General features: G+C 41.0%; 5 protein-coding genes across 16 annotated transcripts; 2 read left to right on the top strand and 3 right to left on the bottom strand.

The window, feature by feature from the left end:
• Positions 1–15,536: 15,536 nt before the first annotated feature.
• Positions 15,537–56,361, bottom strand: phldb2b (pleckstrin homology-like domain, family B, member 2b). Of its 5 annotated transcripts, XM_085363002.1 has the most exons (25): positions 56,067–56,361; positions 50,594–50,650; positions 50,301–50,424; positions 47,428–47,526; positions 46,642–46,725; positions 40,341–40,460; positions 38,123–38,307; positions 36,519–37,781; positions 33,945–34,322; positions 33,038–33,199; positions 32,741–32,878; positions 31,490–31,618; positions 30,102–30,257; positions 29,805–29,915; positions 29,641–29,715; positions 28,950–29,102; positions 28,595–28,798; positions 27,855–27,998; positions 23,736–23,835; positions 22,397–22,547; positions 19,448–19,538; positions 19,087–19,233; positions 17,450–17,669; positions 17,217–17,302; positions 15,537–17,132 (listed from the first exon to the last, which is right to left on the bottom strand). In XM_085363002.1, the coding sequence occupies exons 1-25, from the start codon at positions 56,097–56,099 to the stop codon at positions 16,992–16,994; spliced, it is 4,551 nt and encodes a 1,516-aa protein (XP_085219128.1). In that variant the 5' UTR covers positions 56,100–56,361; the 3' UTR covers positions 15,537–16,991. The 5 variants fall into 5 exon arrangements, with proteins under 5 accessions (XP_085219128.1, XP_085219129.1, XP_085219125.1 ...); XM_085363003.1 differs by lacking the exon at positions 28,595–28,798; XM_085362999.1 differs by lacking the exons at positions 28,595–28,798; positions 28,950–29,102.
• A 5,565-nt stretch (positions 56,362–61,926) lies between these two features.
• Positions 61,927–68,141, bottom strand: plcxd2 (phosphatidylinositol-specific phospholipase C, X domain containing 2). Of its 2 annotated transcripts, none has more exons than XM_085362489.1 (8): positions 68,039–68,141; positions 67,655–67,791; positions 67,352–67,471; positions 66,619–66,672; positions 66,363–66,518; positions 64,139–64,249; positions 63,887–64,017; positions 61,927–62,086 (listed from the first exon to the last, which is right to left on the bottom strand). In XM_085362489.1, the coding sequence occupies exons 1-8, from the start codon at positions 68,139–68,141 to the stop codon at positions 61,927–61,929; spliced, it is 972 nt and encodes a 323-aa protein (XP_085218615.1). The 2 variants fall into 2 exon arrangements, with proteins under 2 accessions (XP_085218615.1, XP_085218614.1); XM_085362488.1 differs by having other exon boundaries at positions 63,839–64,017.
• A 3,158-nt stretch (positions 68,142–71,299) lies between these two features.
• mak (male germ cell-associated kinase) lies at positions 71,300–80,954 on the top strand. The gene is made up of 15 exons (XM_085362490.1): positions 71,300–71,403; positions 72,445–72,499; positions 73,337–73,458; positions 74,499–74,581; positions 75,340–75,472; positions 75,654–75,825; positions 76,370–76,537; positions 77,279–77,521; positions 77,704–77,906; positions 78,102–78,241; positions 78,448–78,594; positions 79,409–79,495; positions 80,190–80,309; positions 80,598–80,693; positions 80,791–80,954. Exons 1-15 carry the CDS (start codon positions 71,300–71,302, stop codon positions 80,952–80,954), a joined length of 2,037 nt encoding a protein of 678 aa, XP_085218616.1.
• tmem14ca (transmembrane protein 14Ca) lies at positions 80,672–84,084 on the bottom strand. 3 transcript variants are annotated; one of them, XM_085362492.1, is made up of 5 exons: positions 84,031–84,074; positions 83,442–83,526; positions 83,211–83,312; positions 82,830–82,917; positions 80,672–81,783 (listed from the first exon to the last, which is right to left on the bottom strand). In XM_085362492.1, the coding sequence occupies exons 2-5, from the start codon at positions 83,515–83,517 to the stop codon at positions 81,726–81,728; spliced, it is 324 nt and encodes a 107-aa protein (XP_085218618.1). In that variant the 5' UTR covers positions 83,518–83,526; positions 84,031–84,074; the 3' UTR covers positions 80,672–81,725. The 3 variants fall into 3 exon arrangements, with proteins under 3 accessions (XP_085218618.1, XP_085218619.1, XP_085218617.1); XM_085362493.1 differs by lacking the exon at positions 84,031–84,074 and adding an exon at positions 83,636–83,764; XM_085362491.1 differs by having other exon boundaries at positions 80,673–81,783; positions 84,028–84,084.
• A 3,118-nt stretch (positions 84,085–87,202) lies between these two features.
• On the top strand, positions 87,203–99,716 carry tfap2a (transcription factor AP-2 alpha). 5 transcript variants are annotated; one of them, XM_085362497.1, is made up of 7 exons: positions 87,203–87,235; positions 91,727–92,146; positions 93,344–93,395; positions 95,087–95,312; positions 96,094–96,212; positions 97,939–98,080; positions 99,428–99,716. In XM_085362497.1, exons 1-7 carry the CDS (start codon positions 87,203–87,205, stop codon positions 99,714–99,716), a joined length of 1,281 nt encoding a protein of 426 aa, XP_085218623.1. The 5 variants fall into 5 exon arrangements, with proteins under 5 accessions (XP_085218623.1, XP_085218621.1, XP_085218622.1 ...); XM_085362495.1 differs by lacking the exon at positions 87,203–87,235 and adding an exon at positions 89,036–89,086; XM_085362496.1 differs by lacking the exon at positions 87,203–87,235 and adding an exon at positions 89,042–89,086 and having other exon boundaries at positions 95,093–95,312.
• Positions 99,717–144,179: the final 44,463 nt, after the last annotated feature.

A 144,179-nucleotide genomic window follows, 5' to 3' on the forward strand; every position in this document is an offset into this window, starting at 1 on the left:
ACTGTGCAGGGGCGGGTCTAGCAAAGTTTTGCCAGGGGGCCAGGTAGGGCATTAACAGGGAGAGGGGGGCACAAAGAAATACTTTCTTATTCTCATTTAAAATGTCTCGCTTTTATTAAATAATTATCTGAAGCTTACAACCAAAGTTTTTATCTGACATAAAATGTATAGAAATCATACATATAACATCGAAGCAGCTGGAATCCACAGCTGTGCGTGTTCATGGAGCTGCATTTTACCTGCTGGACATCATTACCTGACAAGTTTGACTGTCTTCAGAACATTGCAGAAGTAGTCTTATTGACAGTATTTGGCTCTACATATCTGTGTGAGCAGATTTGTTTCTCACATGAGTGTCCTCAGGTAGCCGTCTGAATGCTGGACACTCAGAGACCTGTGTCTCTGAGTGGGAGACCACAGATCACATTAACATGTGTATCCCTGTATTAACAAACATGTCATATTGGCCCAGTTTATTTTTCTTATCATTGTTGTGAGGAGACCATAAATAGCATTTGTATTTTCTGTTGTACAGTTCATTTGCTGTTATGTGTGTGTGTGTGTGTGTGTGTGTGTGTGTGTGTGTGTGTGTGTGTGTGTGTGTGTGTGTGTGTGTGTACATATTTTACAAATTAAATAGAGTAAACAATGAAATAAAATATATAAAATATACAGCGGTTGGTAGTTGGATATTGTGAAAAACAAGTGGCATTAATGTACAGTATGGAGTGCATAATGGTGAATGATGTGGACCCTAAGGAACTTAAACCTTTCTATCCTTTCTACTTCCTCTCCATCAATGTAGCGGGTGGAGTGCTCCGGTTGCTTTGTTCTCCTGAAGTCGATTACCATCTCCTTGGTCTTGGCTGTGTTCAGGTGCAGGTTGTTGTTGTCATCACACCATTGCTTCATATGCTGAACCTCCTTTCTGTGGGCTGAATATTGTTGTTGTTAATCAGTCCTATGATGGTGGTGTCATCACCAAATTTTATAACAGTGTTACTGGTGTGAATTGGAGAACAGTCATGGGTGAAAAGTGAGTATAAGAGGGGACTGAGGACACACCCCTGTGGGACGCCTATGTTCAGAATGAGGCTGGAGAAGGTGTGCTCTCCCATCCTGACGTTCTGGGGTCTAGCGCTCAGGAAGTCCAATATCCAGGTGCACAGTGAGCTGCTGAGTCCCAAGTTGCTTAGTTTTTTAACCAGTTTATTAGGTTGAAGTGTTGAAGGCAGAGCTGAAGTCCACAAACAGCATTCTCACATAAGTGTTACTGCTGGCCACTACCAGCTCCACCACCATCTTCAAGTTTGCTGACGACACCGTCGTGGTGGGCCTGATCTCTGATAACAACGAGACGGCCTACCTGAAGGAGATTAGGAATCTGGAGAACTGGTGCCAGAGGAACAACCTCCTTCTAAACGTCAGTAAGACAAAGGAGCTGATAGTGGACTTCAGCACTAAGCAGGAGGGGAACTACCAGACCCCCGTCATCAACGAGTGCCCAGTGGAGAGAGTGGACAGCTTCAAATACCTCGGAGTTCACATCACGCAGGACCTGTCATGGTCCTGTCACATCAACACCATGGTGAAAAAGGCCCGTCAGCGTCTCTACCACCTCAGACGCTTGAGAGACTTCCAACTGCCCTCCAAGGTGCTCAGGAACTTTTACTCGTGCATCATAGAGAGCATCCTGACGGGAAACATCTTAACCTGGTTCGGGAACAGCACCATGCAGGACAGACGAGCTCTACAGAGGGTTGTGCGATCAGCTGAGCGCACCATCCGCTCCGAGCTCCCTGACCTGCACTCAATCTACAGCAGGCGGTGCTGGACCAAGGCCAGGAAGATCGTGAAGGACCTCAGCCATCCCAACAACAGACTGTTCTCTCTGTTGAGGTCAGGAAAGCGATTCTGCTCCCTAAAGACCAACACAGAGAGACTGAGGAGGAGCTTCTTCCCGCAGGCGATACGGTCTCTCAATCACACCACCACACAGTACTGACCCACACATACAGTTCTTACACACACACTGGACATTCTGGACATTGTTTTCACTTCATCACTTAAATCACTTTAAGCATATTTGCACTGCACAAGACATAATGTGGATTGCACAACACTGGTCACTACATTCTTCATTTCCAGTTAATACTTGTACAGCTGCTGTTATTGTGTGTATATTTATTTATATTTCTTCATACATTCTTATATAGTTCTATATTGTGTATTTTGTTGTACAGTTATTTTATTTTCAACTTTAATTTATATATTTTATCTTATTCTTTCCCAGTTAAATTTACCCTTCATTCTAATTTGTCTTGTACAGTTATTTCATTTTTAACCTTAATTTATATTTTATTCCTTCTTAGTTAAATTTACCCTTTTTAATTTTTCATATTTATTTCCTATCTTATTCATAGCCTTTTCCTTTTCTGTTTTCTTTAGGTCACGAGCAGTTGTCCAAGCATTTCACTACATATCGTACTGTGTATGACTGTGTACGTGACAAATAAAATTTGAATTATTTGAATTTGAAGTGGCGCAGGGGACGGAGTTTGTTTGTCCTTCGCCTGCGCCACTTCAGCAGTTGTATGGTGAAGTTGGAGTCCGTGTTCCTTCGGATCTCAGGGGGGATAGAAGCGCAGTCATTACAGGCAAAAGTGTGCTGCAGGTTTATGTGGTTTAGAACCGTGAGCACTTCAGTTTTACTGTACTGCACATGTGCTCTTGCTAATCGGAGGAGAAATTAAAAATACACAAAATAAAAAAGAAAGCCGCTAACTTGTGGAGAGCGCCGTCACACGGGCCGCTGCGACTGCTCGCGCCATCTTAATTAAAATGACTAAAAATGACTAAAACAAAAAGCACGAAGTGTGGCTTAGTGAGAGCTAAAGACATCCTTTGAAACCAGCGAAGTCTAGTCTATTATTAAGAAAAGGCTGATCAATACCAACAGCGTTGAACGTGAGTCAGAGATACACAAGTAAAGTTTCGTTCATTTCGTTCATTCATTTCATTGGCAGAGTTTCAGAGGTAACGGCTGTGTGACTGAACACGTTTCAACGAGAATATTCAAGCTGCATTCAACGTGAGACACGACGTGTTCATCACTGTATTCGGACCAACCTCAAAACATTGGCGATCACGGGTTATTAATAAGTCTCTGTAAACATTTCAGGTTACATACGGGTGTTCACGAACTAGAGTTCCCTGGGTTTTTATATTAAACTCGAATAAGTTACATGCCGCAACATCAAAAAGAACACTGTGTGAAACAATCTTACAAAAATCCCAATTTACCTGACGAATTTCAGAGCACGCAATGAATCATGGGTAAATATGCACTCCATAGAGCCAATCAAATTGCACTGGCTGCTGCTATAGGACGATAAACCAAGGAAGCTGCGACACTGGTCAGGTCAAGACACGCCTACCTAACACAGGGGTGTAGGCAGGAGATTCAGACTACAGACTACTATGCACTTGGTAGTGGTGATCAGTCAGGTGAACAAGTCTTCTGTTATTTCTGGTTAATGTCCATCAGATGAAATGTTGGGCAGGTTTCTTGAACTGTGTCAGGTGAAACTCTTAAGTACCTGCTTTTTAAATTCCACCGCACTGCTCCCTCTAGTGGTGGCAGGTTTTCCCAACTCGATCATGACTTTCACACAATTTATGCATGGAGCAACATACAAAAAAAAAATTCTATAAGTTAATGTCGCTAAATGTTTACAATTTTGAATTTTTAAAGCAATTCTAAAATTATTAGGGGTCAATTGGTGCTATAAAGATAACGTTCAGAGAAGCTGTTGTATTACTACTGTTAGAAAAAGTTGGTCAATACCGAAAGTGAGGGTAAGTTTAGAAGTTTCTGGCGTTTTGTGGAGTCCCCACTTTCATCGGACCAACCAGCTTAAACACTGACGCAGACCTCTTATATAGCGCCTCTTCGACGTATAAATCTATATATCGGTAGTTAATTTTTTTCCCATGCTGTTTCTGGCTGTTAATGCTAGACTGAAACACTTCTCATATACTAACATGGAAAATAATAATGTATGAAACAAAGTTTACAGTTTACTTGTAGTAATTTACACTCGCAATGACTCATGGGAAACTGGACTGTGCACTGTCCTGTCTGTGACACGGAAATAAACCTCAATACGTCATTATTAAATCAAACTCAGAGAAAGAGTTGTGAATTGAACTTGCTTTTATCTTTAGCAACAATTTATTGACAAAACACTGGTGAAGTTTTTACTTCGCCACTTCACCACTGGTGAAACTTCACCAGTGTTTCAAAGTCTGTCCGTTTGGGTTCACACATTATATCGTTGGAAACGCGGTTTAAACTTCCAATGCACGAAAAGGTTAATCTTGTGACCTGATTAAAAAATAAGCTGATCAATATCTGGCGGTATTGGCCGAAACCAATGACTGCATGTACAGCCACTAATTTCTTGAAGCTTTGTTTGTTTGTTTCTCTCCCTGTTTATTTGTTTGTTTGTCATAGTACCACCTTCGGACCAGCCGTTCACAGAGAGCCTGTTACCAGTATATATACGTGGCGTGCCACATATCCGCTTACATGATGGTGTTCAAACGCAAGTCTTGTTACCCTCATTTCTTTATGGTTTGCTTGGAAAATAGGAAATAGTTGGAAAAATCTATTGAAACATGTGCAAACATCACTGGAAATACAGAATATAATGCAAACATTGTACAGCTGAACATAACAGTCAATATTGGGTGTGATGACCTTTAGAAATACTTCTCCAGGTTTCTTGAAAAAGGACATTCAAAGCTCTTCTGTGGATGTTGGCTGCCTTTCCTTCTGTTTTCTGTCAAGATGACCCCACGCTGCTTTGAATAATGTTGAGGTCTGGGCTCTGGGGAGGTTCCATTGTGTGTGTGTGTGTTCTTTTTTTTTATCCAGCTATCCTTTTACTGCATTGGCAGTGTATTTGGGATTATCATAATTCTAAAAAATGAAGGTGTTACTAATCACATGCTTCCCAGATTGAAAGTACTTTTATGTGTTCATAATTCCATCAATTTTGTGAAAGGTCCCCAACACCACTGACTGAGACACAGCCCCAGTCTATTGATATTCAATTGTGTAATCTGGCTTGAGCTTTCTCTCTCTGTTTCCCTTCCTTAAGAATGGCTTATTGACAGCCAGCATTCATGAAAACTGATTTCTGATGAGACTTTAGGGAATAGTAGGGGTATCAGCTGCATGGTCAGATGCATCTCGCTGTTCCATGTCAGGAATTTGGTGGGTTTTTCCTTTTTTTTTTTTAAGGATGTGACTCTCAGATATTGACATTTAAGCCTGCTACTTCTTCCTTCGTATTTATTACTTCTCCATTTATCCATTCATTCACACCATGACAAGATATGTCAACATTTTGGATAATAGCTCTTTTGGAATCACCTTAGTGCAAAAATATAATTTTAAGTGTTATCTTTGGCACTTTTTCATATTCAGCTTTAGAATTGGAAGCAAATGTGCTTTTTAAAACATGCTGCAAATAACCAAGTACCTAAAGATGTCATTTGAATTGATTCTTTTCTAAGTTTATTATTTCTGTTATGCATGAACGATTTATAGGTCAGTGTTAAGTGGCTTAACAAATAAAAAGTATTCCTCCGAAAATGGTCAGGAACAAGATCTGGACTTAAAATGAATGACAAGCACGAAAAAAAACCCCCAAACAAACAAACTTTGAAAGCCCTCTACAAAGTCTGGAGAGATATTGCTCCAGACTACTTTAAAAAATAATAAGAAATTCTGGCTCCTTGAAATATTAGTGGGGAGGGGGGCGCTCAAAACTTTTGCACAGTACTGTAATGTGCAACGGATGAGTACAGTTAAGCAACAAAAAAACATAAGAGCCAATCAGTGGAACAAAAGAGGAGAAGGGAAGTAATGATGGTTGCAGGGGATAAACGGTAAACAAAAGAGGAACCTTCTTTAGAGATATTCCTGAGCTCTCGTTTCTCTATCTGCTGCACAAAAGTCTCAGTGATGTGTAGGTCACAGTTTCTTGATCGCAATTAAAAGTGTGTGCTTTTTTTGGAGTATGTTTCCAGGTTAGCATTGCCAGTAAAATGCTGATCAATACTGGCAGTGACGGAAAGGCAAGGAGCCCAGACACCGTCTACTCCATGACCCACAACGCAGCACCTTGTGTGAATTACAAGTATTCTCTCATAGTTGTGTTTCATACTTGGTGCCATATTGTGAGACAGGGAGCGAACGGTAACTGATAATCTTGCGAGTCTCAGGAGCTTTTGCCCAAGTCCACTGCCTTCGGACCAACAAGTCGAGCACCACAATAGGACCTATTAATAGGGAGCTGTTGTCACATACAGTTACATACGGGTGTGTGCAAAAAGCGAGGGCAGAGGAGTTTTAATATAGAGGTTGAATAAATCACGTATACTGTATCACAGAGAACTTTCCGCCAGGCACTTTAACAAACCTTGCTATCTGTCTGGTTCATTTCATGTCCGCATTGAATCATGGGTAACCTATCCAAATCAGCGAGAGCCTTGCCTCCATTTATATTTCTGTGCCGAGACTACCTGGATGCGCTAACGTGAAAGCACAAACGTGTGAGCACAGTGTGTGTGTAATAGTTTGTAGGCAACAGATATTTTATACACATTGGACGGTGTAGTGTAATATGGCTCAGTGAGGAGCTGAGGTGGAGCCACGCCCCCATCAGCCAGATATGTAGGCAGGTGTATCCACGACATTTTCTTTGTTTTTAAGCAGCTTGGTTTGTTACAAATCTCAGACACGTCTTTCTGCTGCATGATACTTGACTATTTTTGTGTCATTATATCAAAATATTTATTATTAATATTGTGTCAGGCGGATTAGGGGAGTGTGCTTTACTTAGTAAGGCCTTGTATCTATGAACTGGAACAGATGTCCTGAGCTTAGTGGCCAATTATACCCTGGACCCCAGAGGGTTAAACATATTCTGTTTTTAAAGTAATGCAATAGTTACTTTTCAAGTAATTAATTACTTTTAGAATCTTGTAACTCAGTTACTAACTCTCTTACTTTTTGAAGAAGTAACTAGTAACTACAATTAATTACTTTTTCAAAGTAACTTGCCCAACACTGCTGATACTTTTGTCTTCAAAACCCACAAAGGACTGCAGCATTAAAAAAAACATGAGGCCCGTACATCTGCTTCACTACACCATGAACTGAGTGTATCCCTCAGCGCCTGTGACGATCACATCCATCCAGATCCTCATGGCCTCGGGAGAGGGAGCAACCATGTAGTAGACCCTATCGTGAGTCTTCACGCTGAAGGTCAGGGAGGGGTTTGGGCTCTGAAGGAGGGAGAGAGAATGAATTGTGAATGAAGAAGAAAGAGTTATGATGCACTTTTTGTATCAGCGTTGGAGAATGCATACCTTGTGTGCATTCTTCAAGTGATCGTAGTATACTTCTTCAATAGCTTGGAAGTAAATGACTCCTTTCAACTTGACTTCGTGCTTGTCTGGAGAGAACATACGAGTACATGCCAAATTAGAAGAAATACACAACTTTAACATTTATGTGTGTGATTCTATCTACACAGAGAGTTTTTTAATGGTTTTTAATCAGACTTTGCTGTGTGTGGTTGCAAGTGTGCGCTGTCCTTACCTGCGTAGTAGGATAGTGTGCGTCTGTTGCGATCAAAGACGAACCAGCGTTTCTTCCACGTTTTGATTTTGATTTTAAAGCAATTATAAGCAAATCTAAAAAGTTGGTCAATACCAAAAGTGAGGGTAAGTTAAGAAGTCTTGGGAGTTTTCCTCACTTTCATCGGACCAACCATCTTGAACAATGGCACAGACCTGTTAAAAATAGCGCCTCTTCGACATATAAATCTATATACCGTTTGTTTGTTTGTTTGTTTTGTTGCTTTTATGTGGATCAAACAAAATCATAAGACCAAAAGTTTGTCAGGTTTGTCAAAGTGTGTCAGGTGAACCTTGGTTATAAAATGATACAATGCACTGCTACTTTAAAACCAAGGTCCTGCTATAAAAGTTTGTTTACTTAGCCTGAACATTTTTAAAAACTCGTTTAAACATTTCCAGACTAAATTAAGTAAAAACTAGTTAATTTTTCGTCAATGCTGTTTTTGGCTGTTAATGCTAGACTGAAACACTTCTCATATACTATCATGAAAAATAAAAATGTATGAAACAGTTTACAGTTTACTTGAAGTAATTTTACACCCGCAATGACTCATGGGAAACCTGACTGTGCACTGTCTTGTCTTTGACACGGAAATCAACCTCAATACGTCATTACTAAATAAAACTGTGAGAAAGAATTGTGAACTGAATTTTTGTTTTTATCTTTATAGCAACATTTGTTTGACAAAACACTGGTGAAGTTATTACACTCTTTGTTTGACCATCTGGGTTCACACATTATATCGTTAGAAACGCGGTATAAAACGTTCAATGCACGAAATTGTTAATCGTGTGACCTGAGAAAAAAAAGCTGGTCAATATCTGGCGGTATTAACTGAACTGAAGAGCTTTGTGTGAAAGGATTTGTTTGTTAGAGTGTACCACCTTCGGACCAGCCATGCAAGTGATGGCTGTAAACAGTATAAATAGCTCACGTTGCACAAACCTGGTTACATGATGGTTTTTAAACGTAATTCTTCTTTGACTTTTAAACCTATCGTTAAGTGATTTGCGTAGCGTGGTATCGATGAGACCATTGGGTCAAACAGTTACACAAACTTTAGAGTTTCCGAGAGCCATTTCCCACTCGCAATGAACCACGGGTAATCTATGCAGAATAGACGCTCTTGATAGGCTGTGACGATCACATGCGTTACTTACACCGGCAGGTCAGAGCCAGTGTAAACTGTCCACCAAATATGTGTCGTCTCGGTTTTCTATAAGTTATATCCCCCCATGTTTAAAATTTGGATCCCGTGGACTATATAACTCACGGGTTTTTTTCATTTGATTTTACTAAGATAGAAAAGCAATCTTGATGAGTATATCGAGAGTCAAGAGATTCAAGATCCTTTATTTGTCACATGCATAGTTATACGAGTACAACACGCAATGAAATCAAACGCTCTTTGACTCTGCAAAAAGAGGGGACACTACATTAAGCGAATTATACAAAAGACCACATTATATGGAGTAATATGCAGTAAGTAGCATTATATGCAGAAAGTAAGTGAATTGTGTACATTAAGTGAATGTTAAATTTAAAATAAAAATCTGGAAAGTTTTAACTTGAAAATCTAAAAATGTACAATGTGCGAGTGGGTGTTAAAGTGTCCAGTGCTGTAGTGAAGCCGAGAAGAATCAGGCTGGATGTGTTAAGAATAAATCCTGTCTCAGCCATTTATGGATGCGGGAGGTGGCGGGGCATCTGGTTTAGGACCAGGGTGGCCTGTGATAGAAGCTCCTCTTGAGTCTGTCCGTTCTTGCCCGAATGATGCGGAACCTTCTGCCTGATTGTAGAAGTTGGACAGTTTGTTGCCGGACAACACCGGGAAGGGAGGGGTCCTTCAGTATCTGAGCTGCTCTAGACCAACATCTCCTGGTGTAGATGTCCTGTAGGGAGGGGAGAGCAGTCCTGCAGCAGCGTTCTGCCGTACGGATCAGTCTCTGAAGAGCTTTTTGATCCTTAACGCAGCTGTTCCCATACCAGGATGCTTTCCACAGCGCCTGCATAGAAAGTCCTGAGGATCGCTTCCTCAGTTGTCGGGGGTGGTACAGGCAACTCAAACTGCAGATACACGGACAGTTTAATAAATAATCAACCTAGATTAGCCGCCGTGTTTTAGATTTGACCATGCCAGTACTGCATCTCAGCAGACTCTGTGACAGTACCGATGGCTGCCACATGGCGGCACTCAAACTCCATGCCCCTAAACCTGGATCCATTTGGGAATTCAAATCAGCTTTCAGTCACATACAGTGGGTCAATGAAGATAAATAGACAGCTGACTACAATAAAATAAGACTACCAGCGTATAAAATGTTTGATTGTAGCTGTCATGTCATAAACGTAACTGTTCACTGGCCGGTATATTATCATTTTAGCCTGTCGCTAGTAAAAGGCTGATCAATACTGACAGTGGCGAGACAAACAGGGAGCACAGCCATCAGTCGCTCCGTGAAGCACAAGGTGGCCCGGATGTGAGTCGCAAACTTGTTGACGTGGTTGAGCTTCACCTTCTGAACATCATAGAAATCCACAAGGAGAACCTCAAACGCGTAAACGAGACCGCGATTCACATTTCGCGCCACAAGGTGATCCACGGAGCGAACGATAGCTGACCTCTTTGAGAGTCTTCGGGCGGAGGTGCCACGTCCCACTGTCTTCGGACCAACCACGTGCTTCGCTAGCGTCAGACTTATAAATAGGGCGCTGTTGTCACATACAGTTACATACGGGTGTGTGCAAAAAGCGAGGGCAGAGGAGTTTTAATACGGAGGTTGAATAAATCACGTATACTGTATCACAGAGAACTTTCCGCCAGGCACTCTTACAAGCCTTGCTATCTGTCTGGTTCATTTCATTTCCGCAATGAATCATGGGTAACCTATCCAAATCAGCGAGAGCCTTGCCTCCATTTATATTTCTGTGCCGAGACTACCTGGATGCGCTAACGTGAAAGCCAAACATGTGAGCTCAGTGTGTGTGTGATAGTTTGTAGGCTACAAATATTTTATACACATTGGACGGTGTAGTGTAATATGGCTCAGTGAGGAGCTGAGGTGGAGCCACGCCCCCTTCAGGCAGATATGTAGGCAGGTGTATCCACAAAAAATGTCATTTTTAAGTAGTTGTGTCATTATATCAAAATATTTATTATTAATATTGTGTCAGGTGGATTGGGGGAGTGTGCTTTACTTAGTAAGGCCTTGTATCTATGAACTGGAACAGATGTCCTGAGCTTAGTTTAAGCTGGTGGAGGAAGGTATAGGTGCATACCTGATTCTGGGCTGGCTGTGTGGATTTCACCTGTCTCGTGAAGACGAGAATGTAGCTGTGTAAACTTCAAATATCTGAGCTGGTGTTGTGCCAAAAAAGTGATTTCCAATGTTTCCGTGTGCTTTTTATGTGTAATATCGTTACGTATGATACTAAATAGACTTCTGTGAACAGGTAGTACAAAGGGGTTATATATAAAATTAAAAAATTACCTGTTTCTCAAGTATCTTTGTAACTGTGTTATTGTACTTACATTATAATCAATCAGCTCCCTTTTGTCCACTTAAAATATGTTTAATATATGCAATTTCAGCTGTCCTCCTGGCCAGATTACTCTTAAGAGAGACATTTTTAAAGTAAACAAGATTTTTTTAAACTGCATAAATAAAGGATACATAAGAGTCACTGCCAAAAACTGATTGCGGCTTCTACCTTGTTACAGGAATGTTGTTTGTTGCTCAAGATGACTTGATATCATTCGACTACCTTACTAACAGACCACAGTATGTGAGGCTCCATGACTGTGTGTCCGAGGTGGTAATCTGCAGCACAGGGGCACCACAGGGCACGGTTCTCTCACCCTTCCTGTTCAGCCTTTACACTTCAGACTTCTGTTATAATTCGGACGATTGCCATCTACAGAAGTTCTCAGATGATACAGCCATCATTGGATGCGTATAAGATGGGAATGATCAGGAATACAGGGGGGTCGTCAGTGACTTTGTTGGCTGGTGTGAGACCAACTTACTCCAAATCAACGCCGGCAAGACAAAGGAGATGATCATAGACTTCAGGAGGAAGTCACCCCCTACAACACCGGTGAACATCCAAGGGAAAGACATTGAGATAGTGGACTCTTATAAGTACCTGGGTGTTCACCTCAACAATAAACTGGACTGGACTACAAATACAGACATCCTGTATAAGAAGGGCCAGAGTCGACTCCACCTGCTGAGGAGACTGAGGTCCTTCGGAGTCTGCAGGACTCTGTTAAGGACATTCTATGACACTGTGGTAGCATCTGCCCTTTTCTATGCAGTGGCCTGCTGGGGGAGTGGATGCACGGATTGGGACAGGAGCAGGACTGACAAACTGGTGCGGAGGTCTAGCTCTGTGCTGGGATGTCCCCTGGAGTCTGTGGAGGTGGTTGGCGAGAGGAGGATGTTAGTAAAGCTGACATCCATCATGAACAATCCACATCACCCACTGCATGAGTATGTGAGTGGGCTGAGCAGCTCCTTTAGTCAGAGACTGAAACACCCTCGCTGCAGGAAGGAGCGCTTTCGCAGATCATTCATCCCAACAGCAGTTAGACTCTATAACTCCTCAATCACGATGTCATGACTCACTGGACACTGTGAACATCCACGGTCACCACTTCATGCATAATGGACCTTCCATGTGTATGGACATGTGCAGGTATATATGTATGTATATGTATATTTAGTGTATACATGTGTGTGTGTACATGTCTATAAATAGGAATAGTAGTGGTACAATAGTTATGTCAAGCTATATAGTTTATGTCTTCCATATTTTCAACCATATCCATAATCACATACTGTGTATGCTACCATTGTATATAGTGTATTATCTTACTTTTTTTCATTGATTGTACTTATTGTGTTTTTGTATTTCCTTCTGATATCTGTACCTGAGCTGAGGTGATGCAAAAATTTCCCCATTGTGGAATCAATAAAGTCTTATCTTATCTCTTATCTTATCTTATGAGGGATATATTTGACACATGTTTCACATATTATAGACCAACAAGTTATTTATATCAGTTTAAATACAAGCAATCAGTTTTTGGCAGACAATCACTTTTTGTCACAACACCTGGTCCTCAGGTGGACGCAGCCTCTGAATTTGGACACCCCCGGCCTGTTTCTGTTTCTAATAACGGTGACATTTAACTTATTTTATCCGATAAATAAACATTGTAAAATTCAAGTTTTTTGTATATATCCCCCCCCAAACAGCCCTTTTGAATGTCTCCCTAAATCTGAGGTCTCAAGTATGGCAAGTATGTGCCAGGCTTTGGCCCACATCTGTCTAAAATTGTATGTAACCATGAATAACGTTTTGCCATGTCCACCAGGAGAGACTGGACAGTATAGATGTAAAACAAATATGCCAGCAGTTCATCTCAGTTAATGAGAGGAGAAAACATGTGTTTGGCTCCTTCACATAGTGAACATTGAGTTGTTGTGTGGGACACCAGTAGTTCATGTCTGTTGCTGTAACAGTAGTTCATGTTTAGAATAAAAAGTCCCAGCTCACTGATTTGATTGGGGCAATATTGTGCCTAAAATGTTGCAGAATTTTGCTGAGAGATCTTTTACTTTGTGGTAATCTTAGACGAGTAGTTTTATGGACAAAAACCACCAGGTCATTCAGTGTTCCCTTAGTGCTAATGTGTAAGAGATGTTGGTGTACTATAACTGAAGTAATGTTGTTAAGTACTTAAAGTCATATTCTTTTATTGTCATGACTGTATTTGAAGCTATTTTTATTTTTGTATGTTACCTGATTTATATGGAATATGGCTGAAGCTCCTCTTGAGTCTGTCTGTTCTTGCCCGAATGATGCGGAACCTTCTGCCTGATTGTAGAAGTTGGACAGTTTGTTGCCGGACAACACCGGGAAGGGAGGGGTCCTTCAGTATCTGAGCTGCTCTAGACCAACATCTCCTGGTGTAGATGTCCTGTAGGGAGGGGAGAGCAGTCCTGCAGCAGCGTTCTGCCGTACGGATCAGTCTCTGAAGAGCTTTTTGATCCTCAACGCAGCTGTTCCCATACCAGGATGCTTTCCACAGCGCCTGCATAGAAAGTCCTGAGGATCGCTTCCTCAGTTGTCGGGGGTGGTACAGGCAACTCAAACTGCAGATACACGGACAGTTTAATAAATAATCAACCTAGATTAGCCGCCGTGTTTTAGATTTGACCATGCCAGTACTGCATCTCAGCAGACTCTGTGACAGTACCGATGGCTGCCACATGGCGGCACTCAAACTCCATGCCCCTAAACCTGGATCCATTTGGGAATTCAAATCAGCTTTCAGTCACATACAGTGGGTCAATGAAGATAAATAGACAGCTGACTACAATAAAATAAAGTTACCTTAGTAGAAAATATTGTTACATTTGTGAGACAATTTTTTTTTCATTGTAGCTGTCATGTAATAAACGTAACTGTTCACTGTCCGGTAATATTATCATTTTAGCCTGTCGCTAGTAAAAGGCTGATCAATACTGACAGTGGAGAGACCCACAAGGAGCACAGGCATCAGCCGCTCCGTGAAGCACAAGATGACCCAGATGTGAGTCGCAAACACGTTGACGTGGTTGAGCTTCACCTTCTGAACATCATAGAAATCCACAAGGAGAACCTCAAACGCGTAAACAAGATCGCGATTCACATTTGGCGCCACATGGTGATCCACGGAGCGAATGATGACTGTGCTCTTTGTGGGTCTTCGGGCGGAAGTGCCACATCCCACTGTCTTCGGACCAACCACGTTCGTTATGAGAGTCAGACTTATAAATAGGGCGCTGTTGTCACATACAGTTACATACGGGTGTGTGAAAAAAAGTGAGGGCAGAGGAGTTGCATTTTAATACGGAAGTTGAATAAATCACGGATACTAAAATCACAGAGAACTTCCGCCAAGCACTTATACAAACCTTGCTATCTGTCTGACTTATTTAATGTCCGCATTGAATCATGGGTAACCGATCCAAATCGACTACACCCTTTCCTCCACTTATATTTCTGTGCCGAGAGTACCTGGACGAGCTAATGTGAAAGCAAAAACATGTGAGCACAGTGTGTGTGTAATAGCTTGTAGGCCACAGATATTTTATACACATTGTAATATGGCTCAGTGAGGAGCTGAGGTGGAGCCACGCCCCCTTCAGCCAGGTATGTAGGCAGGTGTATCCACACACAAAAAATAAATTTTTAAGTAGTTTCTTACAAATCTCAGACACGTCTTTCTGCTGCATGATACTTGACTATTTTCTTTTGTGTCATTACCGGTATATCAAAATATTTATTATTAATATTGTGTCAGGCGGATTAGGGGAGTGTGCTTTACTTAGTAAGGCCTTGTATCTATGAACTGGAACAGATGTCCTGAGCTTAGTTTAGGCTGGTGGAGTAAGGTAGGTGCATCCCTGATTCTGGGCTGGCTGTGTGGATTTCACCTGTCTGTACTGTAACTGTAACATAGGACAAATGAGAGTGCAGACACATATGATGTTTATTCCAGGAGTTTCACACAGGTAATAACACATTTCAGCTGAACTTAAATAAAGACTTCTTGTCTTTACTGTCTGTGATTCTTTATCCCAGTGATCTGTGGCAGGTTGCACTACAGCACAGTTGGAAATACTGCTGGTGGAAACCTGTAAAATGCTCCAGCTTCACTGTTCTCATAGAAAGGAATTCCTCAAGACAAAAACAACACAAATGATTATATTTATTATATATTCTTTTTTATTATTCATATGAAAATACAAAATTAAGATACATGCAATGGTACTGGCATAAATACAGTAAAATCAACATAAAAATTAATTATATAAAAATACTGGATGAATTAAAACACATGAAAGCTTCCTCTGTGACAACTCCATTAGTTTGGTAAAAATATGCTCGGCACGTCATGTCGAAACAGACAATATTCCACTTAAAAGATATTTCAAAGCAAAGAAACCAAATATACATTGTATCACATATGTATAAAGCTTGGTCAGCACGCAAAAACACAGGAGGCAAGATTATAAATGCAGTTATCAGCGGACAGAAATATGCCAATGCAGTGTGGAGTATAATGCATAAAGCAGCATTAGTGATCATAGTGGAATAGTCATTAAAAAAATAAAACACATTAAATTAGTGGTAATAAATGCAATGTAATGAAATGTAGTGGACTAAAGCAGCAGCACAGTAATCAGCCACCTTAGGACAAATAAATGTGTGTACCATAGATTTCGTCTGCTTGACTTCTAACAATAAAACTTCATCCTGCTGAAGTTCTTCCTTAAAAAAGCATCCAGGACCGCAATTCCACACTAGCGTACTTTCTCACCACTTTGGCGTTTTGTATGTAGATGCATGTAGTGCTAAAAAAATATTTAAAATGTGATTAAAAGGCACAAACACACATCTTTAGTTGATAATGGACCATACATGTCATAACATTTAAGAAATTAGCAGGCAAAATGTACAAATACGTTGGCGTTTTATTAACACGTTACCTATGCTGACACTGTTGTAAACCCGGCATCTGCATCCATTCAGAGAAGGGCTGATTAGTTTGGTTTGTGCGAGTGTGGTTTGGAATATTAGTGTCATTTACCGTGTAAGTACAGCACCTTGGAGCTACAGGAAAAGCCCATAGTAAATAGGCAATGTGCACAGAGTGCCTGCGCGCGCACACAGAGCAGGCAATTCATCACATGTGTATATACTCACACATGATCATATGATGCATGCATGCACATCCACGCACAGATTTAAGACCTGAGAATGCCCCATTAATCATACATGAAATGAATTCATTTAATAAAAAATACACCTTTACTAGATTATGAGGCATTTCATAATGTACAAATGCTTTTAAATGCCTTTCCCCCCGTTTCTTTGGAAATATTGGAAATATGTATAGTTTGTATAAAATGTTGAACACTGTAGGGCATAATATAGAGGCCAAAGTCAGCTCTGGTTTAACTAATGTTTCTAACTTACATAAAAAAATCAGAACAAAAAAACGTTATTCTTCTCTGAAGACGCTTAAACTGTTAAACTGTCCAATATCTGCCCGCAATTTCACATGAGAGCTCTGTAACACAACATGAAGTGTTATCTGTGTAACACAAATGCACATAAGCTTCATCCAGGAGGAAAATAAGGAGCTGATACTTTTGTCTTCAAAACCCACAAAGGACTGCAGCATTAAAAAAAACATGAGGCCCGTACATCTGCTTCACTACACCATGAACTGAGTGTATCCCTCAGCGCCTGTGACGATCACATCCATCCAGATCCTCATGGCCTCGGGAGAGGGAGCAACCATGTAGTAGACCCTATCGTGAGTCTTCACGCTGAAGGTCAGGGAGGGGTTTGGGCTCTGAAGGAGGGAGAGAGAATGAATTGTGAATGAAGAAGAAAGGGTTATGATGCACTTTTTGTATCAGCGTTGGAGAATGCATACCTTGTGTGCATTCTTCAAGTGATCGTAGTATACTTCTTCAATAGCTTGGAAGTAAATGACTCCTTTCAACTTGACTTCGTGCTTGTCTGGAGAGAACATACGAGTACATGCCAAATTAGAAGAAATACACAACTTTAACATTTATGTGTGTGATTCTATCTACACAGAGAGTTTTTTTAATTGTTTTTAATCAGACTTTGCTGAGTGTGGTTGCAAGTGTGTGCTGTCCTTACCTGCGTAGTAGGATAGTGTGCGTCTGTTGCGGTCAAAGACGAACCAGCGTTTCTTCCACGTTTTGATTTTGCCTCCCATCTTGACCAAGTAGCCTCGGCAGGTCTTTTCAGAGATGGACAGGTGGAAGCACGTGTCTAGGCTGTGGCCCGCCGACTCAATGTGAGCCCGCAAGTCAAAATCGTCCTTCCTCACAGGCAGATACCGAGTAAGAGGCCGGGACTTGAGGGAGAGGAATCATTTGAGAATGTAATGACAAAGATGTATTTATAATTTCTTATGAATTCTTTTGTTTTTACCAAATTCCTATAAAACACAAAGATTTACAGAAAGTCATACATTAGGAAACATCAGAGTATTTCTCTCTCTTTGTTCTGCTGCCAACATTTGATGGTCCGGGAAAAAGAACTAAAGATGATAAATGAAGCTTACTATGAGAACTGTCAACACAGACATGATTAAAACCATGCAGAAGGAGGTGCTGTAAGTATGTCTGAAATAGGGCTGGGCGATATATCGAGTTTTTTAAAAATATCAATATATCTTCATACGAGATGTAAGATGTGACAATATCGTTTATATTGATATGTTACATTATAATTATACTTGTGGAGCCGCAAGTTTGCCTCTCTTTCGTCCACTTTTGTCTCTACGCAAACTCACTCAGCCTCGCCTCTCCTTCACTGAACAACTCCCCCTCCCCCACAGCTTCACCTGCAGGCAACGACAAGGTGAACACGGCAAATCTCCGTTAACGAGTTACCGCGGATCGCCCCGTGCGTGGGGTTGGTCGGCGTCAATGTGTTAGCGAGCTAACCGCGCTAACGACATGCAGCCCACAGGAGCTGCATGGCCTAAAATCTGACCGCGAACCGATTTTATGTGGTACACGGCGCTCAGCAATCTGTCAAAAAATGTTTTAGTACGACTTTGGTAAGCTACGAAGTTGCACCGCTTGATGGATTGTCGGAGCATTACGGCTACCGTAGTCTGGAGCCTCGCGGAGTGATACGTATTGTGCTTCAACGTAATATTACCGTATTGTGTGTGTATAAGCACCATAAATGGCACCTGTTAAAAGACACAGTTACAAAGAGGATTTCAAACTCCAGGCTGTCAGTCACGCAGTAGAACTTGGGAACAGAGCAGCTGTGAAATCTGTCTTTGTTATTATGCTCATCGTCTTTTAGTTTACATTTTGACTGCACAATTTTGAGCTTTTGTTATGCACAAAAACAACATTGTTTTCTTTTATTTATGGAGCATGATTATTTAATAAATGCTGATAATTTCTTTTTGAGTAATTGCTTCATGTACATCTATGCTGTATGTTAATAAAAGTGCCTGTGTGACATCTGGGACACAGCTTTGACTAAGAACTGTCTTTTTGTTCTTACCTTATGGCTTTAAAAAAAAATATATCGAGACATATATCGTATATCGCCATCCAGCTAAAAATATCGAAATATGAATTTTGGGTCATATCGCCCAGCCCTAGTCTGAAATGTATAAAAGTAAGCTACAGAAACAAGACAGAGTGCACTGTCAAAAGAAGGTAAAAGGTTAGTTCCCTTGAAGTTCATACGTATGTTTTGGATAAAGAACCTCTATTATCCACAGCTCTTCCCAGACCTCTTACCTGCACCCTCTGCTTTTCTCGAAGCTTCACCTCGCGGTCGATCAGTTTCTGGCGTCTGTTGGTCTCCTCTTGTAACCTTTTCTCCAGATCCTCCCGTCTCCTCCTCTCCTCTTCCAAGGCCTGCTTTCGAAATTCCATTTCCCGCTCCTTAAGAACGATTCAGATGCAGTCACAGGTTATTTAATGACACACACATAAAAAACACAACAATTTTGCAGTTTGGGCAAATGAAGTAGCACCTCTATCTTTAAGGTTTGGAATTATTACAAAGATACTCGACTGATCTGCATGTTGGCTTTAACGCTACATATCTCTCTAACATTAAATAAAATGTGAAAATATGAATAAATCAAATAGTGACCTTGTGTTCGAGGAGGCGGTTCTTCTCGGCCTGCGCCTCTCTCAGCAGGCGCTCCATCTCCTCCAGCTTGGCTACATTTGACGTACTGGCACTACAGCGCAAAAAGCACATACAGCAACAATTATAGAAAATAATGTACCTTTTGCTTTACATCAAACACTTGACACTTATAGAAAAACAAACAAAAAACCCACTTTGGGATTTTCCAAAAATGCAAGGGAGCAGCTCGCGAGTTAATAAAAAAAAAACAGTGGGTACACCAACACGCGACATGAGAAAATCAATGAACTTGGACTTTTCTTTGAAATTGTTTGATGAATGTCGGCATTACTATAATCCAATATAGGGCTCCAGCTATCGATATTGTTTTAGTACTCGAGTTAATCAAGTAATCGGATTAGAAATACTTATGTCTTATCACTGAGCAATAGTAAATATTCAGTCAGTGAAGAGAAGCTAGCATGTCAGCATAAAAGTGACATTCTTATTGGTATAACTGTTAATAATTAATAATAACAATTAATGCTAGTAATGATTCAGTGTGCAACTTAGCACTTTTATTTTTTATATTTTTAAATATTATATACAATACCATTTAATAAATAAAACACTTTAATTACTATAAATCTGCAAAGTCATGGTACTAAAGTCTTCAAATAAATATGGCCTAGAACACCCCATGCCCCCCTTTAGACTCACCCCTGCAGTTAACATTGTGATAAAAAGTGGGACGGCTTTAGTAAGCTGCCTAATTTAAACAGTTCATCTACATCTTCTATTGCAGCTGTATTTGTAGTCTCTAGTGTGGGTGAAACGCTCACATAGTCATGGTGACAACTGAGCCCTAAAGAGTTGCGGATTAAAAAAACATCAAAGTGAAAAACTTGCATCGAGGATTTTTTCATAATGGAGTTTTTCGAGTTGGTCGATGAATGGTTGCAGTGTGTGTACATACATGCATACAACACATGTAGATCTACAGCCAAAAAGAAGAACTCTGTTTAACATTCCAAAGTAAACGCTAAACTGTCCTGAGAATACTGATTATTCACTGGTTGTGTGTGTGTGTGTGTGTGTGTGTGTGTGTGTGTGTGTGTGTGTGTGTGTGTGTGTGTGTGTGTGTGTGTGCGCGCTAAATCAAAGAGGAAATCCATTAAGAAAAGAGGCCGCGTTGCCAAGGCAAACCATCTATGTTATCTCTTTAGGTCTTTGAGGCCTTGTCTGATTTAGAGTCTCCCAAACTGCATATGGTCTACACATGACACTCACTCCTGACATCACAGCGAAAGGATCTATGTATGTATTTCTCTGTCACGTCAAGCAGTAATTCTTTTTCTCACACTAATTTTCTTGCCAAGTCTATTTACTCTCACAAATGCACTTCTGGTACCACCGCCGTGCTGACTTACATTCATTTTATGAAACCTTACCCAAGCCCTGAACATAACCTGCTTTACCCTAACCTTAATCCAAGTCTGAGCACTACCTTTTAAATATTTCTGTTATTGGAATTTGCCCTTTTATACTCAGGGGAAGGCCAATTCCCAAAATAAGACCGTGTAACCAGATTTAAGCAACATAAGCAATGTACACACACACACACACACACACACACACACACACACACACACACACACACACACACACACACACACACACACACACACACACACACACACACACACACACACACACACACACACACACACACACACACCTCTTCTTATCTGGATCCAGGAGGAAATGAATACCCGGTGTTGATGTCACAACAGTGCTAAGAAGAATGGTGCACATCAGACTGAACTATAAACAAATCAGGAAGCGAGACAGGGTGGAGAAATTTGGAGCAGCCCGAGTGCAGAGAGGACAAAAAAGAAACGGGAGGGAGGGCATGAAAAAAAACCAACAAAAAAACTAGAACATTTGCAAAAGGGAAAAAAACCCTCTTTTTTTCCCCACTCTGCTATTTTTTCATTGTCTTCTTCATCAGTTTCCAGATGCTTTTTCTCAACAAAACACCAGCAAAGAATCCAAAAACAGTAACAAGTCGAATCATTTTGAAAGAAATTAGAGCACTTGTTACTATTAAATGAAAAAGTACTTAATTATGAATGAATATCAACATATCACCAAAGTCAAATATGAATTAAACAGTACCACCGATGGCATTTTTCTTACCTCAATCGACGAGAGGTAACTGCACTCATTGTCAATACACACCCATGCAGTTCCAAATGTATTTATTCGAGTTCTGGACTACTTGGGAAAAAAATTGTTCTAACACTTCTATCTCCCGAAACAGGACTCATCACTGCAAATTAACAAAAAAACTCCAGCTCTGTCATAAAACTGATCCACATTCCCCAACGTGACTTCCAGTGCAATATAACCTCATGCAGCCTAATCTGAGCCAAAGCACACTGAGAATAAAAACGCGCAAAACAGAGATGTAACTCTGCAAATGGTTTCAAATCTGCTGGAACGAGACCATACCATTCAGAGAAACAAGAGGAGGGGAGACAAAAGATGTAAAAAGGATTGAGGGAAAGCAGGCACACATGGTTTTACTCCAGTCGGGGGGCTGAACCCCTAAATGGACCTCCACACTCATGCTGGTTTGCTCAGTTAATCTGAACCTGAGGGGGCTGACTGGAAAGGCACCCGCGCACACACCCCTTTATGTTTTCTGTCTTCCGTAAGCTGATCCCTACAACTCTAATCAACAGAGTCCTCCCCCCTTAACTCATGCTACACGCTCAGTTCTACACATCCTATTCTCCAAGGAGGGAACATGAAAGGCAGGAAACTCTTTTTTTATTTAATTTTTTGCTAGCAAGCCCTCCCCACTTCATCCAACTTTCTGTCCCATTTCAACTTATTCTAAAGACGTCTTTAACAGTTATTTTCATCAGCGCATACACACTGCTGACAGGCCTTTGTGTCACCTACCTGGAGATGTTGTCAGGTGAGCAAGCAGAGATGCTGGTTTCAATAGAGTCACTACTATCCACACTCATTGTGTCAAAGGCCTGGTTTTCACGGTACCCAAAGGCATCGAGGTAGACGTTGGTCTGAGAAGCAGCTCGGGAGCTCGGCTGACCTGGATACACACAAACGCAATGAAGACGAAAAAGGATGAATTCTCCAGTAGTAACCAAGGTTACTTACTCCTCCTGCCCACGCATCAACCCAAGCCTTCTACCTGTCGGTGTAACTTCTTCTGGGACAGACTGCCCAGACGGGTTCAAATTTTGATTACAATGCCCCGCCACCGTTACACTGTGTACTCACACGTCCCGGGAAAAAATATATCCAGGCCTTAATGCTACGATTAGGTGAAACTGCGGCCTAACAGTAAGACACTCAAGCACACAAAATAAATGGAAAATAAAGAGGAAAAAATATTTTCTGTAAAACAAGCACAGAAACAGGTTTTGAGATTTAAAAATGAATAAAAACAGCAGCCTGAAACTGTCCCAAAAACTTCTGGAAAGACAAAAAGATATTCTCATGAAGCTGACGGATGAATGATGACAGATCTACAGTGCGGACACTTTAAAGAGAGACTAACTAAACGTCCTGGTACAGGAAGAAACACACACACAAAAACTGATACCATCAGCTCTGTTTACTAGACCCACCCATCAGATGAGCCAGATCAGGGGACTAAAGGGGCCAAGGCATCAGATACATGTGCCAGTTCCCAGAAAGCAACGACAGTACACTTATAACATGAGACACACAGTACTTCAAAATGATCCCCCAAAATACTGATTTGTTGTCTGAAGGGCAATGAAAAAATTATTTTATGAAAGACTAAACTACTTATTCTTATGTCTAAGTAGGTGCAAATCTAAATTAAATTTATAATAGCGATGCCTATGCAAAAGGTTGCTATGGAGAGGAGGCATGGTGTCCTTCAGGTGGCATCCTGTATCTTTCTGGGCCAAACAGCAAACATCCACACAGACTGCAAACGCTTTACACTCTTGTGTGTCATATTTTCTTAACAGTGAAGACGTTACAACAGCTCGTGTAAATCCCCACGAAGTGATGGAACGCTCACATTCCTCCACTGACAGATAAGCAAATGTGGAATTTATCAAAACACAATGAGGTGCACACCCACAAACAAAGCCTCTTGCTGGGATATTGTCTCCATATAAGGTGCATTTTCAAATCCCAGCTCAGCGATGAGTGTGGTTTTGTGTGTTTGTGTGATACACGAGAGAAAAAAAAGAGAGTAAGATCAAGTGAAGTTAAGTGTATTTGTGTGTGTGTGTTTTACCTTTATGCAGACGTCGAGATTCACTTTCCTTATTGGATAAACTGAGGATTCTTGGAAGAATACTGCCACAACTTGTAGTCTGTACCAGAGGCTGATGGGACTATAAAGAATCAAGAAGACGGAGAAGAAATGGGTGCTTCATATTCTATTTATAATAAACACTATAACTCAAAGACCAAGTGGTGAAGCCGAAAAGTGATACACAGACCAAGTCTGACATTTAGTGGTAAATTTGTAAACCAATCATTTCCACCATCGCCAGTTACTCCTTGAAATCAAAGCTTCATATGACCTCGCTCTTAAACAATCGGTGGTAGGAAATGCTTATGGGCCTCCTCCACCACTTCTAGAGCCCTGTATCCCGGCCTACTTGTGTCAACACACCTTCACAACGTCCTGGAAAAAGCGTCCGAGGAAACGAGGAAAGCGGGCTGGTACACTCATCAAACTCCGAGCTGTTCTCCGCGCTTCTCGCGGAACTACTGGACCAGCAGAGTGCATCTCGAGATGGATCCTGCCTGTTGTCCCTGGAACTTCCACGTCACTTGATCCCCCGTCCTCAGCTTTTTATTTTCCTAAGCGGCCTCGGACCCGTGGATGCGGTGTGGACCACAGAAATCTTCGCACACTTAACCAAGCTGGAGCGTCTGATGCTAGGATCTACACATTCCAAATGGCCTTGCTAAATGTAAGATCATTAGCAAACAAGACGTTTGTATTAAACGACTTCATAAAGTCACAACAGTTGGACTTTCTATTTCTGACGGAAACATGGCTCCAACCCGGTGAGTCTGTAGCGTTTTCGGAACTGGTCCCTCCCAATTTCTCATTCTTCAGCCTCCCTCGGTCCTCTGGCAGGGGGGGAGGCCTAGCCACTGTGTTCAATCCTCGATTTCATTGCCATCAAATATTACAGCATGACTCATTTTCTAGTTTTGAACTCCAGCTGTTTGAGTTACACCTTAATCCTGCTGCGCCTCTGCTGTGTGCCCTCATATATCGCCCTCCCAAGTTTAATAAGGATTTTATCAAAGAGTTTTCTGATTTTATGGCTGGAATCGCTCTTAAATACGACAGCTTTTTGATCCTTGGCGATTTTAATATTCATGTCTGTTGTGATTTGAAACTTTTGGTCAAGGACTTTTTAAATATTATTGATTCCTTTAACTTGACCCAGTGGGTTTCTGGTCCCACGCACGAAAAAGGTCACACACTGGACTTGGTGCTTTCCCACGGGTTGGAAGTGTGCATCACGGATATATCCGAATTACGCATTTCCGATCATCTTCCTGTGTTGTTCACTCTAACACTGCGCTGCTCGATGGACAAGTCGAACGCCCCACTGCGCAAAAAGCGAGCGCTTAATGTACTAACAGCACCTGCCTTTTCTGCTGCCTTTATGGACTCTGGAATATTGAACTCCAATTGTAAAAATGTTGAGGACCTTTCGGCTATTCTTCATTCTACTTGCACTTATATCTTGGACTCTATTGCACCATTCAGAACTGTGCGCGCTAAGAATTCATCAGAACCGTGGTTGAACGATTACACCCGCTCCCTCAGACGCGACTACAGACGCGCTGAAAGGAGATGGAAAAAGGACAGATTGTATGTTTCCTTACAGATTTTAAGGACTTGTCTCTCTGCTTACCAAGAAGCTGTAAAAACTGCAAAAACACAATTTGTCTCAAACTTAGTATCAGCAAACGGTCATAGGCCTCAGGTACTTTTTAACATTCTTAATCGCTTTTTTAGTTTATGTGATAATCCTGGAGTTACTTCTTCACCAAGTATGTGCGATGATTTTTTAGCATTTTTCAATAACAAGATCTTATCGATTAGGGCCCTTGTTTCGTTGTCTGTTGTCTCAGTTCAAAGCCCTCCACCTGTGTGTTCAGCTGTCTTAGAGCAGTTTGATCCCGTCTCCCTTAAGGACCTGACCGCGATAGTTAGTGGCCTAAGATCATCACACTGCCCCTCTGATTCTCTTCCCCCGAGTCTGCTCAAAAACACTTTTAATATTGTTGGCCCTTTTATTCTGAAATTGATTAATACGTCCCTTACTACAGGCTGCGTCCCACTATGCTTCAAACAAGCTGTAGTTCAGCCTCTTCTTAAAAAACAAAACCTGGACCCAACTGTTCTGTCTAATTACAGGCCCATCTCAAAGCTTCCTTTTCTATCTAAAGTTTTGGAGAAAGTGGTCCATCTACAGTTGCAGGCACACCTCGATTCTAATATGATCTCAGAAAAATTTCAATCTGGTTTTAAATCATTACATAGCACTGAGACAGCACTTTTAAGGATTTTTAACGATATTCTCTTAACTATGGATTCTGGCAGCCCTGCTGCCCTTTTACTGTTGGACTTGTCAGCAGCTTTTGACACGGTTGACCACGACATCCTGTTATCACGGCTAGAATCGCATGCTGGCCTAAAAGGATCTGCCCTTCAGTGGTTTCGCTCCTACTTGACAGAAAGGTTCTTTTATGTCAATATGGGCCCCCACAACTCCAAATTAGCTCCTCTTAAATACGGCGTTCCTCAAGGCTCTATTTTGGGTCCCGCCCTCTTCGCACTCTATTTGCTGCCATTGGGCTCCATCTTCTCGCGGTACAGCATTTCATTTCATTGCTTTGCGGATGATCTACAGATTTATCTACCTTTAAAATCAGGATCAGATCAACCGCAGCTCTTATTACGCAGCCTTGACGACGTTAAACAGTGGTTATCATTAAATTTTTTACAGCTAAACGAAAACAAAACTGAGGTTGTCATTTTTGGCAATTTCAATCATATCGACAGCACGTTGGGTACCCTCTCCTCGTATTGTAAAACACATGTAAAAAACCTCGGAGTTTACATTGATGGTTCTTTTAAATTGAATAAGCAGGTGAGTGCAGTAGTTCAGTCCTGTTTTTTTCAGCTAAGACAGCTAGCCAGGATAAAGCCATACCTTCCGGCTGACGTCTTCGAGCGTATCATCCACCTTTTTCTTACTTGCAGATTGGACTACTGCAATTCATTGTATTATGGCCTAGATCATGCCACCATCCATCGCCTTCAGATGGTTCAAAATGCTGCTGCTCGCCTGCTAACCGGTACCAAACGGAGAGAGCATATTACCCCAATTTTAGCCTCTTTACACTGGCTCCCTGTCCCCTACAGGATCCAATTTAAACTCTTACTTTTTGTTTTTAAGTCACTCAACGCCCGAGCCCCCCCCTACTTGTCAGAGCTCCTCTCTGCCTATGCTCCAGGAAAACCCACGAGATCTAGTTCAAAACTATTGTTGTCCATTCCACGGACTAACCTCAAATCTCGTGGTGATAGATCCTTCTCTGTGGCAGGTCCCAGACTTTGGAATAGTCTCCCCTTTAATATTAGATCTGCTCAAACTCTTGAGCAATTTAAATCTTTACTAAAGACACACTTTTACGCTCTGGCTTTTAACACATTATGACCCAAGCATTTTGGATTTATCTGAATTAGTTAGTATTGTTTCAATTCTTCTATTTTATTGTTTCTATTGTTATTATTGTATTACACTGTAGTTTTTAATTTTATTGTTATTGTTAAGCACTTTGTGCAGCATCGGCTGTTGGAAATGTGCTATATAAATAAATCTGACCTTGACCTTGACCTTGACCATAGTTTTCGTAAAAAAACGTTGTTTTCTGATGAAGATCGAGACGATAACTAAACAAAAACTAATGCACAAGGACAAAAACTATGATGAAACATACTGACACATTTGTCAATGAATAAAATGAGATCCAATCAGAACTAATTAAGCTGCGCAGAAAGGCGGGACGAGTTTGGAAGTGATCCAGGTTAGACATGCACATCACAAATAGCTCCCATGCTCCCTGTTTCTCATGAAAACGTGACAAAATGTCAGCGCTTTGGAGGAAGAGAAGAGCAGACATATGAACACATCTCGCATTTGATGTCAAGGAAAATAAGATGCTCTGTGAACTCCCATCTGTAAAAACACCACAAAGTTTCACACTAAATCAACTTTAGATTTAATCTAATATAATCTAATCATATTTAGTCGGAAGTTGCTGTCACTTTTTTTTTTTTTTTTTTTACATGCACAATCATCTCTGTTTGTACCTTTGTGGGGAAGCTGCGCCCGAGTGTTGCACACATAAACTGGGGATTCATGGCGGTCGCAGTTTTCTTCCAGGGTAATGTATCACTTAGATGTGAGCCACTTTCTTTCTCAGACCTCTTCCTCTCCTCCAGAAGACGGAAATGCTGATGAGACACACACACACAGAAAACATGAACACAATTACCAAAAATTTAAATTATTCATTTCACTTTCAGTCATATATCAATGTCCCCATACTTTAAGTGTAACGTAAAGTCTTGGTGTGCAGGATTTAAAATGTCTTACTCTGGCGCCATCTGCTGGAGGATCAATAAGTCACAGTGGCAGAAGTGCATTCTCCCTTTCTTAACCCACATTCAATAATTTTATTCTTTAGACAGATGGATCTAGTTTCAATGTAATATGCTTGTGATATAAAAATAAACACACAGTTGTTTACACACCAACACACACACACACAGTCGTGTTTTCATGTTTGTGGGGACATCTAATTGACATTATGTTTTCCCTTGCCGCTTACCCTAACCTTAACCATCAAAAATGAATGCCTAACCTTAACTCTTACCCTAAACTGAAACGTAACCTAATTGTAACCTTGACACTAAAAACACATTTTGGGTGAGGACAGGCATTTTGTCCCCATAATGGCTGGGAGTCCCCACAAGTATAGGAGAATGCCAATTTTTGGTCCCCACAAAGATATATAAATATGGTATACATATACACACACACACATTACCTGCCTGTGTTGCTGATGGCGCTTTTTGACAGGAAGGGGAGGTGGGGGGGAGTCTGGGAGAGGGGAAGGGTCTCGATATGTCACCATGTTCTCTGGCCAGTGCACAGAGGGTGTTTTTGGGAGGGGGCGGGGATTTAGACGGGAGGAAGAAGAAGGAGAGGAGGAAGAGGAGTGACAGTCGGCAGGTGAGGAAGAATGACAGAGCTTCGGAAAAAGAAAGGAACATTGTCAGAAAGCTGAAATGAGCGCAGAAACAGGAAGACAAGCTGGGGGAGAGAACCAGCCGCACACTTTGCACCATCCGCCTCGGCGTACTTATCTACACACGATAAACCCGTCACACCACTACACACACCTCATCCTCCGCTGGTTTGGGGGTGTCCTCATCAGGGGAAAGGGTTGCCTCGGGCTCAGGAGAGGCTTTGGTCAGAGTGGGGGCAGGAGCAGCTTTAGGGTCTTGCCCAAGCTGTGAGTAAAGCTCATTGATTTCACTGACTGTGACATAGCCCTGCAAGGTGTCATGTGGAGAGAGAAGGGGTGAGGCATAGCGGGAAGTGAGTTAGCCGTGGAAATTAGTTGTTAGAACAATGCAAAAATTTAGTGGCAATTTCAGAAATAAGTTATTTACACACAACACTGTTAACATGAGACAAAGGACACACTAACAAGATTATGTCAGCATTAATATACAGTACGTGGACGTATAAAAATAAGCTTCATCTCAAATTTCTGGAACTTCTAGTAGTGCTTTACAAGAGCTAGCAGTTAGAACAAGAGGCTACAGTGGCAAAACAAAGAAGACGACTGGGAATAAAGAGAAAAAATGGAAACCAAAAATAAAGTGGAACACAAAAGGGGAAATATTAGCTCAGAAAGGCAAAGTACCTCTGCGTTCTTGAGAAAAATAGAAGAAAGGAGGGAGCAACACACATCAGCCAAAGAGGCTGAATCCTAGCAAGCGGAAAAGGAAATCATAGCCATTAAAATCAGGATATCGCCCGTTCCAGAACTCGTAAGTAACCACAGCATCCGCCAATCACACCAACCTCTCTCAGGGTGAAACTCCGTCCACCGGTGAGGCCAGCGTATTTTCTTTCCAGCACAGCCAGGCTTTCTTTCTCCTGGCAGACAGATACAGACACAAAAATGAACTTTTCCCATCATTAATACAGAGCACAGCACGCACATGCGAACATAAAATCTGCCATACTCTCTGCAGCATGGACTCAAGGTTGCTCCTCTCCTTCAAGAAGCTCTCCTTCTCTCGTTGAACCTGCTGCGTAATCTGCGCCGACTGCTTCTTCAGAGTTAACAGACGCTCCTGCGAGAGGGAGAGCGGAACAAACTTATCAAGCGCCTCTAGCCTGCTTAGAAAGTATGAATCAAACATTCCTGTTAACCCTGCAAATCTAAACAAATTGACATTTAAAGAGCAAATTCAGCTTCAAACAGCAGATTAAACAGGCTGGATTTTTAAATCAAAAACAACCGAGAAGAGAGCTGATACCTTGCGGGTGACGGTGCTGCGTTGGTAGTCTGCGATCTCCCGGAGAAGCTGCTGGGTGTGGGTCTCCTTCTCCTCGTCCTGCCTGCTCTCTCTCTCGAGCTGCTGAAACTCCAGGTCCTCAAAACGCTTTGTCTCTGCCTCAAGCACTTCGCAGTCCTGATACACACAATGAAATAGATAATACAAGTGTACACTACTGCTCACAAATTTTTAGTTGTCACTGGGAGTAACTGTATGATTTCTGAAGTCAAAGCAGCACAGTACCCTGTGCAGTACAGCTTAAACCTGCTTGATACAGACCGCTGTGGCGAGCTTTAATTATCTGAAGATCTAGGGCTGGTACCTTAGGATCACATGACCAAGCAGTCAGTCTTCCTTTGCTACTGATGTTTTTATTCTTTTTTATTTATTTTTTGAGTACAGCAATGTACTGTAGCACATCCTGCAGTCTGGCATTGCCCTAATAATGACCTGAAAGTAACACAGGCATAATAGGTGGTAATCTGCATAAATGTAGTAATATGGGTTGTCTTTCATGGCTAAACTTACTTCCAAAGCTGATGCTGCGCTCTCCTAAACTTAAAACAAACCCTTTCACTAAACTTGAACTCCGTAAATTGCAATAAAAAACAAGAAAAATTCCACTAATCCAAAACTTTGCATGCTTTTGTAGCCACCACATTAGAGAAAGAACATCAAGTATACGTGCAAGTGTCCATAAAAGAAACCTTCTCACATAAAAACCTGCATCTACTAATATTAGCAAATAAATGCCAACATACTCAAATACGACAAATAATCGTTTATCAAATACGTCTCATTCCATAACATACGTAGACACGGGTGCAAACCAGACTGTGAAATCTCTAATGTGTGTGTCATCAACACTAAACATGCAACAACACATCACTACCGTTTGGCTAAACATGCAGCCTTTCACACACCATAAGCATTCGCCCCAAAGTGAAGATGATTTAAATGTGCCGCCTCTTTGATAAGTCGTTTCAAAGAACAGTCGCTCATCAAACACAAAAGGTGAAGCCTTTAGACATTACACCCAACAGAGTGAGTCTGTAAGAACCAAACAGGTACCAAAGCCTGACACTTTAGAGATGATATAAAACATAAAGAGGGAATGATTGAGAATGAACGTTAGCTCTGAAAGTGTGCCATGCTCTCATGCAAGTAAGCAAACATTATATAAACGAGTCTGTCATGTGAACAAATGTTTAGAGTCAGTGCTAGTATTTGCCGATATAGCGGTCACATTTATGTTGAATACTTTCTCGAATATGCATGATTTCCATTGGCTCTTCCACTATATTTTTCTAAATATATGTATGTGCGTGTGTTTGTGTGCATATGTGTGTGTGTTTGTGTGTACTGACCCTGGCTAGCTGCTCCTGCAGGGGCTCCTTGGTGGCTTCAGGACAGCTGTCCAGCTGGGAGCGCTGCTCACACACAATCTGAGCCAACCTCTCTACTCTGCCCTTTTCTGCCTGCAGCAGCTTGCACGCCTGGCAGGCAAACGTACGTACACACAGATGCACACACGCATTCCCACACGAGGACGTACACCATGTACACGTTTGTTTATGTGTACATATAGACACAAAAAGACGAACACACACACATATACACACACACACACACACCCAAAGGACAGAGAGGATGGCAGAGTTAGTGGGGATTGGGGAGCAACAGTTAGTTACTACAGCGACCAGGTCAGTACGGATAGCCTAGTGGGTGGGGAGGGAGGGAAAGCTGGAGGGAGCGCAATGGAAAACTGATTAATGATGTTATGAGACTTCACTTCTGCCGTTTTATTCGTTTTTTTATGAATGCAAATGATTGAAATGATTAAGTAAGAAGAGAGAACGGGCATGTATGGAATGGCGCAGCAGAGGTTAACTATCACACTGATGGCTCTTTCTATAAAATACACAAAACACACATTCACCTAGAATATGTGCAAGCACTCAACTTCATCTGCTCTTCAACCAGTTTTTAACACCCGGGGCTACACGCATCTACCCGAACGCTCGCTTTTCTTTCCCTAACTTCTTCCGCTGGCAGATGCCGGTGCATGGAAATTTCAGAGTGAGTCCAGGACTCAGTCGAACACAGGCCAAACCAAAGCACGCGCACACACACGGATACACACCAGAAATACCGTCCATTTATCCGCTTACACCTCCCACTCTGTCAATAATATCATATGGTGTTATAAATGTAGAAAAAATATAGGCACACTTGCTTCCCTACACTTGCCAAACAGGATCACTTGATGACCGCTACTCCCCGGACAGTCTTAGCAGATATATATTTGGACCAGAGAGAGCATGAGAAGGATTAACACCTACCGCCCGGGTCTCTCAGTTGCCTATGTATTTTTAATGCCATTCAATGCATGTTGCTAGTAAAAATATAGGCTGTATGAGTGAATGGAGATGGCTTTTCAAACACCTAAAAGAATTTTTCCATATGTTAATGTGTATTTCTCTCCCCTTTTGATGACCATATGTATTCAAAGGCAAAGTTAAGCATATTCAAAGGGACCTCTAACTTTTAACCCAGCTGGATTACAGATGATAAAGAGGTCTGTAAGCATCCCATTCTGAGTGTATCAACTTGAATACCTTTTCTTTTTCCTGCTGGGATTGGGTCTCTAGGTCAGCTATCTTGTTGTGAAGCGCTTCTAAAGCATCTTTTTCGTGTTGAAGAGCTGCTATCTCGGACTCCTGCTCAGCTTCAACTAGAGCTCGCTCAACCTCGACCTTTAAAAAAAAAAAAAAACAAAACACGCGCACACACCGCTCAGTTTTAAACCAATACTTTATATCTGTGCTTTTATCAAAACATTCTCATTCATCTTTTGTTAATCTTGACAATAAATCAATCAATAAATAAAGTAAATATCATCATCGTCTATATACCTCTCGGGCAGATTCCTCAATTTGATTGTCCAGCTCTTTGATCTTTTGTTCAAGCTCCTCCATGTTGTTCAGGACCTGGATTCTCTCCTCTTCCACGCGCCTCACTTCCTCCTCTGAAGGGATCGTGTCCTGTCCACGATGGCGAGCTGCATCCTCTAGAGCCTGGTAACATCATCATCAATGTAGTCGCTGATTTAACTCCTGCTAACATGCACTTACATTGACATATCTGCGAGACCTGTAATAATAATCACTGATGCCACAAATGGAAAGGAAAGCGTATGGGCTCCATACATACACACAAATGCCTGCTGTCAGTTCATGCTAACACTTAGCATGCTCTAATCTAATAAATGGACTGTAAATATGTCCCATCTGTGTTGAGTAGGATGTTTGTGTCAATACTTTCTAAGTATTAGGAGGAGGGATCCTTGTCACTGTTATGTTTTCCAGGATGAATGGGGGGCTAAACACTTCCTGCATAAATCTTGATTAATATTTTAGTAAGATGACCAAGGTCAAAGGTGCACGAAGAAGAAAAAACATACATCTATCATTTTACCAAATCAACAGAGACTAATGTTACAGAATATTCTCTTGCATGAAGTCTTCAGAGTGACTAAAGTCTGTAGACCATCAAGGCATTGCATATTTCACTGTATTTATTTTATACTACCGGAATATTTTTTTAAATTTATGTTTTCTCCTACTTTTTTGAATGAGGGTCAAAAGTTATATGATTCTACTGAACAAACACGGTTCTGTAGACTAGTTCATCTTATACACCAAATAACATTTGTTTTTGCTCTTGATAGCACCTCAGTGATACTGCACTCACACATGGAGGGCATTTCTGTGTTAGCATAAAGTTCTAACAGTCACAAAATAAGTGTCCTGTGTCTTATACCTCATTTGTCCTATGTGCACGTGGTGAAGGTGTGGGGGCAAAGCTTCGCAGACTGATAGCAGGCGATTCGGCCCTGTTGTCTCGGTGACCGCTGCTACGCCTCCGTCGTACCTGCAGGTCATCATCATAGTAACCGTTCTCCGATCCAGGGGAGGTTGTGTGCCCGTTTCCGACTATTCCACTAACAGCTGAAGAGTCGGAAAAGACAGAAGGCGTGTCATCATCTTCGTCGGTCAGCTGCAGCTTCTCAAGCTCCTGGTTGATCTTCTGCAGGTCTGCAACAGCTGAAGTGGAGCTTGTGGCTGCGGCGCCTCCGTCCCTTTCAGCTCGGCCCAGCTCAGAGCAAAGAGACAAGATGGTCTCTAGCCGCTGTCGCTCCTGAGATGATGGCAAACATAAAGGCACACACGTGTATGGGTTATGTGCATGCAATGGCAAGTACTATTTAAGATCACGTTTTTAATGTTGACATGTTGCTGAAGTTTTACACAAATACAATGCAACCCTATAGTATTGAGCTTAGTCAAGTTTTAAATAATAGTATTACCTCGGGAAGCATCACAGAAGTCAGTCCTTCTAAAACTTTTTCCGTTTAGTCCAAAATAAAGAAAAGTAGCGTTTACTTAGTATTCAGCATGACCCTCTCCTGTATGTGGATCTAATTTGGTCTAATATTTGCAGATTTTAGAAGAAACATTTCTTCTCACTGAGAATCCCTGGAGTGAGCACTTCTCCCTGCCAGTGCATAGCTATATGTGGGGCACTACGGAGGCTGCAGAGAGTCAAAAATGCCCTCTTGCAGGTTCAGCAGTTACTTCTCTCAAGGGTTACGTATATGAGCCCCACAGCCAGCCTGTGTTAGTAATATTAGATACAGAGAGGGGGGGAAATGGACAGAGGTGTGTGTGTGTGAGTGATAGAGAGAAAGAGTGAGCTAATGAGAAGGTGGTCAGCTGTCAACCATGGTCATAAGTGTGCACAAGAACCGGCTTTGACTCCAAAGTAGGAATGTGTCTATGAATGTCACCGTGGAAACAAGATGCTTTCCAGGGAATTCTTCACAAGGAGAGAATCGGATCCAGGTGACATTTGGATTGTGAAAATCATGAAATAGTTAACTGTGTGTTTAGGAAAAGCACGAAACACTCACTTTATAGTGCTTCTTAGTTAAACAGTTATGTCAGAATCCACATATAACAAAGCATCGAACACATTTTACCATGCACACATACAAACCCCAATTATAACACGTAACATGAACCAGGAGCTGGCACAAAACGTGTCCGTGTCAGTTTGTCACCTTGCGCTATTCTAATGGGCATAAGCTTCTGTGGAGCCTCTATAGTAATCAGCTGTCAACTAGAGCAAGAGACAGAAAGAAGAAGAGAGGACAAAGACACAGACATATGAGAGGAAAGCTGGAGAAAGCACGAAAATGAAAGACGGTGAAAGAAGCGAAAGACAGGAAACGAGCTGGGAAATTTTTGGACAACACGCCTTGCTTTAAATTCATTTTTAAAAGGTTTGTGTGCCTTTAATTAACACAGACATTAATTTCAGCTTTCTTTTTTAGCGGTCTCTTGTTTCAGAATTCTATTTTCTAAAGATACCACTAGGGGGCAGACAAATACAAGACAATAAGGCTAGACTGAAACACTACAATTGCTGCTACATCTCACCTTTAGTCATCTGATTAAAGTAGAGATGCACGTGATTATAACTCCCTGTATAATGTGGATCATCGATGATATTTAACACCAGGGCACGCACTAAAACAGGCAGTCGAAATAGTTTCAACCCAATTAAGTGCAACACTGCAACACAATTCATTCCCCCATCTTCAAACCGGCAAAAGAGAAAATCTTCACATCATGAAAGCTCAAAACCACGCTCATAAGAATGTGGAGGCTTGTCAAAAGCCACCGTCAAAGTGTTCTTTAAATCAGAGATACTGAGACACTTTAATTGTGAGAACATGGCTGAGAGAAACAGAGAAATAGAAAGAGAGGGATCACGAGATCGGTTGTCATTATATGTTGATAATATGTGTTTATCCACCTGCTACACTATAACTCTGTAATCTTCTTGGTTTCTCTTACCCACATCTGACTGATGTGTTCTGTGGCTCCTTAGCACAGCAAACCACACTGGGTGGACCTCCAGATGACTGACATAAACATGAACCTCATATGAACACATATACACACACACACAATCCAAGTACAGGGTTAAGAATAGTGCTGTTAGTATGGGCTAACTGCCATGAGCACCTGTCAAGTGGTGAACCTCACTGTGCGCCTGTGTTAAGCTCCCTGGGAGAGTATGTTTGAGAGCGCAAGGAGCAGGGAAGCATTCCTACACTCGTTCCATGTTTGGTGTCTTTGTATGCGTGCACAAAATAACATTAAACCTTAAACACCCTGCTCTCCTGCCTATATTCAGTCTATCTGAATAAGCTTAGCTGGAGGATGCACTCTATGATGATAAGTCAAAAAAAAAGCAAATACTAAATGGCACAGTACAAACAGCAGCTACAATGCTTTAAATACAGAAGCTAAAAGCAATTAAACTCACCAGTCTCTCCACCTCCTGCTCACGGAGTCTCTCCTCTTTTTGGCGTTGGTGGTAGTCTGTCAGTTCTTCCTTCCCACTTAGGGAGCTGATACTCCCCCTTCTTTCCCTGAACCCCCCTGGCGGGGTCACCCCTGCTTTGCCAAATGACTGCCTCCTCTCCCCCAGACCAATTCCAGTTTCCAGGCCGGCCTTCCCAAATGAAGAACTCCTCTCTCTAAGTCCTAGTCCCGGTGCAACGGTGAGTTCAAGGCCCACTCCTGGTGTTTCTTTCTCCGCCACAGACATTTCTGCTCCTGAGGAGGCGTCATTGCTGCTTAGCCGTTCTTGTTCTGGAGGGCTCGAAGCTATAGAGCTGATGGAGCCTATTGAGCTGGTGGAGGTTAGGCTGAGTTTTTTGGCAACACGAGGAGAAGAGGAGCCCCCTGCCCTGGATGGGATTGTTACATCTGGTGGAGTGGATGTGGATGTGGAAGAGATGGAGTGGGAGGTGGAGCAGGAGGAGGTCCTAGGGGAAGAGAGGGAGATCGACACGACACCTTCCCCTTGAGCTGTGGTCTGGCCTTTAATCCTGTTTGCAGCTTGCTGACTGGAGTGACTAGACTTGTGGTTGAGGTCAGCGTTTTGGCCGTTGCTGTAATGCTCTTTGCTAAATTTGTAATCCCCAGCAGTATCAGACCGCCGTGGAGGCAGCGTTGACAAAGTTAGCACTCCATTATTATTGTCACGGGGGGACGGGGAGGGACAGAGGCGTGGCAGTGAGCGGCTGTGTCCTCCTGCTGTCATCCCACTCAACGAACCTGCTGAGTATTTCCTGGTTCGACTAGTGGGCGTCGGCTCCTGGTTCCCCTGGTTCCCCTGGTTCCCATAGGTGCGACGTCCTAGACGGGGGCTAGAGGGCATGCTGGCAGCGCCCCCAGAAGATGGAGTGCGGGATGAGGAAGAAGATGGAGGAAGAGAGAGGAGATAGTTCTCACTACTGGCAACAGAAGTGGAAGATCCCCCACCATTCCAGGTGGAGAGTAAAGGAGAGGAGCTCTGACTGTGCAGTCGTCGGCTATCGCTGGTGCTAAAATTGTCCTGACTGCGGCCAACTGAAGAGCGCGAGGCCAAAGAAGAAGAAGGGTCGGAACGTCGCCCGGGGGAAAGAGGGGGAGCAGATTTTAAGGACAAAGAAGGACGATCGGAGCTATAGAAACGCCTTGCCTGTTCCTGATAGGCTGATGGAGATGTGGCAGGACTGGAGACAGGTGTGGTGGGGGGAGACTGGGAGACAGAAAAGAAAAAAATGTATGATTAGAAATATATAAGAATTCAGTTCTCCTGTGGAAGCTATAGACAGAAACAAATGAAGAAATGGAAATACACAAATATGATCATTTTCAGGCTTTATTAGATTCAAGTGTTTACAGTGTAATATAAATTACAGAAACACTGATATTGATGTATGTGTTGATGAATATGTGCAGAATTGTGTTTGGAGAACACAATGCAGAATGCAACGATGTAACAACTGGTTCATGTAATGAGTGAATATCAGCTAGAATCATTCACAACCCCTGTTAAAGTGCCCTGAGAGGTAATGTTGGAGCTAAAGGATGACCAACCTGTGTCACACTGAAGTAGGAGGGGTTGGCATTCCCGTTGGCTCTCAGGCTGTTTTCAAGGGCAATTTTCTTACGCTGCAGGGTGTCCATCAAGTCCCGAAGCTCAGATGCTGATCGCATGCCCCTAGCACTACTGGTGCCACCCACAACTGCATGGCTATAGTCACTGCTAAACTTCAGGTAGTCTGGACGGGGAGAGAGATTAAATGGAAAAGAAAATGAATCTATAACATGGGAAAGCTAGGTTAAACATAAACATAAGCTATCGAACGACTAGATAGAAAAGTAGATACAGAAAGAGGAAAGAGAAACAGGGAGAACAAATATGGAAATTATGTGTGAAGAGCCAGGTGAAGACAGAGGAAGGAAAGAGGGAGTGGCGAATGAAAATAGAGAGCGAGAGAGAGGGAGAGATTTATGTATAGTTAAACCTGCAGCTATTCATAAATGGGACCCTTGGCAGAACAAACTCAAACCAAACAATCCACAACTAACCCTATCCCTGAGAATAGGAAACAATCCTGTCCCACACACACACACACACACAAACTGCATGCAAATACACATTCACACAAAACCATCCATTAGATCCAAGACAAACAGTTTAACTCGAGTTCAGTTCCTCAGTATAGGATTTTGTAGATGAGATAAACCACAAAATATTCTGGAATACCCTCATGAGGCTCCCCCCGCCCTTCCTTAAGTCTTTTATTTAAAGTAGCTTCAGCAGTGAGGAGGTCTTTTTTCTCAAAACCTCAGCTGAGTCAATTTTTACTTCCTTCCTGCTGGATTTACAAATAAACTATCATTTTCTTTCAATAGCATAGCTAAGATTGGCAGCAATGCTAAGTATAAGTAAGTCTGCCTGATAGCTCCGGTACTATTTTGGTGCAAAATTCCAAAAAGAAAACAGTAAATATCTTCTGAAAAAGGCCAAGCAGGTGAAAACACTTAGGGTAAAGTAATGTGCTCAAACCTTGCCCAGTTTTCAAAATTATCTGTGGCTTTATGTGGAAAAGGAGCTATTACAATGTTCAAACTTAGACCACCCAGTGTTTAACAACCACATACACCCACATACACATATATACACTTTCCTGCAACTGTGGCTCCGCCTGTATGTTCCATGTGTAAAAAAAAGCGAGAACCTGGAGCACCTAAAAGTGCATAGACAGATTATAGATGAATATAAGCCTGTGTGAGAAAATGTCAAACCCTTACATGGTGGAGTGAGCTGAGGCAGAAGGTGAAAGACATCATAAGATCTAGAAAAATGCAGGCATGCTCACACACACACACACACACACAGGGTGTTTGTGTCCATACATGGGCAGATTTACACCGGAGGGCTGGTGTGCATCAACTCTCTCCTTTCATGATTGTTCTGCTCCAACATATTCAGTTGTGTTTGTGTGGGAGCCTTGTCTTTAGTTGGACGTCTTTAAAATAAGGGTTGGTGACGGTGAAGAATATCTCTGCCCATAATAATAATCTTTCCTAACACACGTGCGTGAAGCTGTGGAAGAAATAAGCACCTTCTGCCTGTTTAAAGAGCGGGATTTCCACTGAATACAGCAGCCTCGAGCACTCGATAAATCGCCTAAGAGATAGCAGAGTCCAGATGTATCGCCGTGGCAATGGACAGACACCATACAACCAAAACATTCCAATATGCTTTGAATTTTAGGTTTTGGAATGTGCGTGAAAGTGCATTTGGGAAAGACATATGAGAAGACTGACAGAAACACCTGCCCCCACCCTAACACTGACTCTTTCCTCCCACCACTTTCAGGCAGCAGCCATGGTTAATGTGCACAGAAAAGTTGAGCTCACATGCATTCTCCGCTTTTCCCCCCCTGCCAGTCAGTTAGATGACATCCAATCTTTGAAATCTGAATTTATTTACATTCTTTATGGTTCAACCAGGTCGTTAAATTGGGTCAGTGTGGTCCTCCAATTGGATGTAACCCATCTGGAGTGTGACTATCTGTAACTCCATACTGACATAACAGTGAAGTGACTAGTGAGAAGAGCAGCAGATGTTACATCAGCAGCTGGATCTAATGGAGCACTGAAGATGGCAAAGAAGTGAAAAGCCAGTAAAGTAATAATCAAAAAGGCCTACATGTATATTCTGGAATGGCAAAATTAAGACACAGAGGAGACAAACCAAAGAGGGATCAAGCACAGCTCAGGGTCAGCCCCTTGTGTGATGTACCTGTGTTGTAGGCTAAAGCTGATACAGGACTCTTTTGGGGAAGCATGCTCTTCATTCTGCTGGCTTCCTCAGGATGGTTGAACCGGAACAAATAGGATTTTCCCAGACACAAAGAATAACCTGAAAGGGAAAACACAAACAGACGTCTCAAATTACTGAGACAAATGATGCAAAATCTGCAGGTAACCAGGTAACATGTGAAGCTAGTGTGATACAGAATACACCATTACAACATCCACATTACAGCGCATATGTGAAGAGGTAAGTCTTAAGTAGATTCATGTGAGCCTGGGTGTTTATTCACAGCTAGACACACTTGCGCACGCGCAGCAGACGACTGTGTTTGCCCTGGCCATCAATTAGCCTGAGAGGGCCGGGTATTAAACAAGATCTCAGGGTCACAACCTCTGTAATACACACAGGCAGCCACAGCTGTCCAAATACTTGAGATGGCAACAGAGAGGAAGAGCGGCGCTGACACAGATACAGGAGGTCTTGTGTGGGAAAAACAGAGGAAAAGGATAAAAGAATAAAAACACTGAATTGACGCACTTTTTGAGCCAAGGAGGAAAGAAATGCTGAGGGCCAGCTTTCTTAAATCAACAGGTCAATGCGGGTCTTTCTTCTACTTCCATTGTCGAAAAGCCCTGTTACAGTAAAACCCCCATAACGTTATGTGTAAGAGGCTAAAAAAGCACCTCCTTAATAGCTCCATTTCAGTTACATCAGATTCTTTGGACCTGAAGTCAGACGTAACCACTGAGGCAAGAGGAGGGGGGTGTGGAAAAAGGCTGAATGGAAAAAATCCAGATTGTTTTCATCCTCTCTTTTTCTCTCGTTCTCATTTCATTTTTTGTTGCCTTTTCTTTCTCACACTTATGTCAAGTCTCATAAACATCTCAGGCAGAAAAGCTGCATTAATAGCCGAATTGAGCATTACAGTTGAAATGAAAGAGGTCGAGCCAGTCTAGATATTACCTTAGAGCATTTCACAAGCAGTCCCCCCCCCTCTCAATACACCCAGTTCTCAGCATAGTGGGGAGATCCGATTGCGGCTGTGATGTGAAGTGGGCAACACAGGCACACACACACACCCGAAAACAGTGTAATAAATGTTTAGTCTGCACAGCTGGACTGTGAAGCTCTCAAATCCATACTTATATAAACATGAGCTTGCAGGTTTGGCCACAACCTGTGAGGAAGTGGGATCATGACCGATAAAAGATGTAGGGCCTCCGTGAAGAGACTGAGAGCAACACACACACTGTGTCAGCGAGTATGAGTAAGAGCTAATAATAAGCGCTTCTCCTTGCCAGACGTGAGTAAAGGTGTAAATCTTCAAAACGTCTATCTATCTGTGTGTGTTGGAACATGCCTTGTAACAGGGTCTGCCTAATGAATCCCAGTACCTCTCAGTATTTAGCGTAACGGCAAACACAGACATGGGCTCACAAACAAACACACACACACACACACAGCAGTCAGCGCTTGTAAAAATCTAATTTCCTACCCTCAATAGCCACTTTTAAAGTGTATGGTAACGTGTGACGTCTTGATTTGTTAACAAGCCCCGACCCTCCTGTCTTTCTAATTTCCTCTCATGTCCTTAGCTAGCAAGTAACTCTTAATTATTCTCTCCTCATTTCGACCCCCAGCATAAACAAATAGCTATGAAGATACGAGTCTACACAACAAGGGCAAACAAACTCCATGTGAAAAAAAATTTCACATCTAAATTTATCTGTGATACAAGTCTGCTGTCTTTAATAACTTCGGTGGGGGGGGGGGGGGGGGGGGGTGCACTATCGACAGAGACACCATCCACAACAAAAACTGCTCTAATCTCATTCACGTGTTCACTTGCTTACCAGCAAATTAAGTTTGCCCCCCCCCCCCTTCCCCCCAATGCATGCACTCTTCCCCGCACACACACATATGAACAGACCCTTTCCAGCAACAACAAAAGCTGAAATTAGCCTGTATATACATTTATGGGATAATTTAAAGTTTGCAATCTACAAAGTCAGACCTCAGAGTCTTTGAGGACGCAGATGGAGCCTGAGCTGTACGCCTGGAGCCAATTTCTGTCCCCATGTAGATCTGCGCTCTCTCGCCACAATGTTATGGGAGGAGAAACTTAAATCTGCTTCTCTGTTTGGTTAACATCAGAGGCGGAATTGCCAATTTGAGACCATTAGGCTACAAGGAAAAATAAACCAATTTCAAAGGTGCAAACACATGAAACCCAGCTACCTGCTACTTGATCAGGTGTGACATCCATGGCAATCATACCCAACAATGGTGATGCAAGGTCAACTAAAACTATCCCCAAATTTGAAAGATATTAGACAAATGCTATCTTGGCTATGATCCCTAGAATATGCACGGTGTTGACATTAAATCTCAGGCTGAATGTATTCACTCATGAAATGAATACACACACAAACAGGTCCCAGTGGGAGAGGAAATTGTCCTCAAAACCACAAATTAACCCTCTCCCAGGCACAAGGGCATAGTGGTAACACCATGAAAAGACAGACTGGTGTTTCTCAGGAGAGTCAGAGCAGATTAGTCATTCCGTCTCTCACATGCTCACACTCACAGGCCTAATTTGTCTCCTCACAAACTCAGGATTGCCTTCTGTCTGCTCTATCTCAAATCTTATTAACAAATAATCAACTTCCCTCAAGCAAAGAATGCAGACCTGTGAATAACCTCTTAACAGCCCTCTACTTAACTGTATTTCTCACCAAGTATTTAAAGAAAAGAATAAAGCGAACAAAAAAAGATACATTTCATCCATTTTACGGTGTAAAACTGGAAAAAGCAAAATCCAAATGTTCTGGGGGTGGGCAGGCAGAAAGATTTGTGAGGATAATAACATCCGTGACAAAGAGGGAGGTTTTATTTTCAGGTGTCAGGTATCCTGACCACTGAGTCTGCCTTTCTATCCATGAGCTACATTACATCTGCACTGGCACATGCACGTGAACTCACCAGCTAACTTATAACCACGAGACAGGCACACAAAGTTCATTTACATTAAAAAGATGCAGACAAGAAGTTGTGATGGAACACTGCCAGAATCTGGCTAAAAATAAGAAAACGAACCACCAAGTGAGCAACACGGGTGAATCACACCTCTAACCTGCTGTAATAATGATGCACGTGATTTACTGACCCGTGCAATAATTACAGTGTTTCGCCATTTCCAGCAAGCAACAAGCAAAGATCAGCACATCAGGTAACAGTTCAGTAACAGTGTGAATACTATTGACCTTTAGACTAAAAAAATCAAATTGAATTGAATCATTTTAACCAATCAGAAGGACTTTTTACCTTTATATCAAGCTGCTGAGCAAATGCTGTTTACCCTGGCTGGCACAAGTGCTCACTAGTGTGCTTTCTGTAAATAAGCCAGTGCACAAATCGATTGATAACTTTAACGCCGGGATCACTGGTCATTCAGTCCAAAGAGCATGCTGCATATGCTTCAGAGTAAAGAGGTATTTCCCTTAGCACATACATAAACAAACAGATGCCCAAGCAGTATGATGATATTATAAGTGAAAGTGGAATATAAGCTATGAATTGCGTTTCTCATCCTCACATTAAATAGGCTAGATATACAGAGAAACAGCCTACGTCATAGTTTAAAGCTCGACGTGTGTTTTTCATTCTAAAATATTTCCCAACTCTTACAACAGTTTCTGAAACATTGTGTAACACAAAGTGCTTCAGATGAATAAAGTTCAGTAAAGCAGAGGTTTGCTAACACAAAGGCTGAGTAAATTACAACGTTACTTTACTTCTAAAGCAAATAAAATCCGTTACAAACCTTTTCGAGCTATTTGTTTTCCTTCAGCGTCTTATCATGACAAGAACTACAAAAACTTCTCCCTCACAGGCAAAACAGATACAGACAGATTATATATCAGCACCACTGTCCGCCTCTGTGCTGCCTCCCTCCTCCGTGATGTTCCGCCTCCTCTTGACTCAGTGTGGAAGAAAGTTGGTTCACTGATTTACCATCCACGAGAACCCGGGACTGTACCAAATGTCGGTAAAAAAAGGGGGAGGAGGATAAGGACAGGTCAATAAATAACCACAGGGAATAAGTTATAACACGGTAAATATAACGAGTGATGGTTTCTTACACCGAAGTGACACTGTAAAGAGCAAACTGATGAGTGCACGTGACTAAAGACCAGCTTAATGTAACAGCATTACCCGCCACGACCCCTGTGTGTAGTCGGTTAGTTCAAAGACAATTCGGCAATGAGGTCTTTAGTAGACACCCCCCTCCACCCCCACCTCTAAAGCTTTCTTTGTCTACCTACCTCTTCAACAGCTCTTTGCTATGAAAATCACTCCGCTGGTTTATCCTTAAAGCAGGTATAGTGTGTAGAGTCGGACTTACTGAGTCTAAAATGAAGAAGTGACTGCTTAGACTTCATGATAAAACAGCATAGAAACGGTATGCAGTATGCAAGTGGAAGGTATTGACTGAGAAAGATAACGTCAAAAAGTAAATAAGAAAAAAATAAAATAAGAGGGAGGACTGTGCTTTCCTGTCTGGGTTAAAGGTTGTTAGTCTGTTTTGCTTAGATGCTTCATTTGCAAGCATTTCTACCATGACACGAACCCGTGGACAGCTACTTTGCCCTTTATCCTGCGATCATCCTGTGCACACAGTAAAATAAGATAAAACAAGAGAGCAGATATTAGAGCATCCTGTGTTTTGTGCAGCAGCATAGATTTGCATCTGCTCCCTTCCAGTGTAAATGTTGAGAGACTTAGTTTTATGACTACAAATCCACTGAAATGTGAACTGAAAAAATAACAACGTGGAAATCTTGGACAAATGGAAAATAAAAAAACACGGAGCAGATCTAAAGCAGTAATGTTCCAGTTAACAGATCTTATTAATAAACTAACAATGTACTTGTGGAGTTTGTTTGTCAGCGGCTTTCTTCCTCAACAATGATTTCCTTTGTCGTTTCCACCTCTGTTGAATAAACATATTGCTACTCTACAAGTGTCCTCCAGCTGATGTGATTCCAGATCAAGCTCTGAATTCCAAAATACAGAACAGATCATTTCCTAAACACAGCTAATCATCTCCAGACTAGTGTGCATGAGTGTCTGTGTATGTGGTTCGACCAACTCAAGGCAACTGAGGCCAGTGGATAAAAGATGCTCTCAATCTTTTTCCTTTTTTACTATCGTTTTCCTACGCGTACTCTTCTGACTTTTTAACCCTGTCTTGTTTTTTTAGTCTCTTTTCCCCACCCCTGCTATTTTGCTGTGCCTCAGCCTTGTGTGTGGACCCACCAAGATGATGTCAATATTTGAGTCAGCCAGGCACAGCGGGAAGTTAAATAGGCCTGTCAATGTTTAACTTAAACCGTCCAGGCCTTTTCCAGGGCACAAGAAAAAGGAGAAAACTGTAAACAGAAAGGACAGACAAGTGAGTGTGCTGCTTGTCATTTTAAGTAGGACAGGGAAAGGTGAAAGAAGGACAAAGCTGTGGAGAAAATGGGAGAGCATACTGTGACTGAATAAATGACGGAGCAATTCAGAGAAGTGAAAAGAATAGAGGGAAGAAAGGCCAGAGATAGACAGATTAAGATACTCGCAGACAAAATATAGACACGTCTACGTAGGCGGGCATGAAGAACAAGATAAGAAGAGAGATCCATTTAACTTTGGGTGACTACACTTTCTTTTTTTCTTTTCTTTTTTTGAGAACATTCTGCAGTCTCCAATAACAATCCAAAGGGTTTGCATGCTCTGCAGATGCTGGAAGCTGTGACTCATTGTAGGAGCTAGCTGTTCCAAACCACTACGAATTACCCAAAGATACACACACAGACACACACACAAACATACCGAAATGCATCAATACACTCACATGACTACATGTGTGTAGATGTACATGGACACAAACATATTGCACAACCTGTTGTTTGCATGAAGAAACTCAACTGTGCCCATATGAGTCACACAGATAGACTGGAATGTGAGTTAACCAATCCATAAAAGAAACCCCCCCCCAGAAAACTAACCACTGTCTCTCTGTTGCACACCAGTTATGAAATACTAAGTATCTCAGTCAGCAATGAAGTCAACTTTCAATTAACTCCAGTACTAATAAGGACCAGTAGATGGCAATATCTCAAAGTGTGTGTATGTGAAAAGGCCTGTATCCTCATGTATGCTGATACCAATGTGCAGTATACAGGCTTTTCCTGAGAGCAGGCTGACCTACACTGTGCGCATGTGTGCGTGTAGAGTTTACCCTGAGTGAGTGGTGTTGGTACAGTGACCTGGACTCCATCAAGACTGCAGAGGTGGCCACAGGGGTCCAGGGTCACCACCCCTCCTGTTGATAATGAGGAGATAGTCAGGGGAAATGAGTAACAGTGAACTACCATTCACTCCAACATTACACTCCGACATGAGATAACTGCCTTAATCATCCCGCTCCTACACGGCATCCTCTGAAAGCATGCAATATCCCCTGTTAATAAAAGGTACTCACTATTCAGATTTACTGTAATTAAAACAAAGCTTCACACAAGAACAAAAACAACAGCGTAATTAATAATCCAGTTCCTCCCTTCTCCTCACAGCTATTCTATAAAAAGCCCAACAGGTATCCAGCTCGATGGCTTTCTCAGTCTTATATTCATTTTAAACAGTATATTTCTTTTCTTACATTATTAGAATTTTAGGCTTTAGAGGATTGAGAAAGTTTATTATTCTTCCGCTGCTGTTTTGTCAGAATAATCTTCTAAAAACAAAATAACAATGATTGCACTTGGGATGGTATTGAGCAGATCTTCTAAATGCCAAATATAATCACAGATTTGCTTTCAGTGGATTTTACTTGAAGTAATATTTTAGGATTCAAAAACAAAGATTAAAAGCTTGCTAATGAAAGGAGGAGTCATTTCCCCTTTCCCACGACATGCTGTAAAGATGTAAGCACTCTTGCCAGTGTGGAAAAGACAATAGAGCTGTGTTTATTCTGGGGCCTGCCAAAATTATGACGTCATTTCAGAGAAAGTGAACCAACACAGACCTTCATTGATGATTAGACAATGCTCTGCCTCGATGCCAGGTCCTTGAATGGTAATATCCTGAGGAATTGGAGCATCTTCTGTGCCTATGCGTGTTACCCCTGAAACATAAAGAAACACATTTTTTTGCAATCAGTAGAATATATAAATATAGGGGATAGAATTAGACTTATCATGTCTATATAGGTGGTGTGAGTCATAATTAAAGGGTCTTATATCTAATGCTGTTATCATGCAGACACATTGTGGAGTACAAACTCAGTTTTCCTAAAAGGTCTTATTCACATTCTTAGCATTCTTCAAAGTGTGTGTCAAAGCAGTGGGCAGCGATGATGAAGTGGAAATGTCACAAAGCTGACTCTGACGTCAAGGTCTGCCCTTGTACTGTTTGTAAGTTTATTTCTGCATTAACCCCGACTAAGGGTTAAGTGTCAAATCCATTCATATAAAATGCAGTGTGCACTGTTCTCATTGCAAAGAGAAGACAAGACAAGTAAAAAGACTTCTCTGGCTCACTGGGGTATAATCAGAGCCTTGTGATCTATGCAAGAAGTTTATGAATGAGAGTTATCACTGTAATGCTTGTAAGGGCAGATATTTGGTGTCTTTTAAAGCTTTTAATATAATGCCTGTCAGTTTGTATTAGTATTCAGTGTCCTGTCTTCGGGCTAATAAATAATAATCACTAGTACAAGTGTGCCTCTCACTTCAACTTGATTTATAATACTACCTGAATGAGTAATGAAGCTGTGAAACCTGTGGCTTGCTGAATTGATGTGTGTGTGTGCGTGTGCGTGTGTGTGTGTGTGTGTGTGTGTTAGAGGGTGAGAAATTCTAGAAACCTGCGGATAGCTGATAGTAGAGGAAGTATGAATAACTATAATACTCCACCCTTACAGTACAGGAACTAATATAGTGTGTTTTATTAATTGTAGTCAGTTGTTTGTTATGGAAAAAACTGTATACTGGCCTGATATAAATAGCAGTGAACATTCCAAATAAAATCTCTGGATTTAATAAAGCAAGTGCGCTTGCTCTGCTGCATGAAACAGAGTCATGAAACCACGCGATGTGTGTCATTTGTGTTACTGTTGTTTGGGTTGTACTCTGTTGCCAAAGCATTCTCTTCATTTTTTCATGGCTAACTGTGGGTTCAGGCTGTGCCTTAACCAACACATGACAATGAATGAATGTTAATAAGCAACAGTAACCATGGAATTGGATTGAATAACTTGTATAAATATGCACTGGCTCAATGTTTGACACAGTATCACTTTTCCACAGCATCACCCCCCAACTCACTTCTGCAGTAACCACAGAAATGAAGTGACTTGTCCTGGGAAAAGGGCCAATATTTGGGAGAAAAAGAGTGGGAAAAGGTGGGCAAAGGTAGGGCAAAGAGTGCTGACAGGGACTAGAAAGAGAGGGCATATTTCTCCCATAGCGGCTTCTCTTCATTAGCTCTCTGCTAAATTCAGAATCAAATTCAAAATCCTTTCTCTCACAAGCAGGGTCTTGAATAATCACGACCCATCTCATCTTAAAGATCTGAATGTGCCATATTGACCCTCATAACAGAGCATTTTGCTCTCAGACTGCAGGTTTACATGCTGTTCCTAGAAGGGAGGCAGACCCTTCAGCTTTCAAATATAGCGCTTTTCTACTCTCCCAGAGTACTCAAAGCGCTCTATACAACATGCCACATTCACCCAGTCACACAAGCCCTTTCTCTATACTTTGTGCTGTCTAACTACATTCACACTGCAATGGATGCATCGGAGAGCAACTTGGGGTTAGTATCTTGCCCAAGGATACTTGACATGCAGACCGGAAAAAACAGGGCTACAGCAACCCGAACAGGCCCCTCTTCGATGGGACCAGGTCCCAGTTTGGATTAAGGAGACAGACACCCGGTCTACTTTTAAGATTAGGCTTAAAACTTTTCTTTGTAAAGCTTAGCATATAGGCTGGATCAGGTGATCCCAAACCTCTCCTTAGTGCTGCAATAGGTCTAAGCTGCTAGGGGCTTCCCATAATTGTATTGAGTGTTTCTTCTTCACTCACCTTTTTTTAAACTCTCTTTTACTTCTCTAATGTGTGCCTTTCTCTTATTTTTGTATATATTTCTCTTGGTTTGTATATATTTCTTCTTTTTGCTGTTGATTCCTGCTGTCTACTACTTATATTTTATTTATATTTTTTTTCTGGCACAGTTGATGTGGAGCACCCACAATTTTGTTGTACATGTATAATGACAATAAAGGGCTTTCCATTTTGTCTGTGAAGGTTCTCAGTCATCCAGGTCATCGTAGTCAAAGGAGCTTGCAAAGAAAAGCGTCTGGACTTCTTTAAGTTGCTTGAAGACGTTTCACCTCTCATCCGAGAAGCTTCTTCAGTTCTAAGGTCAAATGGTGGAGAGTCCCAGATATAAACCTAGTGGGAGTAACCCCCTTTCCATTTTATTCTTCTGCGTAATCATTAGTCAATATTAATCTCTGGCTGTCTTCCACAGTGTGTCCTTGTGTGTCCTTTGTCCTGTCTCCATGCCCTCATCCTCAACCGGTCATGACGGACAGACAGCCCTCCCTGAAGGTGGTTCTGCTGGAGGTTTCTTCCTGTTAAAAGGGATTTTTTCTTTCCCACTGTCCACCACGTGCTTGCTTATAGGGACATCTGATACAAAACACCTTGAGATATCTGTTGCTTTGATTCAAAGCTATATAAATAAAATTAAGTTGAATTAACATTTGAAGCTGTGAGGATGTGCTACATTAGGAATGAATGTGAAAAATTGTGGCTACTGACTTAATAACCTGCCCATGCTGAGTTTGTGTATTTACTGTAAATTGTGTCTGGGGTTTTTTGTGTGCGTTACCCTCTTTCAGTGGCAGAACAGTAATAGCCACACTCAGTCTCCCACTGCCCAGGCTAACCAGATGAGGAGTTGCTGTCTGGACTTTTAGTCCTTTCCCTGTGTCGATCAGGTCCAGGGGCGGAGACTACAAGCAAGAGTCAGTGCAAAGGTCATTTTAAAAACACACTTTATAGTCATAAGACTAAAATGAATGTGCCATTGTGCGACTGTGTTCATGCTGGATTTGTTCAAAAACCACATAAAACTTGTGAATGTGTGCATATGTGTTTTCCTGTGTCTGTGTGTATTCTGACCTTAGGTTCACCTGGAGAGATCTGATCGGACTCTGGTTGAAACATCATCTCCGATTCCTGTGTACACATTCAGGCAGACACATAAATGTAAACAAAAACAATCCAGACATGTAGCAGTGTACACAATTATGACAAAACTTGGGAATGACCTGCGTGGAATGATCAAACATAGAAACACTCAAATAAAGAAACCACACAAAAAAAGAAAAGAAAAAAATGAAAAGAAGGGGAAAAAACTGCCCACAGCTTACCCAGCTGCCACGTGAAATGAACTCTGATTCTGAAAATGTTCCAAGTAGAAAATGAGAGGAAAATAGTTTTTTTTTTCGCAGTGGGGAGAAATGAGAGAAATGTTTCATGAAAGCAGACTTCCCACAAACTGTTAAAGTCTGCCATCACTCTGCTGCAATGAATGTGTCTGGATAAAGAGAGATACAGAGTAACTAATAAGGTAACTGAGTTTCTCTGTGCATGCTATGAGCAGTATACTACTTAAAGTAAATACACAGCAAAGCTTGTGCTTGTGCACGGCCATGGCAGTGACAAAGCAAGTGCACATCATTTACCCAGGTTGCATGACTTTAAATCCTGACCATGACTTGGGTGGATATTCATGGTGGCCAGTGAATAATTCTTCTTAATTTTATATCACCTGAAATTTTTATTGTCACCAAAAAATGTTAACATGCAAATAAGCATGCTGATGAGAAATATTCAGAATGTGCTCCATTAAAATATAATATATATGTAATTGAAGCTGCAATGTCTTCCTTCACACAAAACCCACTTCTTACCATTTTCTAAGTCCTGTTCAGCATTTATCAAACAGTATGGCACAGTTCAAATTATGTCATAAGCAAGGCATCTCCTAATCTAACAGGCAGATTGAGCTCAGCTATGCTCCCAGGGTGATAAACTTTGTATTTGGGCATATTTCCTCAAGCATCTATCTCACAGAAGAAAACAGTCTTGCTACTACTGTATTTGTGTCCACACACACAATCAAAAACACAAACATGCACGCACACACACACCAGTGGATGACTTAAATGCTTCTCACCATGCAGAGATGATTACAGCATATAAGAAACTATCACAACCACATGTCATTTTCCTGCTCCTGTCATTTCCTTTTCTCCCTTCCTCTTTCAAATCCTAATGTGTCATTGCTTTAATGATTTCAGTGATTCCTTCCTTTCTCTCGAGGCCTCTTTTGCATTTAATCTGTTTTCCATACTAGGCGGCCTTCTTGGCTTCTCCTCTTCCTGCCTGTCCTTCTTCTTTCCTCCTGTCTTTTCGCCTTTTCCTCCAATCACCATGAAGGGAAACACAAATCAAAGTCAGCTCTGCACTTCCTCTAATTCAGCGCTAAGTTTCCGCCCTGAGATCACTTCCTTTACTGCTTGGACACCATCATTGCTCACACACACACACACACACACACACACACACACACACACACACACACACACACACACACACACACACACACACACACACACACACACACACATACATTCTAGCAGTTCAGCCACCCTTACATCCCCTATCCACACACAAAAATCTACAAATAAAGTCACACACCAGTTCTTTTTGCAATCGCACCAAGGTATCGGCCCACATTCTACCGATTTTTGTCCTTGCTGTAGACAAAGCAAATACTCAGTGTGTGATGGCAACATCAGCTGAATAAAGGTCACAGAAGCTTGCTGAAAATTAGGCAGAAGTGCATTTCAAAGACCCTTTTATGTGTGAAGGCCTCAGTACCTTGCATTCCTACACACGCTCCTTGAAGTCTATTCCCACCTTCTTGACTCTCCCTTGACTTGTTCTTTCAGAAATGGCTCACTCTATCCCATCATTCCTCTTCTTTGTCTTTCTGTGGTTCTTTTTGTTTTCAAAGCCCCCTTCCGCCTTCACCTTCTTTTACCAGGTGAGCTCTGGCTTAGGCGGGTCAAGACATGTCTGTGGCCATGTTTACTCTAGTTAAAGCAGAGCAGTGAAGTGTGTCAACCCCCATTCTGAGTATCCAGACTCCAGCGCTTTCATCTTCATGGTGTTTGATTCCAACAGCAGTCACTTTGCTATCAGGGAATTAAGATGTGAAAGCTAAAGTATGGGATTACTGAATGATATACGTATATGTACAGAGACAGAGTCCCGTAAAAACTGAGCATGGAGGATGAAAACTAATGCCGTGCAAAAAAAAAAGCATGATGGTTCTTTATCCTTAGTTAAACAATCTTAACCAACATTTCCCAAACTGTACTCAAACTAAACAAGCACTCAGTGTTTAAGTGTCCTTGTTTGTTTCCTAATTCTTTGTTGCATACATGTCTCTGCTCCTAGATTGTCTTAACAGTACATCACATTTTCACCCATATTTGTATAATGTTTGGTGTCAAGGCAAAGACTTGCTCATTTCAAATATAACTTAAAAAAATAAATGTTTATCATGTTTATCAAACTACAAAAAAAGTCACGTAAGGATGGATATAAAGTTCTCTACTCAGTAATGGGATGTACTATGCTTGAAACCAGATTCAAGCATAGGAGGTCTTCTGCCAGAATCTAATGTGGGAAATACAGAAATACATACCAAGCTGACTCAAAGAAAGTCTAATACAGTAAATGTATAAGTCGAAGATTTCTACACAATGATATGAAACACTGAGAAAATATTGCCCATAGGAAAACATTCCAAGCACACATCCTCCCACTTACTTTTTTAATAAAAATTTTAATCCCAGATTTAAAATAAACCTTCTATTGGAAAGTGACTGAACTGACCTCACAAATGCACAATATAGCGTGCACAAAATGGAAGAAAGGCACAAGCACACACAATTTGTCTTTGATCCCATCTGTAAAACAGCTGAGTCTCCCCGAAATGCTTTGTTTGCCCTGCATCTGGAAACAGAAAAGGAGATGAGAGGGTAGTGTGGGGTAATGAAAAAGAAGATAGCAGTGGAAGGTAGAAGAGAGAGAGGACTCATAAAACCAAGTGGAAAGACTCAGCATTCTCAGACTGTTGCAGCTGGGTCATTTTTATTTTCTCCATCCCATCCTTGCTTTCCTCTGTCAACTTCTTCCTCTTTTTGTATTTGCTTTAAACGGTTTTTGCATTTCCTTCTCTTTCAGTTACTTTCCTCATCACAGCTGCTGTATGTTACTGCAGACAGCATTCTCAAACCCACATTCACAGGAAAGGTCCTGCTCTCAAAAATGTTCCAATGTTAGAACAACTCTTTAGTGCACTAGTTGGAAAAGCTAGTGCACAATATGTCTGTTTGAAAAGGCCAAATCAAATGTTATGGTTTTCATAGTATTGTGAGCATATTGCCATCATGAACTGGCTTGGGCAATTTAGATAGGGAGAACCATAACATTACATTTTTTTCTCAGGTCCTCTGGCTCAGTTGATGAATGGCAGTTGGGATATTAAAAAAATTATTATTATTTGCATCTATGAATAAGCAGTTTGGGGTAATTCACAGGCTTTTGCTTTTCTAGCTGAAAACTTCAAAAATGGTGGGCCATCAGGATGGTTCTTTCATCATTTTAATGCATATATTTGTTTTTGCCATCTTTTTCTTCTGTGGTAGTGTTGGCCTTAAAGATAGGCAGCTTGTGATGACTACAATCTGTGGTACAAACTTGACCAAAAAGTGGAGCTGAGGGTGGTCTCAGTCTTACACAACTTAACATCAGCTATGTTGTATTTGTCTAAAAATGCTTTCAGTGCTTTGCCTAGTTATATTTCTCTCTTCTGTCTTTCTCCATCCCCTCCCCTTACATTCCAGCATGACCCTCTCCTCCTCCCACCTGACAAAGCCAGCATTGTATCACAGATGCTATTTAATATGGAGTCCCTCTCTCAGTGTCCTTCATATGGGGCAATTCAGGGTTATCGTCCTCCCTTGTCCTTGGTAAACAGTATGTTTGCAGTAATGTCTTCAATAACATTTTAAATCAGATTAAAATGTCCCTCATGCATTCATATATACATGGCTTTTCAAAATACTGTATGCTTAATAATGTGCATCCCTTGTCCTTGGTTTGCATTGCTGTTGTGTGTTTGCATTTGTTTTGGTTAAAACCGCTGAAAGCCGATTAAAATGTGTCTGTGAGCCGCTTGTTAAACAGCACAAATATCTGTCACGCTCAAACTCTCTCACATCCCTACTGGCAGTTTTGCAGTCTTTTAGCAAAGTGCTAGATGACAGGAAAAAAAGTCCATTGTTTTTGCAGCTGACTCAAAGCTGGAGGAAATGTAAGTTGAATTTCTAGTGAGGGTGTGTGTGTCTGTGGAAAAGCCCAGATTACTTTAACTGCCACATGCAGGGGATCAACTCATGTTTGGTTTCCACAGGGCCGGATATGACAGCGAGACAAGGGGAGACAGTGAGCTAGTGGACGGGTTTACTAAAGCACACATATCTTCTTGTATGGTGAAATGAGCTGTGACTGCTGGAAAAGGAAAGAAAAGAGGAGATGGAGTTCGAGATAACAAAAGAAACAAACTATGTGTGTGTGTGTGTGTGTGTGTGTGTGTGTGTGTGTGTGTGTGTGTGTGTGTGTGTGTGTGTGTGTGTGTGTGTGCTTGTGTATTGGGGTATTGGGGGGGGCAGGTAGACACAGATTAAAATGCAGACTAAAGAATTCAGATATGAGGAAAAAAGATTAATGGTGAAAAATCCCCAAGTTCCACCAGTGGCCTCCAAACATAATATGAGCCTATACAGCACATATAATTCAAGCAGTTACCTTCATAAATCAGCATTACATACAGTTTCCAAAAATCTTTGTTTTTCTTAAGCTATTGGTCACTTCTATGCTCTCCACACTGACTTCTGCTTTTCCTTTTTCCACCTGGCAGATACCCAGTGAAATAAAAAGCAATCATATAAAATGTGTTTTCAGCGTTACGGTTGGCAACAGTATGTCAGAAGAATTGTATCCACCGGTTTTTTTGCATCACGATAGATAGATAGATAGATAGATAGATAGATAGATAGATAGATAGATAGATAGATAGATTGATTTGTGGCCTTGCCATTATGTAGCCATAGGGCTTCAGAGCCCGTGTTGGGCTTCAATATCACTGCGTACTCTGCGGACTGATATTTGCAAAAAATCTTACAAAACGATATCTTATCATTTCAAATTTCTACAATGTTCCAGTTAGAGCTGCCATCAGCAGCAACGTTGGATCGTCGGTGGAATCACGAAAAGTACACCTACATTTTCACGTTGTACCTGCCCGCTAACAAACCAAAAGGTAATCTGCGTTTGATTTTGCCGAACAAAATCCTCAATTGAAGTCAGATAACGTTACAGCTTACTTTGAAAGTATTGCAGCGCTGTGAAGCAAAGCAAAAATAAACCTAATTTACAAGAACACATTTTGATAATTAACATACATTCTTCCACTTTTTAAATCCACAGCCTATAGGTACAAAAACTCACTCACCATTACTGAAGCGGGAATGGCCACTTCTGTCATTGTGCAGGAAAGGACGCAATTGCGAAACTGATCCAAGATCGAGAGGTATGCTGTTTGCACAAAACTCCCCCAAATAGAGTTTTTAGCTTATTTCTGCCTTTGCTGTAGCCGCAGCTTCTGTCTTGACGGGAGATACATTCCATGCACAGCACAGGCAACGTGCAGATCTCTAGGAAAGACTTTTGATCCCGGTTGTCACAATCACAAACACAAGCACACACTCCAAACACACACACACACACGCGTAAAAAAGGCCGACGGCTTTCCGACGGGCATAGGAATGCAGCAACAGCTGGAAGCAGAAGTGGATAAGGAACAAGGGGAGGGAGTCTCTCTCTCTCTCTCTCTCTCTCTCTCTCTCTCATTCACTCACTCACTCACACAAGCTGAGTTTAATGTGCAGGTGTTAACAGACTACAGAAAAGTACACTTGACCTTTCATCAAATGGTTCAAGCCTCTGACAAAGAGAGGGGAGTGAAGGATAAAAAGAAAAAGAGAGAGCGCATTATTTCAGCCTTGGCAGCTGATAAGGATATCTAATGATTTTACAACATGCATGCATGCAGTCTCATTCACTCCTAATACTGAGAGTTTGTCTCTATGAAGAAAAAAAAACTTGGGGGGATGTTAAACGTGGTAAATGGTTCATATATTAAAAAACATTTAGGCCGAACAATAAAGGAATATAATGATGTTTAGTGAATAACAAGCTTATTATATAAAGTCATATAGATATAGGGATTTATGTTAGGGTTGACCATGAATACCTGTCACTCATATAGTGTGACACTGTAAATATCCACACTCAAATCCACTACACAAGCAGATCCATCTTGCATAGAAAAGTGATAAAGAACACTGAAGGTTTTCTGGAGGTTAAATTCCTGTTGAGGCATATTTCTCAGCGAAGTAAAGCTATTGTGGCTTTTATTTCCATTATTAATTGCAACAATATAGTTGCATAACCATAAAAAAGCCCATGGCATACCTCATGGATGCAGGTGTAGTAAAGAAAGAAATGTGAACGCCTCTTGTGTGCGCTTAATGGCAAAGAGTCCTTCTTTCCTCTCTGACAAAATATTGCTCGTAGTTCTCTGTGTAAATCCACTTCTAGATAATCTTTATTATTTGATCTACATATCTGGAACTGCAAATGTCTTATAGGCTGCTGTTTGCATAAGCTGTGTGCACCACTTGTAAACTTCAGCTACATGTCCAGTCATGCAGCTCTCTGAAGACATCACGAGGCACAAGAAGATGCCATCAGTTCTCGATCACACAAAAACAGTTTTACTTGGCAGGATTCTCTGCATTCGTTACAGTTCATAACAATGATTGCATGAAGCAACAACAGGAATGATCCAGAGCCATAATAAAACCTAAGTCATGCAGAATTTTGCTGAGGACAGAATGCACGAGGTATTCTTTTGGTTAGAAAATGATAAATATAGAAGTGAAAATGGTCCTCTGGTTTAGACTAAGGTCAAGGAAAGTTTTCTGACACACACACGCACGCACACACAAAAAGTCCATGCTGACATAGGACATTCATGGATCCTAGATTATCTTATCTCTCAGGCACTGAGTGGACCCCTTAATGGATAAACAGGAAGAGAACTTGTGCACCCAGCGTGCTCCACTTTCTCCACTGCTTCCTAGCATTCCACAACACCTGGTTGTGGAATGTGTCATACATATATGTATGACACTCTAACTGGCCAAAAGCACACTAAAGAATCTAAAATATCAGGTTTACTTTACATTAAATTAAGTTCATGGACTTTTTAAAACTTTTGTTGGTACCAGCTAATGCATCCATCAGTCCTGAATGAGAAAGAATTTAAAAAGGGAACAGCTAAGACCTTATCTGGGTAATACTGCCTGAAAATTGCTATTCCTTTTAGCTTTCTTTCTTCTCAAGTATTTCCAGAAGCTCTTAAGTGATTATGTTTGCATGGTTGCCTAGAAGCAATGAAAGCTTCTAAGCTTTCCCAGTGATATCATCCCAGAGCATGTGGGTGTCATGGTCCCCGTGCCTGCTCGGCTGGCCCTGTGTGGCTACATGTTATGTTTTGTCTTTTCTCTCTCTCCTCTCTCTGCTCGCTGCCTGGGCGGAGCTCATTGTGAGCTCCCGGCCTCCACCACCTGTAGGCAATCACCTGTGGCTCCTCACCTTGTTTGCTCCCGCTACTTAAGGCAGTGACTGAGAGCACCTCGCCGCTGGACTATTGAATAACGCTCGTCAGTGCTACTTTAGCCTCAGCCAGTTTTGAGCTCTGTCCGTGAAAGTTCCGTGCTAACCCTTGTTCTCTGTATGCAGATTTCTCGTGTTTGGTTTGGAGACTCTGGACGCTTTTCCCGACCCCGCTCTGCACCCCTGGGAACCCTGGCCCCCTTCTCCTTCACCTGTATATAGTGCACCTGGAGTGTGTAAATAAACCTGTTTTTCTGAGATTTCAGTCTGCGCCGAGTCCTCCCTGCTCCTCCGTGACAGTGGGTTTCAGAAGGCCACCAAATGTTAGACGGCATTCCCGAATGGATTCCACAATTCTCATGTGACCCCAGGAGGTGTACCAGGAGCACTGGAGCTCTTTGGAAAGTGATCACACTCTCCAAATTTTGACAAAACCTGAATCTGACTTTTTTTTTTTAAAAGTCCGAGCTGTCAGCTGTCATTCAACCCGAACTTCTATAGGCATTAGATACAGTGTCAGATGCATTTTACGTGTTTTAGCACTCTAGTCCAGGGGTGTCCAGAGGCCTGAATCCACCTGGCAAAGACTCTGATCCGGCTTACTGGATGTCTTTGGAAAACGCAAAAGAGGGCCTAAACTTTTGGATTTGTAACTGTATATTTAGGAGTAACACCAAGGTAAAAGATAAGCAATTAAATGACAGAAAAGTACCAGGTTTTTCACCATTTACTATAGAAATGTCAGTTTGGGGATTTGGTTTTTAACAGTGGTTTCACAATTAAAAAAACAAAAAAAACAATCTGTGAATTAATAAGAACTTTCTTTGTTATAATTACAGGACAGGATGGGCAATGAAATACCAGAATTTCTTTGGTAATATTTCTCACAGTTAAGCCCAAAGAGTGATGCTGACAGATTTCTTTATCTTTAGCTGTCTTAATTGAAGCAATTTATGTTATATTAAGATATGTCAGAGATTAAATTTGTAGTTGAACCTCTGTGCACTGACAGAAAGGGGGTGTTTCACTGGTCTGGCCCACTGGAGATCAAAGTTGGCTGTAAGTGTCCTACGATGTGAAATTAGTTTGACATCCCTGCACTAGTCATAGCGGTTTTAAGGAGAAAATTAGCAAACAGGAGTGTATAAGGCTGGTTTTGGTTAAAACACTTCACACCACAGATGTACCAGAGATTTAATGAATGGAAACCCTGATTACTCATATGTGAAACCACTGCCTTGCACCAGTTTAACACACGTGCCTTGTAACCAGAGAAAATATTTTGGCAACTGAGGTAGATGAAGGAAGTTCTGAACCTGGTAAGAGAGAAATGACATGAGAACATGTGAAGTGGCAGAAATACCACTGCTTAAAGTGGCACAGTTGTAGAACTATCTCAGCTATGGTGCCCAACCAGTTTAGGGGAGCTCTGTGTCAGTATTGTCACCTTACTGGGTAGAGAGCAGCTTCAGAACAGCAGTCTTTATAAACGGCTGGACAGAAAAAGTTAATACTGCAGGATTTTATTAACATCTGAGTGATTACGCTTGGATCGTCTTCTCCTTTGAAACCTGGGAAGCCAACAGGGATACAGTTAAGTGAGAGACTAAGGGGAGAGCAAAAGACAGAACCAATCTAAACAACAGAGGAATGTTCTCAGCTCGAGCTGCTGCTCGAACTGCTGCTCCCTGCTCTCCCACTTGCCTACAATGGTATGTGTAATTACTCCACAATTAAAGTGCCTTTGCTCGTCTGTGTGTGGACCTCGCAGTGCCTGGTGACCACACTCAACCTTGTCAACAATGTGGCCTGGACACACCAGGCTATTTGACATAAGTGAGTCGGTGAGTGACAAAATGAGGACAGGGTTAAAAAGTAAAACAACATTTCCCTTTTAGATGATGATGCCGCTGCAGGAAAAGGCAGCTGTTCTGATCGCTCTCTTGCAACAGGTCCACCTGCTACAATTTTACAACTTCAGCTCTATTTGAACTAAATTCTTCCCTTTTGTTTCAGATCTTTCATGTCATCTACCTTCATTTAAAAGTCTATTTTTGTTACTCCTTCCTTTCTCTTTATATGACATTTCCTGTGCTGTCTCATTTTCTTCGCTTACTCTAGTCTGACCACAAGAATGCAGGGTGACTGTCGTTGCTCTAGTCCACGCATGCATAATAATCACTGGCCCTGACAGGCACACACACAGACTGTAAATCACACTGATGCACATGCACACTATCAAACAAGCAAAAACATTTAAGACCTCAACAGTTGGCATTTGGTTTCATTTTAAGCATAACAGTTTTTAAATGAACCCTCATCCACATGTTTGCATATACTGTACACAACCATATACTCTTCACTTCCTTTCCAACATACATTTATTGGGAGACTAGTTCTATTTCTGCACATTTAAGCACTGTAAGAGGAAACAGACCAAGGGGGAAAAATACGATAAACATAAAGATATATATAGCTATTTGTGTGTATTTGTATGTGTTTTGTGGGAACTGCGGCGCAATTTCCACCCATACTGGGCTTTTCCTATGCAGTCCTCCTAAAGGTGCCATAGTCCGCATTGCTTGTTAAATTCAGTAAGTAATGAGAGAGCAGCTGGCTTCTCTTTCATTAAAAAAAAAAAAAGAAAAAAAAAGGCATTGCTTAACATATAAATAAAAATACCAAGAAAAAAATTTAAGTATGTCTTTTTTTCCCTCAAGTTCATTTAATTACTGGAAAAAGACCAAGTCTACATTTAACAAGCCAACCCTAACTCACTGGTCCAGTTTCAACAATCATTAGTATGTTGGAAATACAAATGAGTTCCATTGCAATCATATCAAGAATTTCTTTTCACACAGAGTTTATCTTGTAAACAAACAAAGAAGCTATCCTAATCCCTTGTGTGCAGTTCATACAATAGTGGCTAAAATGCCTACAGACAGCATTTTAACATGCAATTCTGTCTCTTATCTTAACTTACAAAGTCAGTAATTTCATAAGACCATTTAAAAATACAAATAAACCAAATTCACATCTGTAATATTGATAAACCATCCAAATGAACTTCCACATAAGCACCTGAGAGGTTAAAAGTCATATAATCATGCAAGGGAAAATGTACAGCAGCTACCAATCTGGTGACCTGCCTGGCAGTCCCATTTAGTAGCAAATATGAGATGTATTTCTAGCTTTCCCTCAAAAGGGAAAGCAGAAAAAGGAATCTGCAGATGCAGCCAGAACTCCAGCATGACACGACTCAGTCTGCCTTATGAAGATGGTAAAAAAATGCAGCTGGGCATGCCTGGTTTTCTCTCATCTGAGCTCTCACTTCTTTCCCTCTTTTGGACTGTCTTCATAGAACTGAGGCTAAGAAAGTCATCTACAACTTAAAATCAGACTGAAAGTTAGCTGACGAGCTCCTTAAAAATGGAAAGGCTTTATTTTAAAGGACCCAAGCTCATACAGAGTCCATCCCTGCACATCTTAATGCTGAGTGTCCTTAAGCAAATACACTGAAGCTCTACCAGCAGCACCAGAGCCGTTTGTGAACAATATAAAAAGAGAGGCAGGGAAAATTTGCCACTAGACTCAAAGCCACCATGTCAGTCTTCCTGGTATGAAAACGTGTGTCATCTTGATTTGCGGTTCTGTTCAGACAACAGCAGGTTATTTAGCTTGATTACAATGTTGGCAAAATCAGTGAGGTCCACAAAGTCCGAGGTGATGATGTTGACTCCGTCCACCCCTGGCTTCTGAGCCTCAACCCAGGACATGATGGTTGGCAGGTTTCTAGAGCCAAAAAGGAAGAAAGTCTGTATCAGCAAGCAAAGCATTACGGCAATTATTGTTGCACCGAACATCCTGCTATTTAAATTTGAATCAAAACCAAAATCATGACCTTGCAAATACACACAAAAAATATCCACTGCCAAGGTTTTGTCTTTTAGTTTTATAGTTATGTCTACATCACTGTCAAAAATCTAATCAGTAGTTCCTTACTTAACTGTTTCTCTTTCTGCCAGATTTCATTAAGAGCTGTTGACTGACTTTTGAGATATGTCACAATGTGGGAGAAAGTGGACATATTGGAGAAAGAAAATTAAAGGGACGGACATTTTTGTCCATCTGTCAGGGAGACAGTGCTTTGCCCCCATTCAGAATCAATGCTTTATATATTTTAGTTCCTGGCATAGACACAAACACAGCGATGCTGTAGCCGTATCACTTCTAACACCCTCTGATTCTTCACTATGTTTCAGTCACCAGCAGAACAAAACCAGGAAGTCACATTGTTTATCCAGCAGTGATAAACAATCCCATTTCCTCGGAAGTGCAAAATTAGGCTACCTCCTGTCTCGCCGTAGTGTCTGTTCAGAAGTTTTATACCCTGATATTGGTGCCCAGTGGCAGATGTAAGGGCATAGAGAGTATAATACCCGTACATCAAGTCAAGACTTCCACTGATGATAAAAAAGCCAGATGACAGCAAACAAATAGTGAAAATCATATGCCTTTGCTTACGAAGAATACAATCTCTTAAGAGTTATGAAAAGTTTTGATTTATGCTTTGTGCACTGTTTTTTCCCCCGATTCAGTCAATATAATGATAGATGCAAAACATGTTCTTATAACTTACTGTGTTACAGGATGTGCTCTAAGATCTGCAGTGTTTCTTGCAATGTAGTTTTTCAATATTTTTAGAATTTCTTCTTTTTCTGGCCTTTTAAGGCATGTGCAAAGCCAGCGTTTGACTTTGTTCCATGCATTTCATTAGCACCATTAACTCTATGCTGTGGTGTGCTGGGGGAGCAGCACAGCAAAGAAGGACTCATGCAGGCTGGAGAAACTGATCAGGAAGGCTAGCTCTGTGGTCGGCATGAAGCTGGACACTCTGGTGACAGTGGCAGAGAAAAGGACATTAAAGAAACTGATGGACATTATGGACAATGCCAGACATCCTCTGCACATGGCCATTAACAACCAGAAGAGTCTGTTCAGTGACAGGTTGCTTCTCCCAAAGACAAGAACTAACAGACTTAAAAACTCCTTTGTCCCACACGCCATCAGACTGTTTAACTCCTCCCTGGAGGGGAGAGGGAGGGGAAACAGGAGGACAAAGGAGGGGGGAACAACTAAGCTGTAGTGCCTCTTCACCTCACTGTGCAATACCTTTTGTGCAATACTTTTGTAAATAGTCAACGGTGCAATAGACTCAATACTTGAAATGTGCAATTCACTTGTATTTTTATTCCTATTTATCCCCTTCGTATATTTTATTTATATTGTCTCTGTATTTATATATATATGTGTGTGTATATATATATAATATTCTGTAACTCTGTAACTTCTGTCGGTGCTGTGCTTTTTTGGAAATCGAATTTCCCAGAGGAACCCACCCGAGGGATTAATAAAGTTCTATCTATCTATCTATCTACTGACCTCTACTGGCCACAAACTATAATAAATGAATGAAGATGAGCAGTAGAGGAAGCAGTTATTCTTGAGATTTTTTTCAGAGTTGTTAGGTTAAAACTGTCATACAAATATGATCCATGATTCCCTCTACACCATCCAATCGCAGTCACGGACCTCTCCACCAGGTAGCTGCGCAGGCCCCAGAGCAACCCCTTAGCCACAGTGTTGACAGTGGGAGTGAGGATGGCCTGGGATACATGGAAGGAACCCTGCTTGTCTCTTTCCTTCAGCGTAGTTTCCAGGAACTAGAAGGCAGAAATTTGAATGAATAAATCTCATGTGAAGAGAATGCATTTAAATATCTTTAGTTAGAAAAAGAACAAAATGGAGACCGCAAGAGATAAAACACGATTATTATTTTCTAACCTCTATGAGCTTGATGGGCTCAGTGGTGTTTGCCCAGGGAGCAGGGATCTTGTTGCCAGGCCACATGACAGGAACGCCTTGGGCTGAAGGATGATGGTAGAACACAATCACCTGTCAAGAGAAAAAATAAATAAAAGTTGGTGATCAGATGTCTGCAGACAAAAAGACTTCAGGCGAGTTCTGTGATCCATTTTGCAGTGCAAAACATAAAGTACCCAAAAATATACCCCCCCCCCCCCCAAACCAATGACCCTAGCATGGTGAAACACCTGACCTCAAAGTTAGTGAATGATTACAGATAACTGAGCATTCATGGTGGTATCTGCATGTTTCACCCTTACTGGAGATTTAATATTCAGCAGGAAATCTATGTTGTAGCTACGTCATAACCACAAACCCCTCTGAAGCCCTATGCCATGGCCTACGAGGTAACCTCTGCACCTCCCTAGAAACATAAGTACACGTTGGGTCAACACAGTCCACAACTACGACCACAACAATGAGCTGGGAGTGAGCAGGTAAAAAAGTCCCAGCATTTTGGGGGTTTTGTTTCTATCAGCCGTATTCAAAACACTGGGACAGGACCACAAGGTAACACAATTCACCAAACACAAGCACAAACACCAGCAACGATGTGCGCCACTGATGTGTCTACAAAGAGTCCTCGCAGAAGTCTAAATCTGGGCTTATGTGTAACTGGAAAAATATCTGACCAGAACAGTCTTCATCCACAGTGACAGAAGAAAAGTCAGAAGAAGTTTGAGTTGTGGGTTTCTCATAATGCCAAAAAAGAGTGAGGAGGAAAGCTGCCCTTTTCACCTACAAACTGTGCACTTTGTGCTCTACTCTCACTGTCTGCCCTGCACTTCATCTCCTTGTTCTTTGCCAACTAAGCCAGTTACAGATTAGGGTCATGGGAACAGGAATGATAGTATCTGAACATAAACATGCACTGACTGTAGTAATGTAATGCAGACGCAGAAGTACTCACACCTTAGCTGGAGGTAAGAATATGAAAGAGTAATATCGGAGACGCCAAAAGACAAAGAAAAATTGAAACATTTTTAGCTACAAAAATCTGGAAGGATAAATGTAGGTTAGTTTATGAAACAAGTGCTAATAGGATGATACTTGCCACTAATTCTTGCCCTGGAAAATCACAGTTGGAAGGGATTACCTGTGCACAGAGGTCACGCTAACACACCGCTACACGAACACCTGTCTACTCCTTTTACTTGTAGGTGTACACCACATTTCAAAGGTTTGTGGAAGTCACTTAATACGTGCTTTTTATAAATATCAAACTGATTAGAGATAGGGGACCCTGGTGGTTAGCACTGTTGCCTCACACGAAGAAGCTCCTGTTCAAATCCAGCATCTGGTCACAAACTTTGGAGTTTTTATGCTCTCACCATGTCTGAGTGGGTTCTCTCCAGTTAGTGGGTTTAGGTTAATTGGTAACTCTAAATTACACATACCCACCTCTCTGTGATAGTTATGCAACAGTTCCAACCAGGGTGTACCCCTGTTGGAGTCAGAACAACATGTGTGCTTATTACTTGGAGCATCTCACCATGAGTCCAAGTTTTGAGGAAATGGATCAATAAGATGAAAATCTGTGAAATGTGGTAAAAGTGAAGGTGCTGGAGGACTGCTTGGAGTCACGTGACTTAAGGAGATCATGAAAAAAGAAAAACTATCGCTCCATTTTGCAATACCTTGCCATAGCCTGTGACACCACGTACTTGGAACCACTTTCCTCCTCCAAAAGGCCAATGACCCAGACATAACTCCAAATTGCAAGAACTATTTAAGGAATAAGTTAGCTGACTGTCTGCACAGTGAATGAATCTCAGCCCTGCTGAGCTGTCATGGGTGCAGCTTAACACTATAGCCAAAAGAAAAGTACATGAAACTAGTCCCACTAGTGGCAGCGCCCTAATAAGGTGTAGGCTGAAATGTTCCCAGATGACTTCTGTGAAGGCCAAAAGCCTGCAAGGCTATGATTTCTAAAGATGGGAGATTATTGGAAAAAGCAAAGCTGAGTTTTTTGTTTTTTAAATTGTTGTGACTTATTTCTGTTCACTCTGCCACTCATATAATGAATACAAGTATGATATTTCATGAAAACATTTGACAGATACATTTACCTGTTGCTACATACAACAAGCACACAAACATTTTTGCAATAAAGGCCGTCAGTACTGATGCAGTCTGATCGCACCTGGTATTTCTTCTCCCAGAGATAGTCCAGAGTGACGTTCTCCACCGCACAGTTATTGCACAGTTTGCTGCCAAATACTTCTTGGAGCATGCTGATGAGGTAAACGTGGTGCTCTGCCTCCATTGCATAGTAATGGTTAAAGTCCAGGAACACCACCTACATAAATTAAACATCAAACATAATCAGTTAGTAGTGTAAATGTAGCTCATTTATTTACATGTTTTATGTTTAGAAATTTTTAAAATGTGCTTCTCACCTCTTTCCTGTGTCTGCCCAGGAAGGAGCTGATTTCTAACAGGCCATCCCTCACCTTTGTGAGAAAACAGGGTGAAGAGCCAGAGATCAGGATACAAATTTACAAATCTTAAAGTCTCTCAGTCATGAACTGATGCAGAAAGGCTACTGTTCTTTTTAAAAGTCAGCATATTAGAACGCCAAAGAGCAGCTTAAATATTTTAGTGAGTGCGGCACTGCAAAACTCCACCAAAATATTTCACAAAATAAAGGTTAATAGAGTCAAATATCAACCTGTATACAGTTACAGCTGCTAATGCCACTGACATCAGAAAATCTTGAATATGCATTTCTTTATTAAATATTCTTCAGTCACATGGTCAAGTTATGACAGAATCTTTGTAATCAAAGAGTTCCTCGTGTAGGGAAAAGAATCACCCATCTTTATAGCTAAACGTTACCCTCTGATCCTTGCTTAAGGTCATCTCTGCCCACTATTAGCAACATCAACTGCAACACAGTACTAGAAGAAAACAGTTACTGTTCATACTGGGAGAAAATGAAAGCTTGTATTCAAATGTCATTTTAGCATTCTAGGACTGGAGCTGGCACAAAAGCATTCAGCACAGAAGGAAAATATCAGATTGTGACAGATTAAAATGAAAAATGTAACACATAAAAGTAAATGAGGGAGACCAGCTCACCAGTCACAATAACAACCCAAAACGGCAGTAAAAGTTTACTCCTCCGCTCACCTTGTGTCCAAAGAGGCCATGAATGAAGTAGATTTCATTTCCAAGCTCGCCTGGTTTTGCGGACACCCTGAGGTCAAAGTAGCGAATTCCTGCATCCAGCTGCTCCTTAAAAGTCAGGTTCTGGCGACACAGACCACATCACATTATACATAATAAGAAGCTGAGAAACACAGACACTAGACTGTAAAACACAGATCTGAAAAATGTACCATTTAGGCTAATTTGTGTGTGTGTGTGTGTGTGTGTGTGTGTGTGTGTGTGTGTGTGTGTGTGTGTGTATTGCAGTGATTTTGAGTCCAGTACCTGTGTCATGGACCACCTCACCATGACTTTCTTGGCTAAGACACTGAACATGGTAGCCAGATACTTAACATAAACCTTTTGATCGGGGCCCACGGGAGCATGCACATCCACCCAAAAAGTGAAAGAGTCGTGAGAGCCTGGAAAAAAGAGGGAGAGCTGCTGCTGGTGATGGAAAATTAAAAATTGAAATCGAAATCAAACAAGAAATCAAGGTGAAAAAAGAGAGGATTCCGTCTGCATCAGTAGGTGATGAAGGAATCAGCAGTGTTTTCCCCCCTGTTATGCTGGGCGTGAGGGTGGGGTTAGGTCTATTTTTAGTCAACATTACCACAGTACATTTTCCTTCTTCCGTTGACTAAATATCTTTACGCTTTGTGGACTCACCTGGCACCGCTAGATGTTTGAGGGGCATGGCACTGAGCTTGGAGGGGAGCGAACCCATCCAGTCGGCATGGACATTGCCGATCCCCGCAGGTCTGGTCTTCATATCGGGAGCCGCCTGTCAGCAATAACTCCCTCAAGAGACTGCTCTCTGGTACTGATGCACTCCTGGTGAAGGATTTCCATGCGCTCCCACCATGTAAAATCTACCATAGGTCATCTTGGACTGTCACGATCGATTTTGCGCTGCTTCGATACGCATGATTTCAAGTCCAACCGGTTTCGTTGCCAAGTATCTGGGAGGAAAACTGTACCTCGTTGTTGTCGGTTGGACTCCAACCGGCAAACCGGCATGCCTTGACAAAGCCAGCGGGCAGCTAACGATCGCCGCAATCCTCTTAGGGTGAAATCCCTCCTCCCCTCCCGGCAGGTTGAACACACTACCGCACTCGGCAAACCATGACATTTAGGACGGGTAGAATGCCACTAAGGCACTAATTAGCTCACTGATCACGTGACTGACCAGGTGACAAATTACATAAGTAACACTTGTAGTCTACTTCAATATTAAAAACCATTTTATTAATTTTTTTGTACGGATGAACTTGTTAGTTATGTAATTTGTTTTTTATTATTAGAATATTATTTCCTACACAATAAACACTGAATAAACATTTTTAAACAACCGGTGACATTTTTGTTCCGCTAATGTGAGCTGTAGGCTATGTACATGCCATACGAAGTAGATTTGTACTATCTATGTACACTATGTATCTATGTCACTCTACAATCATACAGCGTCATCTACTGGTGCAGTCCTCGAATTGCGACCAAGTCGTGTTTTTTTCTCCTTATTCGAAAGAACATTCGTGTTTTGAAAAAGTAGAATAAAATAAAGAAATAAATAATAAAAATCTTGCGTATAGCTCTCACTTTAGTTATCTATTTGTAATTCAAAATATTTTACATTAAAAAGAGTCCACATTGAACAGGCATCCCTAAGTTACGCTAGAAATGTTAGCCTATTTGAATACAGGCTATTAACGCCATACCTCTCAAAGGACAACAAAGACCATAAAGCATTGCGGGCGCCGTCTCCACACTTGGTAGCTACAAGAAGCGTCGCGGTTGTGTGTACGTTTCCATGGGGAGAAATCACGCTCACACGCACGCGCTCACCTTGTAAGAGCTTCGTTCGTTTTATCTGAAGCTATCAGCAGGACAGCAGCCGAGGAAGGGACTAACGACCTTACATGGTGAGTTTAAAAGTGAGGGGAAAAAAGAAGAAGGGACACACAAGAAAGAGTCTGCACTAAATGGTCGAGGAACTGTACTGTTAAGTCTGATATGTCAGCAACAAATGCCAACTCACCTTCTTTTCCCGATAAAATAGCCTGCTTAATATTTTTACATTAAGCAGTCTTAGCTTATAGCTTTAGCTTTAGAGTAAAGGTAGTTGATTCGTTTCATGGAAAGACTGCTGGGGTTGAATGCGTGTGATAGCTGTTAGTTAACCAAAAGTTAAGAATTATGTGAGTAGAAGTATTGGTTTCTTTAACACTGCCTGTAGACGTGAGTTTTTAATATCGTCGACCTTGATTAGCTTTCTAATGTCACGTGGCCTGGATACATCTTAATTCCCTTTAAATCCCTTCACAACAGATCGCCATATGCGACTGAACCCTCCCCTTGTTTTGTTGCTTATTTTTACTCAGTGACAAAATGTGACATTACAGTGTCACATTTTGAAGGTCTTAGTTGTATCATATATTAATATTTTTTGTAATGATTAATATGTTACACTGGTTGCATAATGACTCCTTGAGGAAAAGTCAAATGGCCAGAGCAATTGTTTTCCAGTGTAATTAATTAGGGAGTCCCTATCGCACTAGCTATATAAAACTCTGTGTGCTTATCTCACAGCTTATTTTAAACATTCAAGCCACATTCTACAGAAAACATGTGTGATTATGATCCAGCTGCGCAAACTTGCAACCTACAAAAGAAGATAGCTGTGCGTTATTTCCGAGAAGAACACGCAGTTTGTTAGTTTCATTAAAGTACGCTGCTTAGCACACCTATTAGACCACCACCTGCTAATTTCTAAAATGGTTTTTTATGTTTCTATAATGGTTAATCCACTATTACAGAAACATCATTAAAGCACACACACTTTAATTAAAATGATCATTTTAATTCTAAATTATAATGATTGTCATTATTCATTCATTTTCAATTTACTGTTTTACAGAAAAACAGGGTGAAATAGCAAAGCACATTATTATTTTTTGAGTAAGATGCCATTTACAATTACAGTTATTTACTTGCATTCATGAAGAGAAAAATTTGTTTTTAGCTTTTGTGTTATGTATGATTAATCTCTGACTTCTCAGAGAAGTCCAGTATGCAGCTAAAATATGTTATATGTTATTTGCCTAATAAATAACAATTTTATTTTTAGGTTTTGGACAGATTTCTAAAATATTTTTGTGTTTACTTTGTTTTCTTGATGAAATGACAGGTCGTCTAATAAATTTGTTAGGCACTGTATATTAGTTGTAATTGTAAGTTTTTTGGGAGGTCTATATGGCTGAATGTACATCAGGCCAGTGATTACGATGGCCTGTGGCGTCATTCAAATCCTCTTGCCAGGCAGGGTGCTTGGGCAAGGTAGTGGATACCGATAAGCATGATGGTGATGTAACATCCTATTTACATCCCTGTTGGCCTAATCTGACTAGGGTTGGCTTTGTCATCTCCCTTGGGTGGTCATGTTGAAGCCTCTAGTGTGACACACACCTAATCCTACCACTGAGGGAAAAACAAGAAGTGGTCTTAGCATGTCTTTGTTTTCGCATTGTTTAAAAATCCTGGCCGACAAGAGTTTTTTGGCATGCTATTGGATTTATGTGATCTTTTGTGTTTGCGGTTGTATTTATTGCTGACAATTTTTCATGTTTTTCTGTCTCTTGGCTGTTAGTTCAACTGCGTGACCGAGATCCCTACCTTTTTACATGGATCAGTTACTGCAAAATGAGCTTTATTAAACTCCCAGGATTGGCTGACAAAGACAAACATTGGCCAAACTACGATCTTTTCTTTTGGGAAAAAAGAAGTGAATTCTGGCTGATGAAACAAAGACTGAACAATACTTGAAGGAAGAAGGAGGATATTTGATTGATGAATCGGCTGTGTTTTTCTACAGCCCATCTCACACAATAATAAAGTTAGCTGATAAAGAGGCTGATGAAACTGTTTTGAGTAATGATGAATCGCTACACCACCCTGAAGCAGCTGGGTGATGGCACCTATGGCAGTGTGATGATGGGAAGAAGCAATGAGTCTGGAGAGCTTGTAGCCATCAAAAGGTGAGGATGTTGCTCATTCTTTAATTTTTTGGTTGTCTCTCCCTATTCAGCCTTTATAACATATTAATATTATGAGATTTATTGTTGTGGTGTCATGCAGCCCTATATTATGTACATATTTGATCAGCAATGAGTCTTAATAATGTCAAAATAAAATCACAATCTTGTTTGCACTATAGTAGATATATAACTAATGCTAACGTAGATCCCCTATTGCTACCAAAGAGCCTTTATACTCACAAAACATAGTGAAAAATCACATTTCTATCAAGTGTTTGTGTATCTGTTAAAGTTTTTACATGTAGATGTTGATTTTTTATTACATTTTTTTTCAAATTTGTGATGCAGAAAGAAATTGTTCCCTTTGAAATCAAAATATGACTGTTTTCATTTTACATCACAGCCTTTTTCTTTGTTGCTCTCTTTAATGTTTGTTGTGACACTACGAAACAGATGTGCTGTAAAGTTAGAAACCCCTGACCTGCCATCACCAGGACAAACAAACTACATTGCTTTGTTTCAGCAACATAGCAGCAGTGTTCAATAATAGATGCGAAACTGGGGACGTGCGTCCACTGGTTGATCATTTGGTTACCATGCAAGACAATACATGTGGTGACGGTGAAAGAGAGTGAAAGTAGAGGGGTGTGTCAGGTTGCTGACATTGTGGATAGATATCGGCTCATTCTGTAACTCTTATGTAATTCCAGAAGAAAGGACAAGTAATGTTGATCAGAGAACCCAAGCGTATAACAGGAGGTGTGTTGTTTTAAACACACATTGGATAACAGTGAAAAAGCAGAGTAGGTCATCAGAATCAGAATATGTTTTCATTTTAATTTAAGTACAGAAAAATCTTGATTAGAATATTTATCACATTACATTCATCACTTTTCCAAGTTACTGATGGAGATGCACAGAGGAGTCTTGTAAATGCTGTAATAAGTAATAATAATGTTTATTAATAGATATGGCCTGAAAAGATTACATATGTGATGATCTGATAATAAGATGTATACATTCCTTAATGGTCTTCCATAGAATGAAGAGGAAGTTTTATTCATGGGAGGAATGTATGAACCTAAGAGAAGTAAAGGTAAGCATGGTAATATTAATACACCTGTTTGAAGCACCTTATAACAGCATTACTCGCAGACCACTGTTGCATAGATTGACCAATAGATAGATATGTTCACGCAAATGTAAATTGTCAAAATGTATAAGAGTACAATGGAAAATTAAAAGGTGGCATTCCACTACTACATTGGTAATGCATTAAGAAAATCATTGATTGAATGCACTCACTGGCCACTTGAGGTATAGCGCCTTCAAAAAAGTGCTAGAAGCATTCCTCAGAGATTTTGGTCCATATTGACATGATAGTGTCACAGATCATGCAGTCTGGCTTTTCACATATGACCAATAATTCCCAGAGAACTGCCAAATATTTCCTCTTTCTGACCTTTCTCTGTAAACTCTGTAGATGGCTATATGGGAAACCCCCCGGAGATGAACACTTTCTGAAATACTCAGATCAATCCATCTGGCACCAACAACCATGCCACGTTCAAAGTCACTTAAATCACCTTTCTTCCCCATTCTGATGCTCAGTCTGAACTTCAGCATTGAGTTCCTGCTATGGGACTGGCTGATTAGGTATTTGTGTTAACTATAGGCTGAACAAGTTTACCTTATAAAGTGAGCTGTGTTGAGTATAAATCAACAGCTAATAGAAGCCAGGGCTTACACACTTAAATGAAGCCAAGGAAGAGCAATTCTTGTTATAACCATGCACCAGTGGAAGTTGCTACACTTCATCAATTAGTACATTAACTATTTTGATATCTGTATTAAAAGTGTTCTTGTTATATACGAAAATTTTCGCATTACATGAGACAGTTTTTCTTATCTTTCCAAACATGCGTCACCCCAGTCGCTGAAGAAGCTGAACCACGCGAACGTGGTGAAACTAAAAGAGGTTATTAGAGAGAATGACCATCTCTACTTTGTCTTTGAGTACATGAAGGAGAACTTGTACCAGCTTATGAAGGACAGGTAAGAAAAGAAAAATCATGTTTCACAATACAAATGTTTGAAGAATTTGTTTAACACAGTTGTGTAGTGTCATTGCCAATTGGCCCACACACTGATTAACACCAGATTGATCTGATAGGCTCTAATGGTTGTTATTTAAGTCTGTCAATATCATCCTCTAAAAGCTTTGTAAGTCCTCTATATCAGGCTCTCTCTTGCAAACAGCTGCCACCTTCTCTGGGAGATGCCCTGATGTTTTTGCTAGTGTGAAAACCTCCTACAGTGCAAACTTGAGGTTTTTTATTTGCAAAAGCAAATAAGTCAAAAAGACATTTAATGTTTTAAAGCTGCTCAGATTTGTGGTCAAATATATTTATTTTACCGATTACTGTATAATGTAAGAAAGAATGGTGTTAATGTTATGTTGCTTTCATTAACTGGCTCATGGGAGGTATATCGATTTTATGTTTACAGAAAAAAATTGTTCCCTGAGTCAGTGATAAGAAACATAAGCTTTCAGATTTTGCAAGGCCTGTCGTTTATTCACAAACATGGTAGGTGTACTGTGTTTTCTTCATGACCTGAAAGCGTACGAGAGTGTGGGTTCATACTGCAAGATTCACTGACCATTTCAACTGTCAAAGGCATGTCAATATTTAAGAATCTCGCAAGCAAACAAGGCCATCATACATTAAATTATTTCAATCAACGATCAAAAACTCTTGTAGTATGTGAACCCTCCATAAATGCCTTGCTTCAACACTTGTTTTACTTACTGGTCTGTATCACTGCTGTGTAAAGAATGGATGTATGGATGACTTATTCTATGCATGCACACTAAAAAGCACTCTAAACATTTGACTCTGATTTTTTTTAATCAGGCATGGTGTGATCAGCTAAACAAAAGAAAAAGACCCTGGTCATACAAACCTTTGCATGTTTTAATGTGCACATGTGCTTCCATATATCCAAAATGCAGACTTTTCCACTTTTCTTTCTCTTAACACTTTGATTTCTCTTCTCTTCCATCTTTCCTTCCTTTTCTATCTGTTTGCTGTTAGAGAGAATAAAATGTTCTCAGAGAATGAAATTAGAAACATCATGTTTCAAGTGCTGTCTGGGTTGGCTTTTGTACATAAACATGGTAAGAAGCTTTCCTTGGTCATCCTTTTACTCATTCAACAGTAGATTAACCTGTAGTTTGTCAGTTTGGGTGTATGTGATATTTAAAAAGTCTTGTGGCCCTTGGGTAGACCAAAAGTATTATATTGCACATGCATGTGTGTGTGCTATGTTCTCTATTGCTAAAAGGTATGTCCTTGTATTTTCTTAGTTGTTTTCTGTAGCAGCGCAGTCCAAAATGTATTTTATTATGACATCAAACTTTATAACTCCTTCAGCTACACTCGATTAATCAAGAGTCATTTGGTTTTGTTTTACTTAAATGGGTGTCAGTGTAAATCACATTTGGATTATATGCCATTGTTGCTACTGCATTTAAAATCTTCCATCATAGGAAAATATTTTGCATCAGCAGAGTACATTTTTAGTAACATGACATGGACTGCCTTTTTTTTCAACATCTGCACGAGTAATTTTAATATTTAATGTTACTCCAAATTACACTGTTATTGTGTGACAGCTGCCGTACTGAAGCACTGTAGCCCTGGTACTTGTATATTTAAAATGATGATGTTGAAATACATTGAGCTCTGAATACAAATGCCTGTTAATGTTACAGGTGAGGCAAACATTCACCCATTCACAAGTAGTTCTGTCTGAATTATGAATAACATTTTTATGTATTAGATTTAGAATACCAGGAAATAGTGCCAGTCTGTTGTCATGATTTGAGTGGAGTCTATTAATGTAGCTAAAAGTTTGATATAAACCTTTGTACAGGTTTCTTCCATCGAGACATGAAGCCAGAGAATTTGTTGTGCATGGGTCCAGAACTGGTCAAAATAGCAGATTTTGGACTGGCCAGAGAGATCCGCTCCAAACCTCCCTACACAGACTATGTATCAACGAGATGGTGAGAGGAATTTCCACACAGTGGTACACTTTTAAGATAGAAAAGAAAGCACTGGTTAGAGTGAGCTAAGCTAAAGTTAACATGATGGTTTTTATGCTTTTTTCATTGGACCATATGGCCATGTATTTTTACACTGACTTTTACAAGCTGTTTATCTAACTGCTCTTGACTGTCTGTCAAGGTACCGAGCTCCGGAGGTCCTGCTCAGGTCATCTACCTACAGCTCTCCCATTGACTTGTGGGCTGTGGGCTGCATCATGGCCGAATTGTACACACTCAGACCTCTTTTCCCTGGGAACAGTGAAGTAGACGAGATATTTAAGATCTGCCAAGTCCTGGGCACCGTCAAAAAGGTGAGACCAAGGTGAAAGGAGAGAGGTGAGAATGCTTGAGCTCAGTCGGTGAGCTTATTTCATGTGTTCAATCATTAATACTCTAAACTTATCAAGTGCTGAATTTAACTGAAACATTATTCCTAAAGATGAAATATCTATACTTAGTGTAGTTAAATCACATTAGAATAAATAATATGCAAGCCTACTTAGTTCTCTAAGGTCTAAAGAGTTTTAAGTGTGGTTCATGCTGAACAAATTGACACTTGATTAAAAAGGCTTTCCAACACCATCACTATTAACTCTGTTTGCAACCTGCTATAACCTGGCCAGGAGATTAGTCTGTGACATCAGCCACAATTCACAATACGGTTCAGTTTTATTTACGTGGTGTTGGCTCATAACAGCCGCCACCTCTAGGTATCTGACGAGGTAAAAACCTTGCCTCAGACTTTTGCTATTTTAAACTATTAACATTTAAAAAGACAAAATAAAAATGTCCAGAACAACCTTTACACAGCTGAATAATGATAATATGTAATCAACTGATTGTGTCCTCCATTAGACCGACTGGCCAGAAGGTCACCAGCTAGCAACTGCCATGAACTTTCGATTTCCTCAATGTGTGCCGACCCACCTGAAGACCCTTATTCCAAATGCCAGCAATGAGGCTATTACCCTGATGAAGGACCTGCTGCACTGGGACCCCAAAAAAAGGCCCACTGCTGCACAGGTAGGCATGTAAAGTCTTACTCCAGGCTTAATTTGTTCTCTTTAACAAAGACCCTTTTTAGCCTGTTGTTTAAAATTAATCTGTAACCTGTTCTCAAAGAAGCAGTTTCCATTGCAGTCAACACTCATCACTTCATGCAGATTATCTGTATTTTCACTGCAGGGATTTCACTGTTAATCCTAAACATTTTAAATAGTCTCTAAGCCATACTTCATTCTCAGTTCTGCTGCAAAACATTTTTCCTCTCTGCATATGTGCATACACATTATGAACATTATATGCCCATCATATTGTTGACTGTAATTTACACTCCAGAGAGAAAGTTAGGCCTAACACCGTTAGAGGGAGTGACAAAGCTTTTCCATTTCTACCTAAACAGCTCCCAGGTGGGTGGTTCTGTTCAGATGCACAGATGCACATCTAATTTTAGCTCATTCAGCTCTTGTCTGATTCAGATGGTGGAAAACTGTAATTGCTGAATAAAATACACCCTATGGTACACAGGGGTGTTTCAAAAATGCCCTGGGATTTAGGTTTGGTGTGCATGTTTTCTGTATTGTGCATGAAAACCATCCCTGCAAGTTTAAATGACTCAAGTTACACAATGATGTGCTTTATTTTGTTGTTTTTTTAAGTACAGACTGTGTATTATTCTTGTTTCTAGGGATATTCTTTCAGTGTAATTGAATATCCTCAGATTATTCAGAATAATAATCTGTGTTCCTTCCTCTCCTTTGCTAGGCCTTGCGCTATCCTTACTTCCAGGTGGGTCAGGTCTTGGGGCCACGCCCTCAGAGCCAGGAGGTCAAGAAAGTCCAGAACAGGCCGCTTGCTCAAAAACAGGCCTCTGAGTACAAAGTTGAACTGCAGCAGTCTTCCTCTGAGTCTAAAGCCTCCACAACCTCCTCCAGAAACCATCAACAGCCTCTGCAGCAGATCCCCTTACCCCAGGCTGAGAGTAAACCTGGAGGCCTCAGCCATGCAGTGAGTAGCTTTATTAAGTCAGATTAAATACTTGCAAAAAAAAGTTTTTAAAATAAAGTAGTCAGTTTGGAATAAGTGAGTACTCTGAAAGAGCAGAAGTTCTGGTGCAGATGCAGAGGTTGAAAGTAGAACTTAATTCAGCAAGACTCATTGCCCAAACGTGACATTACTATGTTGTGCAGAAGGCGCTGGGCAGTGAGAACAATGCTGGTGGCGTCGGGATGGGTGTGCTGAAGAGCGGTCGCCGTCGCTGGGGCCAGACAGTGGCCAAGACCTCAGACAGCTGGGAGGAATCTGATCGTTCAGAAACATCCGCCTCCAACTCCAAGAAACCCAGCCTGGTGAATACAGAGGAGGAGAAGAGCCCCAAGGACCAATGTCCACCGTAAGCTTAAGAAGAGTGGAAACTTTGCTTGGTGAAGCATTTGCTATGCTATGTGCTGCTATACTATGTGCTTCAGTTTATAAATTACAGTATATATGTAAATAAATATGCAATATTGAATACATTTCATATTTATCATACATTCCACAACATCCACATTTATATTCAGAACTTACTGTAATGCCTTGTTTTCAGACACCAGGAGCAGAAACCTCTATACTCCTTCAGTACCGTTACCAAGCTACCAAACAATGTAAAGACTGGCCAAATGGACTCTAATCTTCCAGGATCTGCGGCCCGCCAACACTATCTCAGCCAGTCTAGATACTTGCCTGGTAAGACTAATATGTAGTCTTATCTGTATTGTTTAAAATAGGTCATTGCTTCTCTGGTTACAAATAAATAAATAAAAGTTTTCATTTTTTTTATCGTGGTTTGAATTATTATTATAAAATCCAATTGCTTGCATTTTAATCAGTTTTGTGAAAATAGCACTTTCTGAGGGCTAAATTTTTAATCTTGTAATTTTGTTGGCTTTAAGGCTTGATCAGCAAGAATCAGACCTCCTCTGGAGAAAAGGAGCTGACTGGCATGACACTGCGGGACCTGTGGGAGAACTCCTCAAACACTGTAAATAAACCACTTGGTCCTATTGGGGGAGGATTATCTGTCACCAGAGCCAACGCAGGTAAAGACTGATGATGTCTAATGCAGCAGTGTTAAGAGGTTTGGCATAGTGCACAGTGGACGGGACTCAAGTTTCCAGATTTCAGTAACACATTGAAGCAGCCCGACAGCGTGTAAATTTTTTTGTAATGTACGAAGGCAGAAAAATACAAACACATACAAAAAATATAATATTCAAGCATTGGGTTTGACAACAGACAACAAACCTGCTCACTCAGTGGATTAAATAATGACTACACCATGACTTGCTCTGGAAACCTGGCGGCTGTCAAATTCACCTTGTGTTACATAATACGACGGTGTCCTCTTTCTTATACTAAGGTTCTAAGTGCTGCTGATGAAGCTAATATCACCTGGTCATTAGTTATGATAAAGAGTTAGTGAGCCTAGGCATGTGCGACTTTGGAGACCTAGGACACCATAAATCAATTGTCATGTAGGCAGGCACACAGTATGCGTCCCTCGTCTTCTCTCTCTACTGCTGTCTCTTCCTGTTACCTCGTCTCTACCTCTCCATTGCTTATTCATGAGATTAAGACTGTAGGTATAAGATCAAGTGTTCCCTAAATGGCCTGCAGCTGTAGACCCCTCCCCCATCCATTCTCCCAGCACTGTTTGTTTTAGTGCTGCTCGCCTGTTCTGCATGAAAATGTGTTATTTAGCATGAAAAGTTTTTTTTCTTTTTTTTTCTTTTGAAAAAGCAAAAATGCTTTCAGTTTCCCTTCTTCGCCTTTACTTTATTGTTTGTCTTTTCTCCTTTCTCTCTGATCCCATGCATCTCCTCCAACTCTACTTTTTTTGGGCCATGTGATTAGAAGATACTGCTGCAAAGTGTTTGGATAGCCCACCAGACAAAACTGTGGTCAAAGAAAGAATACTGCAGAAAATTGATCTCTCCAAAGGTATTTAAGTGAGACTGGGTTTTTTGTTGTTGTTTTGTTTTCATTTGATTTTTTTTTTTGCTGTATTTCGCAGCCTTATTAGTTATTTGGAGTGCAACCTTTCTGAAGGCGGTATATAGAATAGCTTGAGGATAAAATCAAATAAACCAACAACCAGGGTGGTGGCTGATGCTGTAGCAAGTTTCAGATATTCAAACAGCCACTTTGCATGTGAAAGAAACCGGCCTCTTAAAGCTCTGCGTGAAACTAGGGTGTAAACATGCAGGTTAACATGAGAACGAAGAACTCCAGTTGCTTAACAGAAGATAAATGATACTACAACCACAACATCTTAAGGGAACAATGAAGCTTTTGAGTAATTATGGAGATAAAAATCTCTGACTGGTGGTGGAGAGACTCGATGGTGTTCTTTGAAATGTTGAATGACAATCAATCGACCCTATTCCTCCGCTTGTGCCCCTCGTGGGTATGCGGTGGTTCCAGTATGTCACGGGTGTTCACACATAAAGTTAGTGGTCGTAAAGCCACCTGTGAGAAGATCTGTGTTTTCAAGATCAGTTTTTTGTGTTTTTTTTAAAAATGTTGCATTTTAGCAAATAAATACTGGTTTAATAAATGCTGGTTGGACATCTGGGGTGTGCAATAATAAGAAATTTCAGACCTTTGGTTGAATTCTGTATTTATTTTCTTAAAGGGAACTTTGTGAGCACCAAGTACAACCTCTCTGGTGGTTACATCTCTTCATTTCAAAAGAAAGAGGTTGGCTCAGTGGGACAGAGAATCCAGCTTGCCCCCTTGGCTGGCCAGCATGCAAGTAAATAACTCTTTTTTTTTCTATATAAACCCAACAAAATAACTTGTGAGACCTTTAGCCAGGTACTTTTAATCATTTATGTTGCTCTGAGAGAACAAAAAATCACTCTTTCCCACGTGTCTGAGAGGTTGCTCTGTTTCTCTAATCATAAACATTAATTCTGGTATTATAGTTGAACTATTCTGTTGTATGATCGTCCTGTACTCTTTTCTAATTTCCTCTGTTTAAACCTGCATCACATTTACTGGGAGTATGTTTCCTTTCTTTCTCCCTTTTCTTCACTTTTAGTAAATCTTTCTTCTTCTCCTGATAACATAAAAGACAACCCAAAATCTGCAAAACTCAAGCCCATATCCAACTCATCATTAAAAGAAACTGGTGAAGGTATTGCCATTTTCAAATAGTTGCTGTGTTTTTTTTTTTTTTTAAAGCATCACCTATAAAGACGCTGGTGATTAAGAGAGACATTTGTTTTCTCTAGAATATGAAGCCTGGAAGAGGAGGACAGACAGCTCTCAGATGAAGGGCAGCAGTTATTCATCAGCACTGGGAAAAAACTCCGGAAACCTCCTGACCAGAGCTCCTGCTGTGCAGCCCGTCCATGGGAGGGTCGACTGGACATCCAAATATGGCGGAAACCGGTAGTTTGGGGGAGCACATGCTACAAACTACTACCGCTTGTTAGTCTTTGGCGAGCAATTGAATCCTGAGCAGGCTGCTTAACTATGCTTAGGCTCAGATATCAAGGTCGACATCCCACGTTCTTTGTTATGTTTATACAAGTAGCACCGAACTGTATGTGCATTGAATCTCTGTGTTCTGGAGATGATGGTTGCCATGATGCTTAACCAGGACCGGTATTGTCCTCAAGACAATCCCACTGCATCCTTCAGATACAGTGGGAGCCAATTTCATTGTCATTGTTTGGATTTTTTCTTCTTTCTTTTTTTAAAGTAGGACTCCAGCACAGCAATTCAACTTTTATTTAACTTTAGATTTATTTTTCTCTAGTTTCATATTACAAAATGTCTTTAATGAATGGTTCCTGTAATGTTGTATCCTCTCTTCTTTTATTCAGCATGTAGTAGGTGACACAAAAAATCCAGAGTGTCATAAAAACACAGCAGACTCTGAAAACTGTAAGGGAACTGCAAACCTCTTTGTAATATATCAATGAGTAAGCTGAATTTTTTTTAAACTTTTTTTTTAACAAATAAACAAGTTCAAAGGTGCATTCACTGAAAAAAGACAACTATTTACTATATAAACAAGAGGGTACATTTATTGCATAAATCTACACTTTTTTTTTTAAACAAAAGGACATGATTCTGGGCATAAATGGCAAATGCTGAGAGGGTGCTTCTGAAAAGAGCCACAGGAGCTGATGGGAACTGATATTTCAACATATTAACTTCATCAGGACTGTACAGGTTTCTGGAGCAACGCCAAGCTAAGCTTCCCCACCATCAGAGCACTGAAACAAAAGGATTACATTAGACCTCATTCAAAGAGCCAAAGTATACAGTAAAAAAGAATACAGATTACTGGAAGGGGGGGAATAAAATCCTCTGTAAAATGTGGCTTTCTTGGCTACAATGTAATATATAAATAGAAGTGAGGACAAAATTATTAGTGCCTCGATGATATTAAACGTTTTTGTGATAATTTTTTTTGTAAATGGAGCAAGGGATTTATTAACATAGCATTTCTAAATATACTAGCCTTCTTTAGAAACCATAAATTATTTCTATTAGCACACAATAACAGAATTATTTCAGAAAAAAATAAAAGTTACCAGGTCAATATTAATGCTCCCCCTGACAACTGACATGTGCAATGACATGCTTTAACTCTGTAATGCTCAAAGACTGGAAAAATATCAAGTTAAAACTGAAGGTTGTCTTTTTATTTACACAGTATAAAAACTTCCAACGGTTTGAGCTGTCACTTGAGAGAGCATCGTACCAAAAACAAAAGAAATCAGTTTAAACTTGCAAAAAAAAAAAAAAGAAAAGAAAAAAAGTTGTTAATGCTCAAAAAGTAGGCGACGGATACACAAAGTTATCAAATGTCAAGAACTGGCATGAGAAATCTCATCAAGAAATTCAGAAAGAGCCACACAAGGCAGAACAAGCCTGGCAGAGGTAGGAAGCGAACGATTTCAAAGACTCTGGGAAGAAAACTAGCAAGCTGTATCTAAAGACCCCCAGAACAACTGCTGAGACACAAGTGAATGACTCAAACAAGTCTGAAATTATGGTCTTAAAGAGGACAATCGGTAGAACCCTGGTTTCGGACTAAGAAATATTTATAATAATCAAAATATTATAAATAATAATATAAAAATAGAAATAATAATCGTTTGGCCATGGTAGTTTTTGTTTTTTGTGAAATAATTTTGTTTCTGTGTGCAAAGTAAGTAAAATAATATCCCAAAATCAAACTAAGATATTTGGAATAATACTGTCCTCATCTGTGGTACTTGATAACAAGTAATGGCTGATTGGACTTGTACCAGACCTTGCTACAGCCATCAGACCAGCTGGCATGAACTTCCTCGATCCATAAAACCGCTTCCCCATGATACCAGTCAGTGCTCCTGATGCAGCTGGCAGACAGCAGGAGACGGAAAAGGTTAGTGAAGGCACTTGCAATGAAGACATTAGATATTCAGAAACCATTTACTTACATGCAGAACATACAGCTGCTGTGTGCAGTTTAGTATGTGGGTCCACATACTAAACATTTTGAGTGTATTTTTTTGGTCATAAGGCATAATAGAGTTATTCAATTAACATTCAAGACTGCGGCTTAAATGGCACAGCAGTGTTCAAACTTTACAGCTTTTTCTGACATGATGTTTTTCATAAGCTGAGGAAAGAAAAAAAAAAGTTTACTAACCTAGTGACACCCAAACATTTTTAGGATCATTTGAGACCTGGTAAGCTCCAAAACCTGCAAAGCCCCCAAACAGCAGCCCAGCAGCTAGGGAGGGAACACTGCCTGACAGAACAAACATACAGGAGGTCAGAACCTAGGAAAATATAAACCAACGAGACAACAGCACCAATAGTAACACTTGCTGTTACAGAAATGTGATTATTTAACTTAAGTATTTTAGGTAACACATACCTGCTTTCACGTAACCAATGACTCCTCCAGATGCTACAAGCGTGGCGTATCCATATCCTACCCAATCCACAGTCATGTTGGACACCTGTCAGGACCACAGCGTGAAGTTATGAGAGTCAACAAACACATTATTGGCGTTGCACATCGATTATTCAATTAAAACCTCCTCCTGGTGTGAATCTAATTTGACCTACTGGTGTAAAAATACTTAAGGAGCTGTCCGAGTCCTGCAACACAGAGCTGTCACTGAGCATTAACGGAACCAACAGAAAAAGTGAAAACATTGTAGGAATGTTCCCGCTGTCACACACCGCAGCCGTAGTTTGTCAGCTTTTGATCAGAAGTCGTTAAAGAAAAAAGGGGCGTGTGTGTGTCTGGCTTAGTAGATAAGCCAGACTGCTTTACTGAGCCTTAGCACAAACTAGCATCACTGCTGCACCACACACTCAGAAGTTACACAATATCGCCGAAACCACTGTTAACAGTCACCCCGTAAACTTTGAAAGTAGATTAAATCTTAAGCAGCACTCTAAAACACTGACACTGTCGACTGTGGAAGCGGAATTAAAATAACAATCCGACTTACAACCTTAGTCGTTCAGTTTGTCCTCTGTCTGCCACTGACATAAACAGTGTGGTACCTACCAACTGCAGCTTGTTCTCCACCGAGCACAATTTATTGCTGCACTGTACGTTATGCGCTCGCGGATGCCGCATACGTAGGCTTACAGTTCTGAGCAGATCTCTTTATGTTGTGAAACACATACGGCTGCGCATAATAATAATAATAATAATAATAATAATAATAATAATAATTATTATTATTATTCTGTTTTTTTTTTATCGTTTATCGTTGCAAACAAACACGACCGATGACACTTAAAAGCTATTTAACTATTTTCTCTGCGGAATCACTACTGACGATTTATTGTCCTGTACTCTCCATAATAAACCGAGTCCTGCTTACTTAACGTCGTCGTATCATGTCAACCACTGAATGCGCTCAATTGAGTAACCCCAACGCCACTCGGAGCTATTTTATGATAATTGACGGCCACTAGATGGCGCCACAGGATTATATTAGGTTGTGTTTCAAGTTCAAACTACACCCCTCACAACAAGAGCTTTTTTTTCAAATAGGCATGTACTTTGATTTGCATGCATCCGGAAAAAAAATGGTGTCTTCTGTTGGGTGACTAAAATGATCAAGTTTAAGCTTGACAGACTGATTAAGGTTAATCGGAATCAGAATCAGAAACTTTATTGTCATTGTCACAGGTACAACGAAATTAAAAGAAGAAACACAGGTGAACACAGGCACTCAGCGTATTGCTTGTTAGAAATGCATTTGTAATATTTGCAAACGTTTGTATTCCTCACAATTCGTGCAATTTCATGTAGCCTTTCCTTTAAAGCACCTGTGTTTCTGACTGGCATCGGCTCTGCAGATTTACTTCCTGGAATGCTCCCTGCTCACACATTCTCATTTGGTTTCAATTACCTGCATATTGACTTCAATCCACCAGCCGCGCTTCCTCGCTCTTATCCAAAAGCAAGGTGGCGCTATAACACAAGTTATCTTGTTTAGAGAGCAGCCTTTCTAACGTCGGGCCCGAAACCGTCTCAATTGAAAAATATAAATAGATAAATAAATCACGAATTTTTATGAATATAACCAAGCTTGGAGATCTTCGCCAGTAGGACACATCCAGCAGGAGCTAGAGCGTGGCTGTGGGAAAAGAATATTTGTTGCAAACTCAGCATTTCTACGAAATTATTTACCAACTTCATAACTTCATAACGTTTGGGGGATAGGAAAAAGTGCTCCTGTCTTTGATCAGCCTTTTTTAAAGAAGAAGAAGACGGAGAAGAAGAAGAAGGAGGAAGTCTTTCTGCCATTTCTAGCAATGAGAGAAGGACGCGTAAAATACGCACCAAGATCTGTCTGTGTATTTAGGTACACTTGATAATAACAATAATGATTATAGCAATACTACTACCACCACTACTACTACTACAACTAATAATAATAGTAATAACAATAATGATAATAATAAAATGTACAAGATGCCTGAGGCGCAGTCGTGGCTATCGCCTTTTAAACACAGCTGGCGGTTGGGGAACATTGCCGGAGGCCCGGTGCTGTGTGCTGCTGGTTGAAACTAAGCCCTAGACCGGCTAGATATTCAAAAGGGACCCCGCTGCAGAACAAGAGTAACCTACTCTCAGACAGCTCTGCTTTAAAACTTCACTCCTCCCTTGCGCAGAGCCCCAAACAATATTTCTGATTCCCCCTCCCCACCTTCCTCTCCTTTGTCCAGGCCTGGTAAGGTCTATATAGCTGCAGGTATTGTGTGTGCAGTTAAAATGTGTTCGCCTTTGAAGTCAAACATGAAGGCTCGTTTAAAATATTAACGCCACAAAAATCTATAGTCTCCGTGTGGAATTTTGCAATTTAGAAAAATACAAAAAACAAAAAACAAAAATGGGGTTAAAGCAAAATTAATTGTATTTTTCTTCCCCCGTTAAAAGTTTGTCCACCAGCACCAGTGTTACACTTAACGCTTATAACACGCTGTCTTTATGTGTGTGATATGATATAGTGAAAGGTAGATCAATGACGCTATCTGCCAGCGAAGTGCCCCCGCGACTACGTCCATAGCAGCCAGTTTGCCTACGTGTGTGTGTATGTGTGTGTGATGCGTATTACTTCAAAGAGGAAAAAGGGGTTTTGGACAAAAGATTTGGCCATTGTCACCCACGTCAGCGCACGTGTTGCTCTGCTTTCTGTGTGCGTGTGTGCGCGTTTCTCATGTGTGCGTGTGTACCACGGGGAGGGGGAGGGGGGGGTTGCTCATTCGCTCTTGGCCCGAGGGGTCTACATAAGTATGTATTAGAAATAAACAGTGGATAAATAAATAATGACTCTCACAATAGTATGGTAGCTTTCTGTGTAATGATGTTGGCAGTTAACCTTCAAGTTTTTTAACTTGACACAGTTTCATTTGCACTGACAATTCATGTTTTCTACCAAGCAAGACAAATCAGAGAAGAAAAGGAACGAAAAGGTTAACAGATATGTCCTTTTTAGTTTTATGCCAGGTGAAGACAAATATAACCTTTATAATTATATATATATATATATATATATATATATATATATATATATATATATATATATATATATATATTTACATTCGCTTTGTCCCAAGCAGTTTCCCATATTTTCTCATATGGAACCTTTATTACTATTATTATTTTAAAAAGCACATCTTAGTTAATCACACTGTTTGCACGCACAATAAACCAAATTATTATTTGATGAAAAATCATATAAAATCCTCTTTTTGTTGTCAAAACATGAAATGGTCTTGATCTTTAAAAATATATTATTACAGATGTATGTATTTGTTGGGGTGTGTTGTGTCTGCATCAATCACGTTAAATAGCCTAAATAATATCCATACTTTCAGCTCGTCACTTGTGAACGCTGTTGTTTTAAAAACTAATTAACTGTGACAGCTCAGACCTATTCGACACACAGACACAGACAAGCTGTTTCTTTTTTCTTCCCAGGTGCTCGCCACTCTCCGGTCCACACCCGGAGCAGTGCGCATGCGTCGCCAGGTGGCTCCACATATGGCCAGGTGAAGCGATTCCGGCCCAGGTAAAGGTTTACTTTTGCGAACGAAGGCTTAATGAAATAGACGCGCCGTCGGATCGGACCAAAACAAACCGCCAAAGGAAGCAGAGGATAAAGAATGTCAATTATGGGCAAAATGATGGAATGGCAGGTATGTATTGTTTACCTTAAGAAAAAGAAAACGGCTGCAAAAAGGGTGGGAAAATACATAAAAACAGTCAAAGTATCGACTTGTTGGATGAGGCTGCACGGACGCTATGAAATCCTGTAGTAAAGAGAGGCAGCACAGTTCTGTAGAGGCTCCTGGATTTGATCACACTGGAGATATTTTGGAGTCTTTTGCGGGGAGCTATAGCCTGAAATGTGGAATTAACCATATTTTTTTGTTGTTGTTGTTTTTATTCTGAAAGTCTGAAGGTATGGATCGTTTGTTGCAAGGACATCGTGCGCGTTTCAGACACACTGTGAAATCCACATTTGTTTCATCATAAGTTAGACATGTATGGAAACAGACTTGAGGTGCTTTGTTAGAGGTGGAGCGATTAGAAAACACAGCCCGTGCTCGATGTAGTTAGGCTTTCAAGTAGAAAAAACAAAAACAAAGAATAACAATGATAAACTTTTCATGTGCTTTGCAGCTGTTCCAATTTTGCATGGCGTGAGCATGTCACAGTGGACTTTCTGTACAGTCTCATTTTAAAAAAACGATCTGGGCTTGACTCAAAAGTATGGCCTCGACTTGTGGATGCGTTGGGGATTTAAGAGAAGACCTGAGATGTTTGGTGGAAGAGAAACACTCCAGTTTCAGGCGAGCAGGCCAGGTCTCTTTTACACGGATGCATTGCTGTCGTTGACAGCCGCTCCACGTTCATTAATAACAACTGTTTGTTACAAAAAAAAAAAAAAAGTGGGGGGTGGGGTGGAGGGGTCTCCGTCCCACCAAAAATACCAAACAGGCTTTTAAAAGGGGGACAACGCCTTGAAGCGCCGTGGACCTGTCTGCTGACCCACGACCTGGTGAGGTGAAGGCTCAACCGGCGACAGGACAGAGCCAGGCTCCCCCAGCCGCTCATTCAAATGAAACAAGGCCACGTTGTTGTGTTAATTATTGACACCAACCCCACCTCCCTCCCCCTTCCTCAACTCCCTCACAAGCCCTGCCAACCTTACAGGTAGCCAGTGGACCTGTAGAGCGGCTTTGAATAACTCACCCTTTTTAACATCACACTGAAAGAATGGCCTCTCGAGGTCTCAATAGGATTAAAATAACACTTTGGGAGGGTTTTTTTTTTTGGTTTGGTTTTTTTTGCAGACAAAAAAAAAATCAGGGTTGGCCCCACGGTGTGTGTGATGGGCTGTTTTTACATCAAATTTAAAGTTATCAAGAGGTGGATAGAAGGGAGTTCAGTTTAGACAAAAAAAGTCACAGAAAAATATATTTGACAATTTGTTAAAAATACACAATTTCTGAAGGATTCTTTAGGATGTGCACTTTTCCATCCTCCCAAATATGAAATCAAAATGATTGTAGAAAGTGTCCCAGGTGCAAGCAGGTCCCTATGCATGACCGTACCCTCCCTTCCTCTCAATAAAAAAACACACACACACACACACACACACACACACATACCTCATTGAACAGTAGAAATAATAACCGTGTGTAGCATCTTGTTGCTTTTTTAGTCTTCACCTGTAATGCTGTCCATTGGTGTTGTGTGAGCAGATGGGGGGAATCAAACGGCTGTTGATATGCTAATGAGGCCCGGTGCCAGTGTTATTACAGAGCTGATCCAGCCCTTCACTTCCACCATTAGAGGGAGACCTCAGAGCGCAAGACAGACAACCAACCCACAGCTTCAATAAAAGTAGTTTTTCTGAGCGGGGAGCACAATTCACTGAGTGAAAACAAGGCTAAGGCGATACCTATACTCAATATCCACCTCAACAACCCATGAAAATGCTCTGGAAATTAACTGATAACATTAAATATGAAGACTGCGAGGTAAGAGGCTCGTTTTTAATTTACTAAATTTGTTGTTGTTATATTATTATTATTTTTAAACATTCAGTAATTATTTTATGGCTGCTTTTTAAAATTGTTTTGATCCAGCTGTGAGATTCTTTTGACAGCTGTTAGAGAACATATTTAACTGCAAGATGAATAGACTGCATCTTATGGCTTTTGTTAAGTAATGTAATAATAATAATAATAATAATAATAATAATAATAATAATAATAATAATAATAATAATAGAAAGCTGCTTTTAATATCGTCTGGCTGCATAAAAATCACAACATTTTCCAATTTAAAACTTACATTAAAAATAAAATAAATATGACAAAAAAATTATATTGCACGTGAAAACATTAAAGCATTAATATACACTTACCATGCATTAAATTAAAAAAATAGTATTTTAAAGCAGTGTGAGTGCTGGCACTGCCTGGTTCATTTTGCGCTTCAGTTACAAGCTCTTGGACTCTTCAGGTTTTTCTATCACTGCAGAAGCCGTTAAATTCTGCGTGTGCGTGTATGTGTGAAGTGCATACACTGAGTGATTGTTGTTGTTGTGGACACAGACGAAGTTTGGCAGTAATACCGGTGGCTTGTTTAAGGAGTGGAGAAGCCAGTCGGACGTGTTTTCGCCCGCGTCCTGTGAGGATAGAGAAGGACGGGAGCAAGAAAGCAAAAAAGCAGAAAGAAAGAAAGTGGCACCTCCGCGGTCGTGTTAAATGGATTCTTTTAATTTACAGACAAACGGTTCGTTTCCTCCGCTGGTATCGAGGCAAAAACAAGAAATACATAAACAGATAAATAACATTTGCAGTCGCGGTCCAGCCGAGGCCCCAGTAAGTGCTGTTTCGTAATTTTAAAGTGCATGATTAGGCAGGAAGGGGAGTGGAGCTATTTCAAGCCGCGCGCAAAAGTTACAGAGCGCAGGATCCAGCGGCCCTGTCTCACACTGTGGGAATTTTATTTTGCTCCATCTTTCCGGGTCAACGTTAAAGTTAAAGTCGGCGTGACTCTGGGTTTTTTGGAGTCGAGGACGGATCGGTGGATTAATTCGACGGAGACGGGAGAGGCAGAGAGAGAGAGAGAGAGAGAGTGAGAGAGAACCATGGAGGACAGCTCGCTGTCGGAGTCTGAGGTGGAAAACAAAGGGACAAGCGGTAGAAATGAGCCGGCTGGAATGCCCATAGCGTCGTCTGCTGGATTTTCACCCAGTTCAGAGGTGCACATTGTTTCCTTCCCTGGCTTCTTCATTCCTGTCTGTGGTCCACCTCCCTTCCCATTCCTGTCTTTCTTTCACTTTTGCGCTTTGGCCTGGGACTCTTTTAAAATGCCCCCCTCCTCCTCCTCCCTCTCTCTCTGATTCGTCAGACGAGGTGAATGTCCCTCTTTTTGTGTGTGCCTCTCTCCGCACACTCTCTCACTCCCTCTTTCTCTCTCACTCCCCCTCTCTCTCTCCCCATCTCTGATTAGATATACTGATTCCTCCTTTCAATGGACGTCATTTAAGCGCAGACTCCTGCCTTGAGTTGCGTCCTCCGCTTCACGCCAGATTTCCGTCTATTCTTTCCTTGTTATTAAGTATTCCTGTGGTATTAATTGTAATGAATGCGTTCTGGTAGGAGTCCGAGAGGGAGACGAAGAAGCGGCTCTTTTTTGGGGCTAATATGAGCTCGAGCGAAGGGACGGTAGCACTGTGATAGAAGCCCGGAGAACAGGGGGGAAAAGAGGGTTTACCAAGAGAAACTTTTCAACCTCGATCGGCCAGCACCGCCGAATATCTGCATTGTTAGAAGCAAATGAAGGGCAGCTGGGATCTAACCGTTTATTTCTGATGGATTATCGTCCTGCTACCGAGGCACATATCTGATCGCCGGGGCCATCGTGATCTTTGCAGGAGAGAAGAGTTTTTTCGGGGGCCTTGTTCTTTTTTTTTCTTTTTTCTTTTTTGGGTTTTGCTGGTTAATTCCTTTTGCTCTTCCCCCCGCCCCCCAAAGACTCCGTGTTTTTGTGAACTGATTACTATAATAATCATTTTTTATTATTATTGAGTCGCACCATAAATCCTTACAGATGTTAGTGCACAGTTTTTCCCCGATGGTAAGTTGCTGGAGTCTCCCACTATCAGATACTTTCTTTCTTTGCTTGTTTGCCTACGAGATTTTCTTCTTCTTCTTTTTTTTATACTTTAAGTTTTTTTTCCAAAGCGTGCATGCTTGAAAAATCAGCTGAGCGTCCTGCAAATAACAATTTAAAAAAAATGTCAGGACTTTCCTATTTAATGCCGTTTCATTTTCTGGATTTTTTAAAAAATTATTATTTATTTTGCTCATGTGCTGTCAGGTTATTTTCAATTCCCAAAACTTTGCGGATGTGTTGTGGGTGTTGTTGTTTTTTTGTTGTTTAAAAAATCCCTTTCCCTCAATTAACTGGAATAATTCAACACAGATTCCACACTTGAGCTAATCGTGTCATCCACTCAGGGGCATATTTGATAATGCCCGCAGAGCATTCACGTGTAAAAATATAGACGGACGTTTCGCTAATTTATGACCGCGTCCTTTCTTTTTATTTTTATTTTGAACGTATTCAGGCTAAAACGCTCTTTTCCTTCTTTCCTTACCTGCCAGGATCGTCACGACGGCACCAGCAATGGGACAGCCAGGCTACCTCAGCTGGGCAGCGTGGGCCAGAGTCCCTACACGAGCGCCCCTCCGCTCTCCCACACACCGAACTCGGACTTCCAGCCTCCGTACTTTCCCCCACCCTACCAGCCCATCTACCCGCAGTCTCAGGACCCTTACTCGCACGTCAACGACCCATACTCCCTCAACTCCCTGCACGCCCAACCGCAGCCACAGCACCCGGGCTGGCCGGGCCAGAGGCAGGGTCAGGAGAGCGGCCTGCTGCATCAGCACCGCAGCCTGCCCCACCAGTTGTGCCGGGAGTATCGCAGGGAAGTGCTCCTGCCATCCGGCCACGGCATCGATACGGGATTGTCGGACTCTATCCCTATCCATGGAATACACCAATCTTTAGAAGACGTGCAGGTGAGGCAGCGTTTACCTGGCTTTCTCTTTCTGTGGAATTACTCCATTTAAGAAATGAAAATAGAAAGAAAAAAAATGAAAGAAAGAAAAGGAATAATGCTGTCATTAAGAGTTCGAGCACCACGGGTGCCAACCCGCTATTATCTGTAAGAGTGAGGGTGTGTGTGTATTTTTTATTTAAATAAATAATGAAATTTGTTCTGTCACCCCGCCTTTAAGAAATCAGGTACTAGTCATAGCAGTGCTGTGACTGTATCATGTTTATCGTATTAATATTCGCTGATACAAACACGACTGACACGCAGTAAATTAGGTTCGGGGAGCTCATTATAGCTCGTAAAATATACAAAACAAATAAATGCGTGGATTTTTTTTCAGTATCGCCAAGGTGTTTTAAGACAAAGCAGCACTGATTTGCAATTTATTTCTGTTATGAAATATATTTTAAAAACCATTCATAATGCTGCTCGTCGACACATGGCTTTTGTTCGACATCTGAAAGTAAAAAGGCATGAAATACATGAAAATAATAGATATCTCTATTTTCACGATTCATTTTCTTTCGTGTCGTTTGCTTTTTATTTAATTTCTCTGTTTAAAACAAAATAAAAAAAAACGAAGCCGACGCTTATTTGAGAACAATGACATGAGAGTGTACTGCATGCACATTAAGGAGAATTTTACTTTGCTGCACGGAGCTCAGACAGACGTTTTACTGAAGGTCTGTGATGGACGAGCTTTTACATTTGTCAATAAACTCCATTTATAATAAGAACATTACACAAAAAAATCAGAAACAAACACCAATAATTCGCTAATTAGTTCATAGGCCTTTAATAGGCAGCGCCGCCGTAATTACTATCCAATCTAGATTAGAAGTTTCCTTGTGAGTACAGCCAATCTGAAGGCGAAATTAGGTCAGGATTATGGGGCGACACAGCTTCGTTATTTAAGTCTGCGTTTTTCATCTAATCAGTGTAACCGGTCGAAAACACCATGGACAATAATAACAGGTATGGGGCCTCGGGAGCCTCCATGTTGGGTGATTCTGGCTGCTAATTGTGTCAGGCTTTGTTCCTGCACCGCATCCTGAGGTGCGTTTACGTACGCAGGACCGAGGCTGACATTATTAGGTTTTTCCTTCTCTTTCCTGCCTTTGTGCTTAAACGTATACTTTTTTTTGCATTTGTGTCATAGCCTGTTGAGGATCAAGGAATTCACATCCCCGACCAGACTGTAATTAAAAAAGGTAAGCAATTTCCTCCGAGATACAGTACCATGCATGTTTCTTCAAGCTGCACACCACTAAGCAACACACACACACACTCGCATACACGCACAAACGCCATTCACTATTCTGCTCGAGAGAGCTCGATGCAATGCGGTAATGCCTGACTGATCCTAATACGCAGTAGCCTATTTTTCATTACATGGTTTCCAAGTGCGTCAAACTGGCTGCACCTTTTTTTTTTCTCGCTGATGGAATTTACTGTCAGCGTTTCAGCGCAGCGGGGAGATGAGTAGAGCTGGTGGGCTTTGTAGGCCCGCGTGCTATTGATGGTCAAAGATACAGGCCTCATAGACGATCCTGGCACTTCAGGAAGCCAATAGCTGCAATCACGTAGCGTGGTCAAATCTAAAATGGGAGTTGGTACCGCTGGATGGAGCACAGGCCTGCTGTGTGTAGGATGATAGTCTGTCATTCAGTGAGGGGAATCAAAACTAGGCTTGGGAAAAAAATAAAATCACTTGGCTGGATGTTTAATATGGTGAAATGCAATTGTTTAAATATATATTTAGGCTACTTTGGTGAAGGTTGTTGGATTGTGCTGCTGCTGCTGCTTCAGTCCGTCGTGTTTATTTGCTGTTAAAATTCAGTGAATTGTATTACTTGACACAACACGAGGAAGTCCCATTCTTTTCGTGGCCATGTTTAAAAAGGTTTTGTCAGGTCAAATTAGAACTCGCTGGATAAGATATGGAGTGATTTTGCTTCCCCATTTCTTCCCTTCCTTTTTTCGTTTTTTACTTCTTTCTTTCTTTCTTTCTTTTTTTAAAATCTTTTTAACCATTCTTTCTTTTTTAGTCTGTCTATCTGCACATCAACATGATAATTGGCTTCTTATATTAGTAATCTCAAGAGTTCGTTTAACTCCTATTGTCTCTATTAGGCTCCCTTGAGCCATTAATGTCACAAGTGATCTATCCAAAGGCGCACAGTCCCCTTTGTCTCCGGTTACTGCACACCAAAACGGTGTAAAGCCCAGCACTGCTGAGCCCCCCCTCCACATACACACACACACCCCTACCCCACTATCCCCCCCACCCAGTGTGAAATCACACACGGGGTACGGTGTTTTGCTGGATACCCAGGATATGTCAAAATAGGTAGACTTTACAGAATCTCTCGGTTGGTATGGTTGCTTTGTGCGGAGATGCTGTGTAGGGCGCACACATCCTTTTATTTCTCATTGTCTGCTGCATAGTTGTCTACATAATGTCATTGAGTGGTTTTTTTTTAAGTGATAATAATAATAAAAATAATAAAAAAACAAAAGAGCACAGACGAGCGGAAGTATTCTGGCTTTCAGGCAGGTATATTTGAACGGAAATCAGGTCTCATAGTGCTGATTTTACTGATTCTGCAATATATTATTATTATTATTATTATTATTATTATTATTATTATTATTATTATTATTATTATTATTATTATTATCATTTGCCAGTCTTACCGAACATGTACACATGTTGTGCTAAACTCCAATTCCGGGGCCTAACCTCCACCCCCCTTCTCATTTAGTTAAGGCTCTGCATTGCATGAAATTCACTGAGCACGGTCTCTCTCTCTCTTTCTCTCTCACCCCGCAATCCCTCCCTCCTTCCTTCTCTCCATCCCGCCATCCCCCTCTCTCTCCCTCTCTTCCTCCCTGGCTATAGGTCCAGTGTCTTTATCCAAGAACAACAACGTCTCCGCAATCCCAGTAAATAAGGACGGTCTTTTCGGAGGGGTGGTTAACCCCAACGAGGTGTTCTGCTCAGTTCCGGGTCGCCTGTCCCTTCTCAGCTCCACATCAAAGTACAAGGTCACGGTGGCAGAGGTGCAGAGACGCCTCTCGCCGCCCGAGTGCCTCAACGCCTCTCTGCTGGGCGGGGTGCTGAGGAGGTGAGTTTGACTGGGAGGCTGAAAAAAAAATCTCCTCTCTCTACTCCCTCTTTACCTGTGGGTTTGTGCGCGTGCGTATGAAACTCGCTCTACTCCAATCATTTCTTTCAGCGAGCGTGCATCTCTCCCTTTCGCTCTTGCTTTCCCATTCTCTCTCTCTCTCTCTCCTCTGTACCAAGAATAATTAAAATCGACCAACCATGACACCTAGCTCCTGCATTTAAAGCAGGGGGGTCTGTTAAATTCCATATCAACTTCCCAAGCGTACTGGGTATCTCTCTCTCTTTCTCTCTCTCCCAAATTAATGTAGGCCTAGTCTGTTTCAAGCTCCGCTCTATAGGCCCACTGAAGGCATTACACATGAAAACATTGGTCTCCAGTGAACTGTCTACAGAAGTGCTGCAGACACACAGCCAGTAATAGCGCTGCCTATTAAGTAGGACTTTATTTATTCAGTTTGTACAGTATTTGCTGGTAGAAAAAAAGGCGGAGGGGGCTCCTTTAGTATTATTTATTGTTTGTAGCTATCAGATATGTGGAGGAGGGGGAAGTTCACGTCCGACTTTAAATCACAACCATTGTTAAATTAGCCAAAACATATATACAGTCAATCATTAATAGTTATGCATTAATCATTACCTTTATATTTATATATATATATATATATATATATATATATATATATATATATATATATATATATATATATGCCTCCCTTATACAAATTCCTTCACATGAGCAACACTACAATGAGTTTTTCTGCTTTGTGTTACTGTCACAGGGCCAAGTCTAAGAACGGAGGAAGAAGCTTAAGGGAGAAGCTGGATAAAATCGGTTTGAATCTACCTGCGGGCAGACGCAAGGCAGCCAACGTAACCTTGTTGACGTCACTAGTCGAAGGTAAGTCGGATACCGTAAATTACGTTCCCACTCTTGTTGCTCCCGCGATACCAGGTGCTTGCAAACTAGGTTTTTTCTCTCCTTTCTCTCTTTCTTTCTTTCTCTGTGTTGGAAATCAGCATATGCGCTCATCCGTGTAATGTGGACCGACTTTGCCTCGCAAGTAATAAAGCATGAAGGATGTGTGTGTGTATGTCTGCGAGTGTGTGTGAGAAGAGAAACACACACGCACACACACACACACACACACACACACACACACACACACACACACACACACACACACACACACACACACACATATATGTATATATAGTGAGAATGGTGCTGGTAATTCTAGTGGCTTTGCAGCGTTGGCCTTCGCTTTCAGGAGCACACTTGCAGGTCCACGGCTGGCCTAGTTTATACACTGGATTAATTTGTGTTGAAGTCCAGTTAATTATTGAGTGCTGCTTGTTTATTGGGCACCGCTGAGCTGTTTCACCTCATGGATGAGAAGTCGATTGATTTATTAACCCTGCATTGTTTCAAACGTTAATATAGTCTGGATATAACAGTACAGAGCTGATTTTTAATGGTGACTTAATTCTTTCGTTAATAGCTTGCCATGCTTTGGCTTTCGGTGGGATTTTTATTGCATGCAAATGGCGTGGCGCTGACCTATTGGGAGCTATATGTTTTGGGCCTATTACAAAATAAATTAGTCAATTATTGTGCGCAGAAAAGATGCCTTTTGCGCGACTGGATAAATCCATTCTGCTAGCAGAGTTGAACCTTATTATTCAGTGCAGTGGTATTTGGTGTGCTGCTGGTTTCCAAAGGTGAAAGCCTGCGATGCTTCATTGGTCCCCGTTAATCATTATTGCAGAGGAGCACCGAATGCAATATTCATTGTGTTTCGTAGAAATTTGGTGCTGTATTGTAATGAGCCTGGAGAAATGTTTGATTGTGGGTAATAAGAGGGTGGTGGCACGTGGGGGGTTGGGGTGGTGGATGACAGAGAAGGGTGGGGGGGACTGAGACAGCCGGTTATTTATTGAAGGGACAGTGGGTTTTCTGTGCTGTCATTGTTTACGATCCGCTCCATTTTATGGAAAATAGCTTACCGGACTTGAGCTTTGATGCTAATTGGCGCATGCGTTCTTCCGGAGCAGAGGCTTATGGGCAGGAAGCCCCGCAGTAAAAACTCAACTGCTTCAGGAAATTAAAACCAAAGACTTGGAAAAAAAAATCCACCAACAAGAGAGGCGAGCTTGGGACGGAATTAAAGCAGAAAGTCTCATAAGTGAAGTTTGCAAAGGCAAAGTGAGATTTAGGTGTAGCCTTTTAAAATTGCTGTGATGTGCTGGACTTTCAATAATGCGCAGGCATTGGTAATCAATGACATGGTGTCGAGCATGACGCTCCGTCTATACTTCACCTCCACTTAAAGGTTCTCCTCCATCTCTTAAGTGTTCCCACGGTGTGACGGAAAGACGGGGTGCACTGACTGCTCGCAGGGCCAGCTTCATTATCATTATGAATATTATTATTATTATTATTATTATGTCGTCATCAGCATCATCATCATCACTGACGCTGTTGGGAACGCACAGGTGCCTTAACCCTGCCGTCTGAACGCACAGACTGGACGCTGTGTTCGGGCAGAGAGTGTGAACTTGTCTATGCTTGATGTAACCATGCTTTATGGGCAAACATATTCAACCTCATTTCTTTTCGTTCTCAGGCGAAGCGGTGCATCTTGCCAGGGATTTCGGTTATGTATGCGAGACCGAGTTTCCAGCCAAGGCAGTAGCTGAATATGTAAACCGTCAGCATTCCGACCCAAACGAACAAGTCCAAAGAAAAAACATGCTGTTGGCCACGAAGTAAGTGCTATTATCACATTTCACCATGTCACACCAAATGCATGCCGCTCTGTGCCAGCACAGAATTTGATCAAAGTGCTGCTTTTTTACGCAGTTTTCACAGGCTGAATAATTTATTTTGCATTATTTTATTTTCTATTTTTTAATTAGAGTACGCTACGTCAGACACGTGACCATGATAAAAAAATAAAATAAATAAACAACGCGTTTGCCTCATACATATCGGGCTAGTGTTACCGAGTAACAATTAATTAATAATTAATTAATTAATAAACTTCTCACGCTTCTCACCTGTTTTAATTATAGACTTAATTCACTTCCTTGTTTTCCTTTATTATTATTATTTAAGCAGGTGCCTCTATATGATATCATAAATTATAATTACAAGGCTTGCTAAATATACCGCTGTTCAATATGGGCCTTTCGCCTCATCCACTCGCGCAGCAGCATTTTGTTTACTGTGAGATTTCAGTGACACTGACACATAGCTGGTTTTCATCCAGCACACTGTTGGTGTTTATGCATTAACTAAAACATGGGAAGTCCTTACAGGGCAAAGAAAAGCAGAGGCAGCATTTAATATTGATGATAGGCTGCTATAATCAAACAGCTGTTAGCCATAACTGCTTATTATAGGCTTTTTTTTTAATGTTAATATACAAGTGGCATGATATGGTGTGTGTATCTGTGTTAATCCACCCTTAATGCTGGTGCCCCCCTAAAAGGAATATATGTATTTAATACTTTAATGTCATATATTGCTAAATCGTTGGTTTTAAATGATGAAAATAAAAGGATGAAAGCAGGAATTTCTTTTTTTTTCATTTCTTCTTTCTTTGTCTTTCCTGTTTGATAATCAGCGACTAAAGTTCAGAGTTGACGCTGCAAAAAAAGAAAAAAGAAAAAAAGAAGTTCATTATATTAGCAGATCTTTCCTTGTGTAGTTGGCTCGTGTATTATGATTTTTAAAAATGATTATTTATATTTTAAAGTAAAATATTGCAGCTAAGAGATTAACTGTCACCTGTTTGTAGCTCCAGGACATTTTCTTTCTCCAAATGTTATTTTTGGAAACGAAGCGAAGGAAACACGGGCTCACACAACAAATTTTTCCACGCAGATATGAGAATGTGATGAAATAAGTTTCTCTTTTAAGCTCCAGCCGGATACTTTTGACTCGCTTTAAGCAAGTTTAGGATTTACAACCCAGCACTCCCGCGGGGGCATTTCGTTTTGCACTGTGTCCATTTGAATTTAGCCTCTTTTTCTTGTATTATTGAAACATTAAATTTGCATGCAGGGATTTTCTGTCTCGGTCATTAACACCTCCTGTCTCTCTGATTTTAGGCAAGTCTGCAAAGAGTTCACAGACCTGCTGTCCCAGGACCGCTCGCCGTTGGGAAACTCGCGGCCACAGCCCATTCTTGAACCGGGAATTCAAAGCTGTTTGACCCACTTCAGTCTAATTTCGCACGGTTTCGGAACCCCTGCACTGTGCGCGGCCATCACGGCCCTGCAGAACTATTTGACCGAGGCTATCAAAGCCATGGACAAAATGTACCTCAACAACAACCCCAACAGTCACTCAGATAACGGCACTAAAGGCGGAGACAAAGACGAGAAGCACAGAAAGTGATCTTTTTTTTCTCTCTCTCTCCATCCCATCTTCACCGAGGGCCAAACCGCCCCCCCCACGCAGGGGCCCTTCTTCTGCACCGACCCCACACCCTTCCGCCCCGGCGCCCCTCTGCCCCCAACCATCCAATATAAATATTATAAATACCTTATAAATATTATTGATAAAGTTAAACGTGCCACTTCCTGATCTTGCGCGGTTTTACATGTTTTTTGTTTTTGTTTTGTTTTGTTTTTACATCCCACTTTGGATTCAGGAGCAGGGGGAGGGAAAAAAAAGAAAAGTCGCAAGAATCTTCTTCCATCACCTGAACCATATGAAATGTTATTTAAAAAATAAAAAAAGAAAGAAAAGAGGAGAAAAAAGCTGCAGAGGAACAGCTCCAGGGCGAGGAAAAGCTGTATTGCCTCACCCAGAGGACTTTTTATGTACTCCCCTTATTTTTTATGAGCTGCAACGGATGGACTGAAATCCAGCGACCCCTCTATATCTCAATTTTACGATTGTGACAAAGAAAAAAAGAAGAAGAAGCTAAAAGAGGACGAATTCTTATCAGTATTGTGAATAGTAAACTTGAAAAACAACGAGAAATCCCACAGATCTCCATGCCATGACTTCAGTTGTAGACTCTGTCTCTCTCTCTCTCACTCTCTCTCTCTCTCTGTCCAAGCGACCAACTTGAACTTTTTTGAATTTCAACACGATTCACGGTTATATAAGGGAATCAGTGTTCATGTATGTATATATTTATTTATGTGTAATTTAATGGGAATTGTAAATATGGTGCGTCTGTTGAAACTTCTTTTTTTTATTTATCTGGTGCCTCCTGTTTTAGTGGGTTTGAATATTCGGTTAGTTCTTCATGTGATTTTATGGTTCTTAGAAAAACAGAAGTTTGGGGTAATTTTTCATTTCTCTGGGATATTTCAACTCAGCCCTCTTGTAGCATGTTGAGGCGACATTGAAGCAAGTGAACAAATTTAATAGAAATAAACTTCCAATTTTCTCTCTATATATCATCCTTATTCAGTTTTTTTCTTTAAATTTTATTTCAGACAGAGCATAAGTGAGCCCCCACCCCCCACCCCCACCCCACCCCCCGAGGAGAAATGTTCTTGTGTGTGTGTGTGCGTGTGTGTTTCTATTTTTCGTTTTTATACGAGCTTTTATGTGTTGTGCCAATCAGAAATACGTTCCCACCTCTTGTTCTCTCCTTGAAGCAGCATAAAAGCAATAAATGGAATATTGTCTTTTTTTCAATGTTCGAAGACATTCAAAAACATTTTTTTTGGGGACCACCTGATATCTTGTTATGTCCGATAATGTCCGAAAATTGGAGGCGGTTTTAGCTGTATTGTATAGACCTGTGCTGGCAATAGTTCCTATGCCTGTCAATGTATTATAGTCCTTTGTTGCCCAGAAAAAAATAAATATTTGATACGCTTCATCTCGATTTTATTAATATCTTTTAATTTTTTATTCACTGCTTGATATACCCGGGTGTTTTTTTTTCTTCTTCACGATTTTTTTGTCTTGGTATTTTCCCCCCTATTCTGAACGGCTACAGTAATTGAGTTTAAGTCTCCCCTGACGATTGCTCCTTGCAATAAGCAGCTGAACTCACTGTTTCCCTCAAGTATAATAAAAAAAATTCTTACTTTAAACTCCCTAGTTCAGAGCACAGGATCTTATGCAGGCCAAATGGCTCACAACAATGGATATATTCGCGTTTGAAGTGTGCAGCGCCACCCCTCCAGCTAAAACCCTCTGAGATGTATATAGGCCTGGTGTGCAATGTTTTGTTGTTATAGGCTATATTTGGCTCTTCTTCGTTGATTCTGTGCCGGATCTTTATTCAAAGACACGCATCAAATATTTGTTATGTTGTTTCGCCTCTCAGTGTAATCAATGAACAATCAGAGAGCTCAGTGTGGTGGATTTGTATTTATTTTTTTTCACATGTGCATAACCGTAACACTTTTTTCACTTTTTAACAACGAGTGTCCAGCTCTAAACTACAATTTCGCCTGATTTTGTGACTGTGGTTCTGAAAATGTGGCCATTTTTAAATTTGTATTTATTTATTTATGTATTTATTTTCGTACTTTGTGATGGCAAATCTGGCGCTAGGCTCCCCCCCCCCCCCCCTTTTCTTTCTTTTTTTTGTGTTGTTGTTGCATGAGCTGCGCAGAGCGGCCCATTGCATAACATTTAAGCTGCGTTTGATTGTGTGCTGATGGCCTGGCACCTATAGTTCCGAATCAATCTCGTCTGCGGCGTGAATCAGTCTGGTGATATATGCATTCTCGTATTGTTTCTTGCTTTTCCCCATTTCACTGTCTGGTAACCATGCAGTTTAAAATATTGTAACACTGGGAGATATGGCACCCCACACCCCACCGTTCTCCCGCCCACCCCACCCTTCCCCTCCTTCCCCTCTTTCTCTTCTCCCCGGTCTCCTCGGCAGTCGTATTTATTATCTGCATGATTTTCGGGCCTCAGTTTAATTCTGAGGCAGTTGTTTTGCAGGAGGGTGAATGAAGCCTAACTGTACATGTCCTTGGCATAATTGCGATGCACAGTGCTGGAGCAGGTGAAGCGAGGCATTGTCTGTCAGGCCCTGTTTTTGTTGGCTCAGTCCTCAGATTGTGTGTGGGATCCTGTCCTCAGGCACAATAGCTCACTCATAAAGGAGAGAGACTACCCGGCTGCTCCTGCTATGGTGGATGTGAGGTGGTGGTGGTGAGGGGGGGGACTAGCATAAATAGTCACTTTAAGGGGAAAACAATCGTATTAAAACGGCATTCATTGGCATTAGCGAAAAGGAAGCCCCTCGCGTGTGTCATTAATGCTAATGTTATTTAATAAATTTATCGGGGCCGGGCTGAATGAAAACAGGTTTTTGACGGTGAGACAAACGCATTAGAAATAGTCATATCGGTGACAATGGTGGAAATTTGTGCTCGTTATTAGCAGGAGATGAGGAGGATCGAAAGGCCCGTAATTAGAGCGTGTTTTAAATAGAATCGGGGTGTTAAAGAAACTCGAAATCCCATTGTTTGCCTTTGTTTACACCGATACCGGGCCTGCAATTTGCATGGATACCTTAAAAATACAAAATTGGAATTTTACCCTAATTTGATCTTAAACAGGTAGAACTAGTTTCTCAAATGCCTCACAGCAAAAGTCATTTACAACACACACACACAAAATAAAGGGGGGGGGGGGGGGGGGGGTGAAATTTGAAGAGCCAGTCAGCAGCTGAATTTGGATAATTCAATCCCTAACTGCTGGTTGTCTCAACTAAACCAATTACAGCTGATTCCCGTATAGTAATTAATAAGTGTGAGGCCTGTTGTTATCAAATATATTCTGGGAGAATATGTGAAAAAAAAATATATTCCAGGGGTTACACTGATAAATTTGTGCGCCCCTGAGCGTGATGGCGTTCAGGGGCGAGAAACAACAACAACAAAAAATCATACAGTATGTGTCTATGTGGCTCAGTGCAGGGCTGGTATTTATAGTTTGCAGCAGAGATGTAATGAAGGACAAACACAGACAGAGCCAGTCAAACCGCCTCTGTGTGTGTGCGCGCGCGCACTTTAGCCACTCAAATCTAAGTTTAAAGGCAAAGCAGCAAAATTTAAGCAAATGACACTTATACGGAGGTTTCATTTAGAGGAGAAATTAATGCTTGTGCGCTGATACTCCAAACATATTTTTTTTTTCCACGCTAGTCGCCTTCGATTGATCGCCGTCTTTCGGTGTTATAACTTTTCATCTCCAACCAGCTGCACATCACTGCTGCGCTCATCACTCCTGTATAAATGTGTCCCATCCACTCTGCACGCTGGGAGCATTCTTTATTATTATTATTATTGTTATTATTTTGTGGTCAGAAAGTATTTAGTTGATACTGCTGAGATCATTGCTGGATGAAGGGACTGTCTAGATGGCCTAATTACCCCGTAGCGGCATCACTACAGCAGTCTGCACTGTAACGCTTGGAGGCAATGCTTTGGAGCTTGCTTGCCTGCATGGGAAGATATAGGGCAACAGTCTATGAGGCCCAGATTTTCTCTCTGCACTGACAGAAATATTATATAGGTATGACTGGAATTTGATTCAAGTCCAGCTGTGTTCCTGACATTTAAACAGGGGGATCTGAGTATTGATGGAGTTGGAATACATAGTTTAATGTTTTTATTAATTCATTAATTTATTATTTCGCACTACTTTATATATATATATATATATATATATATATATATATATATATATATATATATATATATATATATATATATATATATATATATATATATAACACGGGTCCTCCTCACCCAAATTTCTTTTGGTGTTTTGATAAAGGCTTTTGATGGACTAAACATGTTGATGTTTTAGAAGTAGTAAGAGAGGGCAAAGTCTCAAATAATAGCAAACAGATGGTCATTTTATCCACTGGAGTCTGCTATGTAGAACGACTTGTATCTTATTTTTACTATCGGCGCATTTCAAACTGCCGACTTAATAATAAGTAGAGCGGACAAGGCGCAAAAGGTTCCCCTAAAAGACATTTGATACGGCTATTGGCGCAATTGAATTATGTGATTTTCGAAGTTTGCAATGAAGCGCAAAATGGCTAATTGTCGTCAACTCTGACATCAGCCGTCATTTGCAGCTTATCCCCCCCACCGCCTGGCTCTGACCCCCTTTGGGCCCCCTTGCCCATTCAGCAAGCCAGGGCTCAGAAGCCAAGAAAGGTCAATGACTTCACCAAATCGCCCTTGATTACTTGAGACATTAGGTAATCGATTAGAAAACATTAAGTGACTTTGAATAAACAGAGGCACTCCTGATAGGCATTAGAGCTCAATAGATCCACCTCAATATGGCTCATTCACAAAAATGAAAATGAGAGGTGTGTGAACATAAACAGCGCCCACAGTTTTTTTCTGGAATATATATATATATAGTCTTCTTCTATCAAAACATTGAGATGAAACCGAGCTTGTATATCTCCAAATATATGGAAGATGAGCGGATCAAAATTGTATTAATATTTCCCCATTCGGTTAACGCAGTTTATTTTCTAGTTTTGGTCATTCTCCTTCTCTCCCTCTGCCTCTCTCCGTGTCTCTCCCTGAATCCTCTGCAGTCAGCCGGGGGGGAGTGTCGCCCCGGGCCAAACATATGCTTCTTTCCATTGCACTAATCCAAATGCAGCGTGGAGGAATAATTGCTCGAGTGGCCGTGGCTTCGCAGGGGCTTTGTCCCTCACTGGCTCCCGTCAGCCAGGCACACGCCATTTCAATCAACTCTCTCTCGCCCTCTCTCTCTTTCCCGCTCCCTTTCTCTCTCTCTCTCTCTCTCTCTCTCTCTTTCTCTCTGCATCAACCTCCAGATCTTTTATCAAACCAGACCCTCACGCTTCTCAAGCACAGAGCCACATCCTTTAAAACGCCTTGTTGCCTTGCCTTCATGTTGTTGTTGCTGTCAGGTCATCATATTTGGAGCATCGTCTTCATTAATATTGACAGTGCACCCTGTTGGCAGGCTTTATTGGCAAAAACGGTCGCATGACTACAAATGACGTTTTGGTGAATTCTGTCAGCATCTCACATGATTTTAGTCATTTATTATAATTATTATTATTTTTTACAGTTTCTAAGCAACAAGCATTATCCAGTCAACTAGAGGAAATCATCTCGGCCTTTCAACCAGAAAGTTGACAAGGCTGATTATAAGTTAATGTGATTTGTGGATGACTGAAACCAATAAAAAAAAGCTTAGCGTAGAAATAATAATAATAATAATAATAATAATAATAATAATAATAATAATAATAATAATAATAATTTGATATTATTTCAAAATAAATCTAAAAATACTATCCAGGGCAGCAGCAAACCATCCCAGTGTGCCAAGTTTTTCGTTCTGACTTTATTGTGGGATTAACAGCAAAATATGATTCGATAAGGACACTGAAATTCATTATTTCCTGTGCTGAAATCACAGACATGCACTTTTTTTTTTTTTTTATCCCTGTGAGTGGAGAAAGTAAATCAAAATGCACACGGACCTCTGTTATGCCTTGTATACAAACACGCAGAGTTTAAACACCCCATGTCATCGTTTGCCTTTTCTGTTTTCCCCCCAGTGAATCGACGATGAAAAATCACTCTAGTAAAATGGAACATTTGCTAGGAAATCACATATTTCCACGGATACGAAATGAAATAAGACAGAGGGAGAGGTGGGGTGGGATGGGTAGCGACGGAGAGCCGTGGATGTCTGACTGAATTAATAGACATGATAATTTCACACTATTTCATAGTGAGCTATCTGTTCCATCACAGCAAAATAAAAGGGTCACTGCGCAGCTGTGGCAAACCCCAAGCGTTATTATGAAGTTTGATGATAGACCCCCCCCCCCCCCCCTCCCCTCTTTTTTCTTTTTTTCGCTCTCTCTCTTTTTTCCTTCTCCCTGGTACTTCGCTTCAGGCCAGCAATAGCTCGAGGCCACGCCGGTGCCTCCCCATGATAAAGGACTTATACTGTGTCTGTGCGCAAAGAAAGCTGCAGCAGCTTCTCTCTCTCCCGAACCTAATCAACTCACTGGCTTGGCCCTTTAACGATTGGTATACCCCCCGCCCCCGCCCCCACACACCCTCAATCTCTCTTTTTCCCATTTTCTCTCTGTTTCCTTCTGTGTGTTCTGCACGTATTCATGAACATATATTAACTGCATTTAGATAATAATAATAATAATAATAATAATAATAATAATAATAATAATAATAATAATAATAATAATAATAATACAGACAGTTATATGCTCTATAAGATAAAGCCAAAGTATATTTCTTTTATAGTTTTTATATAATTTGTTTACACCTGTTCAACAACCACACAGTTTGCTTCTGAAATTTGCCTGAACCCATTACATGAATGAGGCACAATATAGTTTCCTTTCTTTGAATGGTACTGACTTAAAAGTAGGTGATGCTAGGTAAATGGGTCTATTTTCCTCAAATGGGGTTGCAAACAAACAAATAAATTCTGATGCACTGACTACAGTGTTTCTTGATATGAGAAAGCGTGGGAGAAACTCAAATAATGCTACTATTATTATTTTGTATTTTTTGGTGTTGTTTCGTTACCTCAACCACCAACATCATCATCGTTTTAATTTTTTTGTGTGTGTGTTTTAATCACTGATACATTAACAAAAAGTATCAAGGGGAAGGAATAAAGAGATGGAGAAAAAAAATGTCTGTGACACGTGACAAAGGTCATGAGCCAGTTCCAAGCCAAGACTCCTTCCAGCAGTGAGATGTGGGAGTTTGAATGTCTCACGAGAGTCTTGTGGGTGTTTTCTATAGCGTTATTTATTTTTATGACAAGAAGTAGCAAATATTTTTGAACCAGGCTTAAATATGCTTAAATTATTACTCTTGCCCTAACAGAATAGCCACTATCTGTAAAAAGCAGTATAAAGGAGAATAAGAAGAAAAAAAGCCACTTTGAGGTAGCCATTTTTTTCATTTTGACAATTTTTCTGCTCATTGCCCTTATTAAACATGACTTAGGTGTTTTTAATACTGCAAAGTTTCACTGTTTAGTTCAGAATACCGCACATAGCTGAGAACGACCGGGCATAATAGAACATGTTAGAGTAAAAGTGTGAAACTACTGCCTTGACAGCACCTTAAGGCATGCTGGTCCTTGTGGGTATACAGTATTTAGTCTCAGAGGACACCATTTAAATTATTTACAACAAATTAGGATTTAAAGAAAATCAAATGAATTCACACAGACGTGACGAGGGTATGCTTTATAGAGTTCTGTTACAGTGTATTCTTTGTTTGAGTATTTGCTAAAATCACAGTTGTTTTGTAGGGGAAAAGATTTTTGATGTAGCATCTAACAAAATATAATTCCTTACTAAAACACTACACTTCAAGTCATCTCAGGGAATTTGTGATCATTTATCATCACTGTGTGAGTAGCTTTTCATGCAGTTACAGTTTCATTTTGTTTTGATTTTCCTAGACGACACCGGGAAGTGAACATTAAATACTCTGAAATTTAGATGCGACTGTATTTTTAACAATCTTTAAAAACTTGTGTGCAAAAAATTGGTTTGCTGACTTACTTTACGATCTCCTCCTTTCTAATGGTTTTGAAGGACAAATGCTTTTTATTTCTCGCACTGAGTTCATCTTCGCTGATTGTCTCAATGTTAGTGATCTCATGGACACAAAAATAGATTTACATAAAAATAGCACGTGGCACGTCAGAAGCGCAATTACATTTCTCTGTCATTTTCAGTAGAGCAGCTGATAGTAATGTAATAACTTAGAGATAAACAGCCACGTTATTAGCTTAAAGGAGAGCCTTGTGTGGCTGTGAGAGTAAGAGAGCTTGGTCTGGCCTCTCAGAGCCTGTGAAGAAATGGTTTTGATCTCACCACAGGCTAAACACTGCCAACAGGACTTGACATTGCAGAACAATTTCCCAATTACCTTTTGACATGCATATTGACACAAACGCACAAAACTGTAATTTTCTCTCTGAATTTGTTAGCTTGAGGGGCTCACCTTCATGCCAGTGGATTGTCAGATGTGCTGCTCTCTCTCCCTTTCTCCCACTAAGTATCTCTCTCTCTCGCTCTCTCTCCCCTACTCTCCTCCATTATGCTTATATGTCAGTGTCCAGAAAAAGGATTTCCCCCCTGACAGCTGTTAAATGTACGAACCAAATGGAAGAAGCATATAAAGAAAATATGGTTGAAAAAATGTTTTTTAAAAAGTTATTTTTCAAGTTTTTTTTTTTATCTTCACAGATTTACAGATTTAAATGTGAACTGATAGTTTGCTTTCACAAACAAGTTTTATGTAATACTGTTGAACACTTGTGTGCCAAAAACCTCAACCTTTCCCAATAAACTTTGCAAAGCTCACAAACATGTTGTCTCCACACTGTCAATCTCAAGGTTCTGGCCAAACTCAACATGCCAGTTGACACTGAAATGCCATAATCACTGGGATGTTTTCGTGCTTTTGAGATGTCCAGGCACCAAAGGAGAGGAGAGTGGACGATGGCCGTGTCATCATGAGCTTGTCATCGTGGTCGGCTTGATTGGCACATGCTAGGCCAGATTACAGGAGCTGGTGCTGATGGAGGGTTACCCTGAGACTCCCGGTCGCCTGCTATCAGGAACCCCTGAAAACTGGGTCATTCTTGGGCTTGGCTCTGCCTCGAGCCCCTTTGCCCCAACGCCGGTCCCAATGAAAGAGTGGAAGAGAAGGATCAAGCCCCAGGCCTCGGATGAAGGCCAAAGCTCAAGCCCTCTCCCAACATAGATTTAAAATCAGAACCATTCTTTCTTCTTATTTGTAACTAAAAATACATTTATATATTTATGCTTAAATGATCACTAAAAACATTTTGTTTTTGTCATGTCCAGCATGGACCGACTTCACATCTTTCCTCGGCCTTTTCAAAGATATATATTTTTAAGTGTTTATCCTTTTTTTCTAACAAGCAGACTAAGAAGCCTTTATGTTTATTGGTTTGGCAGCCATGGCTCCAATCTGGTGACAGAACACAAATTAAATTGATTGCGAATGGTAAATATAAAAGGAAAAGAGACAGAAATAATAACAGATGTTCAACTGCTTTGAATCCAATATCTATACATAGTGCAACATATTAAGGCCTCATGGTAACTTGTTTTTGACCTGCCAGAGTATTATTAGACAGCACATGTAAAGCAGAAAGGACTAAAAACATATTTTAATGCTTTAGGATAAACAAATGCTTCAAATACAGAATACAGAGACCAGTTTGTTTGGTGAAGAAATCATATGACATGTATAAAGTTCACACTGGTCTTACTGGCAAACCACTTTAATGACTGTGGTGACAGCTGGTGGAGTTTGACATTAGAGTGACATTCAACCACAAGTCATTTAAAACACTGGGGCTCCACTGCGGTGGCTCAACAGATTAAAATGTGCATATAGTTAAAAGTCAATTCGGAGGTACTTTTACTTCCTTTGATAAAAAAAACAGTTTAGTTAAGTGTAGATTAGTCCTAACCTCTTAGATGCAACCTGAATGAATGAATCATTTCCTAAAGAAGTGGCAAATCGGATGCAAATGAGAAAATGTTAAAGCAGACTATGTGAACTCACTGTGGGCATCCCCCTTTATCTCCCCTCCATGGCTCTGCCGCACGCTTTCAGTGAGCGTGTAACCCAAATGAGCTCTGTCTTCTTTCACCTAAATTAAAGCAGCCACAACTAAGGGGGCTGGTGCTGAGCGCCAAAGCTTTGCAGTGGCAGCACCGTGTTTAACACAAGTTCCATTAAAAAGAGCCCATTACTACTACTGAAGGAAACGGTGCCCGGGGCCTCTCTAAAGTGTTGCGAAAACCTCATTGATAATTAAATGTTGGTTACCCCTGGTATGCATCGCTCCCGCACTTTGCTTACCAATCAAATCTCCGCCCACCACTGCTGCCATTTGCTCTCTCCCTCCTCTGTTTATCAAGAAATCATACAGCCCTCTAATAGGTGCCAATTAGAACCAATGGGGGCTCTGGGGTTAATTATTCCCAACACATTATTTGATTGAGCATATTTAGAGCACAACACAGTGGTGGGAAGAACGGGGACAGTGGTGGTGGTGGATAGCACCTTAGTCTTTATTGATGAGCACTCCACAGTCACAGGAAGAGAGTGACAGACACGTGCATGCCGATGTGCACACACATACACACAAAGAGATGCAGACACAGCACTGTTTTCATGCATTGGCTTTCCTAGAGACTTACCCTAACCCATTTAACCCTGATCTTCATCTAGACCTAGACGTAGCCTTAGCTAATGAAATTTATAAGACAGCATTCTTAATTTTAATCTGTCAAGGCTTCCTTGTTTCCTAACTTTTGGCCAGCTGATTTGATTGAGGTCCAAACATCATATAGTAAAAGTCCTTGCTTTGAATACTCACTCACAACTACATTTGTTGATCTCTCAAGGTAATGTGAGAATATTGAGAGTGCCTGATAAAAGAAGCGGCTTGTTAATAATTTCTATTGTTGAATAATCCTGCTCGCACAAAATCAGAAATGCCCCCAAAGTATTAGACGGAGCTCGGTGCCGAAGCAAACAAACAACAACAAAAAACAAAACAAGAGAAAGTGAAAAATCGTTATCTCTTTCGCAGGTTCTTTCAAGGGCAACGTGGAGCGTTTCGCCGTCAATAATACAATAATATAAGAAGAGGGAGAAACAAATGTGGATTCAAGCAGCTCTCCTTGAACAGCAAACACTGGCATGAGAAGAAAGTAAAGAAACAGAGAGACAAGGAGAAAAAAGAAAAACATATACACAATGAGCAGTAGGTATCTGATTTATGCCGGGCTGATAATAATCATCACGCCCAAATAGCGCCTCTCCTCAGTCACACAGCAAAAGAAGCAAAGACATAAAAGTAAGTTGAGAATGAAGCCTTTGACAGGTTGCTAATGGATCGCTTTAGGCCCATCTGTTTCACTCCAAATAGAGAAATGGTGGGGTTTTGATTTTGCTGTTGAAACTGTTACCACTGTCACTGTAAACAATAATTGTCAAACATATTTACCCCACAATCGCTTTAGCAGATGTTCCGCTTTTTGTTTCAAGCAGCTTTTCTGTGTGTTGTATCTCCCCTTTGCAGACACACCACATGCCCCACCACCACCGCCGCCGCCGCCGCCGCTGCACCCCCAACTAGAATATTGAGCAGGTATTTGCAAAAAGGTGCTCCAGGGCACAGAGTGCAAGGGATTGGGTGGGGTGGCTGGGAGAGGGGAGGTGAAGTGAGAGGGAAGGGTGGAGGGAAAGGGATAGAAGGAGGGAGGAGGAGATTATCTGGGCCCTTCATCAGTGGTTCAGCCTCCCTCCTCCTCCACCTCCCCCTCACGGTCCTGCCCATGGTGGAGCCCTGAGGGCCCGGGGAGGCGGCCCCCTTGCCTCACAGCCATGCAACCTCTTTATCACTCTAATCTGTTAATTGTAGGCGCTCAATTGGCACATGGTGGCTTTTTATTAGAGCCTCCCAACATTAACTAGACAGAGAATGTAGAAAAGCTGGTGTAACCCTTATCTTTTTTTTAACTCCTTCTATTTACAACAAGAGCACACAGGCTTCCATACTTAGAATTCCACATTTTGAAAGACTTATAGTGCACTTAAACTCTTTAAAATAACAATCTATAATCACTAAAATTAACATTTAAATTAAGTTGAAGCTGTTCATGGAAAACAGAAACTTCTGCAGTTTAGAACTGGCAACAATGTAGTAAAAAAAACAAACATAATTCATGTTTTAAATGAGTGAAACAGCGTATCCTTGTCTCATATCAGAGACTTGGCTCTTTAAAGGAGGAATGTTGAGATGACTCTTTAATGCAGTCAAGTGATCAGCAGATCTGATCTCAGGTGTTCAGCCCTCCTCCCTCTGCTCTTCCTGCTGTCTTTGTGCAGCTTGTTACAGTGAGCTGATCCCTTACTCTGAGGCGACTCTGAGGGACGGCTGGTAGAAGGCCAGAGGTCACCCTCCTGTCCCGCACAGACTTGTCTGCAGCAACTGCTCTTTTTTTTTTTTTTTGGTTCCCCTCCCCAAGAGCAATTTCTCTGCCTCCTTTTTTCTTTTTCTTTTCTTTCCTTTTTTTGTCTGGCAGCTCTATTTTAGAAAAGAGGGCTGTCCAGGTGACGTAAGCGCAGACATGAATGGAATTTTCATACAACTTCAATGTTTTCTGTGGTCCAAACAGCTTGTGTTTGTTGTCAAAAGACCGATTAGGAAAAAGACCCCTCTCAGCTGGCTCTCCCGAGCCCTCCTGAAAAGGTCAACAGCAGCTAAATTATGATAAATTAGTGTGTTTTTTCTGCAAACATTAATCTTAATATCAGCATCCCACCAAAAAGCGTCTGCTAAAGGGCCGCGACTAATTTACAATGTAGTTAAATCATATGCCACAAAAGGAGACGTTCATTTTTTATTCAAATTTGTGAAATGTTTTTTACGCAGATTATTAGAAGGGAGCCGAGTGACTTGGAGAGAAGTCGAAATTCAAAGGCCAGTTTGCGCCACGGTGCATGGTTACGGCTCAGAAGTTCATTTTCCAGTTTCACAGGTTCACAAGGAGTGCCTGGCGATTGATGCTTTAAATGTTTGATGCCATAGCAGAGGAGGTGGGCGGCGGCCGGTGTTGCGCTCTCACCAAAGTTTTACCTCATGAATCCCGCTGAGAAATCCAGGCCTGCGAGTTGGTGACAGAACAATGGAGTGAGCGATTTATGGCCAGCTATTAACAACTTCTGCTTTCAGGCCCCATACTGCAAACAGGTGTTTTACGAATCCGCCCCCCACGCTGACACCGCTGTTTATTTCGACCAACTTCCAGGGTTTCCATTTCTACCCTCGGCTAAGGGTTAAAAAAATGAAACCACGCAGTAGATGACAGCATCAAATCACATCGTTTATACTTTATTTTCCTGTTTGGTTTTATATTTGCCTGTGTTCCAGAAAAAGCAAGTCCTGAGGAGAAACACTGGGCCCTTGGCAGTTAATTGGTGAACATTTTCTGTATTATGACCGATCACCAGCTAAGCCTCTTTTTAGTGGTTTCTTTCCATGGTAAGGAGAGAACCTAAGAATTAGCCTGCAAGAGCAGCAGTGGAGGTTTAACACTGACTCACTTGTAACACTGCAAACTGATTTATGTGTAAACATGTCAGAGTAAGAATGATCAGTTCCCCAGTTTCACCAGCAACAAAGCCGCCCAATGTCCAAGAGGGCTTTTTCTGTTATCTTATCATTTGTGTTGGAGAAAGAAATAAATGCATCGCAATAACAAATTGAATCTGGACAAAATGAAATTCAATTTGTTTAACATGCTTCAATTTTTTATAGGCAGGAGAGACATGTTGCTGTTGGTTCAATGGAGTCTTTGTGCAGGGACAGCGGTCAAAGAAGAACTTTTGGGGTAATACACTTTTAGCTGAGCATGAGCAAGCATTTGAACTCCTATGTCTTTTTTTTTTCCTGGCTTGCATTTGCTTTGAGTCTGTGTTCATAAATGCATTAATATAGCATTTAGCAGTTGCTTTATAGATATTTAAAGTATCTATACTGAAACATCTGCCTTACAAAGTGCAAGCTTTTGTCTTTCAGTCATAAAGGTTTTTTTTTTTTTTTTTTAAATCTTGATTCTGTGGCTTGGTCACAAGGACTGCATGAGGCAGACAACACTGGGTGTGATACAGAACTAAATACGCCGTGAATCTGTCTATTTTGGGGCAATAGCTCCACAGAGTGCAGCTGCAGAAATGTTTTCAAGATTTATATCTTATCCAGTGACCGAATGAAGCAGAGGATGAGAAGAACAAATGTAAGTTTATAGAAAATACGCTAGAGAAATCCCAGCATCCTGAACCTTGTTATGTACTATTAGGTGTAGAAGCTTTGGTAAAGTATCTATTTTTTTAATTCTGTGGGAAAGAAGGAGGGAGGATGTGAAGCATTTCCTGAATGGATACATTTTCACATTATGGCGCAAGACAGAGAGCAACTCTTCCATCCTGCATGAAGTGAAACTAATCTAATTCACTTTGAGGAATGTACGTGGGCCAATGCATACAAGGTGTGAGGCAGCAGCCTGTAAACAAAACTCTTGAAGGCTTTAATTAGAAACTGACACGCAGACAATATAGCTTTTGAAGGCCTAAATATAACCTAAAATTGGTACTTCTGTGACTTTAGCAAATTGCTGAGGTTTTATTGTAATGTCTGTGTAGACAGGTTTTAAGAAGACAATATATCCCCAAATCCCAAACAAGTCCCCTTAAATGCACTGTGTTAAATTGCTTCAGAAATGTCTGTACTTGTATGTAGTCGTGAGGGTTTACAATGTGGAGAAGGACAAAAGCTGGCTTGAGAGTAGCACCCTGTGTTAGTAGGAAGGGAAAAATCCCCTTTGAAACTTTCAAAAGAAAAAAACTCAACCCTGATTGCAAACAGTTTAGGCATATGTGATTTTCTTTGGGGATTTCTTGTTTATCCGTGTTTGCAGCGGACAAACAGTGTTGTATGTAACGTTATGAAAGTGTAAAGTGGGACTTAACCAGTGTCTATGTGTGTGCGACTTGAGCTGTGGCTTAAACTAATTGTCTGTGTAGTGAAGCATTAGCTGTTTCCTGTTCTGCTGACAGCTTTGTCATTGGCGGTCAAACTTTGCAGTGGGCTAAACATGCCACGCTCCAGACCGCACTCCAGTTAAATAGCTTTTATTGGGTGACTTTTCGCCAGGCTAAATGGGGATACATTTTATTCGCGGTGTTTGGGGAGAGCCCGAGGTGTGTACGGCCAACATAAGTGGAAAGGCTTTGCAACTTAAAGGAGCCCTTACCTTCCGGCACTTTTTTATTACAACTACTGTTTACATCTCCCAATACATCCTAAGTATTTCCATTATTAAGTTTGGACAAATCATTTGCCTGGGGTTCAAGGTAGTATGCCATTGAAACATGATCCTACTGTTGATCTTATTACTGCCAAACCAAACAAGCAGAAATCAATTTCAGCAGGAAAGGTAAAGGAAGAAGGAAAAAAAAAAGAAGAGGAAATTAGATCAAAACGATTGGGGCCGGTGGTTGCAGCTGTGGATTGTAGGAGAGAGGTGGGGCCAGGAGGTATATATGCCAAGAGTGTTTGCTCATTGCCCAAACAAGTCAACAAACAGCGAGCGGTAATTTTTTTTAAAGCATTAAAATATGAGGCCTTTTTTACAAAGCTGCCCCCCTCCCAACACACACACACACACACACACACACACACACACACACACACACACGCACACACACACACGCACACACACGCACACACACGCACACGCACACACACACGCACACACACACACACACACACACACACACACGCACACACACACACACACACGCACACACACACACACACACACACGCACACACACGCACACACACGCACACGCACACACCTCTGCCCTGAAGGTGAAATCAGACACCTCGGATTACATTTTCTTTTCATACTTGTCACATACTGTGCATGGATTTACAGACTCACTTCGCGCAGTGAGAAAGTATGTTCCAGCTGCTTTGGCACTAATAAGGCTTCAAGTTTGATTGTTTGACAGTTCAAAGAATTTTGTACACCATGTTTAAAAAATCTCATAACGTGGATTAAGATTAATAGAGTGTTAGTGAAAATATAGATCCTGTTGATCATTGGACTGGGCATCCTGTATTCATTATTAACTGTTGGGAAGTTAATGAAAGCATAAATAATAATAACAATTAATAACAGACTCTAAATACATACTGCACACTGTTTTTTTTGTTGTTTGTCTTTTTGGAAATACGGTACAGAAGTGTCCCAACTAAAGCCAAAGACAATGTGCACATTTGAAGAAGAAAGAGTAAGAAATGGGTGTGACAAATTAGTAGTACAAGGAAACAAAACGCAGGGGTTCTGGCAGGAGGCCTCTTGGAGCTCCTATAAAATACTAACTCATAGTATATCTGATATCTCAAAGAGGAAAGGAAAGTGGGACAGTGGGAATACTATTAACAGCAGATGAGTGATGTCGTGGAAAAGGTACCACGTTTGGCAACTTTTATGTCTTCACATCCTACGCCTTCTTGAGACGGTGACAAATACACCTTTTAACTGTGTGTTTGTGCGCAGCTACAAGCATGCGTGTACATATGCAAATACACGCAAGGACCCATATACATGCTAACTGTTAGGTTTTTTCCCTTAAATTAAGTCTTCTAGTTTAACCAACCTCTCTTTCTGAAAGTACTCACATTGTTCATAAACTAAGAAATCTCATTGTGTGTGTTTGTGTGTGCGTGCGTGTGTGTTTGTGTGTGCGTGCGTGTGTGTGTGTTTGCACATGTGCATGCAGATTTTGGCAGGATGTTGTTCTGGATATAATTTGCCTACGGTGACAACAAAAAGATAGGTCGGGGTGAGAATTGCATTGCAAACTTATTTCTAAGGTCATTATGCCCCGTATTACAAAACAAACAGGGTCATTGTACTTTCCCATTGGTTAGACCCTCATTTGCATAGTCAGCTGAAATGAAAGATCACGCACGTTTCGAATGTGTTAATGTACCAACAGAATATATGTAGTGTTGTGTAACTGCAAAGTTGCTTAAATTATCATTTGTAAAACAGCTTGTTGCATTTAAAAAAAAAGTAAAGGAAGAAAAATGGTTCCTCTCCAGCTGCATTAGCATTGTGTTAGGCACCGCAGTGTTTCTGGTACCGGTTGCGCAGGCTGTGCAGAATTCTACAGACTTTCCCCTTTTACAGCTTGCAACAGTGACAGCAATCAGTCACCAGGTTGGCCTTTCTCTCTGTGTGTAAATCTTTGGGAATGTGCAGAGGCTCTTTGTTAACATACAGTTGATTTTCTGGCTTTGCTGCTTTATATAGCTTTGCAAGTTTGGCAAGGACCACTAGCAAGCTGCAGAACATGCACATACAGTTCGCAAGCCAGAGTGCATATGCACACAATAAGAGTTACGAGAGACCATGGAAACTGTGGTATTGGGTCGGAGTTACGTAAAGTTTTAGCAGAAGGTATTTGGACATTAGAAAACATAGATATATCAAGTAACACACTAATGACTTGAATGACATTTCAATAACTCCAGGCTGTTCTAGACTAACTTTGACTTTAATTGTGTCAATTAAAAACATATACTGAGTTAAGCCAGTCTTAAATCCACCTTTGATTACATGTTATGTTGTGTTCTAGTCTAACTAATAGTACAAGGAATCACGTGCATATTTTTTTTCCATTTTTTTCCTTCTATACTTTAGCGCTTTGGCTAACATTTGCATGTAGACTTAAACACATCCAATCAGAGCAACTCAGTGTTCAGTGTCTTTCCCAATGATACTAGAGTAGCTGAGGAGTCAGTCCGCCAGTCTTCCAAATGGTACGCAGCCCTTTCTACCTTCTTAGCCACCGCCATAATGTGTGCTCTGCTAACAAGTTTTCAATCAAGCTGTCTGCTAGGATCCATTTTTCTTGTTTAGCATTAGAGATAAAGATACCTTCATATTTATGTATGCTAAAGAAGGGAAACAACAAGAAAGTTATCTCACATTCACCTTTCATTTCCGACAGCACACAACTTTCAGGCACAAAAACAGCTTATTATAGGAAAAGCTAAATAAAACATAGCAACAACTTGTCAAGCTAATCCATCTCTCTACACTCAAGTCAAAATATATTTATCTTAAAACTTTAAAGAACAGCTGCATTTCATCAAACAGGAGCTTGGCCTTAAAGCAGTGTTCTTACCACTCCTTTTACGACTCACAAATCTAAGAGAAGACAGCGTTTTCTTTTGATGCCAGACAACCCAAGCAGCAAACATAATACTGTCTGCAAAGTGTGAATATTGTATCGTTTTTTTTTTCTTTCTCTACTCTTTTTTTCCCTGCCTGCCCTGCTGTCTGCCTGTGTTGTTTTGAAGCGGTGAATAGATTTAAAAGATGCAGGATGACAAGACAAAGAGCCGGGGAATAGCCCCCGGGCACTTGTGCTTTAAGTCATGCCATTTCCTTGCATGGCAGGCAGCCCTAAATAAGTTACTTATAAGCATTTATTGATGCACAAGTGTGGCATCTGTTCCTAGGCTGTGGTTCTGGGTGTAATTAGCTCAGAACCTTACGCACTTCAATCAAGCGACACATTTAGAGACCCCCACCCCCACTACCTCCCTCCTTCAGTGTTGTTTCCTCATTCCCTCTTTCAATCTCGCTCGCTTGGGTGTTTTACTCATTCACACTGTGTAGAATCCTCTGTGCACAGTAATTACTCCACGATAACCTCCATCATCATTATCGTTATCCTCTTCAGCATTCAGCCAACATTGCTTAACTGTAAAGCCGGCGAGGTGCTGCCGTGGTGCGGGGCCATTCTGATGACATCAGCGCCAATAAAGAAATGCTAAACAATCAAATGGACACATGAAACCAGTCGCTGGATCAGGCGCGAGCTATTTCACAGAGCCAGATTTGAAACGACCCCTGAAATTCTTTTAATAGGGTTTGTTTCCCTGTGTGCGGGTCGCATTGTTGCCTCGCGAGTGCACGCACACAGACACGCCGTGGTGCGTGTTTGTCACTGTGTGTCCATGTGCATGTACTTAGGCTCAGCGCAAAGAGGAATTAAATTTGATTAATTTCAGACGGATTTTGAAAATATAAACTATTCATTTTGTTATGTAGAACACAAGAGAAGGTTTAAATCTAGCCCAAGGGTAGAGCCTTTGTGTTGAGTCTTCTTTGATATTACTGAGGGCTTTTTTATTGAGCGCTTGACATGATAGATAAACCATACAGTGGATTGAATGGCCTTCTTCTGCAGAACCCAGTAAATGCCATTTGCCATTAACAATGCTGCACTGGGGTACATAAACCATTAATATAACCTTTATGACCATGCGGTCTAACTGAGCATGTCTACTATACACAGCTCTTCTTCTGATGGACGTGCTAGCTGAGGCCTCCTTGCAATACCACTAAAAGAAGAATTTAATTGCACCAAACAGATGAGATGACAGACATTAGCTTTTTAAAAGCTGTCGTAAAATGGAGACGGGATGAAAATCATAAGAACTGGTACACCTATCTCCTGCAATCTCCAAACCAATAAAAACTGTACTTCAACGTGGAGGGGAAAAAAAAAACAAAAAAACAATGTTAGCTGCTGTTTCAGGTTGACAAAGCCAGCAACCAGTAGCAAGGAGTCTGTGACCTGCTGTGTGGGTTTAATTGAGGAGACAAGATGAGTGCCTCTTGCAGGCCAGGGGTGTGGAGAGGGTGGAGAGTGACAGGCAATCACTCTCAAGATGAGTGGGCCCAGGACGGAGACCTGTGGGGTGCCGCAGACCCTCGGCCACTCCAGCAGGGCCCAGCCATTGATCATTACTAGCTGACTATCGAGGAAGGATTGTGACTAAAGCAGGCATGCATGGAACAATGGTCCATAGTTTAGTCAACGTGCTTAAGCAGCTGGGTGTCAGTGCCTTTAATAGAAAGGGTAGACTCCCTCTATATGGTCCACAAAGCATTGTCTGTTTCCCCCTCTGACAGAAAAGGTGGTTTTCTGTGAGGGGCCATACCCACAATCATGTGGTGGCTCAACCCCCTACCCCACCACCCACCGCCCGCCCCACCCACAGACAACCGTCTCCGTCAGCTGAATGGACTTTGTGGGTGACATGGTCTATATGTTTGTGTGTGGATGGAAGAGGTGGGGGGGGGGGGATCTCCAGAGGAAGAAAGCAACCCATTGACTCACATAGCAAGGGGGAGGAGGACACACACAGCATATCACAAGGGAGCATCTGGTAGGAGGAATGTGTACATGATGTCAAATGATAGTCCAAAGATAGGCCTCCCTTCATAAAAAACAGAGCGGGTGATAAAGGGCGTCCCTGACAAGAAGAGTCAAGAGGAGAAGAATCTTGTTTGTGTTGCCTTTTAGGAGAGTTTTCTTAAAGGGGTTCGTTTGCAATGCAGAACAAGATGCTAGGAGGTCTCGCGGTCTCGTGACACATGAGTCAGAATGTTTCCAGAACCGAGTAAACTGTCTGACTCAAACTGTGTGGTTAGCTAGAAGAACAGACAACACAATAGTGTCCTCCCCTCCCACATCCTGAAAAGACTACATCAAACATGCAGTTCTGGAAAGAAAAGAAAAAGAGTTTTGAACAGCATGCGTGTAAATCCACCTTGATCCATCCTCTGAATGCACACTTACTGTAAGTGTAGGCCAAGGCATGTTCAGACACATGAGGAGCTATTAAGAATCCTGCAAACACCTGCTGTAATACTCTACAGGTTTAGTGTGGCTATAAATTTACCACCTTCCCATGCACAGGTATTAAGGATGATAAGCCTTATTTCATTAATGTATTTAGGTGTGCTAAGACTGCATTGTGCATACCTGTTAGAAAGCAGGATATCCATTGACAGGCCTTTAGATTCAACGACTAAAATCACAGGGCTTTCTCCAGCACATCTAGTCAAGTGTCACAATACAAAAGTTACATCACTGATGCAGTTTTGATGCACTGATGTGCATTTCTGCTTTTTTATACTCTGCGCCTCTGAATCAGTTTTGGGGCAACATCTTGGATTTGCTGTGGCGCAGTGCCACAGCAGGGTTTTTCTAATGCTCAGTTTACAGCATAACAGAGTTGGGGTGGGATGTGTTTGATGGTCTGCAGCACATAATTGAGTTTTAATTTGTTACTACTCTCACCACCTATACTCCGAATCAACTGTTTTAGTTCAGCAACATAGTGTATTTGGAGTAATCAAAATCTTTCTTTAATCATGAACATATTATACTGTACTACATGCATGTGTCATAAACACAGACATATTGTATACATTTTCTGAAACACTGACAGTTGGTGGTTAAGAGTGTTGTGTCTCCCAAAACTGGAAAAAATCCTTGGCTAAGTTAATAAATCTAACTCTACAACCTAATTTTGGGTTAACACAAACCCCAAACAGAAGTAACTACAGAGGAGATTTAACTAGATTGTGCTGTTGTGCTGTCTTAATGTTAGCTGTTAAAAGTTTTCATGGGTCTAAACTCTTTCAGCAACTGGCCGCGATCGTCATTAGGACAAATTGGAAGGATAAAGCTGCAATTTGTCACTAACTTCTCAAATTTTGACCTTTTTACCGCAGCCCTAGGATTCCCATTCATGCACATTGCATCCAGAATAATTCAGAACCATCAGTGTGTTTATGGATTGACACACACACACAGCCTGAGGACAGCCATGCCAAACTGAATAGTGGTTGTAGGCAAGTCATGGGCCAACACTGAAACCCCTTGCTGGTTGACCTATCCACCTACCTCTGAGCCTCTGTCTCTCTATTTCTCTCGCTCCCTTGGGGTCTGGTGGACTGGGATCTTCCCAAGGGGGCTCTCTTTTCAGCCACCTGACTATTACCTGTGGACTGAGCTGTCACAGTTAGCTACCTGCATAGGAGAGATACAGCACATGCACACACTTTAACAAACTCACACACAGTCAACATGCACACTGGTGTTTGACACCCTGAGGGATCTTTGTGGTGGGGGAGAGTGAGACAACCCAGAGACCTGGCAGCTCTGGGGAACGAGAGCATGCCATCAGTCAAGAGTTGGCCATGTGCTGGCTGTGACATGAGCAAAGCTGCTGTATGGGCACCAAACAAACAAAGTCTAAAGGTGATACACGGGGCGATGCTTTGCCAGGAATGGGAATTAATATGAGCCACAAGAGAATTGAACAATAAGCAAAAGAGTATTTAGGAATCATGAAACAAAAGTAATTTAGCAAAGTGCAAGAAAAAGCCTTATGGCTTTTATTGAGATAATCTTAAGTCACCGATTTCCGTGACACCTGAATGACATCTGTTCACAGTAACACTTTTGTGTAGATAAGATTGTTCATCTTAACTAAACTCACAGCAAAAGATGAGAAAAATAAATAAATAAAAGGAAGCATGTGTGGGTGTTTTCATCATCATCATCACCAATCACCATTAGTGCATCACATATCACTTATTTGTCTTACTTTGTCCTGGAGCCACTGCTTAGTGGCTATTTTTTTTAAATGCTAAGTATTTGAATAGGCAACCTTTCTTTTTTTTTTCTTTTCTTTTTAGTACAGGAGGATTTTAGGGTCACAGAAAAGCCCAAGTGAATCATTAGCTTGGTTTGGTGCCAGCCAGGACTAACTCATTAGCCATGTCAGTGATCTGCCCTCCAGACAGACTCTCCTTTATTTTAAATACATCAGAAATGTGTCATGTTGGTAGGATTTTGAATGATAATTGCATTTCATGGCTTGGTTCAACCTCACTAGGTAGTTTTGTTCTGCTCAGTCTTGCTGCTCTGACTCTGGCAAAGTGGAGGTGGAGGTCTTTTGTCCCAGCTTGTTAAACCCCTAATGTGCTGGCTTTTGCTGCCCAGTGAAGGCAGATGTCTTAGGGCCACTGTAACTTTATTAAGCACAATGCCAACTCTATGAATCGCCCAATACAGGGCAGGCGGGAGGTGACGTGGACAAAGCAGACCATTGTGGGTGAGACTAGAGGACAAGTGTGGAGAACCACATGTTCCTTTCCCACACTTATCAGTTAGAGGCCAAAATCTGAAAATAACAGCTGATGGCTAATAACAGCAAGACCCCAGGAATTAACGGTTGTGATAAAAATGGATAGTTATTACTCAGTAATCTGCTGTTATTATATTTATATAAGATCAGAGCGAACGCTGGCTATTAAATTAGTGTTTTAAGATACAAAAAACGTAATAGACAGTTTGATGCAAACACAAAAAAATAATCATGGAGCCAATGGGGAGAGCTCTGATGATTTATATATATATATACATATATATATTTTTTTTTCTTTTTTTTTTTTCTTTTTACATTGTGAAGTACATTTGCACAAAGTGATTTTCTACTGCAAGTGAACAGTGCCTCATCCCTGAACCGAAAGGTTGTACCTTGATGCAAAGCATCGAGCAGCAGGGTCTCTAGACAGTGGAGGAGAGAGACACAGAAAACAATCTTCTTCTTGTTTCTGCCTTACCTCTTCTGACATGGCCTGACCCCTCCATCGATCTCTGCTCCACACAATAGGCTTTCTCCCGAAGAGCAGACTATGTGTGTGTGGATGTGTATATGTGTGCTGTGTGTCCTCTTTCCTGACATGGTATTTAGTTGTTACCAACATGCCCACAACTCTCCAGGACTAATCTCCAAGGTGTTTTTCCAGAACAGCAGATTCTGATGTTGATACAATGTGGCTACAGAGTGGAAGTCATACTTGCATGCTGATGTATTTTGCAAAAAAAGAAGACTTATTGGGATTTTCACTAGCATTTACCCATTTTACCAGCAAAGAGAGCAGGTCTGTATTTATGCATGCCAACCTCAATGACAGAAAGCAAGTTGAATCATTTTACAGCAGACACACACACATGGGCTTGTACGCACACAAACACTGCCCACTCGTCTTATCTTACACAGCTACACTGCTTGCAAGAAGTAAATACAGTACAGTAAATAAACCAGGAACCCTGCCAAAAATGAAAAGAAAAAAAAATGAAATGAAAATGAAATACAAAGAGAGAGAGAGGGAGGGCGAGGAGAAGGGGATGGAGATGGAACTGTTCGGGTTTAGAAAGTGACTTGAGATAAAATAACTAGTCATACGACACACACAACAGATCTGGGCGCTGCTTCTCTTGCCCTGGGGCTCAGCCTACCCAGCCACCGCTATGAGAGAGAGAGGGGGGAAGAGAAAGAGGAAGACAGAGCAGGGTAAAGTACAGGTGAGATGAAGAGATGAGGGAGAAAATTAGAAATAGTTTAGAGATTTGGATATGTGAAGGACTGCATGCAAGTGAAGAAGGGCGAAGGTGGCAGTAAGGGACAAAAGTGTGTAAGGCTAACAGAGGGAGGTGAAAGGTAAAATGTGCAGGCGTGATTGTAAGTGCATGGGAAAGCAAGAAAGAAAGAAAGAGAAAGAGAAAGAGAAGTTATGTTTGTGTAAACGCTTCCTCGCTATTGTACGTCCTCTTAAATATGCTTCAGGGAAACCAAGAGTCTTTTGTGATTAACTGGAAACAAAAACATTATGAAGTAACAGAAACAAAAGAAAGAAAGAAAAAAACCCATCAGTATAAAACAGGAAACATATACAATAAGGTGGAATTTGCTCTTATCTGGTGTTTGCTGACAGTAGGCCCTCAGCATGTGTGCAAGAAACCCAAACTGACCAAATAAAAACAACTGCGTGTAAACCGTGTGACAACTGTTGTAATATTGTTATAATATTTTTCCAACCCAATATATACTTTAAAACATCCAAACAAGAGAAGCTTCACTCTCATGTCTTTATTACTAAGATACTGAGAACTTCCTACTTCATCTACCAATGTCAGTAAGAATCTGAAAACCTCACAATGTTCTTCCAAATTGAAAGTATCCAGCAGAATGTTTTTGGTACTTGAATCAACCCTTTAAATCAAAGCAATTCTTGTCCAAATAAACACTGTGATATCTTTATCTCTCCAGCACAGCTTCTGGCAGGTGTCCTTGGGAAAAAATGTTCTGCTACTGATGTAAATCTTGTGAATCTAGACATCGGTAGGTGCAGCCTGTGTTGTCAGCTTCCCTCCCACACAGCTAACCTGATGAATAGTCCAAACACCTCCATTACTCGTGGGGATCTTGTTTTAAAGTCCATGGCTAACAAACAGCTGCGGCGTCTCCAGTCCCGCCTCTGCAACAGCGTAAAAAAACTTTTATTTTTCAGTCAATGTACAACTGACTGACAACGGTGTGTTTCTATCCTGGCGCCATATGCCGTCCATGCTGCTTAACAACCTCGTCAGTGGAGTCCGCAAAGGACCATAAAAAATAGGCGATCACGGATAACGCCTGATGGCCATTCTTGGCATCAGGAGGGGGGCTAATTAACCGACAGGCTCATCTAATGATACCCCTATCTCTCTCTTTCTCTCTATCCCTCTCTCTCTCAGCTTGTCCCCCCCAACACTTCTCCTGCACGCTGACATTGTTTTCTATTATTACTCAGGCACTGATGCCTCGGTAAGTAGTAAAAAGCCTGTTGACCATTCAGTGGCCACTGGAGAAGAGAGCTGGGGGTGTGGATAATTAAAAGTTCCCCAGGTCTCAGGCCCTCAGGGGTTAACAGGAGGGGAGGAGCTGGGGACTGACTGAGTGAAACGGGCGCTCTCAGTTGTAGTGATGTACTAGCCACTCTTTTGGGTGACTGCACCAGCATAACAGATAGAACAATCAATGGAGTGCAATTAAGTCGTGTCCCAATTAAGTCTGACTTTTAGAAAAAAACAGATTAAAAAAGGAGAAGATATGTAGGTTCTTATGCTTTATAAGTACATATATTACAAGTTTGTCTTTATTCACTGGCTATTTGAATGGCTGGTGTTTGTGAAGTCATCACAGAGGGAAAAATACACCCACACACACATAGACGCACACACACACGCACACACAAATTCAAGAATCAGCAACCGATTTGTTTTTTTACATATCGGCCTATAGAAACTCCAACCAAAAATTCATAATGAGAGACGCACTGAAACAAAACAGTTATTTTCATATCGGAGACTTGCCCAAATACAAAAAAATACTAAATTTAAATTTAAAAATAAAATGCACAGTTTTGTAAAACTTAGGGTAGTCATTTACCTGAAGCCCTCTGGTTCAGGTTTGATGTAAAGGCTAGTCTGCCTTTTACTTATCCCTTCCACCCTTCTATGTTAATCCAGCTCTTTAATATGAAAATATTGTGTTTTTTTCACTTTATTTTTCTTTCTCTTTTTGTGCACTGCAATCCACGTTGATTGTATTTATTTAATGATGTCTCAAACACATAATTCATCTTACCTGGTGCACCACACATTACAGCAAAGTCACAGTGAAGCGAGGACTGTAGCCACGGAGACCCTCTTCTCCGATCGATCAGCTGATTAACCCTCATTACTGATTGGCTCTGAGCTGATTGGATCCCATCATCAAGAATTCACCTCTACCCCTGAGGCGTGTGTGTATTTTGTGTTTATGTGCTCGTGTTTGGGTGAGTATATATGATGGGGGCTGTCACAGTTCACTCGATTACTGGGAGGTGAGAAAGGAAATGGAGGGGGGGGGGGGAGGGCTCAACCATTGCAACACACAAAGACGCACACACAGAAATGTACACACCAGGGGCAGAGAGGTCAAAGCAGAAGGCCAAAAATTTCATTGCATGTCTTTTTTTTCGTTTTTTTTGTCTATATCTATATTGGCTGGCCGTTCTCATACACCCTTCCTCCCTCTCTTTTTCCTCCTGCCTTCTTCCCCTCCTCCTTTTTTTTGGTGGCAGATTTAAGCTGGGTCAAGCATAAACGCTAGCCCAGTTTCCGCTGTTATGGCCGATAAGGCATTGTACCTTGGCTCAGTAAACAATGGGATGCCATCTGTCCATTAGTGAGAGCACTGCGAGAGGAGAGAGAGAGAGAAGAGGACCCATTTGTGTGTTCAGTGTGAGAGCAACTCAAAACACATGGAGGAGGAAGTAGAATCTCCTCAGGGAGGGGTCAAGCAAGTTGGTGTAACATGTGGGTGATTAGGAACGAATTAACTTTGCGCATGTTTATTTTTTTTTAATAAGTTATTTCACCATATGCTCATTTTGTCTTATTTTGATGAAAATGTTACGTTATACAAAGAAGTTTCTTCTTTGGTTGAATGTGGAACACATTAAGGCGCTTTGGAAAACTCTCAATATGAAAATAACTTTGTCATTAAAGTCCAAATAAAACAAAACTTCAAATCAAACTGACTTTAATAAAAGCGCTATATAAATACAGGCCATTTACCATTTACCATAATATTTTTAGAATTCAGTGAAAAAAACCCCAATAACAGAACAAAAAAACAAAAACTGGTTATAGGCCCCTGAGGGTGAACACTAAGTTGTCCGGGGGCAAAACATGTCTGCCTCTGGCAATAACCCCATAGAGATCTTTGAGAGGGTTACTTACTCAGGACCTTCAACCAGAATAATTTCAGGTACCTTAAAATAAGTCTCACAGCAGTCTCATGATGAAAATTATCAATGAAGACCAGGATTAAAGAACTAGAAGTGTTGGAGTATGTATCAAGTTGGTGTGTGGTTACTAATTGACATTTTAATACAGGGTGATTGTTAAGAGAACCAAAAATAAATGAAACCCTTAATAATACTGGCCCACATGTCCCACGAATTCATATATCTACAGATAAAATGTGTTCTTTCACTTCGACGCTCAGTATTTTAGTTTTTGACTGTAACTCTATTAAAAAAAAGTTTTTCTTTATGATAATGTTGAGCCGTGTGTTCCAACACTGCACTGGCATCAGGCTTCTGTTCCCCTTTCTCTGTCTCCCTCTGTCTGCACCCATCGTCTGCCATCCTCCTCTTTTCTATCTAAAGCCCTTTCTGTGCAACTCACTTTTCTCCCTTTCACACACATGCTAGAAGTGGTATCATCACAGCTTCTCATCAGAGTGAGAGAGTAACAGGTACAAATGTCTGCTCTTTAGATGACACTGTGCGGTGCAGTCCTGGCACTCTGGGGACACTGCAGAAGTGCTGCAAAGAAACTGATCCGAGAACTGTAGTGTGTGAGTGCGAGACCTTAAGAGTGTGTAGATGTGATTGTGCAACTACTGTACATTCATGCATATAATAGGTGTCTCCAGGTACGTTCAGGTGAGTGTATGTGTGAGTGTGTTTGTACGTGGGGGATTTGTGCATTTCAGTATAAAGGTGTGTGTGTGATTAGTGTGTGGATGCTTTTGCGAGCCTTGGACTGACTGTAGGGGGGCCACACACAGATCTCACTTACTCCCTTAGGCAAAGGAATTCTCCCAGAGTGTTTCCACTAAACAATCTATTTCTTGCTAAGGTTGTAACTCCCACAAAAAGAGCTGTTTTCTGCTACTAAATTTTGACAGAGTGTAGTACATGCTTGAATCATGGCACACCTCTACAAGCCAGCAGTAGTGAATGAACTAGGTGTGAATGTCAAGCATATTGGAATGGTATACATGCTTTATGGTAAATAATACCGTAATAAAAATTGAAAAAACTTACTTTGATTGAGAACAAGGGTTCCATCAAAAGCTTTTCAGGATTTCTACATTATTTCTAGTAGGAGAAAGAGGCAACATCTGAACATCTTTTTTTCAGTGTCAGCTCCAAATCAACTGACACCAAGTCAAAGAAGTTGTTTAGCAACATTTTGTTGAAATGGAAGATCAACATGTCTTTTATAAAAGTTGCAGCAATTTGCTTATTACACCTCAGCCACCAAGGAAAGGTATTGCCTAAAAACGTAAACTACTATATCTGTGTTAACTGACATGGCAACCAACATCTAAATAATGACGTTTGGTGACTTTGGGGAAAATAATGCAATTCAACTTTTTAGAGCCAAATCAGAAAAGTAGGATGCTCCTGGGATAAACTTTTACCAACTCCTGGTGATTGAAACTACCAATGAGAGCACAGGGTTGAATGGCACATGACCTTGTACATTAGAGAGTTACCTGGGCAACCAGAGCTTGACATGTCTGCTAGCAACCATCAGCTTTGAAGCAATGGCCAATGAGCTAATTGTTTCCAGTTTGAATGAAGATTTACAAATGTACTCTGTATATTTTATAGTCTGCGCTAAAGTTGCACCCAGACTGAAAGTAACTGGAAGTGATGTGGTGACCACGGAAAGTCAATGACGTTCAATGACCTCCAGCAAATATGGGCGAAAAAACATTGGTGATGCAAAGGTCCTGAGGTAAACTTTTCTCAACTTTGAGCTGAGGAACTACAAGCAACTAAATGAGAGTACGGGATACTGCTGAGTGAAAGACGACTTGGTAGTAAATACATTAGATGGTTACCTAGGTAACTGCTTCGTGGAATGTCAACTTCAAAGTGATGCACAACGAGTATCCACTGGAAAGACAGCTTGATGTTACCTTTGTAACGGCACGCTAATAATAATAATAATAATAATAATAATAATAATAATAATAATTAAAATAATAATAATAATAATAATAATAACAACAACAACAACAACAACAATAATAATAATAATAATAATGATAATAATAATAATAATAATAATTATTATTATTCACATATATTCACAAAACATCTTGAAGCAAAATATTATACAGTTACAAAAAAATTGAAAAAACTGGGATGCGTGAATAATTGAAAGGACAACAAGAGACAAATTGCACCTAAGTGATATTTTCAGAGAGGAAGAGATAGAAAAGGGAAAAATGCATCTTATGAGAAAGAATGGAAAAAAACAACCCTACAGACTGACAGACGGGGGAGAGAAAATTAGCCCGAGGGAGGATGAGGAAGAAGAGGGAGGTGCAGGGATACCTGCTGCGAAACTTCAAAGTCCATGTTCTCACTTACATTATTTGACCTTTCACCCCCTACAAACCCCGTCATCATATTGTTGTCCCCGTGTGTTACATGTGTGCGCTACTTTCTGGTAACAGAGAAGAAAAATGTGTTTCTGTGGAAAAAGAAGAAACATGCTAGACTAGATGGGGCAAGATGAGGATAGAACTAGAAATTCGAAGATTCATTTGTCTGTTGATTTACATTTCTTTATGCCCTTTTACTCTTTGTCGTGCTTTTTTTCCCCTTTTCCTTTGCTCTGTTTTGCTACTCAATCTCATTCTATCTTTTAGTGATAGTGGTAAAGAGAAGATCCCTTAAAATGATTAGAGTTAAATAAACAGCGATGTGGCCTCAGGGCCCAGAGGCAGAGCTGATCTGAAATTAGATGCTATCAACCAGGTGAAACTGGACTCACCTGGCTCTGGAACAACAACAACATGAATTACTGCCATGTGCACCGCAAAATTAGGAGGATTTACATATATTTCTTATTAAATCCGGACATGGGCAACGCATAAAGTGCAACTAAAATGCAAATGGAATCTTGGAGTTCATCCCCTTCCACAGAAACGATAAAACGTAGAGTACAGCGTAAAGTGTCCTTTGCTTTGCTTGTAAGCTCCCACCAGCATGCATATATTCTGCAAAATATAGTGTCATCCCTTATCTGATCAAGTTTTCACCCAGCTTATCAGTGTGAACAATATGCAGACAGAATGTCATAAGTGAAAAATGATCAATCCACAGCAAAGCATATTTTTCTCATGCTTGGTCTACTGCACAGATATTCCATGATTGCTGATAACAAAGTGACGAACACTACGCTGGATGACACAGGCAGCAGAAACATTCGTGCACAGAGGTACACTTGATATAGCATAGCAGTTAAACTCTACCCATGCCAGTATGGTTGAAAAAGGATTATTACATGTTCTATAAACTCATACTGAACATTTCAAAATGCTTAAAATCGTATAATTAGGCACCCACGTGTATTACAGAAATATACTCTCCAAAATACTCTGAAACTACTAAAGCTATTCTGGCTTCTCTTTAATTCCCAACTGGGAAGAAGCTAGTCATGGATTAGGTTTGACGTCATGCCCAGGTTGTCATCTATCTACTATGAGTTTGTGTGTGCAGGTGTGTGTGTGTGTCCTGTGCATATGTTTAAGGTCATGCCTGGATGGCTATCTATCTTTCTGTGTAGCAGCACCTGAGGGGAGCTACTGAAATCTGATAAGCCAAGCAGGAGTGTAAATACCTTGCTATTTTAACATCACTGCAGAAGAGAACACACATTGCTGTGTCTGTGAATGTGAGTGCGCGCATGCACGTTTCATGCATGTGTCATGGCTGGAAAGTCATGTGTTGTTGTTGTCCACAGTCTTTTAGCAAGTCCATACGTCTTACACTAAAAATGCTTGCATAACTCTGCTTTTATATGAATAATACATTTTAACCAGTATACTTAAACTTTATTTTAAGTGAAGCTGCTCAACTTTTCTGTTGCTGCGCTCTCTATTAGAGCTCAGTCCAGCAAATGCTCCTAAATATTGATACATTTTTTGTACATATTTCAAACGCTTACAGTTTACGTGTTCTTATTTTATTTTGCCCTTTTTCATGGTTGAAAGTATAGAGTAACCACATGTGTAACATTGTCACACATCTGTCTGAAGTGACTGAATATCCATGTACTTGTCTATGTCTTTAAAAAAAATGAAAGAACGTTCATGACAGACTTTGATGAGGCCTCATGAGCCTCTTCAGGCCTCACCAATGCTGCAGTAGAGTCGAGTAGAGAGAGTAAACGTACCTGTGACTGAGGGCTACCTGCACCAAACTGCCTCATAGCAACAAATTAACTCTAGATGGCTGTGGATGAAAAACACTCCTTATGTTTTCCTAGCAGTTCTGTGAGCCTATGTGAAGACACTTTACCCTCAAACTGCTTCATCAGATCTATTCAGTGGTGAGCAGGGCATGACTGGTTATACTGGGCAGCTCTCTGGTGGGAGATGTGGTCTTTCCACAGGCTACTTTTATAAATGAGAAAAAAAAAAGGTCATAGTCAGCTTTTCACTATATGCACAAACATTTCTTCATTGCTGATGACAGAAAGTTGGGCAGGATTCTATTCCCTTTCATCGCTATGTTTAAAATTGTGTTTTCTTGCAGGTTGTTTGTGCAGACCTGGAGAATGAGCGAAAGGCAATTAAGAGTATAACTGTGTATCTATGTCTGACAGTGCATCCCGAGAAGCAAAACCCAAAGCCTTTTGGTTTATGCACTGCTAAGTGTCTAAATCCAGGAGAGCAAGCTTGGGCAGGTTCTTTAGATCGGGCCCTTTTTTTGTTCAGTCATTATTGGCCGCTTTGATGTGTGACCTCTGCTACATTTGCTGGAAATTGAGAAATCATCAGCTAGATGAGCTCACAGAGTGTCATTCTGTGTCATTCTGTGTCATTCTGCTACACGAATACTCGCCGATGCATCTGCATTTACTCATATATACAAACACACATAGAAAGATACACTGCAGAGACACATATGCAAGTAATCACACATGTATACAAGCACTTAGTCTTGTCCAGTCTATGCTTAAAAGATGCTGAAACCCATGTTTAAATTTTAGTCAGATGGTCCTTCTCCTGGGAATCATCTGAGTTGGGTTCTCTTAACTCAAACATTTGCAAAACTTCAAAGTATTTAAATGAAAAACGTTTTTTCTACTCAGTTTTAACAAACAATACCAATCAGCAAAGCCTCAGCTAAAATCCTGTGACTTCTTGCAGCTTACCATCGACTCTAACTGCTCGTTTCTTAATGGCCTTCCAAAGCAATCCATTTCCCCTCCCCCCAATTCTCTGACCCTTCTCAGGTCAAACAGTCAAAAGGCTGCTGCATGAAAGAATTATCCTCTGAAGCCAGAGTCATCAGTGTCTATCCAAACATCTAAATACCGGTATTCTCCTCTAAGACACACAGATGCAGACTGGCTTTGGAGACACCGCGTAAGTGTTGAGGAGGTGGATTTGCGGGGGGAACATTGTCAGCCTTTCTTTCCTTACTACCTGACTAAGTCAGGTGGGACCAGAGCATTACCGCAGCACTTGAGTGTGTGATGATGCACGATCCACGCAGAATGTGAACTCATGACCCCGACCTGCACTTCTTCCAATCAAAAGCAGAATCCACCCTTTTGAGCCTCTTCAATGACACACCAAAGCCAGTCTCTAATCTACCTTGGCGCTGTTTTAGACAACACTGGTATCTTAAAGAGTTCTGTAGCACGCCATCCTCCTCCACCCAATGCCATCAGCTTAACAATTTTTAAAATTGACAGCTTTAAAGCGCCTACCTAATCACCCACCCCACCTAACTCGTTATGGACCCGGCAGCGCTTGTGCCAAGTGTGCTTCTCCATGCTGGTGCAAGCTGTGTCTCTGTATCGGCATTGGTGAGGATTAGAGAAAGAAGTCACGGATGCCAGCACACTTTATCTTTTATGGAAACACATGTGGATGTCCATGTGCAGAGAGACACTGCTGACTTTTGTTTACATGTCTGCAGATGCCGTGAGGAACAATGAGGATCTATTAAAACCACATTGTCGATACATGCAAATGTCTGGGATGAATTGAGGATATTTTTAATACTTTGCGTTTGCTCTTTACCTCGCATTTTGTGTGTGTGTGTGTGTGTGTGTGTGTGTTTTTTCAATGATCCCCATATCTGGCCCCACGAAAACTACTTTTCTGTTAGAAACCTTAACTGCATAGTACTATTTAAGGGCATTTAGTGGTTTGTGGCAACTGACTCTAAATTGCAAAAACATTTGCACGGCAATACTCCCTCGCCTCGGAAAGTAGTTTCTAGATCAGGGTTTTATTGTGTTTGTTGATGACTGCCGTCTTTTTATGTGTTTTGCTCCATTGCTTCACTCCTTGCCCATTTTGGAGGAAAAAACAAAGGGGAGAGAGAAAAAAAAAAAGCATTCCACTTGTTAATTCGCTGATCTCACCAGCAATCGATTCAGATGCGTTTGTCACTGTTACGGCGGATTGAATGGCCCAAAAAAAAAGAACATGGAAGCAGTAAAAGCAAGGTGGGTTTAATCTGAAGTTGTGAATGACAATATTGATTTGCCTTTTCTTTTTTGACAGGGCGGGATAGCGACTCCGAATCAAATGTAATGGGGGGCTATAACTGTTGCAACGTGCCGCTTTTCTTGTCTCTTCTCCTCTCTGTATCAGCTTTTTCCTCTGTTTATGGTGTGATATGTTTTCGATAGCTCATTTATTTTTGTCAAGGGGAGCGAGTCGGTGTCAAGGGACACGATCAGAGTTCTCAATATCTTGTGTGCTACATCACGTTTGTGAGAGCAAGAGAAAGAAAGCAGCAATTCCATAAAGACGGCAGTTGAATTTTGTTCCACATTTTATTAACCTTAAATGATGGTGATGATAATTGTGATAGGTACTCAAACAAAATGGCATCCACCAAATGACTTGGACGCAAATGTAATCAATAAACTTTAAATGTTACCCAGATCTATGTCTACAGACATCAGCATTTAATTTGAATGCACAAGAGTGTTGAAGCGGAGCAGAGCTCAGTGCAGCCCGCACCAGAAGGAAACTCATCTTTGCGAGTGAGAGTGGAGGTATTTGCCTTTAGAGGGCCTTGTGGACACATTAAGGCCTATTTGCATGTCCATAACACCAACAGAGAACCCCATCTCTGCACTTAGGCTCACTGGAGCTGTAGGTTTAAATATTGTAGGGAAGCAGAGCATTGAGTCTTTTACTCAACAAATAATGAGTCCCCACGATAGCTTGTTCTGGATGATTTAAAACACTGCTAACTGTCTGCGTCGGGCTTCTTTGTTATTCCTTTCTCTCCTTTGAAATTTGTACAGTATGCACTCAGGACTATAGGCTTTGTTTGAAATGCTTTTTTGAAAAGTCGTAGAAGTTAAGACAATCATATAATACCAAACCTGTGATGTGCTTAATTGACCCTAGCATGGAATCTTTAGCTCTTGTTTACACAGGTATGTAAATTGTGGCCTTTTTGACCATTCGCAGAGCCCCTCCCCTGCCACTTTTTTAGAAAAATGTTACCTTTTTCCTTTTGTCCCGACGACGGGCCTTGGCTCTGAATAACAAAACCAGGACCCCTCCTTGCATAGTAGCCTTAGGTTGTGTTTACACTCGGCAACATCAAAGGCATTGCTGAACTTTTCCAAGCCCCTCCTGCTCAGGTAGTAATCCCAAAGTATAATCTCTTTAAAAACTGTAAAACCCATTAGGGTGACACCATCCAAATCCTCAAAGAAGAAGATAACGGCAGAGAGAGAGTAAAATAAGCAAACTTTGCAGGCCTCTAAATTGTGACAGGGGGCCTATCAAGTGGATTTATAAACGGGCGATTGCATGTTTACTCTCAAAATTTCCTGGGATATATTTGCAATAATTGGCTGGATGGATGGTTGCTTCCTGAGCAAACATGCTACATGTGGTTTAAACAACATAATGTGTGTTTAAAGAAGAGATGTAATGGTGTTAATTTGGCCTAACTGACTCTAAAGCAACAAGTGAGCTAGTAAAACAAACAAATCTTTTTTAGCTGCCCTGCCCTCAGGGGACACAAAACATAATTCAAACTCAAATAAATATTCTGCAGCGTTTGCAACCATCCTATGCATTTGGGCCCGAAGTAAGCGCTGGCGTTAATCGTATTAGTTACGTAGTTATAACAGTCTGATTACAAGGCTTTTGTACAAAACTCAGTTGCTGGATCTTTTCCGTGTGAAGAAATCTCCTGACAGTGTTTATCAGTTAGTCACAGGCAGATAATAAACTCAAGGGGTTTCGTTTGTGCATAGTACCAAAGAGGTGACAACACATTACGGTCCCCCTCCCTCTATCCTGTCCTTCATGTTCTCTTTCTTTTTTCAACACTCCTTTATTATTTATATATGCGCCTATGATTTTCTTGTCTTAATTTTCTCACACATCCATCCAACCTCACCTTTACACCACATTCCTTCTTGATTGTGCCACGCACACAATTATATAGCGTGCAGATACATGCATGCACGCACGCACTGTCCAATCACCCGCTCCACATGCAGCGAACAGCTTTTCAGAAGCCATAAATCCTGGGATGACGAAATATTCCATTTCTACAGCCTCTTACTGTGCACCATCTCCCTGACCCAGCCTCTGCCAAGCCATATCGCAATCAATTGCACAAGTTACATTGCAGTGAAAGGTGCTGTGAGAGGGTCAGCTCAGCCCACTTTGACTGCTATCAGAGCGTGAAGTACTTACCTTCAACACCATGTCCAAACAAGCTGCCACAGGATGCCTTAATATACCACCTTCCAGCACTGAAACTCTTTGGAACTCTGGTCTTTGAATGCCAGATACTGGAAACAGACATTGTGCATTTATGTATTGATTTTCATTTTGTGTATCATTAAATTTGACCTTTTTAATGCCAGACAATTACCGGATTCAGCAGAAAATTATTCTCATCAGGGTTAAAGCAGCTAACACCACAGCAGACTAATGAAATTATTTTAGGTGGGTTAGCAGCCGCTCAAGGCAGGTTGACCCACCCCATTTATTCAGCCGTACAGGAAACTCTGGGATACATCATTGCCCTTAGATGAGGAATTAATTTACAAAAGACATTGCTGAATAATAGATGACTGTATAAAGCGTGGAAAGAAAATGAAGTTTTACTGCAGATCTTTCAAAATGTTGTGGTCGGGAAGGAAAATTCAAGAGACGGGAAGCGTGCAGTCCTGAGCAGCAGATTACGATGTTTATTAAAAATGAAAAATGCCCTTCTTTATCTTTTTCTTTGTATGATCTATTCTCTCTTTGATTTCCTGTTACGTCCACAGAGTAGGAGAAAAACATTCTCCCCCTTTTCTCCTCACTTGTCCCCTTTTTCTTTTCACCCTCTCATTCTCCGTAAATCCATCCAACAACCTGTCTGTATCTGTTTCCAAGTATCTCTCAGCCTGTTACCATCAAAACCCAACTGGTGGTAATGGAGTGAAACGCTGCTTGTCTTGGAGTTGAACACAGAAACAGAAGGAAATGGAGAGGATTTTATTTAAAGCATGATGAATGTAAAGGTGTTCTTGTAAATCATCACATGGTTTACAAACTCAATAAGTAAGGGCTTCCTGCCTCAGCCAGGCAGGCCAGCACACACCTAAATTATTAACGAAGCTGGGGGCACCCAGAGGCAAAACTTTGATGATGTTATAAACAGGGGAGAGGACAAGGTGCCTTCTCAGCAAAAGATTATAGGACCTCCCACCTCCCCCAAATCCCCGACCTCAACACACTCACTCCTAATTACCCACCTCCAATGGGGAGTGGGAGAGATAGAGATTTAGGGTGGAAACATCTAAATAAACTCGACACAGTCCTTTCTTTCATATTGCTCTGTAAACCAACAGCACTCTGGTGCTTGGCCATGCAACCGGGAAAAAGCCAGTCAAACTTTTAGCACTGACATCATAGAATAAAAACTGCTTTTAAATTCTGTTTTTTCCTCCTAAAGATCTCTATATATTTGTAAATCATGAATATGTTAATGAGGAGTGCGTTCATGCAAATAGCAGTCTGTTCAGGCACCCAAATGATCACACCAAGTTCCTCTGCCAGATTTTTTTTTTTCCTTTTTCCCCTCATAGGATAATTTTGTCTCTGGGCAGTACTCCATTTTTAAATCCAAATTCATTGAGCTTTGGTAACAGCTGATGCAGCATTTCATTGAGTTAGGTTAGGGAAAACGGTGGATCAGGAAAAGAGCTGACCATACTGAGATAAAGAAAACGTGAGTGAATTTTGCAGATTTTTTGCTGTATGTGAGCAACAGTCACAGAAATGAAGGAGTATGATTTCATCCTGTCTGTTTGTAAAATCAAATCGAACACAAAGGGCAACAACATTTGTAAAACAATTAAATAATTCACTTACAACCATTAGTTTCTTCTTATTACTCTATAACTCAACTTAAGGCTAACATACTTGTAGGCCTTGTTGTATCGCGCTGTTAATAAACTGAAAAGCAAGAGGCAAAGTCTGTGTTAAGATTGTGATAACAAAGCATGATTTCCCCAGTGCAAACATGTTCCAAATTAAAAACTAAAAACAAGTCCCCAGTGACATCGCTCTGAGTCTGATAGCAGGTCTGATGAATTTGTCATTAAGCAGATCATAAATTCAGCAATTTCACTGAGAGAGTTTTTGCTGTAATAAGGTCCCACTGAAAGCTTGCATTTGTGCAATGATCTACTTTTATGTCGTTTCTGCTCTGGTGATTAGTAAAACGAGAGGAACTGTGACAATACAGGAAGTCTGCTTGTCTGCGGTTGTAAGGTATCTCTCAAGCTGGACGAAGACCCATTTGCTTCTTCATTACTGTCTCCAGTTACTTTCCTGCTGCTTCAGGAAGAAAAGAGGTTTAGTGCTCCAGATCAGATGTTTGAAAGGACAAATCTGGCACAAGTGTTGGGGTCGTTACACAAAAAATTAATGTGTTACACATTCCCTCTAACTTTTCCTTAAAGTAATGCAGTATGTTACTTAATTACTCACCGGAGAAAGTAATTTGTGATACTACTACTATTCCTTAAACTGACAAAAACAGCTGAGGTTACAAGACAAACCCCTATTCTAATGAGGACACACTTACGATCTTTCTTTTACTTTTAACGAATGAACATAAATCCAACAACACAAAGCAAAGATGAAAATCAGCACAAAGAGACTTCAAAGCCACAGTGATTCCACTGCAGAGACATGTACGGGCAGAAATGGAGGCTACAATGCTGCGAGCCTGAGTGCTCATTACTGCTTTTGTTACCTTGATGGCGTCGGTTTAACATCATTCTGGGTTCTGTGCTAACTTAGTGTTAGCATCCTGTCTGTACAGATGCTTGCAAACAGCTTACATTGTGTTAGCATTATAATGCAGTTGCTAACAGTTAGCATTTCACCGCCACCTTCTTGTAAGTCCTTTCATGTACTGAAAGGACTTGCGGTGTGCAGATAACTGAAGAACCTATGTAATGCAAGTAACACCATAGATATAAATGTAATGTGATTACTGAATGTAGCACATTAGCATGTTTCATTACTGTGCAATTTGGAATATGTTACGTCCAGCACTGCCCAACACACGCACAGAAATGAATCATTTGCAAATAAAACAGATAAAACACATAGCCCACCCTACTTTTTAGAGGTTGTGTGTGTCCGCCACGGCTTCCAGACTAGTACATTTTTTTTAAGTTGCCTGTGATGGGAAAGCTGTGCATTTAAAATAACACTGAGGCTATAACATCGTGTCTATTCCACACCAAATGCTGCCTGTTTAATATTTTCCTGTTCACATCATCACCATTACTTTTCATGTGTCAGGTCACGTTGGTGCAGTTAGCAAATGTAAGGTCCTTGTTTCCGCCTTATGCAATATCATTAAAAACACAGCACCTCCGCAATGTGAAATATATATTTTTTTCCAAATGCCATCTGTGTCTCTTCATTACACACATGGTATTCCTCAGTGTTTAGAGACCTGCAAAGTCTGAGGTAGGATGCTGGAGTTGTCATATGTTCATAGCATAATGTTAGGACTGTCCTTTTATGCACCTTGATTTGCTCTTTATTTTACTTGCTGATTGATTTGTTTTTCACTCATCTTTTTCTTATGCTTTCAGTTGGTGCTCAGGTTTAGGCACTAAGAATCAGTCGGTGTGGTGACTCACAAGTCTGTCTCACTAAAGCCATAACATGTTCTCTGAAGCTCTGCCACAACAGGCTAGCTCTGATTGGCCTGGCAACAAAAAGAGAAGCTTTTTTTTTTTCTGACGATGCCGTGTTTTGTCTTAAGCGTGAGAACAAACTGCAGAATGCTGGGATATCCATAAGTGAAATAGGAAACTTACAGACACCCAAAAAAGTGGAGAAAAGTCAACAATGTGAAAAAAACAATTCACACCAACACGTGCTCCTGAAATGGTCTCCCTCAAACGTTCTCTTCTGCGTCCTCCATCTGTGGGAGTCTCGGGCAGCAGTTGCCACTCGACACAGGGCCATCTGTGAGGGATGAGCCTTCAGAAATGCACAGAGCAGGCTTTCATACATTTCCCATCACAGTCAAGCAGAAAATTCAGAAAATTGTGTCAAAGAAGAGGGAGCTTCCCAAACTCTGGTCTTGAACTGTGGTTGAGTAGAGGAGGCAGGGTTGAGAAGTCATGGTCATACACAGGGCCTGAGCACTACATCGCTCTGGAACGCCAGAAAACATAGACGCCCCGAGGGGATTTGGTGGCATACGCGAGTCTCTGTCTTTCTGTTCTCCCCTCTTCTTTCGTCTTAAAAACAAGCGTGGCTGTCATACACTGGCATCAGATCAGATGACTGTTGGTGAAGTAAACATCGTTCTCTCTTGAACTTTGCGTGTATTTTATCTCGCTTTCACGCCGTTCTAATTTTGGCCAAACGTTATGTACTCTATATCACAGTAAGCAATTTAGTGTGGGAGCACTTTGTGTGCATGATTTCATATGCATATATTGAGATATACAAGCATTATATAAAAATAGCTTTTCTTATAATGAGTTTAACTTGATAAGGTGCTATATTGATCATTTGTAAAAGACACGATGGAGCGGTAAATTTTGTGCTCCATTGTTTGTTTGTTTCTATTTTCTGGTGGGATGCAGAAGTTATGATTAACCCTAAGACATATAAGCTCAGATCAAGACTCACATTCCCACTACAATAAGTCATCTGTTGAATTCCAAAATGAGGCTGATGACACAGATGTCAAAGTATGCACACTGAGAGGGAAGTGATGTCACTGCTGCCTACTAAAACTGTATCTGTTCAAATCAAATTAGATCTACGGCGCCCTGGCACATTCAATTACCCAAAATACCCCCACCCGAAATACCACCAAAGACGCTGTGATTTGACATCTACAAGGATAAATGGAGTGCTAACAAAGTTTCTTACACTGAGAGCAAGTCATCCAAATAGACTTCCTGTCTGCATGGAGTGGCAGACGGTTTTCTTCAGCAGTGTCTGGGTCTGAACAACTGTACATACCAGAGGACGGAATGAAAAGGCAAAATGACAAAACTGTCGAGGGAATTTTTACGCCATGACATTATACATGTTTTCATACATGCCATGAACTTATTATCCAAAAGTCAATACAGGCAATAGAAACTGAAAGTTAGGCATTTTTCCCAAGCACTTTAGCTGTTGATAAAGTTAGATTTTACAAGTCAACACATCTGGTCTAAAAATTCACAGAAAGTCAATGACATCAGGCAGACAAGTCAAATCCCTCAGTCCATCATCTTTATGGTCCAATGTATTGATCAGCTGCTGTCATTGTGGCTTTTGGGCTGTCTTTATAGCAGTGACACTGTGTGTCTTGGACAGGGTTAGGTGTGAGAGCTCCTGTGCCATAATTAGCTTGCCATCCAGGGGAAAGTTAATATTTCTCAAGTTGAAGTGAGGCTTATTTGTTTTCTGGACAGGTTGTAATGGATAACCCAAATGTGGCCAGCGTGCACTGCATACACACTTGTGAACAGAATACACAGATGAAAACACAAACATACGCCCGCTCCCCGGGAGGCCTACAGTCAGACAGAGAGTGACACACAAATCTATCCCCATTCCCTACATGACAGACTGTGCCGGCTGGTTGAGCTGCAGCCTGATCAATAGTCATCAGTGACCTTGCCCATGTAAAAACCCCAACTGTAAGGCACAAATAAACCAATCTGTAAATTTATATACCCTTTGAACATATATGTGTGCGTGTGTGTCAATACAGAAATAATTTTTATATATGCAAAATTATTATATTAGCCTGTTCAGGTATCCTTCACAATCTTAAAGAAAGAAAACATGTGTGCTTGCTTGTGCTTGCACATTGCTAAATATGCATCTTTACAGCAAAAACTAACAGGGTGTCAGAAGTACAGCAATCGATTGCTTGCTTGGGTCACTGATCAATTGTTACAAATGCCAATCAAAATCTAATTATTCATACTTTACTGTTATCGCACAGTCAGGCAGTCGTTTGCAGCACCAACTGCTTATTAAGCCATGATTCCTTATGATATCCTTCAGATTGAGGCTGTTGGACTTCTTGAGGCGAGCCTCTGCAGCGTGCACAGAACGTTTTTAAACCTGCATTTAGAGGCTAGACGGACGTTCTTTTTTTCTTGTACTACTCGTAATGTAGTCACTCATTATACTTCTCGCTTCCAAATTATTCTCTCGTGGTCGACTACACAAGCTGTCTACATTAAAATTGTGCTATATTCCCTTTTCGTTCACTGCATTTTCCAGTATGTACTCCATCAAGAAAACTGTTATACTTACATGCAAATATATTTACTGAAAAACAAAATTTACTAAAAAAACAGTTATTGATTTTAGCAACATTTTTTGCATTGACAATATGTAGTTGCACTAGAGAGCCGGGACCAAGGCAGCTAACAATGCCACTACAACAACAACAACAAACAAATGTTTGCTGATAAATAAAACATATTCAATCAAAGCATAAATGCTAATGAAACGAGAACTTGCAATCACACGAGCTGAACGTGTGAGCTCTGGCACACACAAAGTGTGAGAAAGAGAGGTGTTAATTGCTGTGCTAATTAGGTCCTGATTGCATTGCTCTTGTTTTGCACTTGCAGGTGATTAAAATTTCAACAGAGCACATTATTTGGCACTGTTAACAGGTGCCAAGCTCAGCACACAACACAAACAAGGAAACGCACACAGTCACACATAAAACCACACTCATACGTGTGAAGCTGTTGTAAAAGGTTATTATGTGTTTTGCTGCTTTCTTTTCTATAAGGGGCCAATTTCAGTTCTAAACATGCTGTTTTTTGTCTTGTTTAGTTTGCAAAGACTTTGAGAATACTATCATAGGCATATGAATTTTACTGCAACAATGCACAGGAGTTGCAGAAAGAAAAACCAGGATAATAGACAATCAACTGTAATCAACAATGCTGCAATGATTTTAACTTGACACACACACTTTTCCCATTTACCCTGTATGTTATTTTTTATATGTTATATATTTTTGGGATACATATTCCTTGAAATATGGACAACACAGAGTACAATATTCTGAAATATCTTTTGACAAGTAACAGTCCAAACGTACAGACAGAAACAGAATTTTCGTGAAAGTAATGCATACGCCTAAACAAATGACCAGACTGAATTATTTAGTTGTTGGTTAGAAAGCTGAGATCACCTGTATACTCTGAGTACTGTTGGTTAACAGGAGGTAGTTCAGCGGCTGGTTATTTGGCTCCCTGCACAACTGACAAGTCTCCAGTGGGACGGCTGAAGAGTGTGTGATATGTTCTTTTTCAGAACAGTTGGGCTGCTGTCCCTATTTAGGCATGCGTGTGTGTGTTTGCATGCGTGTGTGTGTGCACCTCGCTGTGTTGATGCGGGCCTGGGAAAATCTGCATCTGTTTCTTGAGTGGGATTTCAGGGCGATCTGAGCTGTCAGAGTGATAGTCTAGTGTCTTATTTGTCACTGCACGGTATCTATCTATCTATTTGAGCAGGTACACATATACAAATACAGCATAAGGAGATAGACAAACAAGCTGCGATGCAGACGGACAGTTAAATATGAGTTCATAAATGACATTTGTTTGTTCTAAAGGACTTGGCCTAAAGCAGCAACTTTCATCACTGGTGACAGAAGAGTTACTCACACAAGAAACCTACCAGGAGGCACAAATCCCCAAACTTCAGAGGCATTTTGTTTTAGTCATCATATATCAGTGTGCGTACGTCCTCCATAACTCAACCGTAGGAATTAAACAATGTCAAAGTAAGTTTAACAGAAAATCTCTACGGCTTCCGATGCCGTGTGATTATTGGTGTTAGGATTCTTGATTACAACATAAACTGTTAAATCAGATGGAGCAGGGAAAAAAACTATAAAATTCACAGATACGTGGCACTGAGAGTATTAAATATACTGTAAAAATAATCAGTCCTAATTACTTAATAACATGCCTTTTATGGAGGAGTCAGTGAAGAGGGCACAGCGCATATGGATTCACTCAGTTGCGCTATAGAAATGTGAACAAAAAAACCCTTCCTTTCCCTTAGCAGTATGACTTATCTGACTTTGTAGTAGATGTTTGCATGCGAGTAGATATTTGCATTTTTGTTTTTGCTTTTTTTTTTAATAAAGCTAAAGTAACGCAAA

The sequence above is a fragment of the Diplotaxodon limnothrissa genome, linkage group LG9 (assembly GCF_057381915.1).
Source record: "Diplotaxodon limnothrissa isolate DT_005_m linkage group LG9, D_limnothrissa_male_GT1.1, whole genome shotgun sequence".
In the NCBI taxonomy this organism is placed as follows: Eukaryota; Metazoa; Chordata; class Actinopteri; order Cichliformes; family Cichlidae; genus Diplotaxodon; species Diplotaxodon limnothrissa.

Excerpts from the sequence above, each read along its gene's own strand:
- phldb2b (XM_085363002.1), bottom strand. The coding sequence starts at position 56,099 with ATGACAGAAGTGGCCATTCCCGCTTCAGTAATG. Across the intron at positions 40,461-46,641 it reads ACCAACACCACTCACTCAGG|GTTATTCTTTGTGTCTGGGA; the intron begins GTAAACTCTACA and ends TTTCCCTTTCAG. Across the intron at positions 23,836-27,854 it reads GGCGCAGCTTCCCCACAAAG|TCCCATCAGCCTCTGGTACA; the intron begins GTACAAACAGAG and ends GATTCTTTATAG.
- plcxd2 (XM_085362488.1), bottom strand. The coding sequence starts at position 68,141 with ATGAAGACCAGACCTGCGGGGATCGGCAATGTCCATGCCGACTGGATG. Across the intron at positions 67,792-68,038 it reads CAAACATCTAGCGGTGCCAG|GCTCTCACGACTCTTTCACT; the intron begins GTGAGTCCACAA and ends TCTTTTTTCCAG. Across the intron at positions 64,018-64,138 it reads AGCCCATCAAGCTCATAGAG|TTCCTGGAAACTACGCTGAA; the intron begins GTTAGAAAATAA and ends TCTGCCTTCTAG.
- mak (XM_085362490.1), top strand. The coding sequence starts at position 71,300 with ATGATGAATCGCTACACCACCCTGAAGCAGCTGGGTGATGGCACCTAT. Across the intron at positions 74,582-75,339 it reads GGCTTTTGTACATAAACATG|GTTTCTTCCATCGAGACATG; the intron begins GTAAGAAGCTTT and ends ACCTTTGTACAG. Across the intron at positions 75,473-75,653 it reads GACTATGTATCAACGAGATG|GTACCGAGCTCCGGAGGTCC; the intron begins GTGAGAGGAATT and ends CTGTCTGTCAAG.
- tmem14ca (XM_085362493.1), bottom strand. The coding sequence starts at position 83,725 with ATGTTTTCACTTTTTCTGTTGGTTCCGTTAATGCTCAGTGACAGCTCT. Across the intron at positions 83,313-83,441 it reads CATTGGTTACGTGAAAGCAG|GCAGTGTTCCCTCCCTAGCT; the intron begins GTATGTGTTACC and ends TTGTTCTGTCAG. Across the intron at positions 81,784-82,829 it reads GGTCTGATGGCTGTAGCAAG|TGCTCTGATGGTGGGGAAGC; the intron begins GTCTGGTACAAG and ends CTTTTGTTTCAG.
- tfap2a (XM_085362494.1), top strand. The coding sequence starts at position 90,205 with ATGGAGGACAGCTCGCTGTCGGAGTCTGAGGTGGAAAACAAAGGGACA. Across the intron at positions 92,147-93,343 it reads AATCTTTAGAAGACGTGCAG|CCTGTTGAGGATCAAGGAAT; the intron begins GTGAGGCAGCGT and ends TTTGTGTCATAG. Across the intron at positions 96,213-97,938 it reads GTTGACGTCACTAGTCGAAG|GCGAAGCGGTGCATCTTGCC; the intron begins GTAAGTCGGATA and ends TTTCGTTCTCAG.